General features: G+C 43.1%; 2 protein-coding genes across 7 annotated transcripts in view; both read right to left on the reverse strand.

Annotated features, from left to right (window-relative positions):
- Positions 1-17,727: 17,727 nt before the first annotated feature.
- TERF1 (telomeric repeat binding factor 1) lies at positions 17,728-83,398 on the reverse strand. 5 transcript variants are annotated; one of them, XM_073583840.1, is made up of 11 exons: positions 82,836-83,398; positions 57,710-57,805; positions 57,473-57,609; positions 53,974-54,060; positions 51,240-51,389; positions 50,809-50,885; positions 45,891-45,965; positions 44,510-44,560; positions 31,817-31,920; positions 24,736-24,792; positions 17,728-18,034 (listed from the first exon to the last, which is right to left on the reverse strand). In XM_073583840.1, the coding sequence occupies exons 1-11, from the start codon at positions 82,990-82,992 to the stop codon at positions 17,964-17,966; spliced, it is 1,062 nt and encodes a 353-aa protein (XP_073439941.1). In that variant the 5' UTR covers positions 82,993-83,398; the 3' UTR covers positions 17,728-17,963. The 5 variants fall into 5 exon arrangements, 4 of the variants coding, with proteins under 4 accessions (XP_073439941.1, XP_073439938.1, XP_073439939.1 ...); XM_073583837.1 differs by having other exon boundaries at positions 24,707-24,792; positions 82,836-83,390; XM_073583838.1 differs by having other exon boundaries at positions 24,707-24,792; positions 31,817-31,905; positions 82,836-83,380.
- Positions 83,399-112,648: 29,250 nt separating this feature from the next.
- The window catches only part of KCNB2 (potassium voltage-gated channel subfamily B member 2), a 422,220-nt gene continuing 390,689 nt past the window's right edge, over positions 112,649-144,179 (reverse strand). For both annotated transcript variants that reach the window (XM_073583841.1, XM_073583842.1), the window contains exon 3: positions 112,649-115,569. In XM_073583841.1, coding sequence (XP_073439942.1) covers positions 113,449-115,569 — 2,121 coding nt within the window. In that variant the 3' untranslated portion in view covers positions 112,649-113,448. The remainder of the gene's footprint in view (positions 115,570-144,179) is intronic.

Consider the following 144,179-nt stretch of genomic DNA (forward strand, 5'->3'; position numbering starts at 1 on the left):
CAGGAAAGATGCAGGCTCAGCACCAGATTCCACATCAAAGGGAGGGACATGACCTATGACCATAAACACTATTAACCTGCATATACAGTTAGATCCAAATGAGAGGTAATGGAACTGGAAACATGAGAAAAAATAGAAAAAATGTGCGCACACAGAAATTCAATTATAAATTACACAATTTTATTGTCACAGTGATAATGGACTGTGGGCATCTACCAGATACCTCAAACTAGGAGTGCCCAAGGCTATACCTGTCCCCTGGATGGTGGAGATGTCAGGGACACATATGTTGCTATGCTCCTATCTTACCCTTATCGGTTCCCCCTCCACCAGGGAGGTATAGGGTGAAGTGTATCACTAACCTGTTATGATTGAGTCACCGTAGGAGGCAAAAACAGAAATGCCAGCTAAGTCCCGAAAACCAGAGAAGTTGGCAACTATCAGATTGCAGACCCCTGAACCTATCAACACAACTAGCAGTAGCCGTGGGGGGTTCCCACGATGACCTAGACCCCTCGATCACAGCCGGAGAGATACATAGTCCAAAAGAAGGAAAGGGGAAATCTAACTGCCCCAGAGCAGACCCCAAAGCAATAGGCAGCCCCCCACATATAATGACGGTGAAGCAAGATGAAAACACTTACACAGACAAAGACAGGCTGAGCAAAGACGGGGCCCAAAAACTACCTAGATAGGAACGGATAGGAAGGCTGCTGTCTGCAATCTGCCAAAACCCTATCAGAGACAAAAGCCAACAAGCTGATATAAAAATGGCCCTGAAGCAACTAAGCTTCAAAAACTAAATCACCACTCAGGTACTTTCAGAAGACAGAGCTCACGGAACACTGCACACTCCAGCAGGGAGTGGCAGAATCCAAAAAGCAAGAAAAACAAAAACAAATCTTAGATGCAAAAAGGCAAAACAGAAAACTTAGCTTTAGGAGAGCAGGAATCAGACTGGTGTCCAAGAGTCCACAGAGAAATCACCCGCAGGGCAGAAAGGGCGTAGGCTGCCTTAAATCCAGTCAGTGACTCCACTCAGCCAATCGTCTTCATTAGTCCCAGGTGCCTGATAATCAGGCTCACTACCTTCCTTCACTAGAATAGGGAGTTCACCAGGCCTCAGTGACGGAGGGGAAAATGAACTCACAACACTAACCAGACAGACAAGGGAAGACAGACAGGGATAAAAGAAAACTGCAATCATACAAATACACTCACAAAACAACAGAGTGGGAAACAGGAGGAAATAGGAAGGAAGAAGACAAATGAGAGATAAGAATAAAAATGCAAACCAACTCCATGTAGCAATTTCCTGAAAAACTCTCCAACCGCCTACTCCAAACACTGAACTCTCTCCTTCAACTCCAAACCAGGTAGTGATAACTATCACTGGAAAGGTCAGACACAAAGAGGTGGATTGTTATACCTGCTGGGAGTAACAAATTCAGAACAGCTGATACAATCCAAGACAAAGAACTCTAGGAGTCCAAATAAGCAGTTTAACCCGGTTTTAGGAAGTTTCGCCCCCAGCAGTTCGCCCCCAGCAGTTCGCCCCCAGCAGTTCGCCCCCAGCAGTTCGCCCCCAGGTACACTTCGCCCCCGAATATTTCGCCCCCAGCATTTCGCCCCCAGGTTGTTTCGCCCCCGCACATTTCGCCCCCGCACATTTCGCCCCCGGATGTTTCGCCCCCAGAGGTTTCGCCCCCAGCAGTTCGCCCCCGGATGTTTCGCCCCCAGCAGTTCGCCCCCGGATGTTTCGCCCCCAGCAGTTCGCCCCCGGATGTTTCGCCCCCAGCAGTTCGCCCCCGGATGTTTCGCCCCCAGCAGTTCGCCTCCAGCAGTTCGCCCCCGGATGTTTCGCCCCCAGCAGTTCGCCCCCGGATGTTTCGCCCCCAGCAGTTTGCCCCCGGATGTTTCGCCCCCAGCAGTTTGCCCCCGGATGTTTCGCCCCCAGCAGTTTGCCCCCGGATGTTTCGCCCCCAGCAGTTCGCCCCCGGATGTTTCGCCCCCAGCAGTTCGTACCCGGATGTTTCGCCCCCAGCAGTTCGCCCCCGGATGTTTCGCCCTCGGATGATTCACCCCCAGCAGTTCGCCCCCGGATGTTTCGCCCCCAGCAGTTCGCCCCCGGATGTTTCGCCCCCAGCAGTTCGCCCCCGGATGTTTCGCCCCCAGCAGTTCGCCCCCGGATGTTTCGCCCCCGGATGTTTCGCCCCCAGCAGTTCGCCCCCAGCAGTTCGCCCCCGGATGTTTTGCCCCCAGCAGTTCGCCTCCAGCAGTTCGCCCCCGGATGTTTCGCCCCCAGCAGTTCGCCCCCGGATGTTTTGCCCCCAGCAGTTCGCCTCCAGCAGTTCGCCCCCGGATGTTTCGCCCCCAGCAGTTCGCCCCCGGATGTTTCGCCCCCAGCAGTTCGCCCCCGGATGTTTCGCCCCCAGCAGTTCGCCCCCGGATGTTTCGCCCCCGGATGTTTCGCCCCCAGCAGTTCGCCCCCAGCAGTTCGCCCCCGGATGTTTTGCCCCCAGCAGTTCGCCTCCAGCAGTTCGCCCCCGGATGTTTCGCCCCCAGCAGTTTGCCCCCGGATGTTTCGCCCCCAGCAGTTTGCCCCCGGATGTTTCGCCCCCAGCAGTTTGCCCCCGGATGTTTCGCCCCCAGCAGTTCGCCCCCGGATGTTTCATCCCCAGCAGTTCGCCCCCAGATGTTTTGCCCCCAGCAGGTCGCCCCCAGATGTTTTGTCCCCAGCAGTTCACCCACAGCAGTTCGCCCCCGGATGTTTCGCCCCCTGCTTTTTGCCCCCAGATGTTTCGGCCCCAAATTAGGCAGGGAATTTTGGCCTTGTGTTTTAGCCCTAAGACCGCTTTCACAGTAGCCACTTTCCCAAGTGCTAAGCACTGGAAAATCGCTAAGAAGATTGCCAATTTTGAATATACTACATGGTGGCCCGATTCTAATGTATCGGGTATTCTAGAAGGCACAGCCACGTGGTATGTTGCACAGGTTATGTAGTATATTGGACAGTCCACGTAGTACATTGTACAGGCCACGTAGTATATAGGACAGCCGACGTAGTATTTTGGACAGCGCACGTAGTAAATTGCACAGTCCACATAGTAAATTGCACAGCGCACATAGTAAATTACACAGCGCACATAGTATATTGGCCAGCCAACGTAGTATATTGCACTGGTCACGTAGTATATTGCACTGTCCACGTAGTCTAGGAATGTGGGCACTATATTCGTGTTTAAAAAAAAAAAATAAAGATATACTCACCTCAGCCACGGGCCCTGAAGTCCTCGCGCCTCTCTGCAGTGCTGGCGGTGGCTTCTGGTCTGAGCGTAGGACCTGCGATGATGTCGCGGTCACATGACCGTGACATCATCGCAGGTCCTGGACGGTGTGCATTGGAGAGAGGCGCGGAGGACAGCGCGACGTTGGAGGGGGTGAGAATAACTTTTTTTTTTTATCATTATTATTTTTAGCATTACATCTTTTCACTATTGATGCTGCATAGGCACCATCAATAGCGAAAAGTTGGTCACACAGGGTTAATAGCAGCGTTAACGGAGTGCGGTACACCGCGATCCGTTAATGCTGGCATTAACCCTGTGTGAGCGGTCAGCGGTGAGTGCAGGGCAGTGAAGCAGTGGCCATTTTTATGGCAGACTGTGACCGTCGCTGATTGTCGTGGGCATTTTGCCAAGACCAATCAGCGACTTGGATTTACATGACAGACAGACGCCGCGACCAATGAATATACGAATAAAACGTTACAGACAGAAAGACGAAAGTGACCCTTAGATAATTATATAGTAGATAAGTCAATGGCTAGAAAAGCGAGGTGTTGTTTCGGCCAGCTCTTTTTATTTTATTACAGGAGCTATTTTTGAGCACTTAGCGTTCATCAATAGCCTGTATCTTATGGGTCATTACCGAGAGCGCTCACAAAAGCGCTCTGAAAAATGCCAGTAAAGCACGTGCTTTGGAGTTCTAAAACAGTGGCAGCATAAGGGTGCTTTCACACTTCCGCTACATATGCACTACAGGCCGCCCGTTCGCTTCTGTAATGCCGCATTCCGCTAACCTGCAGCGGAACGAAAAGAAGAAAATGCTCTTCTTTTTGTTCTGACACTGATAGCGGAATGCAGCACTACGAAAGCGAACGGGCGTCTGCAGATCGCGGAACCCAGCCGTTCACTTCTATGGGCAATGCAAGCGGAATGCCAGCATTCCGCCAGCATTGCCCTGGGGTCAGCTGGATGTCAGATCCAGAGCGGATCGACCTCTGGCGGCCACAAACACAAGTGTGAAACCACTCTAAAATTACAGTGTGCAAGAGGCCTAAAATCTAAACAATTTTGAACTTTTACCTGACCCAGCACTGACCTGCTTTGTTGCAAGTTTTGTTGCAGATGTAACAAGTAGCAGGTCACATGTCCTGCAAGTTACATTAGACTAGCTTTTATTCCATCTGTATATCAGAATATAGCAGTGTCTGAAATCGCCACAAAGAGAGAAGTGTACTGCCACAAAAAATCAGTCAGCTTCCACAGCAATTCACTTTCTACAACTATGAATTCAGTTCTGTCCAAACGTGGAAGGAGAAAGTTGGTCCATGAGAATCACATTTACTTATTTTCCAAACGAACCGCTGACGATGTTCATTCCATCTGGGTATGTGAATAACGGTCGACTTGCAAAGGACGTGTTTGGACCAATGAAGAATCTGGCGAAGTTGTGAAAGTAGTCAATCTTCACAATCACGCAGCACAAGCTGCAAGACCTGGAGCAATCCGACTTGTTAATGAGGCTGTGACCAGGGCAAGGACAACACAGGAGACACCACAACAGATTCTCACAGACGTCGTTTCAGGAGCCCATTCTAATGTTGCAGCACTTCTCCCAAGGAAAGCATCACTGAAGAGGACAATACGATTAGCAAGGCAACTTGGCAATATCCCAAGGTTACCTCAAACCCTTGATCAACTTGTTATCCCCCTGGAGTTCCAGGAGATCAGTATTGATGGTGTCCAGCAGCAGTTCCTTCTGCATGACTCTGGTAAGCTACTTAACCATTTAACATTGTATTAAAACAATTCCATTATGCATAATTATTGCAAAGTTTATTTTGCACAAATGTGAAAAATGCTACACTATAAGGTGCTGATATAAAATACTATGTGATTTTTGCCTTCAAGGAAAACTTTGAGGGTAATATAATGTAGTGAGGCCTACTGATTCCAACTAGTGTTGGCCAATCACTGGAAAGATAGGATTAGATCGGGCTGATCATACCGAAAGATTGGAATTAATTCAGATCCAATCTCCAGAGCTATATACACTGTACGCCCGAACAGTGTGTGTGTATATATATGTATATATGTGGGTGGGTGATGGTGGTCTGGCACTTTTGGAACTTTGAAATGCAATAAAGGATTTGTATAGGACTTCAGCAGCACGGAGGTCTTTCTTCATGGATGCATGTTAAGTACGGGCAGAAGCCAACCCCTGCTCTAGCAGTACACTGAGTCCTCAGCAACAATCTCAGTTGAGCCACTCTTCTTCCAGCTTTCTTGCATATATATAATGGCCCCAAGCTGCGCTGTTAAAAAATAAACAAACCCAGTTATTCAACTCTCTCTCCGGTGTCCAGCGCTGTCTCTGGCGGTGCAGGGAATTCCGAAATCCCAACGCTATGCATTGTGGGTTGTGCATCACCACCTCTGCACATGTGCCGGGCTGTTCTGTGACGTGATGTGGTGCTTTCCCAGGACCGTCTAGTGAGCGGTCCTGGGATCACTCTCCACTGTAGTTATAGAACGGCAGGCACAGAGGCGGCGATGCGCCGCCCGGATTTCGGGATTCCCTGCACTGCTGGGCTAGGAGCCGGAGCCAGTACTGGACACTGGAGAAAGAGGTGAGTAACTGGGTTTGTTTATTTTTTTAACAGCGCAGCCTGGAGCCATTTACTAAAGCTAAATATGCACACACGCTGTACACCCGTATAGTGTGTGTGTGTGTGTGTGTATATATGTATATACGCACACTGTTCGGGAGTGTATGCCCGGACAGTGTTTTTAGATTACAGAGGATTCCGATTTCTAATTCAGATCATCATCATGATCTGGCTACAAATCGGATCGTAATTTAAAATAACGATCAGCCTGAAAATCGTAATAAATTACGATCTTCAGTGATCGGACCGGCCAACACTAATTCCAAATATGCAGCATTGTACTGGCCATACCTGTCCTGGATGCTGCCCCGGAGTTCAGCCTCGCCTGTCTGCGGCATGCACGGGCTGAACTGCCATCGCCGGCTGATTCCTCGGCTCTCGTAGTTCAGTCCTGCAGATCCGTGGACAGGTCGGGCTGAACTCCAGAGCTCAGGTGAGATACGCCAGGATTTGCAGATGCGTTTTGCCTGCTGCTTCCAAGCACTTTTTAAGCACTTTGCAAGCGCTTTGGCAAAATGCTTCTGCAAATAGGGGACGTGGCCAAGCTCTGCTATGGGCGTGGCCATGCCCTGCTATGGCCTAAACCGAGCGTATTTGGGGTGGTTTGCAGGCATTTTTCGGGAGGTTTCCCTCTTTCCCATTCCCATTCCTTCCGGGTCCGCTTCAACGCTATTTTCCGGTGGGGCGTTTTCCGGCCCCGGCCGGAATCCGTCCATAACCCGCACCATAGACATGAAAGGGCGGGTTTCAGGCAGGAAACACAGCACGGAATACGCCTGTAAATCCAGCTTGTCTGGATAAAGCCTGAGGCCTCGTGCCCACTGACGGAAGGGGATTGCGGAGCGGCATCTCCGCAGCCGCTGTAATTGCGGTAGCAATTGCAGATCCCACAGGAATCTATTTGTGCCTGCAATTGTGGCCACTATTGTGGTGCCCTAATTCTGTATCAAAATCTTCACTTAACTCTATGGATTTAGGTGCAGGTTTTAGTGCAGGATTTCAGCCCCTTGTCTGAACGGCTGGAATTTTGTTTGTATAATGGCAGCATACATTGACATGCTGCACTACGTGGTTTTTTTTTGTAAACAAAATTTTTTCATCAGCATGTGGATGGGATTTACACCTTAATGCTGCATATGACCCCAGCCTAATGGACCATTCAGTTATGCCTTAGGCCAAAAGCACACTGGTGATTTCACTGGCGTTTTTTACGTCCTGCACAATCCTCTCAATGAGACAGCATAGGCAGCGCGGACGTCACGAACGTCCGCGCTGCCCACCTGACGACTAGCGCGCCCATCCGCCTCAATGGAATGCCCCATTCAGGCGGGCAGCCCGCCCAGTCGTTCATTCAGACGTCCAGCCGCACGCCGCGTCTGGATGCGGCTGTCAACTAGACGGCCGTTCAGCATGGCGGCAATCGGCCGTGCTGAACGGCCGTCTAGTTGAAGGGTCTAAAGGTACCCTAAAATGTGACCTATTTCAAGTTTGGAAGTAATTTTAAACAAAAATATATAATTTTCCACTGGGACAATATATGTTGTAAAAAACTATTGGTTGGCCCCTTCACACTAGATTTTGCTTCAGTTTTTTTATTATGAAATCAGAAAATCTGGAGCAAAATGTGAGTATTTAATGTGATATATGAACAGAGGCTTCTGATTAGGATATTTTTTTTGTGAATTTATCCCAAAACTCTGTCTGCTGCTTGTTACACTTTTTCTGTTATTTCCTCTACTAATACTTTCATTTTAAATTAGGAAATGGACACAGCCGTATGTTGATATTTGGAACAAGAGACAATCTCCATCTACTGGCACAAAGTAAAGAGTGGTTTGCTGATGGCATGTTTTTCACTACACCAGCCTTGTTTAAGCAACTTTACACAATTCATGTAGTCCACAGCGGCCTTGTTGTTCCTGTAGTGTACACCTTGCTGACAGACAAGAGCCGTTCTACATACCAGAGGTTGCTGCAAGAGCTGAAGAACTTGCAGCCTGGACTGCAGCCAGACAACCTGATGTTGGATTTTGAACTAGCTGCAATACAGGCATTTGAAAGTGAATTCCCCAACCTTGTGAAGACTGGTTGCTTTTTCCACCTATCACAGTCGGTTTGGCGTAAAGTTCAAAATGAAGGACTCAAGATGCAATACCAAGGTGACCATGAATTTGCCCGTTGGATACGCATGATACCTGCCCTGGCCTTTCTACCACCACAGAATGTTGTGCAATCATTTGAAGAATTGGTGGAAGATCCTGACTTTCCACAAGAAGCAATACCTATTGCCAACTATTTTGAAGACAGCTATATCGGTCGAATGAATCGCAGAGGACGTCAAGCACCTTTGTTTCCAGTTCAATTCTGGAATGTGTATGAACGAACATTGAATGATCAACAGCGAACCAATAATGATGTCGAAGGATGGCACCGTAGCTTTCGAGAAGCATGTGGTACTCTTTTCCAAAATATATACCGGTTCATTAACTGTCTGAAACATCAGCAAGAGCTCCATAGTTTTGAAATTATTCAGATAATAGCAGGAAATCCCATCGCTGCAAGAAACAAAAAGAATGCTGCAATTTCAGCAAGGGTTAAACGTATCGTGCAAGATTTCAATAATAGAAGCTTGATGGATTATCTGAGAGGCATTGCCTACAGCTTTGATTTTTAGTTCATGGTCACATATTGTATGTTTTGAGAGCAGTGTTTATAGCTGTAAAATAATTCAAGCATTATAACCTGTAATTTGTATTTTCTCTAATCCTTCCCCTCTATACCTTTTTATGTTTCTTGTTAAAACAGTTTTGATATATACAGTTAACGCATAACTCTACAAAAAACATGTTATGTTATAGTACCTGTGCCCATGACATTCATTTCCAAAGGAGACCTTCCAGCAGCTTCACTTCTGTGAAAAGTCTCATCCAAGTTAAAGCTCCATGTGCTGCAGGATTTCAGTGGTTGCTAAGGAGGTTGTTTCTCCTTAGTAGCAGTACTTGTGGATGGATTCTAGAGGGCGTGGCTGCACAGGAGCATGCAGCTAACAATATATTCCCTATGATGTATAAAGGGCTGCTGGTTTACAGCCCTCTGCAAAGCCCCCCTATGTGTTCCGTCCTGTAACGGCTTTACACAGGCAGGGGGGAGCCCTCCTCTTGTCCAGGACAGAGCACATGAGCGGAGGGTGAAGGGGAGCTTTGCAGAGGGCTGTGAACAAGCAGCCCTGAATGTATCATAGGGAGCCAGGATCCGTTCTGCTCCCAAGGGGGCACGACCTCCTTAGTAACCAATGAAATCCTACTATTTTCCTGTCTGTTTGTAAAATTACTCATCTAGAAAACAAAGTTTGAGAATAAAAAAAACTAATTTGATCAGAATTGTATATCTTAGACTCATATGGTGTATTATTAGTGATAAGCAAACCTGCCAATGTTCAGTTCAGGCAGGTTTTTCCCAGATGCGAAAGATCCAGGAGCAAATTGCTAGAGGCAAAACATCCAGGGATGAACTGCTGGGGGCGAACTGACAGGGGGCGAAACATCCGGGGGTGAAACATCCGGGGGCGAACTGCTGGGGGCGAAACATCCGGGGGCGAACTCCTGGGGGCGAAACATCCGGGTACGAACTGCTGGGGGCGAAACATCCGGGTACGAACTGCTGGGGGCGAACTGCTGGGGGCGAAACATCCGGGGGTGAACTGCTGGAGGCGAACTGCTGGGGGCGAAACATCCAGGGGCGAACTGCTGGGGGCGAAACATCCGGGGGCGAACTGCTGGGGGCGAAACATCCGGGGGCGAACTGCTGGGGGCGAAACATCCGGGGGAGAACTGCTGGGGGCGAAACATCCGGGGGCGAACTGCTGGGGGCGAAACATCTGGGGGCGAACTGCTGGGGGCGAAACATCCGGGGGCGAAACATCCGGGGGCGAACTGCTGGGGGCGAAACATCCGGGGGCGAACTGCTGGGGGCGAAACATCCGGGGGCGAACTGCTGGGGGCGAAACATCCGGGGGCGAAACATCCAGGGGCGAACTGCTGGGGGCGAAATGTGCGGGGGCGAAATGTGAGGGGGCGAACTGCTGGGGGCGAAATGTGCGGGGGCGAAATGTGCGGGGGTGAAACAACCTGGGGGCGAAATGCTGGGGGCGAAATGTACGGGGGCGAAGTGTACCTGGGGGCGAACTGCTGGGGGCGAACTGCTGGGGGCGAAACTTCCAACTCCCCTTTTACACAACTATTTCTTACCAGTGTACATACAAGAGGAAGAAGTGCACACCCAAATTTAAACTAAAAGGGAGGGAATATACGGGTGCTGTCATGGACTCCGAAAAACACCGTTAACCCGTGAGTAACTAAGACTTTATCGGTCGTCCATGACAGCACCACCTGAGAGAATTACAGAGAGTAAAACTATTTAGGGAGGGACTACAGCCTGCAGTACCCTTATACCAAAAGAGAGGTCTGTGGAAGCACCCAAGTCTAGCCTATAATGACTATAAAAGGTGCTCGGAGAGGACCAAGTAGCCGCCTTACATATCTGGTCAATGGACACTTCTGATCTTTCGGCCCACGAGGTCGCCGTGGCTCTGGTGGAATGCGCCCTCAGCTTCCGGGGTGGCGACCTGCCTTTTGAGGTGTATGCTATTGAGATCGCTTCTCTAACCCACCTGGCTAGTGTACTTTTTGACGCTCTACAACCTTTCCTAGGGCCTTGATGAGAGACAAACACGGCATCATCTTTCTTCCAGGGATCTGTAACTGCCAGATATTCTATGAGGCATTTTCTAACATCCAAGGTGTGAAGTTTCTCTTCCTTCTCATTAGCTGGATTAGGGAGGAAAGATGGAAGGACTATCTCCTGTGTCCTATGAAAACTGGAAACTACCTTAGGTAAATACGCCGGATCGGGTCTGAGTATTACCCTATCGCTCTTGAACTGTATATAAGGAGGACGTTTAGATAATGCCTGGATGTCGCTTACCCTACGAGCTGAGGTTAGAGCTACCAGGAAGGCTACTTTGAGGGACAGGTTCTTTATGGAAGCTGATGAGATAGGTTCGAATGGGGCTTCTGTCATAGCCGTGAGGACTAGGTTCAAGTCCCACGGCATGAATCTATCTATCGCTATTGGCCTGGATCGACCTGCTGCCTTAATGAATCTACTGATCCAGTAATTACCCGCGATGTTGCAGCTAAAGAGGGCCCCCAAGGCTGATACTTGTACTTTAAGGGTACTAGTGGAGAGCCCCATATCCAGACCTTTCTGAAGAAACTCTAAGATATGGTTTACAGGTGCTGAGGTGCCAGCGACCACTCCAGAGTTCTGCAGGAATTTTTTCCAAATTCTGACATAGATTTTGGTGGTAATGATTTTTCTACTTTTAAGTAGGGTGTTAATCAGGCCTGGGGAGAAGCCTTTTTCTCTCAGCAGTGTCCGTTCAAACTCCACGCCGTCAGATGTAGGCCAGCCACCTGAGGATGGAACACTGGGCCCTGGGATAGGAGATCCGGGATGTCCGGAAGGACCCAAGGGTCGGACACCGACATGGTCCTGAGGCAAGAAAACCAAGCCCTCCTGGGCCAAAATGGAGCGATAACTATCACCCTTGCTCTGTCTCTCCTGATTTTCTTCATCACCAGGGGCAGTAGCGATAGGGGAGGGAAGGCGTAGGCTAGCCTGAAGTCCCACTTTACCAGAAAGGCATCTACCGCCAGGGGGTTCTCTCTGGGATTTAGGGAGCAAAATTGTTTTAATTTTCTGTTTTCCCTGGTAGCGAAGAGGTCTACCTCTGGTTGTCCCCATTTTTGTACAATTAGGTCGAAGATGGAGGTGTTTAGGGACCATTCTCCTTGTTTTAGTGGATTGCGGCTCAGGAAATCTGCTGTGATATTTTCCTTCCCTTTTATATGTAGAGCTGTTAAAGATTGAAAATGCTGCTCTGCTAGCTGGAATAGCCGCTCTGCCACATTCATCAGGGGTTTGGAACGAGTCCCGCCTTGGTGGTTGATATAAGCCACGGTGACCTGATTGTCGGAGAACACTCGCACATGATGGCCCTGTAGATACATAAGTAGCTCCTTAGCTGCCTGCTCTACCGCTGTCAACTCTTTCAGATTAGATGACATTTCTATCTGATGATGCTCCCATAGGCCCTGTACCAGAATCTCCCCCATATGAGCCCCCCAACCGGAAGGGCTAGCATCCATGGTGATTATGCGGGATATGTCATACTCCCAGGGGACCCCTTTGGATAAGTTATCCTTGACTAGCCACCACTCTAGGGACTCCCTTGTGTTTCGGGACAAGGTTAGCTGGCCCTCTAAGTAACCCTCAAGGATTCTCTGATGCCTTAAGACCTCGCCCTGCAGTTTTCTTGTATGAAACTGTGCCCACTGGACTGCCGGGATACAGGACGAGAGGGAACCCAGAAGGGACATGGCTTTCCTGAGGGACATGGTAGGGTTATTGGAAGCGTTCAGGACCTGATAGTGTAGGCGAACAAGCTTCTCCGGGGGCAGACGGCATTCCTGTTTCTCAGAGTCTAGGATCAGGCCCAAGAATTGTTGGACTCTCACCGGCTGTAACCGAGACTTTTTAATGTTAAGCAGCCATCCTAACCCCCCTAGGGCAGACATTGCCCTTTGTAGTTGTTCCAGACAATGTTCTGCTGTTTTCCCTACGATCAGGAAGTCATCTAAGTAGGGGATCACCAGAATGTCCGATTCACGTAGATGGGCCATAACTTCCGCTACTACTTTGGTAAACGCACGGGGAGTGACTGCCACCCCAAAGGGAAGGGCCGCATATTGGAAATGTTGGACTGACCCATCCAGCTGAACCGCCACTCTGAGAAACCGCTGATGAGCAGCATGAATGGGAATATGGTAGTAAGCGTCTTTTAAATCTAACACCACCATAAAACAGTTTTGAAACAGTAATTTTATTGTTGATTTAATTGTCTCCATCTTAAACGGGCGTATGACCAGGAACTCATTGAGGGATTTAAGGTTTATTATAGTTCTGAAGGACCCGTCTGGTTTGCGGACCAGGAACAGGGGGGAGTAAAACCCTTTCCCCGTTTCTCCCTCTGGGACCACCGTTAGGACCCTCTTACGGCAGAGATCATGCACCGTGGCCTCCAGGGCAGCTTGTTTTGGTGTGGAAGACCTGAGCGGGGTGACTTTAAATCGATCTTGGGGGACCCGGGCGAATTCTAGGCGTAGACCCGCAGCTATCACCCCCAGTATCCATTTACTATTGGAAATCAAGGACCATGCTGGGTAGAAGGCAGCTAGTCTCCCCCCTACCGGGGCAACTAGTCATTGGGGCGGTTTTTTAGTGTCACGTGCTGGACCTTCTTGACGCCCCCCTCCTCCGAACATGAAACCTGTACCTCTCCTTCTTTTGTCCTCCCATCTGCCCTGATCTCTGGACGGCCTTCTACGGAAATAGCTTTTCCTGGTAAAGGGACGTCTGTAAGAAGGATTCGGTAGACTGGGGAACTTCTTTTTATCATCCCCGGCTTTCTCTAGGAGTTCATCCAAAACTGGCCCAAACAGATATTCACCCTCACATGGAATGGAGCAGAGTCGTGATCTGGCCTGGATATCTCCCGGCCAGCATTTTAACCAAAGGGCCCTTCGAGCTGCGTTAGATAAACTCGCAGTTCTGGCTGCCATCCTCGCAGAGTCCGCTGAAGCATCCGCCAAAAAAGCTGCAGCACTTTGGATGATTGGCAGCGTTTTTCGGATAGAAGCTCTTGAGACTCCGTCCTTTAGTTGGGAATCCAATTGGTCTAGCCAGACCATCATGGATCTGGCCGTACATGTGGCCGCTATCGCTGGTCTTAGAGCACCTGCTGACATCTCCCAAGTTCCTTTCAAAAAGGAGTCTGCTTTCTTATCTAGCGGGTCTTTTAAGGAGGCCATGTCGTCGAAGGGAATGGAGGATTTTTTGGAGGCTTTGGCTACTGCCGCATCCAGTTTAGGGGCTTTATCCCATCTGTCTACCACTGGGTCGTCAAACGGGTACCTCCGCTTGAAGGCCGGAGGTAAGGAGCCTCTTTTTTCAGGTCTCTTCCATTCCCTATCTATTAGGCTCTGGACCTTATCATTTAATGGAAAGGCCTTCCGCTTCCTGGGATCTAGACCCCCGAACATCACGTCCTGAGCTGAAAGTTCCGGTTTTGTGTCTGCTACCCCCATGGTGGACCTTATTGCTTTAACTAGCTTATCCATCTGGTCTAAGGGGAATCAGAATCGACTCGAGTCTTCCTCCGAAGATGAAGTGGAGGCCGGGGAATCTGAAGAGTCATCGATCCTTAGGGCGGTTGAGGACTCTGAACCTGAGAAACTACATTCTCTTCCCCTAGAGGAGTCCTTTTTAGATAGGGCCTTTATCTCTGTCCTGATTATGTCCCTCAGGCTTGTGGTGAAGTCCAGCGTTTCTTCCGCTACCTGTATGGACGGGGGAGAGTGTAAGGGCCTGTCAATCTACCCCAGGGCCAACGTCCCCTTCCACCCCTACCGTTTGTCTCACGCATGGCTGACACAACTTTTTAGGGTGGCCGTCCGGCAAGGGGCAACTACAGAGGGCACATTCCCTGTGCTTGTTTTCCCGTAGCTTTCCTCCCCTGCGAAAAAAACATAAGGGGACACTGCATCAGGGTACTTTCACGGAGATCTCTTACCCATGCAGATGAGGCAGGTACCGGATCACGGAGGGAGGCAGGAGGGTCCTTTATTCTGGAGGAACTTCTGTGGCTCTGTTCGCTCGGACGTTTCTGTTTCTTCTGCTGGCCACTCGCATGTGGTTTCACTGTGGCCTGTTTCTGTGGGTGCTCCTGCACCTCGTCCAGCTGCTCTATGGGGGCTTCTGTCGTATCCATCGCTGGCCTTCAGAAGCACCCCAGCGTCACCTCCTGCCTTTTAAGGCCTCCTTGTCCGGATCAGCAGGGTTCTGGCGCGCACCTCCCACCCGGGACCCCCCCGCGACCCTCCCCCCGCAAGCTCCGGTCATCCCCCCGCCCCGGCCACCACGCGCCGCCCAGTATTGCCGTGCACACGCGGCGCGCGCCGGAAGCCGGCCGGCACCCGACTTCCGGTTTCGGCGTCCCCGGCCCCTCTGCCGCGTCACTTCCGCCGCCCGTCTGAGGCCTGCGGGGACGCGCAGGAGCCGGAACGGCGCCCCCGGCTCAGGCCAGGCCACAGCCCCCACGCGCGCCGACCGGGCGCCACCGCCGGCCCGGTCGGAAGAGGGGAGAGCGGACCACGGGGAGAGCGCACCAGGAGGGGCCCGGGACATACATACCTCCTGGTGCGGCAACATGGAGGCGGCTGTCCACCGAACCCCTGGCTCCACCTGCTCTTACCACCGTCGTGGTGACCTACCCGGCCCCACCGTGGCGCTTCCAGGGACCCGAGCTTGACCGAGGTAGGAGACCCCCTCGCTACCTGGGTCGGACAGCCTGCCTGGGAATCCCTCGGCGACTCCATGATGGACGATCTTAAGGAAGTCCCGTCCTCTAGGAACAGGAAACCAACTGATGCGTAGGAGAGGTGCCGCCCTTTTGTATCTGTAGGTTTCCTGTTCCTGAAGGGCGGATCCCCTCTCTCTCAGGTGGTGCTGTCATGGACGACCGATAAATCGTTTTATTCTTTTTAATTTAAGAATCTTTGTATCTAATCTGGATCAACTTGTTAGGCTATGGGGTGAACTAGGTGGACTTAAAATCTCCCTTCAACCTTAAATACTATGCTACTAAGTTAATAAAATTGTGTAATTTTTAATTGGAGTTCTGCGTGCGCTAATTGTGTCTCATAGTTACATGTTCCCCTATGCGCTGAACCTTTTGATTACTGGTTGTACATATAGGTACTAGACAGATTCCTACCTTATAAACTTACATATTGGTACCTTGGCCAATTGCTGTATATTTGATTTGATGCAACTGAAGTGTAGACGGTCAGGTTTAATTAAAAGGGTTGAACAAAAATATCCTGTGAAACATTTAGGAATTGCAACCATTTTTCTAGAAAGCCTCCTCATTTCAGGTACTCAAAAGTAATTGGACAAAATTAACTTTACCATAAATAAAATGTTAATTCTAATAATTTGTAGAGAATCCTTTGAGGGCAATGACTGCCTGAAGTCTGGAAGCCATGGACGTCATTAGACGCTGTGCTCCCTCCGTTGTGATGCTTTGCCGGACCGTACTGCAGCTGACTTCAGTCGTTGCTTGTTTGTGGGTCTTTCTGTCTTCAGTTTTGCCTTAAGCACATGAAATGCTGCCCGATGGGGTTAAGATGGACTTGTCCATTGCAGAATATTCAATATTTTTTGAGTTGTTGACAGTGATAAAAGTGTGCCCATACTGGCTACTCACTGCTCAGTACATAGCGGTGGCTGTAAGCACACCCTGACACTTTAACAGCTCTGTAGCACATCGGTGCAGTGCAAACTGTCAATCAAATTGCCAGGGAACGCTAACATCTGCTGCTTACAATGCTGCAGGCTGTAGTCAGTCTGTGCACACCTTTACGACTGGAAGCGGGCAACCACCAGGAGGAAATAATTCATTTTCATCCTGTAGCTGCGATTTCAAAATTGGGGTTGAACAACTTTCTAGCACTATTAACCTGCAGATTAATAGTGTTTGGGGACATGAACTTAACACAAGATCTCACCCTTGACAATAGATATCGCACTTCTGCTAGTCCTGCTTAGTGATCTCCTTTGGTGGCAACCTTTTCTTATTTTTACTTGTATTGTTTTGGCTAAAAATCCCTTAAGAATTAGGGTTTTATAAAATAAAATAAAAGTGTTAGAGCTAATATTTTCTTACAGTAACTATATATCAGAATACATAATGGACTAGAAAACTAAGTGTTAAAAGATTCCAAGGTCATGTAATAATCATCCATCATCTGCCTCTGACAGGCGGGGATGGAGCAGAGCTACTTACCTAACCCCAATAAGATTACCCACCTCAGAGTGTGCACTTTGGACACAGACTTCTGGCATATGTGGGACTGTCCAATCATTTCTTCTTTTTGGCAGGCTGAAGACTCCTCTTTGATCAGTCTTGTTTTTTCTTCTTTAATATTCATCCCCATTGAGGAAGAAACATGGGCACAGCACATGAGAGCATTCCTACCAGAGGCTCTGTTCCTTGCTAGGAAGTTGATAGCTATGCACTGGATCAGACTGATTCCTTCCAACTTTATAATTATGTAATGATTTGGTCAACATAATAGTCCCAGATGAGAGATCATCAGGGGTTGTCCAGTTTTTTCAACCACGGGGTCTCTAAAATTCCACAATCCTAACAATCACTTCCAACTAAACTTTTTGTTTTCATTATGATACATTAACTGTCGAACGTCCTTATGTGCTTTACTTATCCGATCCCATCTACAGGAATAGTTGTAGGCTCTCCACCTGACAAACAGAATAAAACCGGATAGCTCGGGCAGCTTGATTTTTGTTCTACGTTTTCATTTTTTGTTTAAGATATTGGTTTATCTTTGATTCTGCTCATATAACAGTAATATATCTGCTTCATCAATAGTACATGTGATTTTTTTTTTTTTTTTGAGTGTACAAGATTGACGGAAGTAGTAACTTTGCAAGATCAGTCAGAATTGCAATCTCTCAATTTCATTTTCCTGAATGTAATTTCATGAGACTATACTTGCCATATGCTGCAGCTACATATACCACAGATCATAAGTATGTAATGCAAGAGCTGTCAATAAAATAAAGAGAAAAGATAAAGGGGCCAATCCCTTTAATACTGTACAACATTTTCACACAGAGAAGCTGCAGCAACTTTTCTTCTCATGATCTATAAAAACACAAGCAGGAGGATTCCCCGGGGTGTGATCAGGCAGAATTCGACACCAAGGAATCTCATTTATCGTCCACCATGTTCAGCTTCTTCATGGTCCTCCAGCGATCCTTTAGCATCACTCCAGTGCGGTTGTTAAATTCATAGTTAATTAACATTTTACTCCAGTTCCCTACTCCATATTTTCTTACTCCTTTCTTTAATAGTAAATCTTCTTCCCAAGTCCAAGGCTAAAGAAAATGATTATAACAATTAGGTTAGAATATTACTTGTATGTGACAATATGCAGAATTCTTTGACATCTTCATTCATCGCATTTCTCTGTGGCTTGCATCATCCCCATCATCATACACACATAAAGGTACAGTGGACTCAATATGCCTGTTCATTAAAATAAAAACTAAATTATCAAGCACAAGCTTAATGCATAAAACCATAGCTGAATCTGTATATGCTGGCCAATGGCAGCACAATTTAAAGGGAATCTGTTACCAGATTTCTTTTCCATATAACCTACAGCCACCACCTTTCAGCCTTGTGTTTGAAAATTCGGGAATACTGTACAAGACTCCAAGCCACGGTGCAGAAAAAAGCAAAACAAAAAACCCTTTTATTATACTCACGTACGGGTCAGTCCGGTATAAGTGTCGCTGGGCTTGCCTCGAAGTCTCCTCTCTTCTTGTAATCACTGCCCTCCTCTGCTTCGTGTGGCTGATGTGTGCTATGTGACCCAGTGTTCCCAATCTCGCTCCTGTGCAGGCGTAAACTGCTAAGGGCAGAGCAAAGTACTGTTCTGCGCATGCACAGGGAAGGCCGATGCATGTACACTACAGTACTCTGCCCTCAGCAGGGCTGTGAATTGTGCTTGTGCAGGAACGTGATGGGGAACACTGTGGATGACGTGATCCACACGAAGTGCAGTAGAAGGAAAGCAGACGCAAGAAGAGAGGAGGCGCTGGCTCAAGAGACGCCCATAGTATTGGCCACCCTGTAGGCAGGTATAAGAAAAGGTCTATTTTTGTTTTGCAGGGTGGCTTGGAGACTTATATACAGAATTCCAGAATAAGAAGAGTGGTCCAAAATTCCAGTTGAGAGGTGTAAGAAGCTTGCTGATGATTATAGGTAGCAATATATTGCAGTTGTATTTCAAGGAGTACTCAACCAGATATTAAGTTGAGGGTGCCAATAATTTTGTCCAGCCCATTTTTATGAGTTTTGTGTGATATTATGTCAAATTTGCCTTTTTTTCTCTCTTATTTTGTGCTGTTCCAGTACACACAACGGAAGTAAACGTGTATAACAAAACATGTGCAACTGCATAATTTTCTGAGAGAAATACTTCATTTTTTGGAACAATTTCAATGATACCAACACTTTCAGCCATGACTGAATGTGTTTAAACACGGACAGGTGAATGTGGCCTTAGTACTGCTGCGGGTCGCATGCTTCCTTATACCTTACACTCTCTGGATTTTTAATGATTAATTGAACCACATAATTTGGAAATGGTTCCAATTGATTACCAGTTTACCATACGCTGTCTTGGCATTATAAGGAAGTGGATTACCGGGCCTATCTTCCGCGCAGTAATGTGATGCCCGTGGTGAAGAAGTCATGCTGAATCAGCATTGTATGTCGTCAATACAAACCGCCTGATCGCACAACGTTCTGCTGCAGACGCTGGGCGATATTGTTAGTTTATGTTTTTATTTTGGACTTGGTGAATAAAATGAGGTGAGACTTTGGTATGACAATTCAACTGTCCATCGCTGGAATCAGAATCTCTGCCTCTACACAGTGCTGCTCTGAAATCAGGTAGTGACATGTTGACAGATTCCCTTTAACCCTTTCCCGACCGGGCAATTTTCCATCTTTGCGCTTTTTTTTTTTTCCCTCCTCTTCTTCGAAAAGTGATAACTTTTTTTACTTTACTGTAAGCACAGCTGTGTGAGGGCTTGTTTTATTTCCAGGGATGTGGAGTCGGTAAGCAAAACCAACTACCCCGACTGAGTCTCCAGTCCTCAATTTCCCTGACTCCCAACTCCGACCCCACAGCACTGCCTCACTGCTGAGCAGGAAGAGAACAGACATTTATAGGAGATTATCACTTTCCCAAATTATTATGAAAACATTTACAGCACATCCTGCACTGAACTACTGTACCCAATTTATTATATATTTTAGGAGTCGGAGTCAGTCCATTTTATACTGACTCCGCCAAAACACTCTGTCTCCACAGCCCTGGATTTTTGCTGGACATTTGTACTTTTGAATAACACCATTCATTTTGTCATTTGATATGGGTTTTGGTTATTTTTGAGTCAACATTTTTATTGATACTTTTTTGGCCAGATGTTTGATTTCTTCTTATTGCATATCCTTGTATTGCTGTGGCAGCTAAAAAAAACATACTTCTTGTCATTTTGACTCCTTTTCTCATTACATTGTTAACATATCGGGTTATTTAATTAAATGTTATAATAGATCAGCCTTTTACCGATGAGGAGATACCACCTCTATTTTTTAATTTTTGTTTTTATTTCCTTGTCGAAAATGGAGAGAACTTTTTCATATTTTTAGAGGTATAAGGGGGAATGTTTCTCCTTGCGAAGAGTGCCAAGCTGGTGTAAGTAGATTCATAAGCCATGCAAAGTTCCTCTGGGAATTTAAATCTGCAAGTAACGTCTTCAAAACAAAGTCAATATAGATAGCTGTGAAGTCTCTGACTCGGAGTGTAATGGGGGATGTTTCTACTTGCGGAAAGTGCCAAGCTGGTGTAAAGAGTCTAGGTTTGCCAAATCAAAATACTCCCCCTCGTGAAGAAGTTATTTGCATATTTAAATTCCCAGAGTAGCTGTGCATGGCCTACCAGTTTCTTTACGCCAGCTTGGCACGCTGCACAAGGAGAAATGTTCCACCTTACATGTTTAGTCAGAGGTCTCACGTCTAGCAATATCTGATCTACTCCTTTGCACTGAAGAGGGGCAACACCCCAAAACACGTGTCTGCAATTGAAAATTCTGGTTTTGCTTCTTATTCCAAGTCATCTAGCAAGGCTTGTTAAAGAGTCGATATAGACTTTTACCATTGCCACATCCCATAGGTGGCACCAGTGATCAAGTCCTCTTCCTTCTGAAGACAATATTTGCATATTTCATATTTTTAAAAACTTTTATTTTATTTTCACTGTATTTTGTAGTCTCCTTAGAAGATTTGAACCAGTGATCATCCGATTACATGTACTATTTACAGGACTACAACAGGACATAGCAAAAATCACGGTGCTGCTTGACTGGCTTTCATAGGAGTATCGTCATGATAGGAACACGGGTCTTCTGTAGACCCCCAAATGAGGTATCAGCCAGGAAAAAAGAAATACAGAAAAAAATGTAACTTATTAAGCTAAAATATGAGCGGTCTGAGAAATATACCATATTTTTTGGACTATAAGATACACTTTTAGCAAGACAAAAATCTTGGCAAAAAGTGTGCGTCTTATAGTCTGGATGCAGCTTTCTATGATCCACGAGAACTGCTGACGCAGCGCCCTGCCATTTCCGGTGACTACCTCTTGAAGCTCATCAAGAGCATGCCAAGAGTGTGCAAAGCAGTAATCAAAGCAAAAGGTGGCTACTTTGAAGAACCTAGAATATAAGACATATTTTAAGCTGTTTCACACTTTTTTGTTAATTATATAATTCCACATGTGCTAGTTCATAGTTTTGATGCCTTCAGAGTGAATCTACAATTTTCATAGTCATGAAAATAAAGAAAACTCTTGGAATGAGAAAGTGTGTCCAAACTTTTGGTCTGTACTGTGTATGTATGTATATATATATATATATATATATATATACAGTGGGGCAAAAAAGTATTTAGTCAGTCAGCAATAGTGCAAGTTCCACCACTTAAAAAGATGAGAGGCGTCTGTAATTTACATCATAGGTAGACCTCAACTATGGGAGACAAACTGAGAAAAAAAAAATCCAGAAAATCACATTGTCTGGTTTTTTTTTTCATTTTATTTGCATATTATGGTGGAAAATAAGTATTTGGTCAGAAACAAAATTTCATCTCAATACTTTGTGATATATCCTTTGTTGGCAATGACAGAGGTCAAACGTTTTCTGTAAGTCTTCACAAGGTTGCCACACACTGTTGTTGGTATGTTGGCCCATTCCTCCATGCAGATCTCCTCTAGAGCAGTGATGTTTTTGGCTTTTCGCTTGGCAACATGGACTTTCAACTCCCGCCAAAGGTTTTCTATAGGGTTGAGATCTGGAGACTGGCTAGGCCACTCCAGGACCTTGAAATGCTTCTTACGAAGCCACTCCTTCGTTGCCCTGGCGGTGTGCTTTGGATCATTGTCATGTTGAAAGACCCAGCCACGTTTCATCTTCAATGCCCTTGCTGATGGAAGGAGGTTTGCACTCAATATCTCACGATACATGGCCCCATTCATTCTTTCATGTACCCGGATCAGTCGTCCTGGCCCCTTTGCAGAGAAACAGCCCCAAAGCATGATGTTTCCACCACCATGCTTTACAGTAGGTATGGTGTTTGATGGATGCAACTCAGTATTCTTTTTCCTCCAAACACGACAAGTTGTGTTTCTACCAAACAGTTCCAGTTTGGTTTCATCAGACCATAGGACATTCTCCCAAAACTCCTCTGGATCATCCAAATGCTCTCTAGCAAACTTCAGACGGGCCCGGACATGTACAGGCTTAAGCAGTGGGACACGTCTGGCACTGCAGGATCTGAGTCCATGGTGGCGTAGTGTGTTACTTATGGTAGGCCTTGTTACATTGGTCCCAGCTCTCTGCAGTTCATTCACTAGGTCCTCCCGCGTGGTTCTGGGATTTTTGCTCACCGTTCTTGTGATCATTCTGACCCCACGGGGTGAGATTTTGCGTAGAGCACCAGATCGAGGGAGATTATCAGTGGTCTTGTATGTCTTCCATTTTCTAATTATTGCTCCCACAGTTGATTTCTTCACTCCAAGCTGGTTGGCTATTGCAGATTCAGTCTTCCCAGCCTGGTGCAGGGCTACAATTTTGTTTCTGGTGTCCTTTGACAGCTCTTTGGTCTTCACCATAGTGGAGTTTGGAGTCAGACTGTTTGAGGGTGTGCACAGGTGTCTTTTTATACTGATAACAAGTTTAAACAGGTGCCATTACTACAGGTAATGAGTGGAGGAAAGAGGAGACTCTTAAAGAAGAAGTTACAGGTCTGTGAGAGCCAGAAATCTTGATTGCTTGTTTCTGACCAAATACTTATTTTCCACCATAATATGCAAATAAAATGAAAAAAAAACAGACAATGTGATTTTCTGGATTTTTTTTTCTCAGTTTGTCTCCCATAGTTGAGGTCTACCTATGATGTAAATTACAGACGCCTCTCATCTTTTTAAGTGGTGGAACTTGCACTATTGCTGACTGACTAAATACTTTTTTTCCCCACTGTATATATATATATATATTGTACACACACATTTCTATGTAGCAGGGCTTTGTGTATACAGGATGGGTCAGGAGGGAGGTGCGTGTGTGTACAGCAAAGTTATGTGTGAGTAAGCATGTAAGACGGCTGTGTATGTATGTAGCAGAGCTGTTTGTGTGCATGCAGAAGTGTTGTGCCTTTGTGTGTACTGTGGTGAGAGTATGTAATAAATGTGCTGTAAAGTTGTATATGCATTAAAATTAGAGATATTGACCTCTCCATTTCTTTGCACCCGCAGAAAAGCTTTAATTAGTAGGAAATAGTTTTTCCTTTTTTCTGCTGTCTAAATCTGGGGTAAGCGTTATAGTAAAAAGCGTCCTATAATCCAAAAAATACAGTAGAGTTGTAAATTGAATGAATTCTTCCTCAAAAGACCGCTGGTTAAAGTAAACCTGACAGCTAAAAAATAAGCTACACTGTGTGCACAATTAGGCAATTTGTATTTTTGATGACTGCTTTATTACTGAAAAACTACAGTGATGTCAGTCAATTCATAAGGTAATAAACCTGAATTATTGGACAACTATTCATGTGTAGAATTTATGGAACAAAATAAAAAATGCTAATTTTCATCTGATAATTCTGAGAATAAAAACCAAACTCAAAGTGCACAAAAATACATTTCTGACATGTCATAGCAATATAGCCCTTTTCAGTAACAGTCATAAGTCTTCCATCCAAGGAGTCTGTGAGTTTCTTATTTTATTGATAGTCAACTTTTTGGACAGCATCAACCCCAGCTTCCCAGACTATTCAGGGAGGTGACTGTTTTCCTTCACCGTAAATCACCTGCTTAAGAAGAGCCCACAAGCTCTCAGTCGGCTTTAGGTCAGGTGAGGAAGGGGTTGTGTCATTATTCCTATGGCTGCAGCATTTTTTGTTATATATTTATTTAATTTTTGATCATGCTTTTTTTTAGATCACAATCTATATTAAATAGAAATGTTCCAGCTTTCACACTGGCCAATGGGACTACTGTAGATTTGTTGTATTGTAGTTTTCAGCTTGCTCATTATCATCACAGACCGGACTGCAATGACAGCTAGCATCTCTATACACAACATATACCAATCCCATTAGGCCATGTCACAGTTGTCTCTGCTCCCCACCTCTTTGCAATAACTTTTTCACAGGCTCATTAAAAGCTTCAATAGATAGGGTCTGAGTTACTTTATTGGAGCTAATGTCTGTCCGGATTTCTAAATACAACAGGAAGTAAGGACGTGTGAGCTATGGTATTTGATTTTTTGTTTAAATGTAGATCATGATATGGAAAAGGAATCTCTTTTTTTTTTTAACAAAGATGTTAAAATACATTTACCATAAAGCCTAACTTAAAAAGTAGGTCATATTCTGACAATACATTCCCTTTAAGTTACATTTATTTGGCTACACCTTACCTGTTTTTTTTTACCTGCTGCAGAATTACCTGATGTTTCAAGATGTTCGGGTGATCTATTTCCTAAATTATCACAATTTCGTTTTCCTATTGTAAGAAAGTAAGGAAAGTGTGAGATATTTTACTGCCAAGCAAGTTTTTTGATAAAATGATTCAACAGTGATTTCTCCCTAATTTAAAAGTTCTACTCAATGGGGCCCACTGTAGGGTAACGTATATACTCGAGTATAAGCCAAGATTTTCAGCCCATTTTTTTAGGCTGAAAGTGCCCCTCTCGGCTTATACTCGAGTCATTGTCCCATGGGGTCGGCGGGTGAGGGGGAGCGCGGCTGTCAGATCATACTCACCCCCTCCTGGCGCGGTCTCTGCAGTCCCTGCTTCTCAGATGGGCTCCTGTGTTCAGCGGTCACGTGGTACCGCTCATTAAACTAATGAATATACGCATATTAATTACTTTAATGAGCGGTACCACATGACCGCTGAACACTGGAAGGAGCTGCTGGTGCTGGAGACCATCGGAGAAGCAGGAACTGCAGAGACAGCGCCAGGAGGGGGCGAGTATAACGGGGAGGATGGAGGGAGCCATGCAATATTCACCTGTCCCCGTTCCACTGCCGCGCACCGCTCTGTCTTCCGCGTTCTCTGCCTGTGACGTTCAGGTCAGAGGGCGCGATGACATGGTTAGTGCATGCACTCTGCCTGAACAGTCACTGCAGAGAATCGGAAGACAGAGCGGCGCGTGGTGGTGGAACAGGGATATTTTAATATTGCAGGTGCCGGGGCTCTGAGCCAGCAGCGACACCGGCACCTGGCCCCCATAGCGCGCTGGTGTCTCTGCCTGCCCAGGACACTGACACTTGGCCCCCAGCGACGAGAGGTGAGTATGTCATTTTTTTTAATCGCAGCAGCAGCATATAGGGCATATAAGGAGCATCTAATGGGGCCATCAACCTTTATGCAGCATTATATGGGCCATATATATCTATGGGGAATCTTATAGGGCTATCAACCTTTATGGAGCAGCATATGGGGCATATTATTCTATGGAGAATCTTATGGGGCCATCAACCTTTATGGAGCAGCATATGGGGCATATTGTTCTATGGAGCATCTTATGGGGCCATCAACCTTTATGGAGCATTATATGGGGCATATTATTCTACGGAGCATCTTATGGGGCCATTATTAACCTTTGTGCAGCATTACGAGGCATATTTTTGTATGGAGCATCTTATGGGGCCCATCATGAAATTTATGGAGCATTATATGGGGCGTATTTTGTATGGAGCATCTTATGGGGCCCATCATGAACTGTATGGAGCATTATATGGGGCTCCTGATTCAATATGGATATTCAAAAACATTTAACCTACTGATGTCTCAATTAATTTTACTTTTATTGGTATCTTTTATTTTTGAAATTTACCAGTAGCTGCTGCATTTCCGACCCTAGGCTTATACTCGAGTCATTAAGTTTTCCCAATTTTTTGTGGCAAAATTAGGGGCCTCGGCTTATACTTGGGTCGGCTTATAGTCAAGTATATACGGTAATTAAAAATAATCCAATATTCACTTACCAGACTAGTCCTGTCCTGTACCTACATACAGTGACCCCAGCACAGGTATCCATTTCAAACAAAATGTGAAGGCTACATAGGACCATAGTCCTCCGATTGGCTGTACGGGACAAGTGATGTCTCCTTTTAACTCGGATACCGCAAGGAGACACAGAAAAAGGAGCGGTGCTGGGCTGATAGGCGACCATAAGATCTTTTTTTTTTAAATTACCTCACCCTGGGCAATTGAGAATAACTTTTTAAGTTATGTGCCGACAATCCGGAGCTGGGAGCCTTTTGGACGCAGTGCATGGTCGCTGTACCCAAAGCGCTGCAGTCTACTGAACGCAGGTGACTGCATGTGTTCAATAGATTGTAGGGTGAAATTTCTCTTGCGGAGACTCATGTCTCCACAAGGAAATTTGACAGGCTGCGGTTTGTAGAGACACGTAATTAACAAAGAGAGAAAGGAATAGGCCACAAACAGGGGATCACCCTGGGTAGGAAGTAGCATATACAATACAAATTTTATTGAACACAGCAAACAGACACAAAAAATGTTAAAACCATTAAAAATGGTCACACATGTGACACATACAAGAATTGCACAATGCTCATAATAGAGCAACTCACCTGCTACCAACAAACACCCTCACCGGGAATAATGCCTATAACCCTAGGTCCATGTAAGCAACATTCCCAAATGGAAGGTATATAAGCCCACAAATAGACACAATAAATTATACAAGAGTAAAGATATCAGCAATACATGATTACAGTGAAAAATACATTTCTAACCCAGAATGGCGAAAAGCAGCACATTGAATAATATAGCCCCAAAGGTATCTTGATCAAAATGAGGTACACAGAAAGAATAGTAATGCAAGCTGAATAAACCTCATATAAGAATAAAGGTGCATTACTATTCTTTCTGTGTACCTCATTTTGATCAAGATATCTTTGGGGTTATATTATTCAATGTGCTGCTTTTCGCCATTCTGGTACGTCAGACGCGTCAAGGACTTGTGACGTCGGCTGGGGCGTGCACATGGGTACATGGGAGATGTATCAGCACTTATGTGGCTGAAATGGTAAATGATCCACTACATAATGGCGGCGTCAGATAGGAAGTAAATGAAAGGAGGTATTTTTGGGACCTAAAATCATGGCGCAGATGAACTATATGAAGTGGAGAAATATAAGGAGCATAAGTACTATGACCCCATTTTCCTCTACCACTTTGACTAGGTTGTAAGGCCGCTATAAATGACCAGTGGTCACCATATACCCATTGATACCTGCAACCAGGCATGACATTTGATGCTCGGAGGGAGCATTCATAATACATCATGGGCCTCCTGATGAACTCCTTTTACGGGAGGGAAACGCGTCGAGGCGATTTTTCATTGGCCATGAGCTAAGTTCTTACATATTTGTCAATTTTGTTGATTTAATACTTGGGAATAGTGTAATTTGAGCCGGGTGATCAATAGCTTTTTGTTTTTGGGCATGAAGCAATATGAAAATATGCTGTTATGGGGGATTAGCGGTAATAGCAGCGGTTGGTGATTTGAGAAATGTTTAATAATGCTGTTTAAGAATACTCAGATGGTTGTATATCTGTTTTGATTGATACCTTACCCCCTTTATTTGAAACTGCCTTTGTCAAAGTACTATCACCCTGCCTACTATATATATTGAGGTGATTTTTCAGTGGCCATGAGCTAAGTTCTTACATATTTGTTAATTTGCTGATTTTTTTTTTTTTTTTTTGGGACAGTGCAATTTTGAGCCTCAGCGATCAATGGCTCATTGTTTTGGGCATGATGCAATATGAAAAATGTGTTGTTGGGGATTAGAGGTAATAGCAGCGTTCTGTGATGTGAGAAATGTACATTAATGCTGCTTAAGAACATTTAAATGACTGTGTATCTGTTCTGATTGATATCTTACCCCCTTTACTTGCAACTGCCTTTGCTAATGCACTATTATCCCGTACACTGTATACATCGGTTTGCAGATACATTTTTTTATTATTATTAAAACATTTTTTGTCTTTGGGGGGGATTTTTTCAGGGATAATTCTAAGTTATTACCCCTGTCTCCCTTGGCCATATGTTCTGACACCCTCTTTCCGGGTGAGAAGTGTAGGGGTCAGCCCACGTGGAGCAGGGGCACCAGAGTAACGTAGGGTGTAAAAGCTCCGCTGTCAGGCTGGGAGACACCTAAATAGGGTTATTTAGACCCCTTTTCCTCCCAAAGCAAATGTTTACAAATCTGCCAAAAATAAGAGTTTTTTCCAGTTACTATTCCTTACATTTTTGTCTTGGTGGTTTGTGGCATGGGGTTATTATCTATTATATTTTTGTCCCCAGCCATCTGTTGTACTCCAAGCTGATGTTATTTACATAGGAGTCAACAGGGTGATTAGGGAGAGCCGCCGAGGAGCGGGGGCGCCATTTGCGTATCAAGAGGGTGCCAACCTCCGCTGTCAGGTAGGAGAGAGATATAGGGCCCTATAGGGACAAATAGGTTTGTGACCCTCTACCTGACATTGGAACGACTCTCTAGTGTTTATGGCTGGATTTTGAAAATCAGCAATAAGCCTATTTTTGTTTGCCTGTTTCTTGAAGTTTTGAAAACTTTTTAATGATTGGTCAATAAAGTATCTTTTAAGGATTGATTTTTTTGTATATGAGCCGTTGAATAATTAATCCAGAATTATATTTATTAAGAATTTTTGTTTTCGCCATTCTGGGTTAGAAATGTATTTTTCACTGTAATCATGTATTGCTGATATCTTTGACTTTTGTATAATTTATTGTGTCTATTTGTGGGCTTATATACCTTCCATTTGGGAATGTTGCTTACATGGACCTAGGGTTATAGGCATTATTCCCGAGGAGGGGGTTTGTTGGTAGCAGGTGGGTTGCTCTTTTATGAGCAGTGTGCAATTCTTGTATGTGTCACATGTGTGACCATTTTTAATGGTTTTAACATTTTTTGTGTCTGTTTGCTGTGTTCAATAAAATTTGTATTGTATATGCTACTTCCTACCCAGGGTGATCCCCTGTTTGCGGCCTATTCCTTTCTCTCTTTGTTAATTACATGTAGTATATAGGTTAAGGTTGAATCCCTTTAAAGGGAATCTGTCACCCTTTTTTTCCCCTATTAGCTGCCGGCATAGACATCGGGGGCTTATCTACAGCATTCTGTAATGCTGTAGATAAGCCTCCGATGTAACCTGAAAGAGAAGAAAAACACGCTATATTATACTCGCGGAGGTGGGCGGTCCGGTCCGATGGGTGTTGCGGTCCGGCGCCTCCCCTTTTCATGCGATGACGTCCTCTTCTCCCGTCCTGAAATGGCTCCGGCGCAGGCGCATTGCTTTGCCCTGTTGAGGGCAGAGCAGAATTCTGCAGTGCGCAGGCGCCAGACCTCTCCCGACGCCTGCGCACTGCAGGACTCTGCTCTGCCATCAACAGGGCAGACCAGTGCGCCTGCGCCGGAGCCATTACAGGACGTCATCGCATGAAGAAAGAAGGCGCCGGACGGGACGGCTACACCCATCGGACCGGACCGGCCACCTCCGTGAGTATAATATAACGTGTTTTTCTTCTCTTTCAGGTTACATCGAAGGCTTATCTACAGCATTACAGAATTTTTATTTTTATATTTTATTTTTATAGCGCCGACATATTCCGCAGCACTTTACATTTCAGAGGGGATTTGTACAGACAATAGACATTACAGCATAACAATAATCACATACAGTAGATTATAACAAATACCAAGAGGAGTGAGGGCCCTGCTCGCAAGCTTACAGTCTATGAGGAAAGAGGTAGACACGAAAGGTGGGTGGTAACAGTTGCTCTGATTGTATGGACCAGCCATAATGTTAAGTGTGTAACAGTACAGACACAGAGGGCTAATGGATGCATAAAGCATGTGGGAACATGATGCTGGGAACCTGGTTATGGTAAAACTTTTGGCTCTGCCACACAGGGATAGGTTAGGTTAATGTGTTGAGGCGATAGGCCAGTCTGAATAAATGCGTTTTCAGGACACGCTTAAAATTGTGGGGATTGGGGACTAATCGTATTGACCTGGGAAGTGCATTCCAAAGAATTGGCGCGGCACGTGTAAAGTCTTGGAGACGGGAGTGGGAGGTTCTGACTATTGAGGATACTAACCTCAGGTCATCAGCAGAACGGAGGGCGCGGGTAGGGTGGTATACTGAAACAAGGGAGGAGATGTAGGGTGGTGCTGAGCCATGGAGGGCTTTGTGGGTGAGGGTAATAAGTTTATACTGAATTCTGGAGTGGATGGGTAGCCAGTGTAATGACTGGCACAAGGTAGAGGCATCGGTGTAACGATTGGTGAGGAATATGATCCTGGCTGCAGCATTCAAGACAGATTGGAGAGGGGAGAGTTTGGTAAGAGGGAGTCTGATTAGAAGAGAGTTACAATAGTCGAGACGAGAATGAATAAGAGAAACAGTAAGAGTTTTTGCAGAGTCAAAAGTAAGAAAAGGTCGAATTCTAGAAATGTTTTTGAGGTGCAGATGACAAGAGCGAGCCAGTGATCGAATGTGGGGGGCAAAGGAAAGCTCGGAATCAAGTATGACCCCAAGACAGCGGGCATGTTGCTGGGGAGTAATAGTGGAACCACACACAGAAATAGCAAAGTCTACAGAATGCTGTAGATAAGCCCCCGATGTCTATGCCGGCAGGTGAAAGGCCAAAAAAAGGATGACAGATTCCCTTTAAACGCTTCGGTGGTGCCCCCGCTTTTTGTTCTGGTTTGTAGAGACACGCCACATGTCCGTCTCCACGGGTGGGCGTCTCTGAATGCATTGCAGGCATGGAATTTATTGAAATCCCATCCACTATGCTGTAACAGCTGGACGCTGCGGGTTTGACACTGCAAAAGTATGCAGCGTCCAAGACGCAGCATTTACTGATTGTCTGCACATACCTTTAATGGTAAGGCAAAACCCCTTTAAACAAATGAAATAACGTAATTTTGTCTTCCGAACCACTTTAAAGTTCCCAACATGTTCAAGACAGAAATGCACGCTTTTATGGTGCTGCATTATGAGTTTTTATAGCAAATGTTTTGGGTGCTTTGCCGACACTGCAATCCAATTGGTTTGGGAACTACAGAAGTTTCCAGCTTACAAACCCACTATGAAATTAATTAATATCAGAAAATAACTGATAGGACAGGTTTACATGGCTGCAGTACAGTCATCGCTAATCAACTACTGGACTGCACTATTGCCAGGTTTACACATTGTAGTGAATCTAGAAAACTTTACACTGTGAACACAGCAGCCGGTTCAGCAATGTTGTCATACTGCATATTACTAACAGAACAAACAGGTTTGGTAATTAATAATATATCTAAAGTAATCGTACTCAACACGGAAAAAGGTTTTGCATTTGCAAAAAAATAGGATAAAAACAGTAATGTGCCTGGAACAATGAGAATGTTATCTAACTATTACTACATAGTGGAAGAGTTGCAAACAACGTGAAATTGTCCTGACTCACCTATAATGGATTTGCTTATTGCTCTCTTGCATGTTTTGCCAGGATGCCACGGTGTACCTTGTTCCATAGAGAAGAGTCGCCTCTGAGGTCTGGAAAAGATGGAGCTGAATTATGCTTTACTACTTTGGGTTCACTGGTGTGATGTAAATAAAGTTTAGAAGTGTATTCTCATGTTATGAAATGTGTCCAGTTAGTTAGTATAGCATGAAAATAAGCAAATTTGCAATGGACTATCTGCAGTCATTCTCATGCTGTGAGAACCTTTATTTTACATAGTGTACAGCTTAACCCTTGTCATGGTGGGATGTCTTTTACACTTTTTTGATCAAAAAACTAAATACCCTATGTTATTTAATTGTACTATTACTGTTTACTTTCAGCAGGGTATATGCTCCTTTTGTTTCTATCTTAGTTTTTGTTTTATAGTGTACAGCTTGTTGCCAACGAGACCAAAGGAGACTGGCCAAGTATGTATTTCAATAGTTACATTCCTGACTAAGGAGTTAGCTCATGGGACCCCAGTCGGCTCTCTCCAGACCATTGATTTCTATACAGAGGATAGAAAAATATTCAGGATTGAGAGTCCTCAGTGGTTGATACCTTTTAATGCTAACTGAAAAGATGGTAATACATTGCAAGCTTTCAAGGCTACTCAGGTCTTTTCATCAGGCATTGACTAATACAAAATCCGAAGAATCACATATTTATGCACAACACAGCACAGAAAAAAAGCAATAGATACGACAAGTGACGTGAAGCAGAACTATCATTATGGGGGAGTGATAGACAGTTATGGCCATAAATATTGGACCAGTTCATAGATAAGGAGTGAAAGTTTTATTGTCCTCTGATTGGGGTCTGGTAATGTGTTGTGATGCCCACACAAGGTCTTAGGAGCAAATTTGCTAATTGATGTAAAAGACATAAATCCATGCAACACATTCATTCCTGCACTGAGAGTGTCAAAGGTCATCATGAGTTTGTACTCCCAGACTTTTCTGTCTCTCTGAGATGTGAAGTTACCTTTCAATACCAGTAATTTCATGTCCATGGTGCTATGATCAGGCATACAAAAATGTTTTGCCACAGGTAGATCCATTCTTTTTTCTCTTATTGCTTAGCGATGAGAATTCATCCTTGTTCTCAGTTTTTGCCCAGTCTCCCCCACATACATATGTAAGACGCAACTGTAGCGTATCTGCTGTTAAAGTGCCGGTGTGCTTACAGCCGCCACTCACAGTATAGAGAGAAGTGCAGTGAGCCATGACTATAACTGTCCCCTGCACTACCCTTGTAACACGAGCTGGCGGCTCCTGCGAGGAAATGAGCTCATTTTCTCCCAGTAGCCGCACTTTCAGTAAAGCGGCTGAGCAGCATTTGCAAAACCATTTACATCCACACACTCCCCCCATGACCCTATATCTGCAGGTAAATAGTATTCCTAGGTGAATGGTTTTCTTTAAGAACCATTTAGTGAAAAATTCTTCACATTCTAATTTAAGCTCTGTTTCAATCTCTAATGGTTGTCAAGCTTTGCTTGCAGTCAGTGGAAAGATCTTTGCGTGCATTTATTAGCTAAAAAAAACAAACAAACTTCTTGTTATGTCTTAAGACTGGGAAAAACAGAAAAAGTAACGCTTCCCTCATGCTAGGATTGTTGTTGTAACTAAAATCGCATTTTCACAGGCCGATAATCATTCACATTAAAAGTATACTACCCTTCATCCACATTAATTATATGATGTTCATGGTTTGAGCAACTGAATATGTGCGAAAACAACAACAACAAAAAATCTTGTTCATCTTTTGAAAATTGTGTAATAGTGGCGATCGTTCGCTCGTTCAGCAATTAAACTGGAAAGAGGAGAAGTGGAAATTCAAGTCCTAAAGATGAACGGCTTTTATTTATTGGTTGGTTCAGAGGCAGTTAGAACATTGAAGTGAGCACATATTGCTAATTATTGCAAATGCTACTATTCATAGAAAACTGAAACCGTTTATCGAACATTTTATCACCAATTCGATTATATACACAAATGGAAATCCAAAAAATAAGGGAAAAAAAGCAGCACACTTCGTTTAACATATCATAAAAAAGCTAAGTCCTTTATTTTAGAAAAGCATACATGGACAAGGTTTATGAGGGCAGGACAAGTGCAGGCATGCAAACAAGAAATAGGACTACGGCCGTTTCGCGTTAAACATGCTTCCACAGGTCCAGATATGATACGCTAAATGAAGTGTGCTGCTTTTTTTCCTTATTTTTTGGATTGATTCTTGTGTGCTTTTTCAAGCAAGCACCTTCACCACTGTGCTTTCACCTTGCAAAGTGTTGCTGACTCTAGTCCACCCACTCCACCAGTACGTAGACTGTTTCTTAGTGCCATTCTATTTTTTTTCTTTTTGGATTTCCTTACAGAAATGGAAATGCTTATACAAAAAATGTCCTGGAAAACAAGGAATTGCAAATGAACAGTCAACAGTGTTCTTCAGATCAATATGATTATGTAGATACTAAATTTGTCTATTTCTTTATAAAAAAAAAAAAAAAGAAAAATTGTTGCCATTTTTCAAGATCTGTAACTTTTTAAATTTTTCGTTGATGGAGCCTTGTTTTTGCACCCTGAGTAAAATATCGATATTTGCAGATGATACAAAACTATGTAAAGCAGTCAATACCAGAAGATATTATTCTGCTACAGATGGATCTGGATAAGTTGGAAACTTGGGCCGAAAGGTGGCAGATGCGGTTTACCAATGATAAATGTAAGGTTATACACATGGGAAGAAGGAATCAATATCACCATTACACACTGAATGGTAAACCACTGGGTAAATCTGACATGGAGAAGGACTTGGGGATCCTAGTTAATGATAAACTTACCTGGAGCAGCCAGTGCCAGGCAGCGGCTGCCAAGGCAAACAGGATCATGGGGTGCATTAAAAGAGGTCTGGATATACATGATGAGAGCATTATACTGCCTCTGTACAAATCTCTGGTTAGACCGCACATGGAGTACTGTGTACAGTTTTGGGCACTGGTGCTCAGGAAGGATATAATGAAACTAGAGCGGGTACAAAGGAGGGCAACAAAAGTAATAAAGGGGATGGGGGAACTACAATACCCAGAGAGATTAGCAAAATTAGGATTATTTAGTCTAGAAATAAGATGACTGAGGGGCGATCTAATAACCATGTATAAGTATATAAGGGGACAATATAAATATCTCTCCGAGGATCTGTTTATACCAAGGAAGGTGACGGTCACAAGAGGGCATTCTCTGTGTCCGGAGGAGAGAAGGTTTTTCCACCAACATAGGATTCTTTACTGTTACGGCAGTGAGAATCTGGAATTCCCTGCCTGAGGAGGTGGTGACGGCAGACTCAGTCGAGGGGTTCGAGAGGCCTGGATGTCTTCCTGGAGCGTCACAATATTGTATCTTACAGTTATTAGGTTCTTTAGAAGGACATAGATCTGGGGATTTATTCTGATGGAATATAGGCTGAACTGGATGGACAAATGTCTTTTTTCGGCCTTGCTAATTATGTTACTATGAGTTGACATTTTTAATGGATACCATTTTGGTTTGAATATGACATTTTAATCACTTTTTCTTGAATTCTTTTGTTACGAAATGCGTTTAAATGTAATATTTTGATAGGTCAGATTTTTATGGACATGATACCAAGGATATTGATATTTCTATATTTTTCTATTTCTTTATTTTTGAAAGGGGGAAAGGTACTGTATGTGTTTTAAACTTTTCCACTTTGTGTTTTGATATATATTTTTTTCTTTTTCACTTTATTTTGTACTTTTCCTAATGAAATTGAACCTGCTATCGCATATACTATATACTGCAATACCACAGCAGTATATTGCAGTACATCGTGAAATCGTGGTTCTCCAATGAAGCTCAGACTATGGCGGAGCTTCACAGGAGGACTAACATGGCAGTTATAGGCTGCCCTCGCCACTGCAGTTACTGGCAGATGCCAACTATGTAATACAGCCGGCATCTGTCTGGCATGAAACAGGCTCAGCTTAATACTTTCCTTAGTGACCCATGATGAAAAAGGTGTCTCACGTATTGTTATAGAGTTAAAAAAAATGGATGTGTGAAGGGTTCCATAAAACTCTATTGGGCAATGTGCCGTTTGGTTTAACCCTTTCACCACCTTGGGTTTTTCCGTTTTTGAGGTTTCGTTCTTTAATCCCCTTTTCCAGAGACATAATTTTTTTATTTTTCCGTCAATATGGCCATGTGAGGGCTGTTAGGGGCACATGTCAACTGATAAAATCGGCTGACATGTATTGGAAATGTTGTGAGCTCATCGATGGAGCCCATAGCAAACGGGGAGGCGACCTTGGACGTATAGGTACGTCCAAGGTCATAAAGGGTTTAAGTGAGCTCTGTTCCGACTCCGCCCCCTCCTGTAATAAGCACCTCAGTGTCTATAGAGGGCATGGCGTGGGCAGGGTTTGCCTTCTCAGCTCTGCTGTATTGCTAAATCTAAAAACTGTGTCAGAATGACTGCACTCAGTAATCTAAGTGAAACATCTTTGGATTCAGGGTCTCTTTGCATACATCATGTTGCTCTCAGATGAGATAGCAAAAACCTGCTGACAGATTCCCTTTAAAAACAGGTTTCCTGCAGGTAATCTGGTTCTGTCTTGGTCTTCAAAAATATACCCCTTGTGGAAAAGGTCATTGACCACACAATTTTTTGATATTTCATTATGAAATCTGGAAATACCTTTATTTTTTTGCATCATCTTTGAATAAGCGGGTGCATTACTGTAAAAAAGTTGTAATTTGTACCATTTTGGGGCACATATAAGTTAGCATCTATGGTTTATGAAAAAAAAAGGCCCCTATTAGGGTACACCCTATTATGCCATAAGTTTCTTACAAGAGACAACCCTGGGGGATCTTTAGCTAATTGCAAGCTGGCTCCATAATATTTTCTAAGCAATTACAAGAGGGTCCATCCTTCTTCTACAATGCGGAGATCACGTTTCACAGACGGGTAACAGCCATGATCAAAGTCTTCTTTATTCCCAGAGACTGCAGCTCTAAAGCAGTCATATCCTACAACCGTTCCCCTACTGGTGAACAATGTGTGGATACAACGATAGTGCATGTGGGGCTACCTTGATGTTATAGTAAATTAAGCCCTTATTGACCAGGCCACATTTTTCAAATCTGACAAGTGTCCCTTTTTATGTGAATGATATGTTCTGGAATGTTTCAACCTATCCCAGTGATTTTGAGAATGTTTTTTTATTTTTGTGAGACATTATATTTTATGATAGTGGTAAGCTTTGGTTGATATGTTTTGTGTTTATTTATTAAAAAAATCAGAATTTTTTTCAAAAATGTCTAAAAATTAGCAATTTTCAAAATTGTAATGATTATCCTGTTAATCCAGGTAGTCATACCACATAAATAATCGTTAATAAATAACAATTAAATCAAGTGACTTTGGGGTACCTATATACTGGAATCTTTTAAGGAATTAATGCAAAGTGCCATAACAGGAAAGAAAATTTTTGGGTCGTAAATTATTTTGGCAGTGAATTGGCATGGCAACCATCAGGACTACACAATCATGATCTCAAGGTGCCGATGGGGTTAAAGAGGAAGCCCCCACACACTGTTAACCATCTAGTCACTATTGATAGCAGCATATAAGGGGTTAAACATCCATGGTCGGTGCCAACACCAGTCGTGACTGATGCAGCAGGGTGTCAGCTATAGTGTACAGCTCACAGCTGCTGCATTTTCACCCATCGGGGGACGCTATTCCCTTATATCTCAGGTCAGTTTTGAGCCATACTGGTGGTCAGTAAGCATTTAGGTGCACAAACCACCTAAAGCCACTGACGTACCATTACTAGCCTCCAATGAAAAGTGAACCTGTGAAGTACAGTATTCAGATGTACGGGACATCTTGTTCTTCGGGATCCATTTTTGTGCTTGCAACGCCATTTTGTTGTTTACGAGTTAAATTTTGTAACTTAACTAGATGAAAGTTCACGGCTGTTATGAAACCAGACTGTTCTAGCTTGTACAAGATATGAGATGAGACCCTAAAAGAATGTGCTATTGTTCTATATTCTACGTCACGCAGCTAGGGACATATTCTGATTTTCTTGCAATACTATTGGCTTAAATGTATTACGATTCTATTGGTAGCTGTATACTTTGCATAATTAAGCAGAATGCTATGTAATGTGAGATTCAGTAAAGGGGCTCAGTGATCTGCCTCGATCCTCCCGTACAGAGACCCCCGTCTCCGTGTGGTCATTCCCAGTTGCTAGCAACGCCCTGTAAATTAATTTGGAAATCACTGGCTCAACCGTGAAGGGTTAATTTAGCCCTACCTCAACAGTCTTGGCGCCCAAACGTGGGGCCCCCGAGTAGGGACGCCTCTGCCCCCGGAGGACAACAAGACAAAGGACCCTCGGAGCGGACACAGGTGTTGGAAAATTGGGACTGATCACCCCCCCACAGCCGCGGTAAGTTGGCAGTTATACTGTTCAGACTGGCCGTTGGTGTGGTTTTCCTGTGCTTGTTGCTGCAAAGAGGATCTGAGGTTTGTCCCCGTGGTGGGGTGATTCGTGGGTGGAATCATATAGAGGTGTAGTCCCGTTGGGGGCCCAGTGCTCGAACCGTACCTCATAAGGGACGGACACCCCGGATTGACCAGTGATTGTGACTCTCTTTATAGTCAAAATATCCTGAAATACTGAATTCACTGTTAGTAGTCAGGCGTGGTGAGTGATCGAAGATGGGTAGGATACGTAACTCAGGTATATATATATATATAACCAGAGGTGTCCGGAGGGATAGTCTGAGACGCCCTCCTCCTTTCACTGAGTACCGCGAATTTTGGGCAATCCCAGAGGGGGATTATTGACCCTGTGGAACAGACTGAGACGGCCGCTCCAGTATTGTGCACAACTGAAGTAAGGATATTTAGCTCTAAATGAGAGAATCTGTGGAAGGAAAAGAAGAATTTTGTGGCTTGGCACATGAATTGTGTGACGAAGGTGTTAGGAAGAACAGAGAAAGTGAATTCTGATTGTTTCTGTTACTGCTATGTTGAAGAAGGAAAAATTGTCTATTATTATGGCAAAGACGGAATGTATTGTGGTTCAAGAAAGTGACTGTGCTGTGAGAATGTGGTTACGAAGGAACTAAGATTGATATTAATGTGTCAGGGAAATAGTTAAAAGTGATGATTTGAAAGAAGAGGTCTCCCTGCTAGATGACAATTGTACAAGGAGACCGAGAGTCGCAGCCCCCACCTTTTCTTTGTTAAACGCTCACAGTATCTCTTATGAGCCACCGCAGAAGAATTTAACCCATCTGTTCAGCGTACAGAAAAAAAACAAAACAAAGGCAAACAGCAGCCTCCAGCCCCCACCGCAGCTGCGAGCACAGTGTGCCCTTCAGCCCCCTTCCTCGACTTCAGCTAGTGGGAACCCTGCTCCTCAGCCCCTCCCTGCTAATTCTCGTTACTGCTCAGTTCGTGATCTCTCCCACATGTCCTGTAAATTTACTAGGGGTAGATTAATTATCACAGTACCGCTCCAGAATACAATTCCAAGATGATGGTCAGATGGTTCTTATGTTATAAAATCCCTATGTAGATGAAGACAGTGAGGAAATTTGTATTTTGCATGCCTTTCCCACAGTTATGATGGCCCTGATAGGCTCAGATCCATCCCCAATATTGCCTGAGGATCAATGACTCACCCCATACCTCTCAGAGATACTATCTAAACTCTGGTAAAAAAATGGCCAAATGCTATAGGGAAAATGCCCGTAGAACCAGTAAAAGTGTTTCTCAAACCTGGTGCCTAATCCTCATACTCTTTTGTCCCAAATACCCCAGGATGCTGCTTGGTTTACAGTTATTGATCTTACCAATGCCTTCTTTAGCATTCCGTTACACCCAGACTGCCAGTGTCTATTTGCATTCACTTATCAGGGATGACAGTTAACATGGACAGTTATGCCACAAGGGGCCCAAAACAGTCCCAACCAGTTTGCAAAAAAAAAAAAAAAAAAAAAATATGAGCAGGTGTCTTTAGCCATTTCTGCCATTGTTAGCCTCCTTAAGTATCTGGCAGCACTGAACTGTCGGGTTTCGGCCTCGAGACTTCAGTTCTGCCTTGGTCAAGTGATATTCTTGGGTCACTGTCTCCTTCAGGGTGTCAGACACCTCGCAGAAGAAAGAAAAATAGCTGTCAGCTCCCTTCCTTTCCCAAAAGATGAAACTGAACTCCAGCGTTTTCTTGGACTATGTACCTACTGTCGTCAGTGGATACCGGATGCATCCCGCATAATGCAACCCCTTTACAATGCCTTGAAAGACGGCATAATGAACTAGAAGGAAAGATGGCAGTGATGAGGATTACCTCCAATATGATTGTTCTCAACTTCTGACTGAAGAAACAGCTACTCCACCAAATGTGGAGAATCCACTCCCAAATCCTGATCTGGTGTTATACACGGATGGTTCAAGATATGCTGACAAGTTTGGTAGATTCCACACGGGATACGCTGTTACCACAGAGGACACTGTAGTGCACGCAGCTGCTCTCCCGCCCTCAGTCAGCACAAGAAGCAGAACTCCAGGCTCTGTCTACTGCACGTACTTTGGCCAAGAACAGACGGGCTAATATATACACGGACTGACGGTATGCATTTGGTATTGCTCATGATTTTGGGGCTCTGTGGGCCAATCGAGGGTTTATTACTACTGCCGGAACCCCAGTGAAAAATGCTGAAGCTGTTAAAACCCTCATGGACTCGATCAAATTACCTACTCAGGTGGCCATTATCAAAGTTAGGGCGCACGGTCCTAGGAACAGCCCACAGACTGTTGGCAACGCATTTGCGGATATGCAAGCAAAAGCCGCCGCTCTCTTACCCGTTGAACCAACTATGGTGACCACACGCTCTCAGCGTAAACAGTTACAAGAAGCACTGACCCTACAAGAACCTGATGATCTACAACAGACTGAAGTATTCTGTCGAACCCTGTGAGTCCGCTTAATGACGATGCAGAGAATGTCTCCAAAGGAAGAGGTGAAGCAATGGAAGACTGATGGGGCACGTATGGATAATGGTCTCTGGAAAAAAGGAACGACTCGTGTGTCTCCCTAAGCGGATGTACCCTGCTATTGCCATATGGGCACATGGGCCTACACATCGAGGAAAGAATCAGGCCCTTGCACTGGTGCAAAAATTCTACTGGGCCCCGGTTCTCCAGTTGGCCGGAAGCATTCCCTGTTACCAACATGACTGCAAAAACCACAGCGAAGAAACTGGTAATGGAAGTTATATGCAGATATAGGGTTCCAGAAGTTGTTGATATCAAGGTCCGGCCTTTTCTTCTCATGTGTACCAAGAAGCTCTAACAATGCTTAGATCCACTGAAGCCCTCCATACTCCGTATCACCCACAATCCAGTGGGGAAGTTGAGAGGTTAAATGGCACACTGAAGGGACAATTGACCAAAATGATGCAGGAGACTACGGCTCCATGGCCAGAGCTCCTACCCATTGTACTCTACCATATCCGTACTACCCCTATTGTAAAATATGGCCTGTCCCCATATGAGATATTGTTTGGTGCTAGGCCCCCAGTTGCAAATTTCCAGCTTCAGCAGTTATCAGAAGAAACTGACTGTGCTGTTCAATGTGTTATTCAGCTTAGCAAGATTTTTTACTAACACCCATGTTCTAGTTTCCTTTTCTTCTCCAGATTCAGCAGAAACCGACACCTGTCATAACCTGAAGCCTGGTGATTTGGTAGTCGTGAAAAAGGCATGTCAGGAAGTACGGACTAGAACCCTTGTATGACGGTCCCTATGAAGTCCTCCTCATCACCTAACAAGCCAATCGCAAATGAAGGGACATAATGTTTTGGTTTTTCGCATTTTTTATATTATTGGTAACTGCATGGGACAGCCTAAATTCCCCAACTTCCTTGAATAATAAGTTTATACAACATCATGAAAAATTACCGAGAGATTTGTTGGACAATTCCCAGTCTCTGGCAGACTGTTGGATTTGCACATATTCACCAGTGTCAGCCACAAGCATCCCCTTTTTGGCTATCCCTGTTCCACCAGAGGAGTTATTTGCTTGGACTGACTGCTCTGACACACTCGCTAATAATGCCACAGATAATGCTAAATTATGGAATTTAACTGTTGGTATACCTATTGTGGGATACCCCTAGTGACAAGGTAACCTTTCAGGAAGTAATACACAACTTCAATATTTGGCCTACAAAGGAGGGGTATGGGTCCCTAAGAATAAGACTAGTTTAACCAATCTGGGGCAAGTTCCAACGTATGGTCTACAAGTCAGTTTCAATGTAACTTCACACTCCACTGATGCTTTCAAACCAATGTTGCTAGAAAGAAGGTTACATAACACGTCATGGGAATATTCTAATATGTTTCCCCAGGGTTCTAACGAAACCTGTGCCAGTATCCCTGGCAATATATCTTGTAATGAGTCCTCTGAATATGTACTAGGAACCCCCACTTGTGGAAATCCCGATGTAGGTGGTTGTAGTCCTTTAGGGCAATCTCCAGCTTGGTGTATGCTTGAGAATGCATCTGCATTCATAGACTTAGTGCATAGATTGGTACTGCAACATTCAGCCCTATGGGATTTACCTGATGACATGTTCTGGGTATGTGGAGACAATGCTTATAAATAGGTGCCAGTAGGGGTAAGAGGTACTTGTACTCTAGGTCGCTTGACCCCGGCCACCTTTGTTATTCCGAACAGTTGGATACACAGGCTATACCCAAACATACATTATACAAAAGAGCTGCGGACAATTCACACCGCCCTTCAGGGAGACCACATATAGTGCAGATGAGTGTGGCCAATAAAATTGTCAGTTCTATTTTCATTTACCCTATGATTACACAAATATGGGATAAATTGGTTAGGGCCACAGACTATCTAGATGATAAAATTTGGGATATATTGGATATACTTAACACTACTGTTGCTGTCCAAAATCAACTTATTATAGTCACTAATCAACATCCTATAGTGCTGGACTACTTAACAGCAGCACAAGGTGGTATGTGTCAGGTCATTGGACCCGCTTGCTGTCATTATATAGATCCTAACAGTACTATGAAGTTAAGGTTAAAGTTAGAAGATATTCAAAGACTCAGAGAGCAATACGAGAAAGACAATGATCGTACTAAGGACAGTTGGTGGTCAGACACTTTCTCCTTTCTCAATCCAGCCAATTGATTTAAGGGAATTGGGGGCTGGGTAGCTGGGATCTTACAGAGCTTGTTACACATTGCTACCTGTATCCTTGTTGTATATGTGATACTAAAACTTGTTCTTTGGTGTATTTCTGTATGTATTAGGAAATTCTACACTAAGACAGCTAATGATGATACCAAAGGTGTCGTTGCCCCTGCTCTTCTCTGCACCGATCTCAAAAGGCTACTTGATGAAGATGTTGAAGCCAAGCGCACGGCTACCTACAAAAGATCCCCACCACCGTCATCAAAAATTGTTATTCGTGAACTGCAGTATACAGGGGGGACGGGTGCGCCGCGACAGCCATGACTGGTAACACGGCATCAGTCATGTGAAGACCAGTACCCCTCAAGCTGTTAGCTTGGGATAGCACCTCTGATGCTGCATATGTGTTATCAAAATTTATCTAGGGGGGAATTGTGAAGTACAGTATTCAGATGTACGGGACATCTTGTTCTTCGGGATCCATTTTTGTGCTTGCAACGCCATTTTGTTGTTTACGAGTTAAATTTTGTAACTTAACTAGATGAAAGTTCACGGCTGTTATGAAACCAGACTGTTCTAGCTTGTACAAGATATGAGATATGAGATGAGACCCTAAAAGAATGCGCTATTGTTCTATATTCTACGTCACGCAGCTAGGGACATATTCTGATTTTCTTGCAATACTATTGGCTTAAATGTATTACGATTCTATTGGTAGCTGTATACTTTGCATAATTAAGCAGAATGCTATGTAATGTGAGATTCAGTAAAGGGGCTCAGTGATCTGCCTCGATCCTCCTGTACAGAGACCCCCGTCTCCGTGTGGTCATTCCCTGTTGCTAGCAACGCCCTGTAAATTAATTTGGAAATCACTGGCTCAACCGTGAAGGGTTAATTTAGCCCTACCTCAACAAACCGATTGTGCAAAATTACTTTACGAGTTTCATGGAGATCAAGGACTCATGTGAATAGTATCAATCTTTTTACGGTGATGTGTAATATGTTGGTGAAATATAAGAAATTTGACAGAAATTAATGCTTCCATATTGGGAGAGCAAGTCAAGCTTTTTTTTTTTTTTTTTTAATTTTTGATATAATTGCAAGGTTGCTAATAATTTGTTTTCCCACAAACAAGAACTGAGACGTAACCGAGATTTTATCACAATTTTCTTATCCCATACAGTACCTCTTACCTGACTAACACATGTAAAGGTATATGGCTTTTTAGAGAAGAGATCTGATACACTTACTAGTCAGTTGCCTGTGCCACCTGGATATAAGCAGGGTACAAGCAATAAGCATTCTCATGCACAGACCACAAGCAGGGGGTCTTGAAAACGTAAAAGGAAAAAAAAAAAAGGAAAACTAAAGCAAACATATATTACCTTTCTGTTACTTTATCTGTATTGTGTGCAACCTCATCCGGTGATTTGTTACTTGTAAAATAAAAACAGAAACAAATGAGTTTAGCTCCCGGCGTATTATACATTGAATTCAATAGTAAGATGCATTATGGAACAAGCTCATTCTCTCCCATTAGTAGTGGCAGAAATTCATCATTTCAATTTGTGCAGAGAAAGAAATATCAAAGAATATCAAATGCTATAGAGAAATAGATAACAGAACCTGATTCTTCAAGACCGACATTATTCACGCCGGTTTTAAAGCGAACCTGTCAGCAGGATTTTACTCAGTAAACTACAGAAACTGTCAGGTCGGCGCCGTTATACTGATTACAATGATCTCTGGTGATGAAATCCGTCTTGTGGTTGTTTAATATTTATTTATAGCTTCAGTTAATGATATTCTCGTGCTCCGGAGCAGCCTGTAGGGGGGGAGGGGTCTTTATGTGGTGTTCAGCTTACATATTCGTCTGCATGACTTATGACAGGTCACTGGTCCGTCACTAACCTGCCCCTTATTTTACAAACTGCATAAAATATTGTGTGGTTACAAAAAAAAAATTATCATTCACCAAAATGGCACACCACATAAAGCCCTGTCCACACTGCCCCGAAGCACGAGAATCTCATTAACTGAAAACTGCAAATAAAGATTAAACAACAACCACAAGATGGATTTCATCACCAGGTATCATTGTAATCAGTATAACAGCGCCGACCTGACAATCTCGGTAGTTTACTGAGCAATATCCTGCTGACAGTTTCACTTTAGTGAGAGATGCTGGAGTCAGACTCTTCTGATTCATGAAGAGGTATATGCTTCTTCATGAATCTGGAGGGTTGGACGAATGGAGTGCACCTCACCACAAAATCCTACTCCATTCCCTGCTGGAATAACATTTATGTAGTAGCAAATGCTGTCATTAGTCATGAATTTGATGAGTGGCGGTTGCTATGCCTCCTGTTCCAGCTCTGTCCACTCACGGTGTGAGAATGTCTCAAGTTGCACAAAATGAGGCAGCTTTCCAACACTTTTTGTTCCAATACATTGGGGTAGAATTTTTGATGACTTGGGCCAGTGATCTCCTTCAGTCAGCCGTATTTCACGATATGCATTTCAAGTGGAGTTGAAGTAAATAAAATGACTTCATTACTAAAGCGGTTCAACAAGCTAGAGTATAATAATAGTTCCATAGACCTCTTATGAAGCAAATGTACAATATCTAGTAATATAGTCATATAGAATGAGAAAGTATTACAGAGCTTGGTGTGGACTTCACTCTTATCTATTACATCATTCAGTACATTTCCCTCATCATTCACAAGGTTACAGATGGATGACAAGGCAGAACCTTACACTTACTGACTTAAATCCATCCTGCTCTTCTCTTCAGATGTGTCTTTAAACTCACTTGTAGAGATGTCTTCCTCTTGAAAGCTACAAACAATAATTCAGAATATGAAAGCACGTTGCACGACTGACATACTACTAAACACAGGAGGCAATTCTTCTGCGTCTTGAGTCTGGTTTACACCAGGTTCTCCTGCTTGGTCAGCAGGCCATCATGGTAGACTACATTACTGCGTGCAGCTAAAAATTCAGTCACTGCATGAAAGGAGGTCAAAGGAAGGATAAATGTTATATTCTACATTTCATATCCCTCAATGAAGTCATTGATTTTCTTTGGAAAATAACCGAGGACCATCTTTCAGCGTTTACCCAGGAGCCCAAGATGGAGTGCGGAACAATACATGCAGCTCTGGACAGATACACTGTTATATAGTCTAGAACTCTGGCAGTGCTGGATTAAGGCTGATAGAAGCCTCTGGGATGTTGGTGCCCCGTCACAGAAACCAAGACCCCATCTGACCCTGCAGAGCAAAGTGCAAGGATGCAAGGAGAACTGTTTACCGGCATCAACTGTTCACTTTTTGCTTCATTACACGGTGTGCATAATTAGGCAATGCAGTATTTAGCCCATATCAATTTTATGCAGATTTTCCAACTCTAAGCTTAATAACCTTGAATGCTTATTGGATGAAGCAGATCATATGATGTGTACAGTGGGTACAGAAAATATTCAGACCCCTTTACATTGTTCACTCTTTGCTTCATTGCAGCCATTTGGTAAATTCAAAAAAGTTCATTTTTTTCTCATTAATGTACACTCTGCACTCCATCTTGACTGAGAAAAAAAAACAAAAAAAAAAAAAACAACAAATGTAGAAATTTTTGCAAATTTATTAAACCCCCCCCCCCCCTGAAATATTGGTCATAAAGTATTCAGACCCTTTTCTCAGACACTCATATTTAAAGGGAATCTGTCACCTACTTTTGGCGGGCTATCTAAATGAGGTCTGTCCGGTCCGATGGGCGGTGTTTCCGATCGTTGCCGCCTCCCCATCCTTGGCCGCCGTCCGCTGTTTGTTCATGAATAGGAGTAGGTTCCGCCACCTTTTGCATGTGCGCTATGCATTCTTGTCTCGCGCACGAGCAGTATGCTTTGCCCAACTGCGGGCAAAGCCAAAAAGCCTGACTGCGCATGCGTGGTTAATTAAGCCCCGGAAGTATTTTGCTGTGTTCCGGGGCCTAGTTAACCGGCGCATGCGCAGTAAGGCTTTCCGGCTTTGCCCGCAGTTGGGCAAAGCATACTGCGCGTGCCAAGAATGCTTAGCGCACGCGCAAAAGATGGTGGACACCTACTCCTATTCATGAAAAAACTGCGGAGGGCGGCCAAGGATGGGGAGGTGGCAACGATCGGAAACACCGCCCATCGGACAGGACAAACATCATTTAAATAGCCCGCCAAAAGTAGGTGACAGATTCCCTTTAAGTCACATGCTGTCCATTTCCTTGTGATCCTCCTTGAGATGGTTCTACTCCTTCATTGGAGTCCTGCTGTGTTTAAATAAACTGATAGGACTTGATTTGCAAAGGCGAACACCTGTCTATATAAAAGACCTCACAGTGCGTGTCAAGGTACTGTCACACTAAGCGATATCGCTAGCAATATCGCTATAACTTGTGACGTTATAGCGATATTGCTAGCGACATCGCTGTGTCTGATACTTACCTCCGACCGGCTCCCCCGCTGGTTATCGCTGATCGCGCGAGAACGTCCAGGACCGTTTCTCGTCGTCAGCTTCCTGCGGCACTTCCTGCTGTGATGACGAGCGACGCGTGGAGCAGGGCGGGAGGACGCAGGATCGCCTGGTGTGACAGGTAAGTAACGACCCCTGACCCCTGCGATGTCGCTGGTGAGATCTGCCTGTGTGGCAGCTCACTAGCGACCACTTAGCGATGTACCAGCGATCCTGACCGCGTCATATCACTGGTCGGGATCGCTGGTGCATCGCTAAGTGTGACAGTACCTTCAGACCAAATGAGAATCATGAGGTCAAAGGAAATGGCCAAGGAGCTCAGAGATAGAATTGTGGCAAGGCACAGATCTGGCCAAGGTTACAAAAGAATTTCTGCAGTACTCAAGGTTCCTAAGAGCACAGTGGCCTCCATAATCGTCAAAAAAAAATAAAACCTCACCTTTTACTTTTTTTAAATATTCAGGCTTCAGGTTTAACCTTTAGGATTGAAAAAGCACTGTAGTTGATTTGTTTAATAATAAAATTAATCATCAAAAATACAAATTGCCTAATATATGTGCACACAGCGTACATTCATTCCCCTATGCCCACTCTTCTTTAGTACCTCATTTGAAAAGCTGCTCCTCTTTCCTGACAGCTACTTACTCTATAGTAGAGATAAATAAGATCGGTCTGACAGCAGCTGAGCTGGTATACTGTATACAGACGTATATAGCTAGCAACGAGAGCAGTGGGCGCTGAGCTCCCTCTAGTGGTATATAAGTGTAGGTGGTAAATATTTTAATGTTTAGGTCAATGTCAGCTCTAAAAACTGTGGATCTGTTCAAAACATGTAATTATAAAGTCTGCAGTCATTTCTACTGTAGGCTGTAAAATGAGCCCGAATAGAGATCTGCTCTGTGAGAATTGCTCACAGTCAGGCAGAAGCAGCCCATGTATCATTACACGTCGGCCTGTCAGCAGAATAGAGTGTATATAAAACTTCCCTGGGTATAACAATTGATCCCTGGGGGGCTACAGAAGACAGCCCACTGCAATCAGCTGGTTTACAGTTTAATGTGTTATAATGTCTTTGTTGCATCACCTTACATGTCTTAAAGGAAAATCCATTAAAAAACAATCTCGCTCATTGATGACGGAGGTTTGTGGTTGCTTACTTTTGTCCTTCCTGAACAGGATAAACTATTAAAGAGGTTGTCCACTACTAGGAAAACCTTATGAGCAAAATGCTTGCCTCAATAAAATAATAAAGCTTATACTCCCCTCTCGTGCCGACATTATTCCCACAGTGTCGGCACTAGCTCTTGTGGGGCCCCCGTGTGGTGTTGTGACACGTGACGGCATTGCCCAATCAGCACTGGCGTCAGTCTCCGCTTTCGGACAAATCGAACATGAAGAGGAAGTCTGGGCTGCAGCTGGGGATGACTTCCTCTTTATGTTCGATTTGTCTGAAGGTGATGACAGTGCTGATTAGGTGCCAGCGTCACAACACAACACGGGGGCTCCGGGAGAACAAATGCCGACACGGGAGGGGACTATAGGCTTTATTATTTTATTGGGACCAAGAGAGGGTTATAAGATGAAGTTGTCTAAGTGGTGGACAACTTCTTTAATGTTAATAAAATCCATAACAATACATAAAGTCATCTTGTGCAGACGCTGAGTATTAATTCCTGGAGATGTCAAGTCTAAATTGATAAGTCTGAATTCAGTCTCTGTGATTGCAGACTCATAGAATGATAAAATGTTAGAGTTGGAAGGGACCTCAAGTGTGATCGTGTCCAATCCTCTGCTCAATGCAGTAATCACTAAACCATCTCAGACAGATATCTGTCCAGCCTCTGTTTGAAGACTTCCATTGAAGGAGAATTCGACACATCTCATGGCAGCTTGTTCCACTCATTGATCACCCTCACTGTCAAAAAGTTTTTTCTAATATCTAATCTCTATCTTTTGGCTTTCAGTTTCATTCCGTTGCTTCTCGCGTTTCCATGTGCAAATGAAAATAATGATGATCCCTCTACACTGCAACATCCACTCAGATATTTGTAAACAGCTATTAAGTCTCTTCTTAGCCTTCTTTTTTGCAAGCTAAACATTCCCAGACTTAACCGTTCCTTGCAGGACAGTCTGCTCACCATCCTGGTAGCTCTTCTCCGAACTTCCTCCAGTTTTTCAATTTCTATTTGAAAATGTGGTGCCCAGAACTGAACACTGTATTGTAGATGAGGACTGACCAAGGAGGAGTAGAGGGGGAGATAATTACTTGACGTGATCTAGACTGTATGCTTCTCTTAAAGCATCCCAGAACTGTGTTTGCCTTTTTTGCAGCTGCATCACACTGTTGACTCATGTGCAGTCTGTAATCTATTAGTATACTCAAGTCTTTTTCACATGTGCTGTTACTTAGTTTTATTCCTCCCATTCTGTAGATGTAATTTTCTTTTTTCTTGACCAGATGTAGAATCTTGCATTTCTCCCTGTTAAATACCATTCTATTAGTCGCTGCCCATTGTTCAAGCTCATCTAGATCCTTCTGAATCCTCTTTCTCTGTCTTCTTTAGTGTTCGTTATCTCTCCTAGCTTTTTAATTAACCTTTAATTCCCTTATCTAGATAATTTTTAAAAATGTTGAACAACACTGCGGCCAGGACAGAGCCTTGTGGTACTCCACTTGAAACACTCTTCCAATTGGATGTGCAACCATTTATTACCACACTCTGAGTATGATCACTGAACCAGTTATGAATCTACCTAACCGTAGCCTTGACAATCCCATAAAATACTTATATACATTCTTATCATGAGTCCCTTCAACGCACGCACTCTGTGCTGTGAGGACTCACCAGTTTCTGAGCCGGGACCGGAAGGTTCGTATACGTAATATATACTCCCAATCATAGTCCATCTAGTGGGTGTGTCACTAGGTTTTGAGCGAGGCAGCGTTCTACAAGTCTATGGAGCGAGGCCGCGCCCAATAGTCGGGTTCTGGCCAGGGGTATGCATAACGCATATGTCCCCGCCGACCCCGGTTCAGAAATAGTCAAATCCTTGCAGCGCCCAGTGCGTGTTTGAGGGGGATTCATGAGTGTGCAGTCCGGACAACCCTTTTAAGTATTATTTAAAAAAATATATAATAAAGCAAGGTCCACTAATGTGCTGTACAGTATTGGTAGTACCTTGTATTACTCGGTGCTTCATTCTCTCTTGGCTGGATTTCCAAATTCCCTTTGGCTTCTACCATTTTTGTTGCTGCCTAAAAATTTGAAAATGAAAACATTTCACTTATTTTTAATAAGGACACGTGCTGTCATTTATGAAATGTGTGAAGAAAAATGTACCCTCATGTATTATGTAAACTACATTAGAATCGTCTTACAGTCTATATATATATATACACACACACACACACACACACACTATAAGGCCAATATAGACTATGTAGACTATATAGTCTATACAGGTTAAGTCACAACCTGCAATTTCCAATCAAAGAATGGATTCAGAACAGCTGTTGTCCCTTTGTTATAATAGGTAGCCATGATGTCAGTGTGAACAGAACCACTTACTTACAACCTGCTTGCAAATCTCTACAACAAAGTTAACTCACCTGTAGCAAAAATACAGGAGGTCTTCTGGTCAACATAAGACTGATGTAAGATTTGATTTTCTTTACCATTTTGACATAAGAAAAATTCTCAAGGAATTCATGGTATGGGTCTTTTTTACCAACCACCATAGACATTTTCATCCTCAAATACTAAGAAAAAAAACAGAATATTTTATGTTTTATCACTATCTGCTTTAATTGAGGACATAACACTACAAAACCACGTTTTAAGCATTTACAGTAAGGATGAGCGAATCTTTTGAAAAATGAATTCACCAACTTCGCTTAATTTTCTGAAAAAGTTTGATTTGAGGTGAATAAACTTGCACGAATATAATTACCGGAAAGCTTGCAATTGTTTAGAAAATACAGGTAGGGGATAGGATAATCCCACTGAACATAAGAGCTTACACTCTACAGAAGAGAGACTTATAATTATTATTTATTATGCATTACTTATATAGTGCTATCATATTCCACAGCGCTTTACATACACTATTATTGCTGTCCCCAATGGGGCTCACAATCTACGTTCCCTATCAGTAAGTCTTTGGAGTGTGGGAAGAAAACAGAGAACCTGGAGGAAACCCATACAAACACGGGGAGGACATACAAACTCCTTGAACCCAGGACTGCAAAGCAACAGTGCTGACCACTGAGCCATCGCGCTGCTCTCAGGTTTACCCACTAACTCTAGAAATGGAAAACAACTCTGCCGTACAAACTGTGCTCCACTGGGAACCGCTGATTTGTGATGGCCCCAGTACTGACCCCCTACGCAAGGTATGATAATCCACTAGATGTCACACCTGCAGGTCATTATGGGGAAGACCATGCAAAAAAAAGACATTAACCTACTCTCTGATGCTGCAACAGTGTGAGAAATGGTGCCGAGCAAGTTTTTTGGCGAATCGTGAGTTCAATTTCAAAATGCACAAATTCGCGTGAAACTGCGAAATTCAGGAAATTCAACATCAACAACGCGGATCGATCCGCTCATCTCTGATCTACGGCAATATTCTCTAGTCTGAGGCTCCCTAAGTACTACTGCGTAGCTGCAGACATTGGCACCATGTATGCCAAAGCATTACTGAAACTAGGCACATAACCTCAGCCTTGGGTGTAAGGGAGCTTACTGGGCAATATCCTAGAGCCCCTAGTCATCTAGGGGCCCTCACCTTTTGCTGCAGAAACTACATTTGTAGAAACTACTTGAGGATCTGTGGTGACATCACGGTTGTGACTTTAATGTCACCACGTCTTTTACAGTGCAACAGTCCAGAAGAACTGACGAAGAGACAGATTGATAAGTATCATATTGTGTGTGCATGTGCTCTGTATATGTATGTGCTCTGTGTATGCAGCATGTCTCTATGCATGTTTTTTGTGCATGTATGAATCTGTATATACATGTCTTTATGTATGTATGTGCTCTGTAAATGCATGTGCGTGTAACACGCATTATGTGTATATATGTATGTATGTCATATATGTGTTTGCATGCAGCATACAAATGCATAAATACCGGCAACGTTCATGTTCCAACGAACAAGTAAAATTCTGCTCATTCATGAGATGATTATACTGTTTATGTCAGAACAAAAATAATTAGTTTTCATCAGCACATTGCCCTGTGTAAATGGCAGATGTATTGCTGATAACATGATACTGTATGGGGACAGACCGATCGACTAGAGATTGTTCTGTGCCCATCAGTCTTTGTCAGCCTATGTAAAGAGGCCAATAAACAAGTGCCGAACGACTTGAATGTTGTGCTTGTTTAAGGATAGTTTCAGACTAGCGTTCGGAGGCGCAGCGCAGGGCCGCCGCTAAGCTCCGCCCCCGGCCGTGCCTCCTCCTCTGATCGCATGACACTGCATGCGATCAGGGTACCCTGTAGTTAGCGATGGGTACGCTGGCCGTGCACTGTGTTGCATTTTTGGGCACTCAGTGCAGTGCCAAAAGGGCGCAAGCAAAATCAGCCCAGCGCACGGCCAGCATACCCAATGCTAACTATAGGGTACGCTGATCGCATGCAGTGTCATGTGATCAGAGAAGGAGCTGACCGGAGGAGGCGCGGCCGGGGGCGGAGCTTAGCGGCAGCCCTGCACCTCCGAACGCTAGCCTGAAACTAGCCTAACAGCTTGGACTCAGTGCATGTAAATGCAACCTAAATGTTCGTGTGTGATGGTGCAATATGTGAGCATTTATCTAAAACCGGCTATGTGTAAGACTGAATAACAAAAATGACATCTTACATACGAATGGAGGTGCACAGGCACCTATCCTAATACTTCAGGACAGGTTCCTCTCAGTGTAACAAGACAGGGGGCATTTCAGTCACTAAAGGGATTACCTCCCCAGACAGAATGAGTGTGATTTGCTAATTATAGGTATTTATAATTACATTTAATGCAGCAAATAAACTCACAAGAAGCTGTTAAAAACTAGTCTAGCTCAAATTTATATAGCGCACAAGCTGAAAAACTCCTGATCTGTATAAATCATACAATGCAGGCCAAAAACTAAAGTAAAACTGCTAATTCACACTTAAGTGTTCCCGATTACTTTATGACTTGCATTTAGCAAAAATACCACTAGATGGCTCCCTGACACTTAAACAATAAATTCTAATTATACACTCAGATCTATAGTTCCTTCGAGATTTGGGAACTTTTACCTATACATTTGTATAACATATTTAGCAGCTCGTTCACATGAAGATTTGAGAGACCTTATTTGTCTCAGATTCTTCAAACTGTCGGTCAAGAACTTCTGATGCCAACTTAAATCTTCCCTTTTCCATGCAAACGGTTACAGCCTGTAAAAGAATGCATGTATAAATAGGAGGCAGTGAACTCACAGAATTCATTTGCATGTTTATGAAAAATGCTTAGAAAAATATTTCTGCAGCCAGAAAAACAGCGCTATCACGCTCTAGAGCTGGTACTCCGAGAGTGGCCAGCGTGCTGTACCCGGCCAGCTTAGGATGTTCCTGCAACCCTCTGATTCCGCAGAGCCAACGCTGCCACAGCTAGCAGCATGGCAGGGCACATAGTTTGGGCCAACGACGCAACTACGCCACTAGTCCAAACTGTTAGGGTATGTTTCCACGGTCCGGACTGCCGGCGCATTGGACGCAGCGGAAAGCCTACTCCGCCCAAAGCGCCACCCCCTTTCAACACACGGTGATTCCACAAGTGTTAATTGAACACATGCGGAATCACCGCATCATATCCATAGACTGTATTATTTATCTTGTGAAGACGGAGCGTCTCCGCAAGATAAACAGACATGCTGTGTTCTATAAAGACGCGCCGCATATCCGGATTCGTGGGTGTGTCACCCGCGTTTTAGTAGGCATAGTGGAGATGGGATTTCTGGATGCTGCGGATTAAACACTGCGGCTGTACGCAGCGCCCAATCCGCAGCTAATCCTGATGTAATCCAGACCGTGGAAACTTACCCTTAATCATCAGGAGCGCTCCTGAAGAAAGGTTTTGTCCCATATTCATTCACTTCACTCCAAGGTTCGCTTTTTAACCCCTTTACTCTCGAGGGTGGTTTGCATGGTAATGATCAGACCAATTTTTACAATTCTGACCACTGTCCCTTTATGAGGTCATAACTCTGGAACGCTTCCATGGATTTCGGTGATTCTGACACTGTTTTCTCATGACATATTGTACTTCATGATAGTGGTCACATTTCTTTGATATGACTTGTGTTTATTTGTGAAAAAATGGAAATTTGGCAAAAATTTTGAAAACTTCGCAATTTTCCAACTTTGGAGTTTCATGCCTTTAAATCACAGCGATATGACACAAAAAAACTTAACAAGTAACATTTCCCACACGTTTACTTTACATCAGCACAATTTTGGAACCAAAGTGTTTTTTTGTTAGGAAGTTATAAGGGTTAAAAGTTGACCAGCGATTTCTCATTTTTACAACATTTTTTTTTTTCAGGGACCACATCACATTTGAAGTCACTTTGAGGGGTCTATATGATAGAAAATACCCCCAAAGAGACACCATTCTAAAAACTGCACCCCTTAAGGTGCTCAAAACCACATTCAAGAAGTCTATTAATCGTTCAGGTGCTTCACAGGAATTTGTTTTTTTAAAAATGAACTTTTTTTTCACAAAAATTTTACTTCATTACCAATTTTTTTTTATTTTACAAATGGTAACAGGAGAAATTGGACCACAAAATTTGTTCTGCATTTTGTCCTGAGTAGGCTGATACCCCATATGTGCGAGTAAACTACTGTTTGGGCTCATGGCAGAGCTCAGAAGGGAAGGAGCGCCATTTGACTTTTTCAATGCAAAACTGGCTGGAATTGAGATCAGACGCCATGTCGCGTTTGGAGAGCCCCTGATGTGCCTAAACAGTGGAAATATGATGTGTGGTGAGAACTTTGAACCCTCAAAGTGCTTCACAGAAGTTTATAACATAGAGCCGTAAAAATAAAAAAATCATATTTTTTCCACAAAAATTATCTTTTCACCCCCATTTTTTTATTTTACAAAGATAACAGGAGAAATTGGACCCCAAAAGTTGTTGTGCAATTTCTCTTGAGTACGCTGATACCCCATATGTGGGGGAATACTATTTTTGAGGCACAGTGCAAAGCTCAGAAGGGAAGAGGCGCCATATTAGAGTTCTGAACAACACAAACCCCCTATATGTGAACTCATTTTCCAAACTACACTCCCCAATGAATTTATTTGGGGTGCAGTAATCATATTAACACCACGTGTGCCTAACAGAATTTTATACCACTGAGCATTGAAGAAAGAATAAATTACATTTTTACCGCTAAAATGTTGTTTTAGCTCCAAGTTTTTAATTTTTCTAAGTGCTAATAGGACATTTTTTTTACAACAAACTGAGGTCCATTTTTTCCTGAGTGCGCCAACACCCTACATGTAATTGGGAAATATTTTTCAGGTACAGTGCAAAGCTCAGAAGGCAGGGAGCGCTAGATTTTACTGTTATGGTTTGCAGGTGCCATGACCCACTGGGAGAGCCAATGAGGGGCCAGAACAGCAGGACCCCCCATAAGTGGCTCCATTTTAGAAACTACACATCTCAATGAATTCATCTATGGGTGCAGTGATCATATTGACACCATGGGTGTGTCACAGAATTTTATACCATTGGGCAGTGAAGACAAAATAACTACATTTTTACCATCAAAATTTTGTTGTAGCCAAAGATTTTACATTTTCACACAAGAAGTGGGTATGTCCCAATTTCTACTGAACGTGGCAATACCCCATACGTGGTTGTACAGTACTACTTCACCATACGGAGAGACTCGAAAGAAAAGGAGCACTATTTGACTATTCAAGTAAATGCGTCTATGCACATGTCAGTGTGTTTCCATGGACCACGTGTTAATGGGCAAAATACGCTGACATGTCCGTTTTTTAATGTCAGCACAGCCTGTAGGCAGGTCTTTCCTTAGTTTCTCTGGCCTAGAGCAGAAAGATAAGACTCTGCCTACAGTCCCGCCTGATCTGGCCGTTATCAGTTGAATATAGCTCTCAGCATTCTCCCCTGCTTGGGCTGATCACAGCACAAGCAGGGGAGAATGATGAGAGTGGTCTTCAGCACCTGGCACCAGGGAAACAGCGCTAACTGTACAGCTGCTTCCCAAGCGCTGGTGTGTGTCACATTGATGATGACACACGGATAACATCCGTGGGTAATCAGTGTGCACATGTGCGGGATGTTTTGCATCCCGTGCTGCTGTTAAAAAAAGGACATGTCAGCGTATTCTGCCCACGGACACACAGTCTGTGGAAACACACTGACATGTGCACAGAACCATTCACTTGAATGTGTCTACTTGTGTAAGTGTCTCCGGTACGTGTGAAAACTGTCACCACACGTACCGTTCATACTGAAGTCTGAAAGAGCCCTTAGATGGAGTTTGGATCCTGCGAAAATAAAATAAATCCTCCTCCGATGGCACACAGTTTACAACTTTAAAGTGCCATAATATATTGATGCTTAAATGATTATTCTAACCTGACATGTAAAGTCTTCTCCAAACATGCGTTCGCAATGCTTTTTTTTTTTACTGACACGACTTCCCATAAATGCAGTGATTTTACCATGTTTACAGAAAATAGTGGCAAAAAAGAAGCATCAGGTATATGGTCGAATATTACCTCTAATTATCACAGCAAAACAAAAAATTTGCTTCAACTTTGGTTCCTCACCTGAACCTTAACCAATGTTTTTATTTCTTCTTGGAGAATTCTCAGGTCGTTGTCTTCTTCTTCCTTAATAATCTGATCCCACACCATTGCAGCAGCTTCTAGAGGTGTAAGCGTCTCATCTGACTCAAACTGCACATCTAGAGAAAATGGCATGTAATGCGCAAGTTTGGTTTGATGCATTAGCACAGTAGTATTGGACTAGAGACACAAAATAACAACAAAGGAATCGTGTTTTACCAAGATGCTTTCCTTGTTCTACTCGTGTGAGGAACTGTGATATTAAGACAGCTTTTGATTTCTCTGAATCCAATGTTGATAGACCCTCCAGAATCACTGTGAATGAAAGTAAGTACGGTAAGTCAGCATAATCTTTTATTTGCCTTGACTAGATAGGAGTGTTTAGCAAATATGAAGACTTAAGGGTATGTGCACACGTTGCCGATTCGTATGCGCATGCTGCAGAAAAATCAGCGCAGAAACGCAGCGGTTTATTTTCCGCAGCATGTCAATTCTTTGTGCGGATTCTGCAGCGTTTTTACACCCATTCCATTAAAGGAATCCGCAGGTGTAAAAACGCAGGCCAAATCCGCACAAAATCCACAGTAAAAACGTGGGTATTTTGACCTGAGGATTCTGCAGATTCCACGCTGAAAAATCCGCACACGAATCCACAACGTGTGCACATACCCTAAGGAGTGCAAACATGCAAAATCTCTGCCAAGGGCAGGGGACTAGCCTATCCCCCCTTCTAGGGAGCAATCAGTATAAGGCTTCCAGGGCAGACAATGTCCATGTTAGATAAGGCCTTGAAGAAAGTACAGCATTTTGGTTCTGAGGATTCATAGAATCATAGAATCGTAGAGTTGGAAGGGACCTCCTGGGCCATCTGGTCCAACCCCCTGCTCAAAGCAGGATTCGCTAAATCATCCCAGTCAGATGTCTGTCCAGCCTCTGTTTGAAGACATCCATTGAAGGAGAACTCACCACTTCTCGTGGCAGCTTGTTCATAGAATCGTAGAGTTGGAAGGGACCTCCTGGGCCATCTGGTCAAAATTCAATGTTTTGGAAACAGCAAAAAACTCCTAGATAGTGGTGTGCTATATTCTTGCTTAGTCAAATGGAAACATCATGGAAGCCATATATCTTCATCACATCCTCCCTGCTCTCCCGTGACACACATTTGGATATCAATCATATTGCTTTGGGCAGGTGAAGGACAGTGACCAAACAGGCAATTCTACATGCCAATTTTTTTTTTGCTGTATGGCATTTACCATACAGATTGAAAAGTTTTATATATTTTCATACACACGTGGTCAAAATTGTTGGTACCCCTCGTTTAATGACAGAAAAACCCACAATGGTCAAAGAAATAAATTGAATCTGACAAAAGTAATAATAAATCAAAAAATGAAGAAAATGAACAAATGAAAGTCAGACATTGTTTTTCAACAATGCATCCACAGAATTTAAAATAAATAAATAAATAAAAGACATGAAATAGGCCTGGACAGAAATGATGGTATCCTTAACTTAATATTATGCTGCACAACCATTTGAGGCAATCAAATGATTCCTGTAACTATCAATGAGACTTCTGCACCTCTCGACAGGTATTTTGGCCCACTCCTCAAGAGTAAACTGTTCCAGTTGTCTGGTGTTTGAAGGTTGCCTTTTCCAGATGGCATGTTTCAGCTCTTTCCAAAGATGCTCAATAGGATTTAGGGCAGGACTCATAGAAGGCCACTTCAGAATCGTCCAATGTTTTAGCCATTGATAGTCTTGAGATTTCATTGTACCCTGCAGATTCTAGACACCCTGTGCCAGATGCAGCAAAGCAGCCTCAGAACATAACAGAGCCTCCTCCATGTTTCACAGTAGGGTCAGTGTTCTTTTCTTGATATGCTTCATTTTTCTGTCTGTGAACATAGAGCTGATGTGCCTTGCCAAAAAGTTCCATTTTTGTCTCATCTGACATTCTCCCAGAAACCTTGTGGCTTGTCGACATGTAGTTTGGAAAATTCCAGTCTGGATTTTTTATGATTATTTTTTCAACAATACTGTCCTCCTTGGTCGTCTCCCATGAAGTCCTCTTTGGCTCATACAACGACGGATGGTGCAATCTGACACTGATGTTCCTTGAGCTTGAAGTTCACCTTTAATCTGTTTAGAAGTTTTTCTGGGCTCTTTTGTTACCATTCGCATTATCCGTCTCTTTGATTTGTCATCAATTTTCCTCCTGCGGCCACATCCAGGGAGGTTGGCTACAGTCCCATGGAGCTTAAATTTCTGAATAATATGTGCAACTGTAGTCACAGGAAAATCAAGCTGCTTGGAGATGGTCTTATAACTTTTACCTTTATCATGTTTGTCTATAATTTTCTTTCTAATTTCCTGAGACAACTCTTTCCTTCGCTTCCTCAGGTCCATGTTGAGTGTGATACACACCATGTCACCAAACAGCACAGTGAGTATCTGTAGCCCTCTATACAGGCCCACTTACTGATTCCAAGATTGTATACACCTGTGATGCTAATTAGTGGACACACCTTGATTTAACTTGTCCCTTTTGTCATATTATTTTCAGGGGTACCCTCATTGCTGTCCAGACCTTTTTCATGACTTTTAGATTTTTAAATATTCTGTGGAAGCATGGTTGAAAAGCAATGTCTTTTGTTTCATTTGTTCATTTTCATAGATTTTTTATTTATTATTACTTTTGTCAGATTCAAGTTATTTCTGTGACTATTGAGGGTTTTTCTGTCATTAAACGAGGGGTACCAACAATTTTGACCACGTGTGTAGATCGGAGATTTACAGACACAAAATCATATATGGCATTTACCTAAATGTCTATTTTTGAATTGGGAAATAGTGGGCTTATTCAAAGTTTTTGATTTTTTCTTCTATATATTTTAAAACATGTGATCATTTGATCGCTTATACTAGCACTTCAGTATTGCAGCATATACTAAAATTACTCAACATCAATGAACACCAGCTGCAGGCTGGGCTTTATAAGGTTAAGAGGTTTTTTTTCATCCATCATCTAAATATGAGTACCCTCTTTTTGTTATCAACAAATTGTTATTGGCATTTGCATTTTATCTAATATTTATTAGATTTGCCTTCCTTATATATCATTGTCATAACCCTTCTCTGATTATTAGCCACAATAGGGCGAATTTTAGGGTGAGCCGTCGTGGAGCGGGGGCGCCATTCCGCTGACCAGTAGGGTGCCTACCTCCGCAGACTGGAATGTGTTCAGTATAGGGGATGGAAAGTTAGGTACTCTAATTTGCACATGTCACTTTATGTCTTGTCTTTTGCACCATTTTTGCATTTTTTCTATTGTTGCCTACCCAACTACCTGTTTGGCAACCCCTGTACACTCCTTTTCTGGGTGATTGATTGACTAAAAGTGTGGCACTTACTCAGGGTCATCTAGGAGCTTCAGGGTACAGCCGTCGTAGAACGGGGGTGCCAACCTCCGTTGCCAGGTTGTTCTGTCCCCACTTAATGGCGATTAAAGGTATGCAGACATGTAAGTGAGAGAAGTTCCTACCTTTGTGTATCCAATAAGCGAGGCAGACATGACCCTTAGCAGCTTCTCAGATAAGCATACACGCGTTGTGATGAAGAACAATGTTGGTTTATTCTGTAGATAACGATTCAAACATTACACTGAGTCTCTTGCATGGAGCTTGTCTCTGGAGTCGCTACTTGCGGGTCAAAAGACTTTGCTTCCTCAGCTCATGAGGGAGAACAGTTCTCTCAGGTAAGATGTCTGCCGATGACTGAGCAAACAGGAAGAGAAGAGGCTGAAGAGAAGCCCCTCCCCATAGGCTGAACAAGGAAAGACCGAGGAACTAAATGGTCTGGCCAGTAGATGGCAGCAGAGACAAGCGAAAAAACATAAATACATTTCTTTAACTAGAAACATGCATGGAACAGCACACTCCCCGTCTGGAATTCACTATGGGGATTCCACTATTGTCCATAATAATAATAAACCTAAAAGAAAGGGCATGTTAAATGCAACAATTAAAGTTCAAAAAATCAGAAAAAACGGCCAAACTTCGGGTGCAGAACGCTCATCCCGTAGTGGCGCTCTCGATAGGCAGTAAGAGGACGAGTTCATGGATTGGCCTCGCAAAGATCTTCGTCTCACCCTTCCTAAAGACCCTCAGCTCCACCTTCCGCACGTTGCCGTCCTGGCTAGGCAGTGTCCTGGTAACAAGTCCCAGAGGCCAGTCAGTCCTTTCAGTGGTCTGGTCTTTCATGAGGACCAGATCTCCTTCCTTGATATTCGGCTTGGGATGTCGCCACTTCCTTCTCCCTTGAAGAATGGTAAGGTATTCCTTCCTCCATCGGTTCCAGAAGTAGTCGGCCAAATATTGGACTCGTTTCCAGTGTCTTTGGTAGGTGTTGGCATGAGTGAAATCTCCGCTGGGAATTACCGCGTTGTCGATCTTCTGAGTAAGAAGGATGTTGGGAGTCAACATGGTTGGTACCTCTGGATCCATTGACACCGGCACAAGGGGTCTCGAGTTGATGATGGCTGAGACTTCGGCTAAAAGAGTCACTAGAGTCTCGTGCGTGAGTCTCGAGGAGTTGACGTCCTTTAGCATGGAGTTCAGGATGTTGCGTGAGATTCCGATCATCCTCTCCCAGGAGCCTCCCATGTGAGAACTGTGAGGAGAATTGAAGATCCAGGTGCAACCCTTGTCTGCCAGCTGGTCTTGGATTGGCTTGGTGTCGATGTTCAGCTCTCTACATGCACCGACGAAGTTGCTGCCGCGGTCGGACCTCAGCTGCTTTACTGGTCCTCTGATGGCGAGGAATCTTCTCAAGGCGTTAATCAGGCAGGAGGTATCCATGGACTCTAACACCTCGATGTGAACGGCTCGGATGCTCAAGCAGGTGAATAGCACAGCCCACCGCTTACTGTCCGCACGGCTGCTACGAGTTCTGCGTGTGGATACCATCCATGGTCCGAAAACGTCTAGGCCCACATAGGTGAAAGGTGGTTCCATGGAAAGTCTATCTGTAGGTAGGTCGGCCATTTGTTGGCACAGTTGCTTTCCTCTCACTTTGCGACAGTGCACACAATCGTGAAGTATTTGTGCTACACGTCTCTTCATCCCGACAATCCAGAGGCCTGCAGACCGTAGAGTGCCCTCTGTAATTTGCCTGCCTTGGTGTTCAGCCCTTTCATGATGATGACGGATCAGTAAGACTGTAACGTGGTGTTTGTTGGGAATGATGAGAGGATTTTGCTCTGCGACACCGAAACGAGCCTGGCTTAAACGACCGCCAACCCTCAGTAAGCCGAAGCTGTCCATTACTGGGTTTAAATTGGCGAGGGGGCTTCTTAATGGAATCTGCTGTTTGTTATTTAAGCACTTCCATTCGGTGGCGAATTCGCTCTGTTGGAGGTGGCGTATAATGAGGGACTCACTACGGGAGATGTCCTCAGCAGAAAGAGGTCTGTGGCATACATGCCAGCGATGACAGTCCTTGTCTTTAAAGTCTGCACGATAACATCTGGCGATGTGCACTAACCTGGCAACAGTCCTGACGAGTCTTAACCAGCTGGAGAAACGTTCAAAACGTTGGCAGCCGAGGTAGGATGTTTTCTCAGCACTGGTGGTCAGGGTATGGACCTCAGTTCGGACATCTGGATCGTTGTCTGGATCTAGGATGCTGAAGTCTTCCTGGACACCTTCTTCTGACCGTCTCAGCAGGAACTCTGGACCTGTAAGCCAAGAAGAGTTAACGAAAGAAGATATAGACATGGGTCTGGTTGCAAGATCTGCTGGATTCAGCTCCGATGGTACGTAACGCCATTGTTCCGGTTTGGAGGATCTCCTGATCCTTTCGATGCGGTTACTGACATACACGTAGAATCGTCTCGATGTATTGTAGATGTAACCCAAAACGACCTTGCTGTCGGTGTAGAATTGGACCTCATCTATTTCGATACACAGTTCTTGTAGTATGAAGTCAGCAATTTCCACTGCCAAGACGGCTCCACAGAGTTCGAGTCTGGGGATGGTGTGGTCGGGCTTCGGGGCTAGCTTCGCCTTGCCGAACACCAATCCGACGTAGCTTTGCCCGCTGGCGTCCATCACCTTCAGGTATGCAACCGCCGCTATGGCTTCTGTGGAGGCGTCTGAAAAGACGTGGAGTTCTTTCCTTCCGCTAGAGGCAAGGGAGATTTTGGTGTAGCATCTCGGGATGTGAATATTGTTCAATCCGCACAACGACTGTTTCCAAGTTTCCCATTTTTTCTCTTTGTCGGAGGGGAGCGGGGTATCCCAATCCTTGACAGTTTCAGATAGTTGTCTCAACAAGGATTTGCCTTGTATGGTGATGGGCGCCACGAACCCCAGCGGGTCAAATAAGCTGTTCACTATGGAGAGGACACCACGTTTTGTGAACAGTTTGTCCGAGCAATTCACTTGAAACCCGAAGGAGTCGGCTGCGAGATCCCATCTGATGCCTAGGCTCCTCTGCACGGGTGGGCTGTCTAGCCCCAAGTCAATGTCCTTGAATCCAGGGGCGTGATCACCCGAATCAAAGGCTCTCATTACGGTCGGGCTGTTTGAAGCGATTTTATGAAGCCTGAGCCTTGCCTGGGCCAGCATACCTTGGGTCCTCTTGAGCAAATCAATGGCTGCTTCTTCAGTGGGCAGTGATTTGAGCCCGTCGTCTACATAGAAGTCTCTTTCAATGAAGTCTCTTGCGTCTGTGCCATACTCAGACTCTCCCTCTGATGCGGTCCTTCGGAGACCGTAGGTTGCTACTGCGGGTGAAGGGCTGTTCCCGAAGACATGGACTCTCATTCTGTATTCCACCATCTCTTTGTTGGTGTCGTTGTCCTTGAACCACAGGAATCTGAGGAAGTTCCGGTGGTCCTCCCTGACTAGGAAACAGTGGAACATCTGTTCGATATCGGCAGTGATGGCGACGAGTTCTTTCCTGAACCTCAGCAACACTCCTACTAAGTTGTTCGTCAGGTTGGGACCTGTGAGGAGGACATCGTTGAGTGATACGCCTCCATGTTTGGCGCTGGAGTCAAAGACAACCCTGATTTGGTTCGGTTTCCGTGGGTGGTAGACACCAAATGAAGGCAGATACCAGCACTCTTCGTTCTTCTTCACGGGAGGAGCGGGTTCCGCGTGGTTGTTGCGAAATATTCTGTCCATAAAGGCGACAATGTGCTCCCTCATTTCAGGTTTGTGGTTCATTGAACGTTGAAGAGAGTTGAATCTGTTCTGAGCTTGGTCTCGGTTGTTTGGCAGTCTTACCCTGGTGGATCGGAAGGGTAATGGAGAGACCCAGTGGTCGGTTTTGTCCTTAGAGAACTCACGGTCCATTATGTCGATGAATTCTCTGTCCTCCACTGACAAGGCTACTTTATCGTCGTCCTTGGTGATGTGAAAGACTGATCTTCCCAAGTTGTCGGTACGCAGAGAAGAAGCGATGTCAGGCAGCTGTATTGAGTCTGGGGGCTTCTCTTTCACTTCATAGTGATGAGGACATGGCCTTAGGCAGGTTGTGCGTCCGTCTCCATGGACTTAGGTCCTGAAGGAGTCGATTTCTGATCGATCAACGCACACGTTTCCTATGACTACCCATCCGAGGTCCAGTCTCTGGGCGTATGGTGCGTAGTCAGGTCCGTTGCACTGTTGTCGCACCTTGTGTACCCTCAGGTTGTCTCTGCCGAGCAGGAGTAGAATCTCCGCGTTGTTGTCCATAGGTGGGATGACGCTTGCGAGGTGCTTCAGGTGCGGCTGATGAAGTACAGCTTCTGGGGTAGGAATTTCACTCCTATGGCTGGGTATTTGGTTACATTCAACTAGCGTTGGCAGAGGTATTTCAGTCTTCCCGTTGATAGAAGCGATGAATCCCTGGGCTCTTCTGCCGCTAGTCTCTATGCGGCCTGAGCAGGTGTTCAAGGTGTAGGGCTCTGATGGTCCACCAATTCCGAAGGCTTCAAAGAATTTGGCTCCTGCCAGGGACCGGTTGCTTTGGTCGTCTATGATGGCATACACCTTCATTGCCTTTTCTGGATGTCCTTCGGGGTAAACCTTGATGAGGCATATTCGGGCGCAACATTTCTCCATGCGGCCCTCTCCACATACTTCTGAGCATGAGCAGGAGACAGTTGTGGCGGTGTCGGTCTGATTCTGTGGCTCCCCGCCATGACTTGGAGCGGGAGCAGTGGTGACTGCAGCCGGTGTGTCTCTAGCTATTCGGGTTGAGTGCATGGCTGAAACATGCTTTTCGCTGTGGCACTCCCCACACTTGACTGTGGATTTGCAGTCCTTGGCCATGTGCTCAAGTGATGCGCAGCATTTGAAGCAAACCCCGAGCTCTGTGAGGATCTCCTTGCGCTCCTGTAGGGTTTTGGATCTAAACCCTTTGCACTTGGTCAACGAGTGTGGCTTCTTGTGGATGGGACATTCACGATTAAAGGATTTATCTCGTGTTGAGACGATGTTCTGTTCGTCTGTGGGCGTTGCAGGTGACGGTAGCTCGGTCTTCCTAACGCTCACAGCTCTCTTAGTGTCTCTGCGTTTGTATGTGGTGTTTTCATACCTTGGCGCAGGAGTTGGTGCGGCTGTCGAAGCGTTGGACTCTAGGAAGTCGAGGCTGGGGTCATTCCTCATCTGGGCCTGTTCATCGATGAACCTGCAGAAGTGGATGAATGGAGGGAAGGTAACGTCGTTCACTCCTTTGTATCTTGATACTGACATTGCCCACTTTTCCTGCAGGCTGTATGGCAGCTTCACCACGATCGGGTTTACTCCATGGGCTGAATCCAGATAGCACAGCCCAGACAGACAAGGGTCTCTTTTGGCGAGCTCCAGCTCCATTAGCAGGTCACTTAGGTCTTGCAGCTTGTGGACGTCTTTAAGGTTGATCTTTTGGAAATCCTGCAGTCTCTTGAATAGGGCTTTCTCTATTGCCTCTGCGCTGCCAAAGGTGCGTTCCAGCCTTTGCCATGCGGCAGCGAGACCTGCTTCTGCTTGTCCCACGTGGACCGCTCTGAGGCTCCTGACGCGGGTTGAAGAGCTTGGACCTAACCACTTTATCAGGAGGTCAAGTTCCTGTTCTTCAGTTAGGTTGAGATTGGCGATGGCTGCCTTAAAGGTTGCTTTCCAGGCCCTGTAGCTCTCTGCACGATCATCAAACTTCGTAAGACTGGTGTTGATTAGCTCTCTGCTCACCATGAACCTGGCGAACTCGGACATATCCGACTTCTCACCACTCGTTGCCACGACGACTCGTGATGCCCCTGGGGCGTATGGGCCGCCTGGTGTGAATGGATGAGCTGTTCCCGGATAGAATGATGTTGCTGCAGGGTTGAGCTGTGGTTTAGCCCTTGAAGAATCTGACGAATACCGCTTGAGCTGTAAAGGTGGGTCAGGAAACACTTGGTTGCCATCTTGTGGTGACTGTGTTTGAGAAGGTATCTCTGGGAGTACGTTGGAGGTTTTGGTGTCGTCGACTTGGACGGTACTGTAGACCGGGGTTGCTACAGGTAGCTGGTTTAGTACATAGTCTTTCGTGCGATTGACTGGATCGTCTGATTCCAGTGGTGGCAAGTTAGCTGCATCAGGACCTTGGATCAACGCCTGCTCAAGTAGTCTCACTTTAGCTAGTGCGACCTCCTCTTCCATCTGTGACCGAAGAATCTTCAGCTGAGCCTCCGCTTCTGCTTCTGCTCTCTTGGCTTCCACTTCTGCCCTTTTTGCTTCCACTTCTGCCCTTTTTGCTTCCACTTCTGCCCTTTTTGCTTCCATGTCTGCTTCTGCCCTTTTTGCCTCTGCCTTAGCTTCTCTCTCAGTGAAAGAACGTCTCACTCTGGATTCCTCTGCCTTTATGCGGGCCTCTAGTATCCTGTCGCTCATGGTTGAACTTCTTGAGGACGATGCCCTGGATGACCGAGAGGAACGTTTAGATGAGGTCGATCGGTGTGACCTGGTTTCTTGCAGGTGAGAGATACGGTGTTCAGCCTTGTTTATGGCATGTTGGACCTTGGCGTCTCTCTCCTTGTCCGTCTCTAGCGCCTCACTGAGGTCTGGAAGAGCTTCATCAGAATTAAAATCTTTTAGAAGAGCGATGTACTTTGCTGATAGTCTCTTGTACCTTTCACGGGCGGTGTTCAGCCGCTCCATGACGGATTGCAAGCTTGCGGCGTTGCCTGATGAGGATTCGAGTCTTGACATATAAGAGGTGACGCATTCCCACTGTTCTTCCAGGTGATCACATAGCTCATCTTTCATATTGTGATAGTTTTCAAGCACCTTTATAGTTGGTTTGGCAGAACGTTTTGGTCGGGTGACTTGGTCTGCTTGAGATGTGGGGTCTGCCTCCTGGGCTTCATCGTGGACGGTATCAGGTTGTATTTGCACTGTTTCATCAGTAGGGACCTGTCCGAGGTCTTTTTTGGCCATTTTGAATAAAGGTGTACTGTCTCTTTAAAAAATTCAACTTTTGAATCGGGGTCCGAAAATCGCTGTGCGGCTCTGCGGGAGGTCCCGGATGAGATTCCCAGAGTGGCTTTGGCGAAACTTGGGGGTTCGCGGATCGCTGATGCGCGGTAATGAGGTATGGAGTACTGCAGGCCTTTAGGAGCGATGTGGCCAGAAGGAAACAGCAGGTGCATAGACAGTCCTCATTAACAGTACGAGCAGAGTTATTGCAAGATGTGGCAGGTGGTGGAGCTACTTCTAGGCTTGTCCAGACGTGCACTGCTGCAGGCAGACTGGTGTGCGAGGCTTGTTGCTGGGCAGATTACACATAGGGAGACGGGGCAGATGGAGATCTGTAGCTGGGGTGCTGGGCTATAAGGAGGTTTTCTAGCTGCTTATGAGCTTTAAAAGTAGTCTTCTGACTTGTATGGGCCGACAAGCTAGTCTTTTGACTGTTCTGTCCCCACTTAATGGCGATTAAAGGTATGCAGACATGTAAGTGAGAGAAGTTCCTACCTTTGTGTATCCAATAAGCGAGGCAGACATGACCCTTAGCAGCTTCTCAGATAAGCATACACGCGTTGTGATGAAGAACAATGTTGGTTTATTCCGTAGATAACGATTCAAACATTACACTGAGTCTCTTGCATGGAGCTTGTCTCTGGAGTCGCTACTTGCGGGTCAAAAGACTTTGCTTCCTCAGCTCATGAGGGAGAACAGTTCTCTCAGGTAAGATGTCTGCCGATGACTGAGCAAACAGGAAGAGAAGAGGCTGAAGAGAAGCCCCTCCCCATAGGCTGAACAAGGAAAGACCGAGGAACTAAATGGTCTGGCCAGTAGATGGCAGCAGAGACAAGCAAAAAAACATAAATACATTTCTTTAACTAGAAACATGCATGGTACAGCACACAGGTAGCTTGTGATATCACGATCCTATTGTAGTATTTAGTAGGTGACACGGTTGTTTGTTTTGTGTTCCGTGTGGACGTATTTGTCTTTTATCATGATTGCATTAAAGGTTAAGTTTTATGCATATCTATATCCATTGCTGTAAGGGTCACACAGAGTGCAGTGTTACCTGGAGAGTCTGAATTGCAATCGTGATTTAAGGCCCCGTCACACTAAGCGACTCACCAGCGATCCCGACACCAATATGAAGGTGTCAGGATCGCTGGTAAGTTGCTATGTGATCGCTGGTGAGCTGTCACACAGACAGCTTCACCAGTGATCAGCACAGCGATGCCGAGCGCACGGCATCGCTGGCTATCGCCGTAGAAAATAGTATCAAAATAAAAAATATAGTTATTCTCACCTTCCGACGTCCCGTTTAGCCATCCCGCCTCTCTCCACGCTCCGGTCCCAGTGATCCTTTGCACGAATGACCGCGAGATGTCACAGTCTCGCGGGATAACAAAGTCTCGCGGTCATTCATGCAAAGGATCACTGGGACCGGAGCGTGGAGAGAGGCAGGATGGCTGAACGGGACGTCGGAAGGTGAGAATAACTATATTTTTTATTATTTTTTATTATTTTTTTACACCTGATCGCTGGTCTCCCGCCTGTCACACACAGCGATGCGTGCTGGCCAGCGGGAGACCAGCGACCAAAGAAATGTCCAGAGGTTTCTTGCAGCGATCAGCGATACCGGCAGGGGGGCCGCTCGCTGATCGCTGTCACACACAGCGATCTCGCTGGTGAGATCGCTGTTACGTCACAAAAGTTGTGACTCAGCAGCGATCTCGCTACCGAGATTGCTTAGTGAGACGGGGCCTTTAGAAGAGGGGGACACTGATCACTGGATAAGATGGTGGTCGGTGAGCATATCAACACACTGACACTACAATAACATTTAGAAAGGTTTATGGGGAAAAAAGTTAATGAGGTTGTTTCTATAGCCACTTCACCCCAAACCTAATTTTTACCTTCCTGACAAGGCCTAAATTTACAATTCTGACCACTGTCATTTTATGAGGTCATAACTCTGGACCGCCTCAATGGATCTGAGACTGTTTTCTCGTGACATATTGTACTTCATAATAGTAGTAAAATTTGCTTGATAGGACTAGCGTTTATTTGTGAAAATACCAGAAATGTCAAAAATTTTGCAATTTTCAAACTTAATAGTTAATAAACAACATTTCCCATATGTCTACTTTACAGCAGCACAATTTTTTTTTTGTTAGGAAGTTTGAAAGGTTAAGGATATGTGCGCACTTTGCGGATTTGCTGTTGTAAAAGTCAGTGCATATTCTTCCTCTCTTGGCAGAAAATGCAGTTGAAAATCCGCATGGTTTTTATGCGGATTTTTATGTGGTTTTCTCTGCGGATTTGCAAGCTAAATAAAGACGTATTATTTAACAAAAAAAAATTTTACATTCTCCATTGAAGACCAGACCATAATATTATTACATACCATGTTCAATTATGTTTACAAGCACAAAACAAATATAAGTGTCTGTGTATATATGCAATGTCTGTTTAATTTTCAAAAAATGTGTTTAAAAAATTGCGTGACCAACAGAGGGAAAGCCGACAGCTGAGGGCTGATGTTAATATCCTGGGAAGGAGCCAACAGCCTTAAAGGTACCCTGGCTATTAATATGAGCTCACAGATGTTTAGTTAGCCTTTACTGGCTAGTTTACAGGGGAACCCTGACAATAATGTCTGTAAAGCGCTGTGGAATTAATGGTGCTATATAAATGAGTAAAATAAAATAAATAGATGAGAAAAAAATTGACATTGGGTCCCCCTATAAAATCGAACTAGCAAAGGCTAGGCAGACATCTGCGGACTGATATTAATTGCCTGGGAAGGGGCCATGTATATTGGCACTCCCCAGGCTAAAAACATCAGCTCTCAGTCGTCCCAGAAATGGCGCATCTTATAGATGCGCCAATTCTAGCACTTAGCCTCGCATTTCCCACTTGCACTGTAGCAGTGGCAAGTGGGGTAATATCTGTGGGGTTGATGTCACCTTTGTATTGTCCGGTTGACATCAAGCCCTCAGATTAGTAATGGAGAAGCGTCAATAAGACACCTATCCATTACTAATCCTATAGTTATATGGTAAATAAAGACACAGCCAGAATAAAGTCCTTTAATTGAAATAATCACAGATTCCTTTATTGAATCTCAATTTACCATACTTACTAATCCCCGACTCCCTCCATCTCCTGCAACAAAAATAAAATAATAAACTAACAAATACTCCCTGTCCGACGTAGTCCATTTACCGAGTGTCCCACGACGATCTCTCATGTAGAACAGTCACATTGGGGGGGATTACCTCCTGTCAGTGTATCACCGGAGGCCGGGTAGATGTGACTGTTCTACATGTGAGATTGTCGTGGGACACTCGTTATTAAATGAACTATGACGAAAAGACAAGTATATGTCGGTTTATTATTTTATTTTTGTTGCAGGAGATGCGGGGGTCTGGGACTAGGTGTTTGGCGAGTATGAATGTTTTTTTTGTTTTTTTTACAATTGAACACAGTCACTGGATGATGGGACTGCTGTCCCATCATTGGCTCATGCTGTCACTGTTATATGTGACAGCAGACATAGCCGGATGGGAGTAGTAATCCCATCATACGATGCCTGGCTACACACACAGACACCCGCAGACATGCACATATTGTCCGCCCACACTCTCCTCCTTCCTTTCTGCTGCGTTTTTGGCACGCAAATCCGCAGCACATCTGCAAACCTTTTTACACTTGTGGTTTAGCTGCGGATTTGACCGACTCAATGTAATTCAATGGGTGCAGAAACGCTGCAGATCCGCAAAAAGAATTGACATGCTGTGGAAAATAATACGCTGAGAATCAGGATGGAATTTTGCAGCATGTGCACACCAATTCTGGATTCCCATTGATTACCATTGCTTGAGCTATTCTTTGTGAATCTGGTGCAATTCCACGAGGAAAAATGCTGCGGATCCGCAAAAAGATCTGCAACATGTGCACATACCCTAAAAGTTGACTAGCGATTTCTCATTTGTACAACAAAATTTACAAAACCATTTTTTATTTATGGACCACTTCACATTTGAAGTGACTTTGAGGGGTCTATATGACAGAAAATACCCAAAAATCACACCATTATAAAAACTGCACCCCTCAAGGTACTCAAAAACCACTTTCAAAAAGTTTATTAACGCTTCAGGTGCTTCACAGAAATTAATGGAATGTGGAAAGAAAACATTGACATTTAACTTTTTTTTTTTCACAAAAGTTTTACTTTAGACCCAAATGTTTTTTTTCCACAAAGGTAACAGGAGAAAAATATACCCCAAAATTTGTTGTGTAATGTCTCCTGAGCATGCCGATACTTCATAAGTGGGGGAAAACTACTGTTTGGGCACATGGCAGAGCTCAGAAGAAAAGGAGCACCATTTGACTTTTTGAATGCAAAATTTGCTGGAATTGATAGCAGAAGCCATGCTGCGTTTGGAGTGCCCCTTATGTGCCTAAACAGTGGAAACTTCCCACAAATTACCCCATTTTTGGAAGCTAGACCCCCTCAAGGAATTTATCTAGATGTGTGAGAAGCACCTTGAGCCCCAAGGTGCTTCACGGAAACTTATAACATTGACATGTGGAAAAAAAAACTAAGAAATAAAAAATAACATTTTTCCCACAAAAATGTTCTTTTAGCCCCAATTTTATTTTCACAAGGGTAACAGGAGAAAATGCACAATACAATTTGTTGTGCAATTTTTCCTGAGTACGCAGATAGCCCATATGTGGTGGAAAACGACTGTTTGGACGTACGGCAGTGCTCAGAAAGGAAGAAGTGTTTTTGATTGAATGTTCTGCCGGTGTCTGATGTGCCTAAAGAGCAACCCCCCACAAATGATCCCATTTTAGTAATTAGATCCCCCTCAAGGAATTTATCTAGATGAATGTTGGGCATCTTGAAACCCCAGGTTCTTCAGAAAAGTTTATAACATTGAGCCATGGAGAAAAAAAAAAAAAATATCACATTTTCCCATAAAAATCCCCCCCCCCCCCCCCTTTTTTTCCACAAGCGTAATAGGAGAAAATAGACTCCAAAATTTGTTGTGTAATTTCCCCTGAGTACGCCAATGCCCCATATGTGGTTGAAAACTACTTTTGAGGCGCAGAGCAAAGCGCAGAATGGAAGAAGCTTCGTATTGTAGATTAGAGTTTAGATATAGTTCATTGGCAGAGCCCCTGAGGTGCCAGGACAGCAGAAACCCTCATAAGTGACCCGACCCCATTTTAGAAACTACACTTCTCTCAATTAATTAATCTAGGGGTGCAGTGATCATGGATCACAGAATTTTATACCATTGGGCAGTGAAGAATAATTAAATACAATTTTTACCACAAAAATATTGTTTTAGCCCCAGATTTTACATTTTCACACTGGGAAATGGGTAAAAATGGCACCCACAATTTCTGCTGAATGTAGAACTGTAGTACTGCATGGCGAGACTCGGGAGGGATGGGCGGGGAGCGCCATTTGCCTCCTGGAGCACAGATTTTCCTAGAATAGTTTGCGGACTCCATATATAGAGGTACTAAGTGCTGGAAGTGCAGAATCCATTGACCCCATTTTGGAAAGTATACCCCTTTGGGAATTTATCTACAGGTGTCATGACGATTTTGACCATGGCTGTTTTCCAGAAACAAGCCTTCCGTGAATGTTGCTGAGTGAATATTGCAAACTGCCATTGTAATGATCAGCATGTTGTAGTCCCCAGCTCATGCTTCTGGAGACATGCACCTGTAAATTAGGTGGGCTGTCATCGCTACAGAAGTGCCAAACGTGCTGAATTTCTTTTAGAGGGTGAGTAGCTATAGAGCTTTTCCAGAGCCTTTGTACTACCAGTAATGTGGAAGCCCCCTATATTTCAGTTAACAGACCACAGACTTGAGTGGGGACTTGCTTTTTTTGAGTTGAGTTGAAACTTTCGTTGGGAATATTTTACAAAACATTTTGGATCACATTCAGCCTGTGCTCTACACTGAGCACTTACATTGGGGTTTCCATATAAATCTCAGAATGACGTGATTCAAATGAAACCCAAGAGCCACTTACTATATATAATGAGGCAGCAGAGTTGCTCGTCACTCCATCTGGCCTCTGTTCAGTGGTCTCCTTTTTCAGAAAAGCACAAAACTGTGGCGGACCACGCTTTTATGAACGTCTGAAAAAGACGGACACCTCTGGATCACAGGTCAAATGGTGTCTACAGTGACTCCATGTGCCTGATTATACGGGATCTTTTGTTGGGGATTCCATCTATCTCATATATTTCAGAGGTTTATACAGATGTAAATACTTATGTCCCCCCAAAAAATTGAGAAAAGTATTCAAGGTGTGATACCTTTATTGGCTAACCAGAGAAATTATATTTGCAAGCAAGCTTTCAGGGCTCAAAAGGCCCCTTCATCAGGCTAGATTACAAGTGAATTACTGAGAAAAGATGGCAACATTTAAATAGGAATTACAACAGGACATGAGATGATGCTAGCTAGAGACAGGCCAAGGAAATCAAATTAAGGTTTTTGTTACACATGCAGATGAGGACCAAGTGTTCTATTAGAGATCTGAAGACCTTCTTGTGGAGGTGTGAACTGTGTTCATGTAATGAGTCATGAACCCAGGTGTCAAATTCAGTCCTATTGTTAGCGATTGGAACATATTTATAAATTTAAACTCCCAAATCTTCCTTTCCCTGTCACTATTAAAATGACCTTTCAATATTAGGACTTTTAGATCTGCCAAGCTGTGTCCAGGTCTAGAGAAGTGTATCCAGCTCATTTTTATCGTATGTCTATGCAGATTCATCCTTGTTTGTAGCTTTTGCTTAGTTTCCCAGATGTATGTCCCTGCATTGCACCTTGTATACTGTATCATGTACACGACATTGGAGGATGTACATGAAAAAGAGTCCATGATCTTATAGTCCTGATTTGTGTTTGGTATGGGGACGTTCTGTTGGTGATATGTGGGTGCAGGTCTTGCATTTCTTGCTGTTACAGGGGACTGTGCCTGTCTCTGAAGGTGATGCGAGGGTACTTCTGACAAGGATATTCCTTAGGTTGGGAGGCTGTTTGTAGGAGAGCAGTGGCAGTTCCGGGAATATTGCTTTCAGTCTGTGGTCTTTGTGGAATATAGGTTGGAGGTCAGCGCCAATTTTTCTTAAAATGTTCATGTGAGGGTTGTACGTGACCACAAGCGGCACCCTGTTGTTTTCCTCCTTCTGTTTGTAATCCAGGAGGCTGCTTCTTGGGATCCTTGTAGCTCTGTGGATCTGTTCATCAATTACAAGTGGATGATATCCTTGGTGTAGGAATGTTTTTCTGAGTGATAGTAGTTGTAGTTTTCTATCCTCATTGTCTGAACAGATCCGAATGTACCTTAGAGCTTGACTGTAGATTATTGATTTTTTTGTGTGTCTCGGATGAAAGCTGTTCCATCTCAGGTATGCCGGACGTCCTGTGGGTTTATGGTAAATAGTCGTTTGTACGGTATTGTCTTTGATGTATATAGTTGTGTCCAGAAAATGGATTTGGGATTTTGAAAAGTTGAGGGTGAGTTTGATGGTTGGGTGGAATACAGAAAACACACAGTTTATACAGTATACGGTTTATACAGAAAACACAGAGTAAGCACTCAACGTTGAGCGCAGTATAAATGTGAGCCAAAATGAACAAATCAAAAGCTTTATAGATTTATATTTTTTATGTTTGGCTGTTATCACACACTAGAAGATGCTTTTTATTCCAAAAACTAGCATGGCCATATTTTGAGAGCTATAATTTGTCCATATTTCTGCCGACAGAGTCATGTATAAGCTTGTTTTTTGAAGGCCGAGTTGACGTTTTTATTGGTACCATTTTCGGGCACATGACATGCTTTGCTCGCTTTCTTTTCCGATTTTTGGGAGGCAGAAAGAACAAAAACAGCAATTTAGGATTTTTTTTTCTGATGTTCTGCATGTGGTAAAATTGATAAAGCAGCTTTATTCTTTGGGTCCATACGATTACAGTGATACCACATTTGTATAGTTTAACGTTTTATTGATTTTACACAATAAAAATTTCATAGAAAAATATATATTTTTGCATCACTTTATTCTGAGAGCTATTACTTTTTTATTTTTCTGCTGATAGCTGATATGGCGGCTTGCTTTTTGAGGGACAAGATGTTTTCAGTGATACCATTTTTATTTAAATTTGTCTTTTTGATCACGTTTTATTCCACTTTTCTTTCGGCGGTATGGCGATTCTGCATAGTTTTTTGCATTGTTTTTTTAACAGTAAGCACTGAAGGGGTTAACTAGCGGGACAGTTTTATAGGTCGGGTCGTTCTGGACGCGGTGATACCAAATATATGTACTTTTGGATTAATAGTTTTTCATTTTTTATTGTTCATTTTGTGATTTTTTTTAAAAATATTTTTACAATTTTTAATAACTTTTTTACATTGTCACATGGGACATCAACGCTCCAGTGACTGATCGCTGATCTAATACTTTGCAATGCTTCTGCATTCCAGACAAACAAGCAGTCATAAGGTCCCATATAAAATGTGAACTTTATTGGATTCAAAATATATAGTAATAATAATAATAATAATAATAATAATAATAATAATAATAATAGGTACAAAGGTGAAGGAGGGGAACAATGCGCACATTCAAAGGCCACACAACAAAAACGGGCTTACAGGACCCAACCACCCCTGAAGCAGCATATTAATACATAACTGATGTAATATACAGTTGTGGCCAAAAGTATTGACACCCCTGCAATTTTGTCAGATAATACTCAATTTCTTCCTGAAAATGATTGCAAACACAAATTCTTTGGTATTATTATCTTCATTTGATTTATCTTAAATGAAAAAAAACACAAAAGAGAATGAAGCAAAAATCAAAACATTGATCATTTCACACAAAACTCCAAAAATGGGCCAGACAAAAGTATTGGCACCCTCAGCCTAATACTTGGTTGCACAACCTTTAGCCAAAATAACTGCGACCAACCGCTTCCGGTAACCATCAATGAGTTTCTTACAATGCTCTGCTGGAATTTTAGACCATTCTTCTTTGGCAAACTACTCCAGGTCCCTGATATTTGAAGGGTGCCTTCTCCAAACTGCCATTTTTAGATCTCTCCACAGGTGTTCTATGGGATTCAGGTCTGGACTCATTGCTGGCCACCTTAGAAGTCTCCAGTGCTTTCTCTCAAACCATTTTCTAGTGCTTTTTGAATTGTGTTTTGGGTCATTGTCCCTGCTGGAAGACCCATGACCTCTGAGGGAGACCCAGCTTTCTCACACTGGGCCCTACATTATGCTGCAAAATTTGTTGGTAGTCTTCAGACTTCATAATGCCATGCACACGGTCAAGCAGTCCAGTGCCAGAGGCAGCAAAACAAACCTAAAACATCAGGGAACCTCTGCCATGTTTGACTGCAGGGACTGTGTTTTTTTTCTTTGAATGCCTCATTTTTTCTCCTGTAAACTCTATGTTCATGCCTTTGCCCAAAAAGCTCTACTTTTGTCTCATCTGACCAGAGAACATTCTTCCAAAACGTTTTAGGCTTTTTCAGGTAAGTTTTGGCAAACTCCAGCCTGGCTTTTTTTATGTCTCGGGGTAAGAAGAGGGGTCTTCCTGGGTCTCCTACCATACAGTCCCTTTTCATTCAGATGCTGACGGATAGTACGGGTTGACACTGTTGTACCCTTGGACTGCAGGGCAGCTTGAACTTGTTTGGATGTTAGTCGAGGTTCTTTATCCAACATCCGCACAATCTTGCGTTGAAATCTCTTTTCTTTTCCGTCCACATCTAGGGAGGTTAGCCACAGTGCCATGGGCTTTAAACTTCTTGATGACACTGCGCACGGTAGACACAGAAACATTCAGGTCTTTGGAGATGGACTTGTAGCCTTGAGATGGCTCATGCTTCCTCACAATTTGGTTTCTCAAGTCCTCAGACAGTTCTTTGGTCTTCTTTCTTTTCTACATGCTCAATGTGGTACACACAAGCACACAGGACAGAGGTTGAGTCAACTTTAATCCATGTCAACTGGCTGCAAGTGTGATTTAGTTATTGCCAACACCTGTTAGGTGCCACAGGTAAGTTACAGGTGCTGTTAATTACACAAATTAGAGAAGCATCACATGATTTTTCGAACAGTGCCAATACTTTTGTCCACCCTCTTTTTTATGTTTAGTGTGGAATTATATCCAATTTGGCTTTAGTACAATTCTTTTTGTGTTTTTTCATTTAAGACAAATTAAATGAAGATAATAATACCAAAGAATTTGTGTTTGCAATCATTTTCAGGAAGAAATGTATATCACATAGACTGCAGACATAAAGCAAGTGCTAGCAAAATAAAGGAGCAGCCATGAATGAAAAGTCAAGGTAAAATACCCGATGGATGCACAAGTTGAGGACCGTCAGCCCACCCCGACGTGCGTTTCGGAGCGACAAGCTCCTTCCTCAGGCATGCCTTTGAGGAAGGACTGTTTTTACTGGGTCCGAAGCGCATCAGGCCTATGGGGGGGGTCCCCATGATGTTGTTTTTTTTATCACTGAAGATGTTTAAATAAAGAATTTTTATTGAAAAAGGATTCCTGCGCCGCAAGTCTTCCATCTCCTTAAAGTAGTTGTCCACTTTCTGAAAACGTATAACTGGTAGTAAAAAAATTGAGCTACACTTCAGCTACCCTCCCTGGTTCCAGCGCCACAGCCCCGGTCTCTGTTATTTAGCTGCGGTAACGTGACTTTGACATTGCTACAGCTAATCACTTAGCTCAGCGCATATTTATTCACCAGACAAATTTGGAGCATTTGTTTTAGGGAGAAACACCTCAAGAATTGACACGTTGCTCCCATTATCACACTAAAAAACAAAGTGTAAAAAAAACTTTGACGCCATCTGAACTATTGGCGTATTTTTTCATCAAATTCAATAAGCAGCTTATTCAAAGAGTATTTGAAGAAGTTTTTCATGTGGATTTTGGAGCAGAATCCTCCACTCCAAAATCCACAGGAAAAAAACAAACAAAACAAAACGTGTGAACATACCCTTAGGCTAGTTTCACACTAGCGTTTTTTAGCGCTGCGCTTCGTGTGCAATAGAATCGCATACAAAAAATGCATCATGCGCTTGCTTTTCTTATGCGCATGCGGTTTAACCAGTTTCTAGCCATGTTAACTCTTAAAACGCATGCGATTTTAAATGCAGGCATGCGCACGCCTACGTTCCCATAGACTGTAATGTGATTTTTTTTTTGCGCATTCCGTGCTCAAGCGTTTTTTTGAGACAAGTCGGACGGACCAAAAATGCAACAGGTTGCGTCCAGCGCGCACTACAAAAAAAAAGCGCATACGAACGTGTGCATACGCTAACCATGCGCCCCCATGTTAAAGATAGGGGTGCAGGACGCATGCGCACGAAGCGCAGCGCTAAAAAAACGCTATTGTGAAACCAGCCTTAGGGCTCATTTATATCTTAGTATTTTGCACGTAAAAGAAAATCAGACTTAGGGCTCATAATCACTTGCGAGAGACTCGCACGAGTCTCTAGCATGAAAACCTGGCACTGCCAACGGCACTGGGACTGGAGCGTGCGGCTGCATAGAAATACATGTAGCCGCGCGCTCCGGTCCGAGTGCCGGTGGCAGTGCCAGGTCTTCATGCGAGAGACTCGCACGAGATTTGTGCGAGTCTCTCGCAAGTGAGTATTAGCCCTCAGAATTTTGATCAAAATTTTATGAGTGTGGTCCAAGAGTTTCTCCACCCTCTTCTTTTGAAGTTTGTGAAAATCAGAGGTCCGATTTTTTTCACAGATCCATAGACTTGCACTGTCGATTTTAATCCTACACTCGGATTAAAATCAGACATGTCTCCGTGATTTTCCGCTGACCTGTGAATGGCCCATAGACTAAAAGTAAAAAAGTCGTTTTTTGATTGGAAAACCATTTGACACTTAGCAGCGTTCTGGACGCAGTGTTTTTTCGCTGCATCCAAAACGCTGAGTTGTAATCACGTTCAGTGAACCATATGGATTTACCGCATCTAATGAACGGCTATGGGTGAATATACGCAGCAGAGGCTAGCTTCTCTGTTGCTGATAACTGACATGCTGTGGCTCATAAACCTGCACCGTGGATGAGTCTATGTAGTGTCAAATAGAAGCACAGTGGCTGGGACGTCTACAAATGCCATCCTCTATGCTTCTAATATACATTGCTTTTGTGTGTGAAAAACCTTGTGCCTAGAACAACAATACAAAGTGGACCTGAAGGTTAGTTGCATTAGGAAGGTGCCTGGTAGGTGTATTGAATCTTATCTGAAGCTACAGGTTCCCATTAAAAAACCTTATATTCAGTGTAAGGGTCCACTGTCTCTGGCAGGCAATAGGCCTTAGGTAGCATTCTGCGAGTGGTGACTGATCTTGCTACGGGCGTGCTCATAGCCGCTGCTCACAGTGCTGTGAGTGGTGACTGATGTTGCTCTAGGCGGGCTTATCGCAAGTGCTCACAATGCTCCGAGTGTGCCAATAACTTCTGCTCACAGTGGTGCAAGTGGTGACTGATGTTGCTCCAGGCATGCTTATAGCCGCTGCGAGTGGTGACTGATGTTACTCTGGGCGTGCTTATAGCCACAGCTCACAGTGCTGTGAGTGGTGACTGATGTTACTCTAGGCGTGCTTATAGTCACTTACAGTGCTGTGAGTGGTGACTGATGTTACTCTGGGCGTGCTTATAGCTGCTCACAGTGCTGTGAGTGGTGACTGATGTTACTCTGGGCATGCTTATAGCCGCTGCTTACAGTGCTGTGAGTGGTGACTGATGTTACTCTAGGCGTGCTTATAGTCACTGCTTACAGTGATGTGAGTGGTGACTGATGTCATGTTACTCTGGGCATGCTCATAGCTGCTGCTCACAGTGCTGCGAGTGGTGACTGATGTTACTCTAGGCGTGCTTATAGCCACTGCTCACAGTGCTGAGTGGTGACTGATGTTACTCTGGGTGTGCTTATAGTCACTGCTCACAGTGATGTGAGTGGTGACTGATGTTACTCTGGGCATGCATATAGTCACTGCTCACAGTGCTGTGAGTGGTGACTGATGTTACTCTAGGCGTGCTTATAGTCACTGCTTACAGTGCTGTGAGTGGTGACTGATGTTACTCTGGGTGTGCTTATAGCTGCTGCTCACAGTGCTGTGAGTGGTGACTGATGTTACTCTGGGCATGCTTATAGCCGCTGCTTACAGTGCTGTGAGTGGTGACTGATGTTACTCTAGGCGTGCTTATAGTCACTGCTTACAGTGATGTGAGTGGTGACTGATGTCATGTTACTCTGGGCATGCTCATAGCTGCTGCTCACAGTGCTGAGTGGTGACTGATGTTACTCTGGGCATGCTTATAGTCACTGCTCACAGTGCTGTGAGTGGTGACTGATGTTACTCTAGGCGTGCTTATAGTCACTGCTCACAGTGCTGTGAGTGGTGACTGATGTTACTCTAGGCGTGCTTATAGTCACTGCTGACAGTGCTGAGTGGTGACTGATGTTACTCTGGGCATGCTTATAGTCACTGCTCACAGTGCTGAGTGGTGACTGATGTTACTCTGGGCATGCTTATAGCCGCTGCTTACAGTGCTGTGAGTGGTGACTGATGTTACTCTAGGCGTGCTTATAGTCACTGCTTACAGTGATGTGAGTGGTGACTGATGTCATGTTACTCTGGGCATGCTCATAGCTGCTGCTCACAGTGCTGAGTGGTGACTGATGTTACTCTGGGCATGCTTATAGTCACTGCTCACAGTGCTGTGAGTGGTGACTGATGTTACTCTAGGCGTGCTTATAGTCACTGCTCACAGTGCTGTGAGTGGTGACTGATGTTACTCTAGGCGTGCTTATAGTCACTGCTGACAGTGCTGAGTGGTGACTGATGTTACTCTGGGCATGCTTATAGTCACTGCTCACAGTGCTGAGTGGTGACTGATGTTACTCTAGGCGTGCTTATAGTCACTGCTCACAGTGCTGTGAGTGGTGACTGATGTTACTCTGGGCAGCTATAAGGGATTTGGGGACATGACAGATTCCCTTTCAAAATAAAGAAAATCAAATGGATATTCAATATAACTACATCCATACAAGTCCAATCAAAATGAAATAACCCATAAATAAAATGCCTTGCAGAAAAAAAACAAACATCAGAATTGCTGTTTTGCGGTCGCTGTGCTAGTCAAAAAAAAATTCCAGAAAATATATGCACCCCAAACATGGCACCATGAAAACCGAGTCCTCACACAGCTCCAGCTTGGAGACACAGAACATCATCATAAACCGCTTCGTGTACGGTGTCGCCGTCGTCTTTACGGCACAATGAGCGCTGTAAATGGCGGCGTTCCATCGGTCGCACCATTTCACCAGCTTGTATTTGCGCCACCATTTTTAAGTGCACTATATGGTTACTAATAAACAAACCCCCTGGAATGTAAAACTTAAACCATCATGGAGCAGGTGGTTAAAAAAAAAAAAAAAAGTTATAAAAAAAAATATACGAAAACAAACACAAAATATCTGTGTGATTAATGGGTCAGAGCAAACTATCCAGTCAGGGGCGCTTTATAGGCCGACACGTACAGCACGTCAGCAGGCAGTAACCACCGCTAGCGCTATAACCGAGGGCTGAGGGCAACAGTCCGGCGCTCGGAGCCGCGCAATCACAGCCAGAAATAATATAGCTCCGCCAGCGCCGGCTCATAACGCTCAGTGCTATGGTCGGCGCACTGATACAGCAGCCGAAGCTCTGCGCAAGTAGTTCCGTCACCATCGTCATCTCACACTGACTTCGTCGTCATTAGCAATACCTTCCATTGCTCGGCACATGCGCTGGAAATCTTCCGCCCGGTCTTCAAGAGAAAAGTAACGACACAAACTGGCGAACATGTAATCAAACACCCAGGATGAAGCTACATGTGCCACCTGGTCGAAGGAATCCGTCGCCCTCTGTGCGCCGTCCTCCATAGTCGCTGCCTCTGTTATCGGACTACCGCGCTCAGAGTTTAGCGCGCATGCGTACAGTCAGCGCAGTTTCCCGCCATTGAGATTCAAATATTCGGTGCTGCTGTCCTGAGGTGGTGATAGGCGGCCAGACGTGACTGACACCGGAGCAGCGCTGCTCTGTGCTGACAGAATACAGCACCCTCTGTTTCCCGCCCATGTCCGGTTACACCGGTGTAACCTTCAGTGCTGCGCTTTTTACTTGATGCTATGGGACCTATTGCAGACAGACATGGCAGCGTCTGACTGAAGAGACAGATCATTTAACCCATTAAGGAGCCAAGAATTTTATATTTTTGCGCTTTCATTTTTTTTCCTTCTAGAAGTCCTACATTTATTATTTGTTGTTGACATCTCTGGTCAGTAGCATTAGGGTCTGTGCACATATTGCAATTTTATTGTTTTTTTTTCGGCACTGATTTATCACAAAACCCCAGACTGACTTCCTAGTGGCGGTGAAGTGACATTCCTGCGCTCTCCAGCACACACGGCTTATTTTTTTCCTTGCTGATTTACATCTGTAGTATGTCAATTCTTTCAGCACTTTTGCTGCAGAGTTTTACACAGCAGTTTTCCTGCCAAGAGATGCAGGAATTTCTGCTTCATATACTTGAAGGAAACCTTTCACCAGAAAAACAAGCTAGAAACCTGTAGGAATGAGGTTAATCTGCAGGTTAATACCTTTAGGGTGTGTGCAGACGCTGCGGAATCCGCTGCGGATTAATCCGCACGGATTTTGCAAAAACCGCAGATAAACCGCAGGTCAAAAGACCTGCGGATTTTCTGTGGTTTTGCCTGCGGTTTGGTCCTGCGGATTCACCATCTCCACAATGGTGGAGATAGGAACCCGCTGCGGATTCCGCAGAAAGAATTGACATGTCACTTCTTTCTGCGGTTTCAAATCCGCGCGGATTTTTCAGCAACGTCTACACAGCGTTTTTTTGTTACCATTCATTTGAATGGTACTGTACACCGCAGCTAAAACTGCTGCGGGTCCGCAGCGGCCAAAACAATCCACAGCGTGTGCACATACCCTTACTGACCAGCCTGGTGCCTGCCAAACTCTGCAGGGAGGAAATGAACTTTTCTCCCCCTGGTAGTGTTCTGGTTTCAGTCACGGGGTGGTGCTGGCACAGGTTCAGTCACCGATCTGAGAATACAGAACGGCGGCTGTAACCGTACCCTCGGCCCTGGCTTACGCTGGCTCTGAATTGGGACTCCGCTGTCAGTCAGGGACCGAAGTGGGGACTTGCTTTTATTGGGAACATTTTACCTAACATTTTGCATCACATTTATCTGGCGCTCTATGCTGAACACTTAGGCCCTGTGCACACGGTGCGGATTCTGCTGCGGATCTGCAGCAGAACAGGTGATGTACAGTACCACTAAAGCCTATGTAAAAAAAGAACCGCTGTGCACATGCTGCGGTTTTTTCCGCGGAAAAAAAAAAGCAGCATGTCATAGAATCGCAGAGTTGGAAGGGACCTTCTGGGCCATCTGGTCCAACCCCCTGTGACTTCTTTTGTGCGGTTTTGTAGCAGTTTTCCACCTGCTCCAGTCTACAAAACCGCAAAAAAAAGGAAATCCACAGGAAAAATGCAGGTCATTTGACATGCGGATTTAGTAAAATCCGCGCGGGAGGATCCGCACTGTGTGCATATAGCCTTACAGCACTGTTAGATCAAAAACTTAGAACAGCATGAATCAGGAAATCCCTGATGCTTAAAAAAACGGACACCACTGGATCATAGGCCAAACATTGTTGACTGTGCCTCCTTCTGCCTCATTATAGGGAATCTTCCGCCTGGAGTTCCGTCTGAATTACGTATTTCAGAGACTTACGTAGAAAACGCGTTGTAAGTGCTCAGCGTAGAGCGCAGGACAAGTTTGAGCCCAGCCTTTGGCTTTGTTCACACATTGCGGCAAAACCTGCCCTCTTGTCAGTAAAAAAAGCTTCTCCATTGAAGAATAATGTTTACACACCGAGATAGATAATAACAAGCCTGATGTTTAGTAATAAACATAAAATGGTACATAAAGAGTTAAATAGATACACACACATGAAATCTGCGTTATGCCGGGGTCACACTTGCGAGAAACTCGCACAAGTCTCGCACCTTAGTACCCGGCACTGCCGCCGGCACTCGGGACCGGTGAGTGCAAGTCTGGATATTGGTAATGCAGCTAATGTGATTTATCTGGACTTTGCAAAGGCATTTGATACTGTTCCACATAACAGCCTTATGTTGAAGCTCCATAAGCAGGGACTGGGGGAAACTATACAAATGGGTAAGAAATTGGCTAAATGTCTTTATACTTAGAAAAGTGTTTTTTGTAAAAAAAAAAAAAAGGATCATGGTGGTACAGGGGCAGAATGGTGGCTCAGTGGTTAGCACTGCAGCCTTGCAGCACTGGGGTCCTAAGTTCAAATTCCTCCAAGGACAACATCTTCAAGGAGTTCGTATGTTCTCCCCCCTTATTTGGTGGGTTTCCTCCTGGTACTCCGGTTTCATCCTACATTCCAAAGACATACTGATAGGGAATTTAGATTGTGAGCACCATCGGGGATAGTACCAATAATGTATGTAATGGCGCTATGTAAATGAGTAAAATAAATTACAGGAAGCACAGAGTTATTTATATAGCACTATTGATTCCATGGTGCTGTACATGAGAAGGGCTAACATACAAAGTACAGCTATCACAGTAAACAATCACAGACTGATATAGAGGGGAGAGAGGACCCTGCCCTTTCGGGCTTACATTCTACAGGATGGTGGGGAAGGAGACAGTAGGTTGGGGGGTTGCAGCAGCTCCAGTGATGGTGAGGCGGTAGCTCCAGTAGTGTTGAGGAGACAGCAGGGATCATTGCAGGCTGTAAGCTTTCCTGAAGAGATGGGTTTTCAGGTTCTGTCTGAAGGATCCGATTGTGGTTGATAGTCGGATGTGTTGGGGCAAAGAATGCCAGAGGATGGCTATTCGGGAGAAGTCTTGGAGGCGGTTGGGTGAGGAGCGAATAAGTGTGGAGGAGAGAAGGAGGTCTCGAGAGGACCGGAGATTACGTGAGGAAAGGTATCGGGAGATTAGTTCAGAGACATATGGGGGAGACAGGTTATAGATGGCCTTGTAGGTCAGTATTAGTAATTTGAATTGGATACGCTGAGGGAATGGGAGCTAGTGAAGAGATTTGCAGAGGGGAGAAGCTGAGGGGTAGCGAGGAGAGAGATGAATTAGTCGGGCGGCAGAGTTAAGGATGGACTGGAGAGGTGCGAGGGTGTTAGCAGGGAGGCCACAGAAAAGGATGTTGCAAGTCGAGGCGGGAGATGATGAGGGCATGTGTAAGTGTGGCACCCCTGAGGGTTCAGTCGCCACAGAGGTACTGCACCTCCTCCTGAGGTGTAGTATCCCACTCTCCAGGTAAGATGGAACACCTGACCAGCCTCCAACACCTGCACCCCACACAAACACAGTAGTGTAGCAAAGCACCTTTGGTGGCTCCCTGCTTGGAACACTAAGAGTGCTGGGAGGTGGGTGGAGCTAAGACTGCACAAGAGAGCCGGAGAATATTAGGACTAGGTCATTCTGTGAGAGAAGATCCCCTGAGAGGGATGGAGTGAAGGAAGTGCTGCAGCAGACTCCTGTGACCTGGAGCTGCTGGCACAGGAAAGAGCCATAGAATGACTGATTCTTCAGAAGAAAGAAAGTTTAGTACGGAACGTAAGGAGAAGAAGAGAACTAAGGACTAGGGTCAGAGCAGAACCCTTCCTGAAGTTTGAAGCGCATGGCCGGGGTCCGGTCCCCGAGGCTGTTTGTGAAACTAATGTTCCAGCAGTAGACACCGGAGGAATAGGAGCTGTGACCACTCTATTCCCACAAAAGACTCGAAGACACGGTGGCAACCTATGTGTGAGCTGGGACATGACGGAAGGAGTCCCCGAAGCAGGCTACAGTCACTTGTCATGCGAGTAGAGTTCCAAGGAACATCTGAGAGGAGGAACTTGGGTTTAACACACAACTACAAGTACTTCAGTTTAAGAGCTAGCGAGGAGACGTTCAGAATAGGCACACGAAAGGGAGAGCTGGAAAGGTTAATCCCATCTGCCTGGGAGTTGGCTGAGCCCCTAATCTGGAGACCGCAGCATTGAAGCGGGCACCTGTCTGTGCTAAGAACGTGAGTAAAAGAACTGGAACTGCACTCACCTGTTTCATTGCCTTCTTCCTGCGCCAACCCACTCAGCACTGCTACACCTCTGTGCCTAACACTGCACCATCTGCTTCTCACAATCTCCTCCTTTGCCAACCTCCTCTACTCTGCCCTGGGACTACAGCCCTACCTGTGGAGGGCTACAACATCATTGCTGCACCACACCATCTGTCCCAGAGAAGCAACCCTGCAGCGCTGGTCAAACTGACCAGAAACCACAGGTGGCGTCACAAATCATCTCAACGACTTTATCCCCATCACACTACCCCTTTTACATTGACCGCCTGAGGCCACGGACCAGGTCACTGCCACTGTGACATCTCCCATTGAAAGCAACAGGCCCGGCACCGAGTACCCCACGGCCTCTGGGGGCGAGTCATAAGCATTTTAGTAGAATGAGGGTTGAGGAAGAGACGGGTTCTGGAAATATTTTTGAGCTGGAGGCGACAGGAGGTGGAGAGAGCTTGGATGTGCGGTTTGAAGGACAGGGCAGAGTCAAGGGTTACTCTGAGGCAGCGGACCTCTGGTACAGGGGAAAGTGTGATGTCGTCAATTGTTATAGATAAGTCGGGTAAGGAAGATCTGTGAGATGGGGGAAAGATGATCAGTTCAGATTTGTCTACATTGAGTTTGAGGAAGCGAGAGGAGAAGGAGGATATGGCTGATAGACACTCTGGGATTCTGTACAGCAGAGAGGTGACGTCTGGGCCAGAGAGGTAGATCTGAGTATCATTGGCATAAAGGTGGTACTGGAATCCATGGGACTTTGAGTTGTCCCAGGCCAAGTGTATAGATTGAGAAGAGTAGGGGTCCTAGAACAGAGCCTTGGGGGACTCCAACAGAGAGAGGGTGGGATGAGGAGGTAGTGTGGAAGTGGGAGATGCTGAATGTGCGGTTGGAAACGTATGAGGAGATCCAGGATAGGGCGAGGTCTTTGATGCCAAAGTAGGAGATGATCTGTAGTAGGAGGCAGTGGTCAACTGTGTCGAAAGCAGAGGACAGGTCTAGAAGGAGGAGTAGAGAGTATTGTCCGTTTGCTTTGGTTGTAAGTAGGTCGTTGATAATTTTGGTCAGGACTGTCTCAGTGGAATGATGGGGACGGAAACCAGATTGTAGATTGTCAAAGAGCAAGTTAGATGAGAGGTGGGAGGAAAGGTCAGCGTGGACTTGCTGTTCCAGGAGTTTAGAAGCGAATGGGAGCAGTGATATTGGGCGATAGCTGGACATGGCTGTTGGTTCGAGAGTTGACTTTTTAAGGATAGGCGTGATTGTGGCATGTTAGAAAGCAGAAGGGAAGGTACCAGAAGTAAGTGATAGGTTGAAGAGTCTGGGTTAGGGATGGGATAAGAGTGGTGGCGAGGTTGGGGAGGAGATGGGATGGGGTCGAGTGCACAAGTGGTGAGGTGTGATTTGGAGAGAAGATGAGCAAGCTCCCCTTCAGTGATGTTGGATAAGGAGGTTTTGGGGTTTGGGCATTGGTGTGGTATGCAAAGGGGTTGTGGTGGTTGAATAATAAAGACTTGCCGTGTTTGGCCTATCTTTTTTTTGAAGTGCGTGGCGAAGTCCTCAGCAGAGATTAGGGAAGTTGAAGGGGGCAGTGGTGGGCGGAGGACGGAGTTAAAAGTATTGAACAACTGTTTGGGGTTGTGGGTTAAGGAAGATACAAGGGATGTAAAGTAGGGCTGTTTGGCAGAGGTGAGGGCAGATTTGAATGCAAGTGTTGCTTGTTTGAATGCAGTGAAGTCGTCTTGGGAATGCATTTTCTTCCAGCGCCGTTCAGCAATTCTGGATGCTTGCCGAAGCTTTTTAGTGGTGTTATTGTGCCAGGGTTGTCTATTGATTTGTCGCACTCTGCTATGCATGACGGGCGACCGAGTCGATGGCTGATGCAAGAGTGGCATTATAGAAACTAGTGGCAGTGTCTGTGTCGTGAAGTGAAGATATGGAGGACAGTGGTATGATAGAGAGTATGTGAGTGTCTAGATGTGCAAGGTTTCTGCGGGGGTGCGCATGTTGCTTGATATGGGTGACAGGTGAGGAGGAAACAGATGAGAAAGTGAGTAGATGGTGGTCAGATAGGAGAGGGGAGGTTGTGAAGTTAGATAGGGAGCGGAGACGGGTGAAGACCAGGTCTAATGTATGTCCGTCTGTGTGGGTGGCTGAGGAGGACCACTGAGTGAGTCCAAAAGATGAAGTGAGCGACAGGAGTTTTGAGGCTGCTGACTGGTGGGTGTCAATGGGGATGTTGAAGTCACCCATGATGATGGTGGGAATGTCATCAGAGAGAAAGTGAAGGAGCCAGGTAGAGAATTGGTCAATGAATGCAGTGGTTGGGCTTGGAGGTCGGTATATGACAGCCACTTGGAGGTTGTAGGGAGAGTAGATGCGGACAGAGTGGACTTCAAAAGAGGGGAAGACAAGGGAGGGAAGAGGTGGGATTGGGTTGAAGGTGCAATTGGAAGAAAGGAGAAGGCCCACTCCTCCGCCAAGGAAGGAAAAATTGCGGGAGGTAAAGAGGTAGTGAATCACATGGAGTTTATTGCAGATGGAGCGGGCATTCCAGTGTGATCCAGAGAGAGGGAGCTGAGTGGTGGGCGTCAAGGGCACATATTTGAGGTGGGAAAGATTTCTGTTGTTGGTTTGGGAATGATAGAAAGGGGTAATAATGGGAGGTATGAGCTGTGGGGTTCCAGGGTTTGGAGATATGCCGCCAGCAGTGAGGAGAAGTAGAGAAAGGCAGAGCAGGTGGGAGGAGGAGAGTGGGCGATTTGTTTTGTGAGTTATTAGGAGAGATCTAAGGCTGAGGAGCAGGTCAGCAGATGAGGTCAGGTGGGGGGGCAAGAGGAAAGGAGAGATTATTACTTGTTTAGAAGGTGCTGGGGTCTGTGGATAGCAAAGGAAAGTTAGGAGTAATGGAGGCAAAACCATTAGAGCATATTTCAGCATGGTAAGAGTAAGTGTGGAGCTAACAGAAATAGCTTTTGTATATTTTAACAGAGGTTAGGCGTACCTTCTTTTCACTTCTGGCTAATTTCTGGCATATTTCTATAGTTATCCTTAAAAAAGACATCCTTGCAAAAGACAGCTCCAAGGTCTAGACAGCCCTGTGCTTCTGAATTTATGGCAACTTAACAGCACATGAAAAGGCCCAGGTGTGATCAGAAGGGAGGAGCAGCAGGAAGGCTGGACACAGGAGACGATTAATTAGTGTCATGGTTAATGTCCTGTTCTCGCAGGGTTAACATTTGCCGGCCTCTCTTTGGATCTGGGAGGGATATTTATACTCACTCCAGACTAGGATTCCTTGTCAGCTATACTGTTATTCTGGCTGTGTGTCTGACCCCTGGTGTGCGTGTATACAGCACATTGTTCGATTGCATGGAGTGCCTGTGAACGTGGTGTCGGACAGGGGTGTGCAATTTTTGGCCAGATTTTGGAGAGCGTTTTGTATGAAGTTGGGGGTCACATTGTCATTCTCCTCTGCCTATCACCCGGAATCCAACGGACAGACTGAACGCACCAACCAGTCGTTGGAGCAGATTCTGAGATGCCTGGCCTCCTCCAGACAGGAAGACTGGTGTGAGGTATTGCCCATGGCAGAATTTGCATTCAGCTGTCGTATTAATCAGTCTACCGGAAAGTCTCCCTTTCATGTCAATTATGGGTTTGTTCCGCGGTTTGGGAAATTTTCCTGTATGGATTCAGATTGCCCTGGTGCCGAGGGGATGGTACAACAGTTAAAAACCCTCTGGAGGGAGGTGCAGGGGAATATCTCCAAAGACCAGAAGAAGTACAAACATTTTGCGGACAGGAGGAGGGGGTTGGGTCCTGCGTTAACAGTGGGGGAAAAAGTCTGGTTGTCCACCCGTAACATCAAACTTAAAATACCCTCTATGAAGTTGGGCCCCAAATTTATTGGGCCATACAAGATTGTAGAGGTGATCAACCCAGTGGCATACAGATTACGGTTGCCCACCTCCTTCAAAATATCTAACGTCTTCCACAGGTCCCTATTAAAACCTGTGGGGACAGTTAGAGAAGATCCCTCATCTGTGGCTCCATCAGTGTTGGTAGAGGGTCAACAGGAGTACGAGGTAGGGCGCATCATTGATTCACGGTGGGTGCCCGGAGACTTCAGTACCTTATTCATTGGAAGGGATATTCCGTTGAGGATCGGTCATGGGTTCGGGCCAGTTCAGTGCACGCTGATCGACTGGTGCGGGCTTTTCATGCCAGATACCCTGAGAAACCAGGGGGTCCAGTGGCCCCCCATTAAGAGGGGGGTACTGTCATGGTTAGGACATGGTAAATGTCCTGTTCTCGCAGGGTTAACTTTTGCCGGCCTCTCTGGATCTGGGAGGGGTATTTATACTCACTCCAGACTAGGATTCCCTGTCAGCTATACTGTTATTCTGGTTGTGTGTCTGACCCCTGGTGTGCGTGTATACTGCATTGCTTGTTTGCTTCCCGTGTATGGCCCGGTCTGTCCCTTCACTCTGTTCTCTGTCTCACGTTTTGGTACTATCGTCTTCTCTGGTTCTGACCTGGCTTGGCTATCGTTACTCCGTTACAGTTTGTCCCTATTGTACCGTCTATTGCCCGTTCTGGTTTTCTGATCTATTGCTACGTCCTGATTATCTGCTCTGTCTAACCCTTTGGTATTGTCGTGCTATCTCGTGCTTTGACCCCGGCTTAATCTGGTTTATGTCTCTGCCAATGCCCTTTGGAAACTTGTCCCGTAGTTACCTTTCTAGGAGTTTTCCTTCAGCTCCTGGCTCTGTAGAGCTTAGGCCACGCCCCAAGCAGTCACGTGCTTCAGGCCCTGTTAGTCTAAAGCACGCATCTTCACCGCTGCTGCCCCGCTCCACAGGTATCTTTTGTACTCAGGACACGCGCACTGGCTCAGTGAGCAAGAGCAGTGCGGTGTTCCTGACAGTTAGGAGTCAGAAGAGAAAATGCAAAAGGAGGTTGATTCACATGGACAGATAAGGCCAAATTGTGTGTTAGAATCAAGGCAATAAGGTGAGAAAGCAGCCAGAACACATACCAGTAATAGAGAGCTACAGGGTGATTGGGATCAGGAAAGATGGGTTGTTATAAATGGTACATTCTCCAAATGGGATCTAGTCATCAGTGGGGTACTGCATGGTTCTGTGCTAGGACCGATTCTTTATTAATGACTTGGTGGATGGGATTGAGAGTAAAGTGTCAGTCCTTGCTGATGACACCAAACTATGTAGAATATTAAAATCTGACCTTGACTTTACAATATTGCAAAACGATCTGAATAAGGCTGCTTTCACATATCATTTTTGTGCCATCAGTTTTTGTCTGGCGGCCGGAGACATCAGACATATGAATGTTTTTTGTGTCCATCGAAAAGTCGGACGGCGACGGATCCGTCCTCTATGGATCAATGACCTAATCCAAAAATATTTCTCAACACTTTGTGAGTTTTACATACCACCATAATGCAATAATCACCGTGTTAAACAGTATGGATGGCTCACTGAATTAATAAAAAAAGTAAATATTTTGAAAGTGTAGTTGATGTACTTAAAGTCCTAAAGGCTTTGCAGAAAAGGCAAAGCCAGGCAAAAATTATAAGGAGGGTCATCCATAGACCCCTGAATGGCAACAACTGGCGTGTCTCATTCATATATTGAATATTAAAACACCTTATGTGCTGCTTTCATCTGGTGGTGTGGAAAAGTGTGGGTTAATCCAGGCTTTATTCATTTTTATGAGCGTGAGCTTGTCAGCATTCTCAGTTGACAGGCGAAAGCGCCTCTTTGTTAATATCCCCCTGGTGGCAATAAAAACCCGCTCAGACAAGATGCTAGCAACAGGGCAGCACAACACCTCCAAGGCATAGAGGGACATATCATGCCAGGTGTCCAGCTTTGAGACCCAATAGTTGAAACTGCAGAGGAAGTAAGGAGTGTGCTGGTTTGGTCACCAGATATTGCTTGACCATCTTTAAAAACTTTTAGCTCCTTATCAAAAATACCTGGTCATCAGGACCTGGATGTTGAGCTGGGGCCATGAAATTGGCCCATGCCTTTGACAGTGTACCCCTGCCCTTGGTGTGTAGTATCTCCCTGGCTTCTCCTTGGTTGAGCAAGTAAGCTTTCCCTCTGCCTTTAGCGCTGTTTCAACTTTTTTTCACAATGACCTTCTGGTATAGCACCATTTTAGAAGAACTCTCCACCTCCAGAAGAAGAGTTGCAAAGTTCTCCTTGTAGCGTAGGTATAGCAGGGTTAACAACCAGTACTCTTTTTGGCCAAGTTGAATGTATTGCGAGGGTTACGACAAAGGCTACTAGCCTCTGTTGCGCTAGCCACCAGTTCCTGTTCCTCTTCATTCTCCACCTTCATATTGTTACCCAGTCTGCTGAGCAGATGAGATGAGACTGGGCTGGCTAGAATCTCTCTGTTATGTCTTCCTCCATCCCTACCTGGTCAGCAAGCAAAGCTTCATATTTAATTGTGAGCAGTGACTGTTTAAGTAGGTATAGAAGCAGCATCGTTGCGCTGACTAAGGGCTCATACTCGCATGCGAGAAACTCGGACGAGTCTTGCACGTCAATCGCCGGCACTCCGATGGGAGTGTTCAGCTGCATGTATTTCTATACAGCTGAACGCTCCGATCCGAGTGCTGGCGGCAGTGCCGGGTATTGATGTGCGAGACTCGTCCGAGTTTCTCGCATGTAAGTATGAGCCCTATGGCGACATATCTGCTCAACATGTTTGTGGAATCTTCAAAGTCTTTGAGAACCACACAAATGTCAGACATCCATGCCCACTCTTCATTGGTTATGTGCTGAGGCTGAAAAGAATACCGACAGCTGTGTTGGAGCTGGTACTCAACCACTTGACTCTGTTGCTCGCAAAGCCTTGCCAGCATGTGTAGTGTGGAGTTCTAGCACATATTGGCATCGCACACTTGTCAGTTAGCTGGCACTTGTATGCGCTGCTACAGCACTGCCAGAACGGCAGCAGCTGTAGCCGACTTGCAAAAATAGGCACTGACGCTACGTACCTTGACCAGAAGCTCTGGCAAATCTGGGAAGGTCTTCAGAAACTGCTGAACTACCAAGTTGAGTATATATGCCAAGCATGGTATGTGTGTGTGCTTGCCACCAACAGGTTACACCCATTACAACAAACGACCATGCCTGGTTGGAGGTTTAGTGGCAAAAACCACATATCTGTCCTGTTATTCATTTCAGTAACTTTGCTACGGTGTGGTTTGTTTCCTAGACAAATTAGCTTCAGCAAAGCCTGGTGCCGCTTCACTGAGGCAGTGTTGCAAAGTTTCCGGCTGATGTGGACGACATGCTCTGAGATAGCACATCAGAGATGGAGAATGAGGAGAAGCAGGAGGGGGTGCAGAAACTACTGTAGGAGGTGGAGGTTCCCTGATCTAATTAGGGCCAGCAATCCTCGGCGTTGGGAGCAAATGTTCCATGCCAGAGTGTGACTTGGAGCAAATGTTCCATGCCAGAGTGTGACTTGGCCCCAGCATCCACAATGTTCACCCAGTGTGCAGTCAGGGAAATGTAGCATCCCTGGCCACAAGCGCTTGTCCTCGTGTCAGTCGTTAAGTGGACAATACCAGTAAGTGTGTTTGTAAGGGCATGGATGATGTTCCTTGACACATACTGGTACAAGGTGGGGACACCACACCAAGGTAAAAAGTGGTAGCTGGCAACAGTACCAAGGGACAACTGCAGCCATGAGTCAGCGTAAATCCTCCTTGCCAACAAGCCGAAAGGGTACCATTTCCACGGCAAGGAGCCTGCAGGGCGGGAGGCATCTGGACAAGGAATTGGGAAGCACCTAGCAAAGGGGAAGAGGCAGTGGTGTCACCCGGTCGTGGGCCTAGGCATTCGAACCACTAAGTTAGGTTTTTAGATGACTTGTGCCTGATCATGCTGGTGGTGGTTAGGTTCTTAGTGGTCATGCCCCTGCTGATCTTGACATGACATATGTTTCACAAGCCATTTTGTTTGTCTCAGAACTCTCTTTAAAAAGTACCAGACTTGGGAACACCTAACACTTTGACAGAGAAATTGAGGAGTATTGGTGCTCTGCAGAACAGTTGCTTCTGGCCTCTACATGCCAGCTTCTTAGCTTATGTCGGTGATTTTGTCATCCATCACTTCGTCTTCCACCCCCGCACACTGGTCCTCATGGTTTTGTGACTTAACAACAAGACTTAGTGGCAACTGTATCTCATCATCTTCCTCCTTAGCCAAAATTTGCCATTCCCCACTGTCATCTTGTGGCCATGGCTGCTATAAGTTTTGTGCATCACTAAACAGCATGTCTTCCGATCCCTCTTGGAGCATGCAGTATGACAGGCCACAATCAAGAAATGTTGTAAAGAGCTCCTCAGAGTGTCAGCGTGGGGTCGCTAGTCTGCTGGGACTCGACATTGTGGGAGGAAGGAGGATCAGGGTGAGGATTGAGTGATCCTGACTAGCCTGGTGAGACTGGACTGTGGAAAACTGGGTATTGCAGCTAAGGCTGTTAAAAGCATCATCTGCTATACAACTGACCACCTGTTCACACTGTTCTGGCTTCAGAAGTGGTGTACCTTGCCTCCCTGCAAAGTGGGACAGGAACCTATGCGTCATGGATCGGCGTGTTTCTTGTGCTCCAGCAACAGACTTAGTCGCACCTGCCCCATGTTCTCTGCATCTGCGTGTATCATCATCAGCTCTTCCACTTTCCTGTCTCTTGCTGCACGCCTTACGCATTTTGTAATTGCTTGGTCTTTTAAAACTGAGTTTATTTTTAATAATATAAAAAAAATTGGTCACCTGCAACAGTCAGTGTCAATTTTGGGAAGTTAATAACACCATAATGTAACAGAAATAACTCAAAAGTGTATGCATGACAATCAAATTCAATCCAGAAAAAATTTTCAATGCTTTTTGGGAGTGTTATGCCACAGAAATGTACCACAAAGCACGTAATACAGTATGGGTGAGAAATTTAACCCAGCAACATTTCAAAATGCTTTTTTGTCGTGTTAGATATGTCATAACTGTTCCTCAGAACAAGTGAAACTATATGGCTGATAAATTTAAGACTGAATAATCAGTTTTATAGATCACAGGAATTGTCCCCCAGACCATGGAATAGTGTATAGATGAAAACTGTAATCCAGCCAATTTTTTGTTTACTTTTTTATAATGTTAGATAATAATGCAGATATTTACCCCAGACCAAGGAATAGTGTATGGGTGAAAAATGTAATCCAGCTAATTTTTTTAAGCTTTTTTGGAGTGTTAGATATCACAGAATTGTACCACAGAACATGTGAAACTGTATAGCTGAGAAATGTAGCCTTCAAACACTTTTACCGCATTTTTCAGTTTTATAGATCACAGAAATGTACCCCAGACTACTTAATACTATATGGGTGACAAATTTTACCCTGAATAAGTGTTAACCGCTTTTTTGGAGTGTTATTTATAAAAACAATTAATCCAGAACAAACAGTGTATAGGTAAGAAATTTAACCCAGGGAAATTTTTGAATGATTTTTGAATCGCGTAATACTCGATAGATCAAAATATATTGCATTCCCCCCCAAAAAAAAAAATAAAATAAAAAATATGCAGCTATATATTTGGCAATTGGACTGCAGAGCCCTAATCCTTGTCTACTGATTGAATTCAGCCACTCTCCCTACTCCTGCCTAGGCTAAATGCAGATTGTATGTGATTGTATGTGATACAAACAGCAAAGCAAACAATTAACCCTTAGAAGGACTGTTAAAACTACAGACCTCAGATTTGTTATAGTGTGCACACACAGACCTAGACAAGCACTCTCTCCCTCCAATACGAAGTGTCATAGACCTATGCAATGGCGTCACTGTTGGAAGCCGGGTTGCGCCTGTTCTTTTATAATCCCTGATGATGTCACACAACTAACCAATCAGAGTAATGTCACAGCCAAGATGACTATGGCATTAGAGTCACGTGCAGGCAGTACCTGCATGCATCTTGGCTGTGTAATAGACGTCAAAAATGCGGGATGGGGATTTAAGGTTTACATATAGCACTGCCCAATGTTCATCGCGTACATCTGAGCACCGTGATTCTCGAGTGACATCTGAGTATCACTGAGCATGTTTGGTCTTCCTTTGTAGTCTTATTGTGGATTTTGACGTGTGTTTAGGATAATTATTGATTTGTAAAAGCCATCCTTCTCTAAACTTCAGGGTTCTTTTTAGAGATGGTGTTGTGTTTGCATCAAGAATTTGTTGAAATTTCATCGAAGCTGTTCTTTTCTCTACCTGTGAAATATTCCTGTGTCATTGGCTGCAGCATAACCCCAAACCATGATTGATTCACCCCCATGCTTGGTTGGAAACATGTTCTTTCTGAAATTCTATGCCCTTTTTTCTCCACACATACATTTGATCATTGTGGCCAAAGAGTTCTATTTTAACCTCATCGGTCCACAGGACTTGTTTTCAAAATTCATTGTTTAGATGTTCTTTTGCTTATATCTGACGCTGATTTTGATTGTGAGGACTCAGGAAAGATTTTCTTCTGATGACTCTTCCATGAAGGCGATATTTGTGCAGGTGTCTTTGAACAGTAGAACAATGCACCACAACTCCAGAGTTTGTACCTTCCTTATCCACTTCATTCCTTGCCTTCCAATAAATTTAACCTTTGTTGTTTGCACCTCATCTTGTGTATCGTAGTCTCCCTGCACCGTGGTGGGTCCCCGGCCATCCCTTCACTTGCATGCACTACATGTAAAAAATGAAGCTGTTAAGGTGCAGGCAATGCTGTATATCACTAATCCTTCAATTCAGTCACACTGTGTGACTATACAGCTACAAAAATCCCTAAATATCACTTGAATCCTTGGATTAGTATATACAGACTGAGACTATCCCTTCCATTTTCAATCTGGTTCATCAGCACTGAAGTGGCACACCACAATTGCAGTAGGCCTTTTTCTATCCCTATGCTAAGTGCACTGAGCTCCTTCACAGGAAAAGCATCAATTCCTTGTCTGGCCCCTATCTTTAACCCTTGCTATGATAGCCCCCTGATTGCCTAGGCTAGACCATGTGAACCGATTGCTGCAGGGCATTCTGGGAAAGCCTAGCCGGCCACTCTTGACGGCATTACCATGCTCACTGAGTCCAGCAGTGTGTGAATTGTCACCGGGCATATATTTTTATGATCTTCGTGGATCGAAAAGCAGAGTGATCGGATTTGTGTGCTGCCGCGAATTTCAGGACATTTAATTCAAACTCGTTCCTCCATGGATCGTTCTGCTCATCTCTACATGCTATGGTTGGACATCTAAAAAACGAAATAATTGAAATATTTCTTTTAGTTGATTTCAAGTGAAGGTGTCAGTATTCTTTAGTTTTAGATGAGAAGAAGATTCATCAAGTTATGGAAATGTTTCTAATCCAATCACTATATCATCCTACTGTATAGAATAATTTAAAATTACATTAGTAATGCTATCTGATGGGCCGATCTTAGTGGTGTACTAGGAAATAAAATACAATTTGTTATTCAAAATATAAAACTTTTATGTGAAGTTTAGTTCCAATTAATAAACTGGGGTCAGATAACTGCAGGTGAGGGACTAATGAGAAAATCTTAACGATGTCCCCACTGCAAACTGGAATTACAGCTAGAGATACATGACTCATTGGATACAATCTGCTACAGTATATGTCCACTTGTATCAAAGGTTTTGAAATCAGATTTTTTTTATAGCATTAGGTCCACGGGTGTAATAGACAGCTAGAGAATTTTACCAACTTACATTTGCAAAATTGATAAATAAAAATAAATGTATCTTTTCACCTTAGTGTACTGTAAATAACTGAACAGCAAAAAGCACATAGTTCATGAATAATACTAATAGTTAAGTATTTTATAAAACACATATACAAACCAGCTGCAAATTACAGGGTTGTCTCTTCTCTGCCAAAATTGGAGAAAAGGCCGATACATGCTATGAAATTACAAAAGAAGCATTACTTTCCTGTTGAAGCACCTGTTGCTCCAGAACCAACGCTCCGATAGTCTTTACATGGCTGCAATAGTGACTTTCTGGCTGCATTATGTGACCACAGTAGACTAGTAATCGGCTGTAAAGGTCATGAATTTTAGTCAGGATGTCACCACTGCATTTCCGGAAAGCAAAGACTTGCAGGGGAAGAGATGACATCGGAGTAGTAGGGGTTAAGTAACAATGTCAAGAGGTAAGTAATATTCTTCTTTTATAACCTTAGCAATCTTTGCTCCAGTTTCGTCCGATCTAGGACAACCAAATATCCCGTGTGTGGTGGGAAATGATTTTCTTCTAATGCACCGCAGATGTGATGGTGTAATGCTAATGCATATGACAGAGAATTGAGATGAGACAGAAATGATTCATTTATACATTTATTTCTATCCTGCATATGCATTCAGACTGAAATGAAGAAGGTAATGCAGTCATTGTACAGACATTTGACATAAATGTTCAACAATTACATGCATGCATACAGAATTCAAAGGACGATTGGTATGGAGGTAATCAACATCCTATTTATTACACAGTCACATTTCCTCTTCCTGTAAATTAAAGGCAGCAAAAATGGAAAAACATTGGTAAAAGCGCTGTTAGATTCATTTGAGAAGAAGCTGATGCAGATTACGTTGATGCGGATGAAGAACAATAGAAAAAAGTGTTTTGGTTCGTTTGGCCGAAAGGATGAAGCAGACAGAATGGCTGAATTATAATGGAACATGTTGGATTCCAGTACTACAAAGTAAACAAAGATCTCATCCTTGTAATTGATAGTTACTAACATTAACCTGAACACCTTATAAAGATTATGCAACAAAACTTCTGGTCCTTGTGCTCTTTCTGCAACTATACAATGATTTTGAATACTTACGATCTTACCGGCAATCATTGTGATGTTTGTATACTTGCTGTCTTTAAAAAACACATTACAAACATCATTGAAACATTATTAAATCTTTCTACATCGGGAAAATCTGAAAATTATTGGTAGATATGTGTGATGATGTAAAAGTAGCATTTGTGCTTTTTTTTGTTCTTTGCAGCATTCAGGATAGTTACTGAAACGAATATCGTACAAATATAAATTTATATGTATATACATATATATATTTACAGAGCAAAAAAATAATCAAACTATTTGACAACATAAATAATATACAGATAAAAAGAACTCACACAGAAACTTGGTGCTGCTGATGCGGTCAAACATCATGAACACTTAAGCTTTGTGCTTGGTGCATTCTAATCTACGTGTTAATATTTATCACCATCGCTAGGTTTAGAGTTGGATCACCCATTTTATAAAAATAAGAACCCTTGTGGATTGCTACCATGTACTTAACATGCGCCATACTATTTATCATTGTGCATTGGCTTTCTTTAGTGCACTAAAATCTTTTGACTACAGTATAGATAAGATCTATGCATATTTTACAAGTATAATGAATATCCTATAGCAGAAGCAGCTATGGCATTGTTCGGGGTAAGGTGTCTATCGTGTTAATATATATCTATTTTGAGGATGGTTTCGTATCCGCTGTCAGTTTGCTAAAATTATACTTTATTGCTTTAGCACTGTTTTGTGGCAACGTAACTGTGCTCAGAAAATGAAAATTCAACTTTTACTAGAAGTAAGGCCGGTTTCACACTAGCGCATTTTCAGCGCGCGCACGGCCGGGGGTAGCTCCGCCCCCGATCCGGCTCTCTGCCCGGCGTGCCCGCCCCTTCCTTGTAGCGCCGCCTCCTAGCGGACAGCGGTGCCTGCGATCGGCGCACCCTATCTTTAGCATAGGGTGCGCCGATCGTGCGCAGGCCGTGCGCTAGTTGCGCTTTGACCTGCGCTGCGCACTTTTGACGGTGCGCCGTGCGCGCCAAAATCAAACTTTTCGGATTTTGGCGCGCACGGCGCACCGTCAAAAGTGCGCAGCGCAGGTCAAAGCGCAACTAGCGCACGGCCTGCGCACGATCGGCGCACCCTATGCTAAAGATAGGGTGCGCCGATCGCAGGCGCCGCCGTCCGCTAGGAGGCGGCGCTACAGGCAAGGGGCGGGCACGCCGGGCAGAGAGCCGGATCGGGGGCGGAGCTACCCCCGGCCGTGCGCGCGCTGAAAATGCGCTAATGTGAAACCGGCCTTAGCCAGTTGGCCAACATCGGCACATGATTGGCAAACAGTGTGTTGTGACCATGGAATATGAATTGGAAACGGAGTCACAAATGGCCCATAAACATAAAGCTCTTCAGTGATGGACCACAGAGGGTCGGAAAGGAGAGTACTGAAGATCTCTGATTTGTGAGACTCAAGTAAGATGTGAAAGAGGGGAAGGAACTTTAACTTTTGCTTGGACTTATTCCATTATTGTAACAGTATCCCTGATTATTTTAAATTGCCATCTACTGAAATCAATGATATATCACCATCAATATATTGATATTATGCATAACTTTGGGGTATATATTCATTTTCTGAACCCTCGCAGGCATGGTCCTCTCTCCTGTACCAGTCAGTGATATGTTTTGTTCATGATTATTGTACTTGTTTTTGTTATGTATATCCATTTTAACAAGTAAAGCGCCATAAAATAAATGGCGCTATAATAATCATTAATAATAATTCTTAGTGACAATAAACTGCTGGTGATCATTTTCAGATACCTATCTGGATAGAACTAGATACACCGTGAATCATCCCGAGCATCTGAAATACATCATTTTGGTCTAGTTAGTTAACTGGGATTATAATAGTGAATTATTTTAATATAGGATGAACTATGCTTTTTAAATGTGTTTATAAAATGTGTTCTCTTTTTTTTTGTCCTAGTTGATATCACTTTTCTTTCTGAGAGGAGGACGATATATATGTTTGGCTACCCCATCTATTGTCCATTGTTGGAGGACAAAGTGATATAACCATGAGGCAAGTTTTCTCCTTCTTGGCCAGTTATAACACCTATGACGTGAAGAGCATTGCAAAGGTTTTCATTGATGACTCCACACGCCCTATAACAGTTTTACAGAGCGCTATTGTTTGGTTTCCCTGATAGCCTTCAGATTGAATGATTTTGATGGGGTAAAAGGAATTATGTAATGAATACATTCTGTGTATGTTGAGTGTAAATTAATTACTCTGATTCTACTATATCAATATAAGGATTAGAAAACAAAGCAGCATTATTCAAGGGGTTACATATAAATTAATGTTATTGTGCAAAAAACAAAACAAAAAAAAAATTCAAGTTGAACTTTTCCTTTAAATTAACATCTAACTTTTTTATATAATTTTAAAAAACAAGCAAGTTTATTAGTCAAAAATGTTGATGCTACATGCACATGCTAGTTACATGAATGGGTTACCCGTTAGTTATTCACTCAATCTTTTGTGCATTTCTGATAAATCCTAAGTGTGTGTATATAGCTTATGAAGTATTAAAAAAATCCCCATTTCTCCCCTGTGCAGATCAACATTAGAGTTTGTATAAAAGCCATCTGGATTTGATATCATCTTGTATACCTACAATAGAGTCAGGCAACCGCTGATTATTTTTAGAAAAATAATGGATGTTTTAACAAGCTGTAGTTGTAGTCATGTACTTCAATGGTTTAATAAATAAAAAAGAATTAATAATAGTCCAATTCATAAAATGTAATGACATTAGGAATATATTTTAGTAAGCCATACAGACCACCGACTCTCCAAGAAGTAGTGAACATTATGGTCAAAAAGCGCCTCTATGTCTTTACCTACTTCTGCGCAGATAATAATCACATTCAGCAGTTGTACCGGTACCAGAGATCCTGCTGGATGTGTCTGCATCAGCCTGCACAGAAGTGAAAACAGCTGAGGTTGGCATGTTGTACAGTCGCGAGACTGAAACCATTTTTATCTTATGGACACAAAGATGGCTGTGTCCATACTCAGTGGAAAGATGGTTGTTGGTGCATTTATTGGCATAATGGGGATATGAGATGTAGGCTTTTTTAGCACATGGTCCTAATTTAACGCATTTTCTGATTTTTATTCTGAAGGTTATGGTTTCTCTGCTCTGTTGTCATGTTTGTCAGGTGGAAGGAAAGGGACACATACTGTATATTTCACATTAGCACGGAGAAGGAAGTAGAGTTTTTAATTAACAGATATGACTTTCAGTGACTACTTCTGTTCATTTAGCTTTGTGTACTCTGATAACAATCCAGGAACGCAAATGTTAGATATGCAATTTAAAGGGGTCGTCCGGTCTAAAATGAGAAGTCTACAGTCACTCTATGTGACTGCAGACTTATGAATCATCGCAGCACATGCCCTGCAAGCTGTAAGAATTTTCCAGTGTAAGCACCAGGAGAGGCGGTCAAGTGAGCGCAATCATGCGATATGCTTTCTCCCATCCAGAACCCAACTAGACTGTCTCCATCCTCACGCAACACGCTTGTATTGAGCGCACTAGAAATAGTCTTGTTGGGTTCTGGCAAAGGGTATGCATATTGCATAATTGCGTTCACATGACTTCCGCTCCCGGCGATGACACCGGCGATGACACCGGCGAATCCTCACATTGCGCAGCGTGTGCACTGGAAGGATTCACAAGTCTGCAGTCACTTTGCCATTTTAGACCAGACAACCCCTTTACTATGCCACAGCCAATAGCAATGACATACACTAAGAAGGGGGAACTTTAAAAGACAAATATATATATTTTGTATTATTAATCTTTGTGTATGCAGTTACTTTAGGAGAGTCAATCGTGAAAGGAAACCTATCTGGTCTTCTTCACCACCATAAACAGTAACCATGCCTTAATGGATGACCTGGCAGTCTTCATAAACATGCTGTCTGTGTTTTCAGACGTAGAAAAAGCAATATTACACATTTTTAAAAAACTGCATTTGATGCTTTTATGCTGTACGAAAAAAAGGGGATTTGAAATCAGCTCACCTATAGCGGCACATGATGTGCTGAAGCAAGGAACTTGTGTGGTCTCACATGCAGTCCATATAGTACAAAAGCTATAGTCTTCTGAAACGCGTAGGAAATTTGGTCCTTCTAGCGCTCCTTAGCTGATCACGTGATTCATCACGTGATTGTGACGTCACGCAATGTCCTGTTCCTTGCCGGCTTTCAGCTTTCATACAGCACTTTTGTCGCTGAGCTGCGGCGTGATTCTGTTAACAAGGTGAACAATTGTCACCGGCCGGGACATCGTCCTTTACCTGTCATTACATTAGTGACATTTTATCATTAACCATTGATACCAATTTTGGAGGTTCCTTCACTTGGACTATAACGGGACAATTTTTCAGCACAAGGACCTTTGACTTTCAGAGGGAGCAGCCACTCTGTGTACTAAGCCTTGGATTGGGATTACAGAGCACCGTTTGAACATGTCTCTATTCAGGTGTTGAAAGGTACTCATCTGGTTAACATAACTGTGTTTTATCTTAAAATCACTCCGAGCAAATATTTATATAATTATAATCATTATTTTATTGTTTAGACAAATAGGTGGTATTGTCTTTTTATTTGCTGCTTTTGTGTTCCTCACGCAGCGCCCCAAGCTAAGTCATCATCAAACTATATTCCAGCTTCATAAAAATGCAAGGTTTATTAGAACATCTTTTTAAAAAGTTGATGTCAAATAGAAGGGGTCTGCATGATGACCTACAAAGCAGCAGGTTTCAAACGCTCACAGACGTCCTTTTGCAATGCTGTACACAAGTGTCATACAATGCAGTCATGTGCACAGCAGAAAGTCACACTGTGCCCAGTTTTGTCAGTATCACAGTGAATACCTGGGAAATACTAGACAATAGTACAAGAGGAAGATTTGAGACAGCTTGGTGATGACTCCAGAGGCCTGAGGAGCGTCATTTTATAAATGGTTGGACATGGAAAACCATGGCACTTCCGTACAGTAGGAACACCCACTGGACTCTTCACTAGTGTACAGCATTTTACAAACTGATTTTATTGCTTTTACTACACCTAAAAAAGACAGAAAAGAAATATTTTGAGAGATTGTCAGGTCATTTGTTATGGTGTGGTGGTGTATGGTGATAAAATAACAATCCATTTGAAGAATAATGTGAAAATGAGAGTCTATAATGTATCTTATCACATAAAACTGCTTCTTTCTCCTCCTGGACCAAGCTTCAATTCTAAATAATCTCAATTCACAGGTAAAATATGTCTTCAGTGAATACAGATTTTCACATCTAGTTCAATGGGAGGCGGGAAGATCCACAGACAGATATAGTTCTCCTGAAACCACAGTTACACTTTAAGGGGAATATGTTACAGACAAACCAACGCATATATCATACAACTGAAGCTCTTGTCTCTAATGTCAGAAATCAGATCTAGATTGTACAAATGTTCTGATAATGGTCTATTTTGGAAATTGACCAGTATCGGGCATAGAGACTTAAGCTTTCAAGGCACTGGGAAAAATGCATTATGAAAAATTGTCTTCCTTTGACAAAATGCATTAGTAAAAGTTGTCCTCCTATGGCAATTTCTCTTTAAGCGTGCTTCTTTAATGTTTGTATAAAATAATACATTAAAAAGTTTATTTTAGCTTCATACAGCTATATTTTGGTTTAATGTACAGTAGTAATTCAGAAAAATAGAATCACATTAGTGATTATTTATTCTTCATTTGACTTTATCAACCTAATCATCTATTTAAAGCAGTGTTCCCCAACTCCAGTCCTCAAGAGCCACCAACAGGTCATGTTTTCAGGATTTCCTTAGTATCGCACAGGTGACTGAATTCTTGCCTGTCCATGTGATGCACTTATCACCTGTGCAATACTAAAGAAATCCTGTCAATATGACCTGTTGGTGGCTCTTGAGGACCGGCGTTGGGGAACACTGATTTAAAGGAACACTTCAGGAAAAACAAGTTTACTGTGTTACTGTATGCTATACAGGGCCTGTGGAGGTAATACATGCCCCTTTAGGCCTTTCACTGGACATAACACGTCTCATTTTTTTCTGGAGTATTCATTTACTGTAATAAAATAACGACCTTTCCTGGTACAAAGATAGAAATCATATCTATTTGTTTTATGGGTTGTACAAAGATGGCAACGTCTTACTTAGCTACAGGCAATCAGTGTGTGATTTCTGGTGTCTGGAAACCCAGTCAGTCACAAGAATGGTGGTGTTGACCACATTAACTAAAAGGGATGCTCTCTCTACTGTCGCATCAGCCCCATGGACAATGAGCAGAGCGATAGTGCTCATGTGGCTCCTTTCTAATGGTGAATTCAGAGCCTCCAATCTTATGATCAGTGTGTTTCTTAGCTGTCGAATCTCCAGCGATCACTCATTCATCACCTATCCTATGGACAGGTTGTAGGTTTCAATTTTGATATAACCCATTTAAAGGTTTTTTTGTTTAGCAATTTATTTCTTATGTCACAGTAAAGACAACTGCTTTCAGTCTGCAATATAACGTATTATAAATCATTTACCGCATATTTGTTGAAATCTAGTACACTAAAATACTATCACTAGAAAAATTAATGAATTCAGCAATCCTTTTCTTCAAAAATTGTATCATTTATGTTACATGACTATATAAGAATTATGCAAATGTAACATAATGTATGCATTGTTTTGTGGGAAATGTCCCGAAGCCAAAAGGCTTTTCCGACTTCCAAAATTTACAGCATATCAATATATGATAGATTTTGTAAATATCAATGTTATATGGATTGCACTCATTACTAACATTTATGGCAGATCAAGTATATGTTTTAGATGGACCCCAACAATAGCTAAAACATAGTCACTCTGTCTATTAGGCCTGTTTCACACTTCCGTTTTTGACTATCAGTCAAAATCCGCCGTTTTTGCAAAAAAATGGATCTGCCATTTTTTTTGGCGGATCCATTTTTTTCCCCATTGAATTGTATTACCGGCGGATCTTGACGGATGGCCATCCGTTGGATCCGTTTTTTTGCGGATCCGTCAATTTTTTTGCGTCCGCCAAGATGCCTGGACGGACCATGTAACGCTTTTTGTACTGCAGGATCCGCATTTTTATAGTGCGCATGCCCGGAGGAATGAAGTCTCTCTCTCTCTCCTCTTCCTGGGCAGCGGTTCCTTTAAAATTCTTCATTCGGCGGATCCGTCAAAAATACAGACCGGTGGCATCCGTTCACATCACTTAACAACGGATCCGCTTTCCGCCATTTTGGCGGATTTTAACTGACACAAAAAAACTGATGTGTGAAACAGGCCTTAGTTTACAATTTTCACTATATGTTTGGACGGCTCCTTTTCTGAAAAAGCTCTAACCAAAGACCTGCTAATTGTGAGTGTATCCTGCTGGTGCATGAAAAAAATGGGCAAATATTGTTTTCAGCAAAGGATGTTGGAAATTCTCCACATCTGAGATTCAAACTAGTTTGCTCTTGGCTCAAGGCAATGAGACAGGTCAGAAACCGCTTTAAACACAATAACTATGACTGTATTTGGAATCTGTATTGCACAGATCCCCAATAGAATGTTAATAGATATCAATGGAGCCATGTACAGCACTATAAAACATTTGGTGGCATACCGTAATTTCCTTATTTCAGAATCTAAAAAAAAAATTGTGACAAGGCTTGATGGATGTTGTATATCAAGTAAATTGCAATTAAAAATAAGAAAAATAGGAATTTCCGCTTGGGGGAATATACTACGATTTACGATACATTCAGTTGTGAGCAGAAGGGTTAAAACGGCATATTTTGTTCCTTAAATACGTGATAACTTTTGTAAATATAATTAATGGCCATACCTCAAGAGACAAATAAGACCTTACACTGCTCTTACATCCTCAAGTACAGTACCTTTGCAAAGCTTCTCTTTCTACAGAGAGTGCCTGGGTTATTGTCTATGCTGCTGTAATTCCAGGAGTTTATTAGCTTTAAGTCGGAATCACACATGCCGAAGCTTTCAAAACACACACAACTGTGAGATATCCTGTTGGGGTGTGATATTTAATTCACTTTAGCCATGTTTGTATTTCTTGGCAAGGAGAAAGTAAAGAGGTGCAGTAATTCAAGTGTTCTCTTACTTTGCTCCATATTGAAATTGATACAATGCCTGCAAGTGAATGAAGGAAATAAATGGCATTTGTAACAATTTTTAATTCTTCATTAGAAAGCTGAATTTCAAGTGCATATCCTATTCCTAATGGAAATCATAGACTCATTATCAAGTATAAGATTCATAATTAGACGTACTGATACACAATTCTTTTCCATGGTTTTTGTGAATTTAGAGAGTAATTTTATCTCTTTAAGGTTTTTTTTCCAAACGTAATACTTATTTTTCTTTTCATTTTACCGTATATAATTTTTAAAGATGAAAGCCAGGTCAGTACTTGTCAACAACCTTTTAGCATGCCCGACTCCTCTTTTGATTATTAGACCTGCCCAACATCATGTCGATCTGCTACAATGATGTCTCGCCAGGACGGCTAATCAAAACAGAATCCAGGGATGCTGGCAGGTAGGAGGAAATTTGCAGGGCTCCTGTCCATTGGCCACAGAATAGTGACTCGGCTGTTGTACCAGGGTCTTGCAAGTTTCTTCTCACAATTCTAATAATTTTAAACAAAATAAATATTGTGGTGTTCCCTAAGGTTGCAGGTTATTCAATGCATTTTAAAGGAATCTGTCACCACTTTTTTGGCATATCATGGAAAAATGTCATTGAATTTATTGTCAGCTCTGCATTATACAAGTACTTTTAATACCCCTTGACTTCCCACCAATGATACATAAATACCGTTTTTATTCTTCCCGCGGTGTATGTAAATATGCTCAGTCCGGTCCGATGGGCGGGGCTTATTGTCCGTCTCCACCGCCCCCTCGTCTTGCTGTATGTATTAGTTACTGTGAATATCAAAGATAGCATAGAGTTACCACGCGTGCGCATTCAAGTGGTCCCTCACACGTGCGCAGTATGTTTTGCCCAACTGTGGGCAAAGCCAAAAAACAGTATTGCGCATGCGCCGGCATATTCCATGGCTTTCTATGGCCCAGAAGTATACAATTATACTTCCATGCCATAGAACGCAATAAAGTATGCCGGGCGGTGCATGCGCAATACTGTTTATCGGCTTTGGCCACAGTTGGGCAAAACATACTGCGCACGTGCGAGGGACCACTTGAATGCGCACGAGTGGTAACTCTACGTGATTGCAGAAATTACCCAAAAAGAATATGTAGAGCAAGCCAGGAGGGGGGATAGACGGACAATAGGCCCCGCCCATCGGACCGGACCGAGCATATTTACATACACCGCGGGAGGAATAAAAACGGTATTTATGTATCATTGGTGGGGAGTGAAGGGATATTTAAAGTACTTGTATAATGCAGAGCTGACCCTAAATTGATTGATATTTTTCCATGATATGCCAAAAAAGTGGTGACAGATTCCCTTTAAACTAGAGCTGGTGATTACATTATAATTGTCCTAGATCATGACTGTCACAATAAGAAAAATATTTAGTATAAAACCATCAGCTTATTCAGGGGGAATAAATATCTACCCTACCTAATTGTGCTACTTAACAACAGTTTTATATGCCAGTATAATATTACACACAGTACCCGTATTTGTCATAATATAAAAAATGAAAGCTAATGTCTTGAGAATTGAAAATAAAAGATAACATCTCAGGTAAGTTGAAATTGTACTTTAGCCACTAAACCATTTTAGTATTTGTTAAATGCAGCGCCTGTGACCTAGGTGATGAGGAATAAATATGTATTCATGTTACTTATTTCTCTCTGATTTTAAACACACAAAAAGCAATTGTTTGTTAAACTCTGCTATTCAGGAAATATATTAGCAGCTTTATAACCTGATTTATATAATGTTTTTCGGGGCAATATGGCACCCGCGGGCACTGGCTGAAATTTACGTCAAGTTAAAAGGTAGCTGCTATCAATGAAGAATACTGACCCTAGTAGCAGCAAGCTAATAAGAATTTGAGACAGTGAAAAACCATGAAAGGGATTACATGGCTGTATTTCCCTACATCAAGACTTGTTTGAAGCAGGAATTACCTTGACCAAATCTACCAGGAATCTTCTGAGCAGAGTCAATAATTTTGACTGGCTGGGAGAGTTCTTTGAGCATCAGCACATGCTAGGTACATCGAGAACGTGAAAATTTTGAGCACTTTCAGGGGCTGTTTAGTAGGTGAAAATATACCTACTTACTTTTTTGGCTTAATGTAAGGGAATTGTCCTAATGGGAGATCCATTTAATGCCGATTGAAGGGTTGAAACACTATGGTCTATGTGCCACTTGCTCCTCTTAATATCCAAAAATAACTTTTTTCGCTAGCTAATCTACATTGGTTAACATGCTATCACTTTAGATCAGCTCACAAAATGTATTAAACTTAAATACCGTAGTTGATCTTCGTTTATGGCTTAAGGTGTCTGAGAGTGAAGAAGATAAAGGTTTATAGTTTGTTCATGTCAGTTGAAAAAAATGCAATAGTTTTATTGCATTGACAAGCAAATCGTGCCTAGAAATGTGACTTCATGCAAATATGCAAGCAGTCATGCACAATCTATATCACTAGAAGTCTGAAAGTTTTAGGGAAAAGCTGTACATTCACCCATATCATTCTTTTTCTTTTCTACATCCTAATATCGTAAAGACTAATTCTGCCCGTATCCCTTAAAATGAACCTCTGAACAATTCTCTAATAGACTATTATTTTTGCTATGAATCAACTTGCAAATGCAAGAGATTAAAAGCCCACGGGGTGCTGAATTGTAATCGGGTCAGCACCCAATTACCCTGTGATTAAAAAAATGGTGCCTGAGAATATATCATGAATTTCATTTGGGAATTCGCCAAAATAAATTAAACCTATGTCAAATTCTCCATATGTTAATGTTAATCATTTCCTTTCTAAGTATTTTTATGTAGGTAATTATTGGTGGTATTCTTTCTTAGGGTTCTTTTACACTTGCAATGTTTTGTGGCCCGCAAAAATTCATCGGAGCGCCGTGTGCCGTATGGCCGTGAGGGCCATAATACGGCTGTAAAAAAAATATTGAGCTTGCTCGATATTTTTCACGGCTCACGGGCACGGCTGCAATACATTTCAATGGTACCGCAAAAACAACGATAGCTTGTTTTTGTGGTACAATACAACGTATTTGCGGATCGCTGTATTTTTTCTCACCAATTTGTTAAAACAGGGAAAACGGCGATCCGAGAAGGTTTTTTGCAGCCCGCTTTTGCTGGAGACCGCAAAAATCACGGCAATACGGCCGCAAAAAACCTGGGAAGTGTAAAAGAAGCCTTATACTACAAACAATATCACCTTTAAAAAAAGATTATGTGTCATTCTAGTCACCGGCACTGATCTATTCTGAGACTTATATTTTCAAAAAAGGCAAAAATATGTTTATAAAGCCTTATAATATCTTTATAAAAAGACTGCCCACATCTAATTCATGTGTTTGAAGTAAGTCAATGGTTTGAAGGAAGTCCAATATTGAAACATTTAATACGGTCTTCTCTGTTTCCTCCAAAGGAAACATATAAATGAAAGAAATGTGAGTGCCAAGCATTTTAGAATTCTCCATAATTCTGAGTAATAATCAATATTATAACATGCTTTATAGATGTATCGGAAGTTATTCAGACATACATAAAATCATTCCAGAGGGGACTGAAGTACATGTGCGCAATGGATCAACCCATGACATCCAGAGACACTAAGTTTTGCCCACAATGGCGAACATAAGAAAATAGACTAAAAAAAGGCGCAAACAAAAAGAATAAGGTGCAAATGAAAAATAGGCGAAAAACACCAAAAACAAAACAAATATAATAATGAATAGGGCCCAATATCTCAAGGAGACTTTCAAGGATTATTACATTAGTGAGCAGACCCAATGTTATAAATCATGAAACTACTTATTTGAAGACCAAATTTCATTAATTGTCCCTTTGGTGAGGAGAATACACAGGCTGTCACTGTATTTTAAAAAATAGTGTTAATCATTGATGTAAAAATGTTGTTAATTGATTGGAATGACCAAGAGAATTGAACATATTTATGGCTGCTCTCCCTGAAAAATTCCATTGCTAACATGTTCGTTGTTCAAGAATACTCCATAAGAGCAAAAAATATAGACTACACAGGGATACACAAGATAATATCCAGTAAGTAGGTTGCAAAATGAAGTATTTCATGGCAATTGGCACTATTTACGTGGCGGCCAAGAACTGTTCTTGAGTACTCGACATTGGGACAGTATTAAGAACATTTTTGGCAAGTTAACACATTAAATATCAGTCTTCACACTTGCAATTGTGGTTGTATCATCTTGCCTGATTTTTTTTTTTACTTTATTTATTTTTTTTTTTAAATAAGAAATGCAAAAACAATGTTATGCACAGCAAAATCTGCAGTGGTTTATAGCACAAAAAATAAAAAATATTCTCTTAATTTAAACCAACAATGATCTCTGAACACAAAGCATTTGCTTCAGTTGCATAACAATTCCAGTTTTGGTGAGGTTTCCAACACAGTGTCCATGTTGTAATTCTCACACCGATATCACTGGAAAAGCTAACGACAAGGTTGCAATTCTGCAACATAATATAAGTCTGTACAAGTCCTCCAAACAGTACACTGTGAAGGAAGTACTATACCTGTGTCCAGAGGAATAGGTTCACTTTATGTACTTTTGTTTATACTCAGCTGTCCTAGCTAACATATGTACACATATAGGCTTTCTTAAAGCTCACAAGACTTCATTTCCATCTTTAATGCATGCAGTGACCCATAATCCTTTCTTGAACAAACTCTTCTCTGCTTTTAAATGTTCCAAAACACATGTACAATCATGGATTAAAGGATCAAGAATGTCAGGATTTGCAATACATTGGCTCTTTAGAAGGACTTTCATTATCATTATTACACACGCCGCTGAGTCATCATATGTTTTGTTACAAATGGTAGTTCCTGAACTATTTTACTAAGCAATTCTTCATGCCATGCAAAATTAATAGTTTATGGATGTCTTTGAGGCTTTTCCGTTTGAGTTCATAGACTTTACCAACCTTAGTGCTTTTAAGAAAAAAAGTCCTTATTGCTCTTGCAACTAGTCACATGCTGGTCTCGCGTGTCGGACAGTAACCTGTTTCACCAGTGTCTGAGTGGATTTCTGGGACAAATAAATGATTCTCCACTTTACTTTCTTCCTGGTTACTGTCCTGTTTAAGGTCCTCTCCCTCCAAGTAAATGTCCTGAGTACAATTTTGATTGATTGTTTTCTGCGTGGAAGGAACATCTGTGTCTGCTGTAGCATAGTTGCCATCATTCTTTTCCTCAACACAGTTGGTTTTGATGTCCTCCTGAGTATCATGCCTTGAACCACATACCTGCATGAAGTCATCGTCTTCTGTGTCTATTTCTGTAAAGCTGCTTCTCTTCTTGGAAGAGAGTGAAACTAATTTGGGATTTTGAGAAGGTGATGTAGGAGGCCTTGGAAATACACCTGGAGACTCTGTTTCTGTTTGTTCTTCAGAGGATGAATAGTCTTGCAGAAAAAGTGTGCTTAACTGAAGATGTGAATATAATGGGTGTTCTATTGTCTTAGCTGGCAATGCACCTGTAATATTTGCCGGATTTGGGAGAGAGCTGCTCTTTGACTGTTTGAAATTAACTTTCAAAGATCTAGACCTAATTGGATTATTCAGTTTCATGGAACTCTGGCTATCCTCTCTCTCAGCACCAATTTGTTCTTGGAGAAGTATCTTTGGGGTTCCACATTCACTTCTACCTGATGCTTCCGATAACTTATACTCAAATGTGACATCTTTGGGAGCAAAACCTGGGTATTTTGTACGTGGCTGAAAGTGAGAAGTTTTAACTTCTCTACCACCTTCTTCACTAACGGTGTATGCAGGGAACCTCATTTCAAGATTACTCCCAGGAAACGGTGTAAGAGGAGATCTTTCTGCTTCGGTAAAGTCTGTTGCGCAACTGGCAAAGCTGTCAATGCTTGAGACACTTCTCATGTCAGTTATCATATCTTTCGGAGCAACTGATAACTGGTTTCTTTTAGAAGAAACCTCTTCCATCTCTATTTCTTCCTCATATGCAGGAGGAATGACTGATTGTTCATGATAGGCAGAGTTTACACTAGGATGTGACTGTGCTTTTGTGATTTCATTGTACAGTTCCTCTAGTTTCTGGGCACTGAGATGTTGTGGGCTGGAAGAAGAATTGTTTAATAGTTCTTGGGAGTCATGTTGACTGACCTCCTGATATTTATTGTCAAATGATTTATTTGAGCTCGTCTCAGACATTGTCCTCCTTGCCCATTTCCATCGACTAGGAGACAAATGATTATCATTAGCGTTCTCTACTTTATTAGAATCGTCGGCAGACTTATCTACAACAATATCGATCAGCTCCATGCTGCGAGCAAATGCGTCTTTCAGGTTCATAGAAACAATGCTCCCATTTCTCTTAGCTCGTTCAAGTGCTTCTCTTCTCTTTATTGCCTTCTCCTGTCTTTTCTGCTCTTTGTAAAATTCTGAGAAATTGTTTACAATGATTGGAATAGGCAGTGCAATCACTAAGACTCCAGCAATGCAACAGAGACCCCCAACTATTTTGCCAAGTAATGTCTTAGGGTAAATATCTCCATACCCAACTGTAGTCATAGTTATCGTTGCCCACCAAAATGAGGCAGGTATACTTGTAAATTTAGTAGCATCTTCATCCTTCTCAGCGAAAAACACCAAGCTAGAAAATATCATAATTCCCATAGCTAAAAATAATATCAGTAATCCAAGTTCATTATAACTTCTCCTGAGTGTGAATCCTAGGGATTGCAGACCAGTTGAATGTCTGGCAAGTTTAAGTATACGCAATATCCTCATAATTCTGAAAATTTGAACCACTCTACGGACATTTTGGAACTGAAGAACGCTCTTATTGGATTCTGTAAGGAAAATTGTCACATAATATGGCAAAATGGCCAGTAAATCAATTATGTTCAGAGGGCCTTTAAAAAACTTCCACTTGTTGGGTGAAGAAAGAAATCGCAATAAATACTCCATTGTGAACCATGCAATGCAAACTGCTTCTACATGTGCCAACTGAGGGTTATCATTCGGTTGCCCAAATTCATCTGGTTCTTGCAGATCAGGTAGTGTGTTCAGTGATAATGCAATGGTCGAAAGCACAATAAACAGAATTGATATAATCGCCAAAATCTGAAAGACAAGATAAAAAAGAATGATTTAATGTCAGTTATAACAATTAAAACATAAATCATTAATATTACAGATACTTTTTATAAATATAATCAACTATATGTCAAGGAAATTAGATATTAGAAACCACCAAAATATTTGTAACACCCTATTATTGCCATTATATATATCACCAGTGGATGTATCCATTACATATGTTATTTTTCCCATCTCCTACCTAGCTGTTATTTCTGGAGTGCACAATTAACCCCTTCACCCCCAAGGGTGGTTTGCACGTTCATGACTGGGCCAATTTTTACAATTCTGACCACTGTCCCTTTATGAGGCGCTTCCATGGATCCCGGTTATTCTGACATTGTTTTCTCGTGACATATTGTACTTCATGTTAGTGGTAAAATGTGACTTTTTTGGCTGGAATTGAGATCGGACACCATGTCACGTTTGGAAAGCCCCTGATGTACCAAAACAGTGGAAACCCCCCACAAATGACACCATTTTGCAAACTAGACCCCCCAAGGAACTTATCTAGATGTTTGGTGAGAACTTTGAACCTCCAAGGGCTTCACAGAAGTTTATAACGTACAGCCATACAATTATAAAATCATATTTTTTCCACAAAAATGATCTTTTCACCCTCAATTCTTACTTTCCCAAGGGTAACAGGACCCTAAAAGTTATTGTGCAATTTGTCCTGAGTATGCTGATAACCCACATGTGGGGGTAAACCACTATTTGGGCGCATGGCAGAGCTCGGAAGGGAAACAGCGCCATTTGACTTTTTTTGGCTGGAATTGAGATCAGACACCATGTCGCATTTGGAAAGCCCCTGATGTACCTAAACAGTGGAATCCCCCCACAAGTGACCCCATTTTGGAAACTAGACCCCCTAAGGAACTTATCTAGATGTGTGGTGAGCACTTTGATCCCCCAAATAAAAAAAAATCATATTTTTTTCCCGCAAAAATGATATTTTTGCCCCCCAATTATTTATTTTCCTAAGGGCAACAGGAGAAATAGGACCCCAAAAGTTGTTTTGCAATTTGTCCTGAGTAGGCTGATACCCCATATGTGGAGGTAAAACACTGTTTGGGCGCATGGCAGAGCTTGGAAGGGAAGGAGCACCATTTGACTTTTTCAACGCAGAATTGGCTGGAATGGAGATGAGACACCATGTTGCGTTTGGAGAGCACCTGATGTGCCCAAACAGTGGAAACCCCCCAATTCTAACTCTAACCCTAACCCTAACACACCCCTAACTCTAATCTCAGCCCTAACCCTAGCCCTAACCCTAGCCCTAACCCTAATGGGAAAATGGAAATAAATACATTTTTTTAATTTTATTATTTTTCCCTAGCTAAGGGGGTGATAAAGGGGGTTTGATTTACTATTTATGGTGGTTTTTATTTTTGGCAGCTGTCACACGCTAAAAGACGCTTTTTATTGTAAAAATAGTTTTTCCATCACTACATATTGAGAGCTATAATTTTTCTGTATTTTGACCCACCGAGTCATGTGAGGTCTTATTTTTTGCGGGACGAGTTGACATTTTTATTGGTATCATTTTCGGGCACGTGACATTTTTTGATTGCTTTTTATTCTGATTTTTTTGGACGCAGAATGAACAAAAACCAGTGTTTCATGAATTTCTTTTGGGGGGTGAGTTTACACCGTTCTGCGTGCGGTAAAATTGATAAAGAACATCTCTATAATCCGCCCTTTTCTCACTATGGAAACAACAAAAACCCTCACTGTTGCATTGATCCACTCCTGGATTACTGCAATGCTCTATTAATTGGCCTCCCCGTCACTCGACTATCCCCCCTCCAGTCCATACTTAATGCAGCGGCCAGGATCGTCCATCTGGCTAATCGGTACTCGGACGCGTCCGCTCTTCGCCAGTCCTTACATTGACTGCCCATTCATTATAGGATCCAATTCAAAGTACTTGTTCTCACCCACAAAGCTCTCCACAGTGCGGCACCCCCTTACATTTCTTCCCTCATTTCTGTCTATCGGCCTAGCCGATCGCTGCGCTCTGCAAACGACTTTCGACTAACCTCTGCACTAATCCGTACCTCCCACTCCCGACTCCAAGACTTCTCCCGTGCTGCTCCTATCCTCTGGAATGCTCTACTCCAAGAAATCAGGACTATCCACAATTTGCATAGTTTTAGGCACTCCCTCAAAACACATTTGTTCAGAGCGGCCTATCACGTTCACTGATCAAAGTCATTCTAAGTGTAAGTGTGCTTGTGTAGCCCATTCACTATCTCCATCCATCCTTCACTCCCTCAAGATGGCTGGACCTTCATTGTAAATACACAATTGTAAATACACAACTGTGCTTTGTATCTCCCTCACCTCATTGTAGATTGTAAGCTCTCACGAGCAGGGTCGTCTCATTTCGTCTTATTTTGCTTCAATTATTGTATTGTTAACGTTGTTACTTATGACTTGTGTTTTGAAACTGTTAAACTGTAAAGCGCTGCGGAATATGTTGGCGCTATATAAATAAAGATTATTATTATAAAGGGGTTTTATTCTTCGGGTCAGTACAGTTACAGCGATACCTCATTTGTCTTTTTTATGTTTTGTCGGTTTTATGCAATAAAAATAATTTTATATAAAAAATAATTATTTTTGCATCGCTTTATTCTGCGAGCTATAACTTTTTTAATTTTTCTCTGATGATGCTGTGTGGTAGCTCGTTTTTTGCAGGACAAGATGACGTTTTCAGCGGTACCATGGATATTTATGTGCATCTTTTTGATCGCACGTTATTGCACTTTTTGTTCGGCGGTATGATAATAATTCATTATTTTTTGCTTCGTTTTTTATTTTTATTTTTTAAGGGGTTCGCTAAAGGGGTTAACTAATGGGACAGTTTTATAGGGCAGGTCGTTACGGACGCGGCGATACCAAATATGTGTACTTTTATTGTTTGTTTTTTTTTATTTCCAAAAAATGAATTTATTAAGGAATATTTTTTTTCTTTTAATTTATTTAGCGATTTTTTTAAAATTATTTTTACACCTTTTTTTTTTTTTCACTTTATTAGGTTGTCCCAGGGGGGACATCACTGTCCTGTGACAGATCGCTGATCTGTCACATCACAGATCACTGTGACAGATCAGCAATCTGTCACAGGCAGTGCAGAAGGCTTCCTCATGCCTGCGCTTTGCAGGCACTGAGGAATCCAGCTCCCTGCAGGCCCCGAAGGTCCCCGTCACCATCTTGGATCCGGGGGCCTGCAGGGAAAGAGCCCCCCGCAGCAGCGCTGCACATTGCGCTGCTGTGGGGGGCTCAGGGAAGCATGGAGGGAGCCCCCTTCCTGCCGATGCTTCCCTTTAACCCCCGGTACACCGTGATCGTGTTTGATCGCGGTGTGCAAGGGGTTAACGTGTCGGGGGTGGTCCGTGATTGCCCCTGACACATAGTGCTGGGTGTCAGCTGTGATAATCAGCTGACACCCGGCCGCGATCAGCGGCGCTCACCACGTGGGCGCCACTGATCGCGCTAGACTTACTATCCCGTCCATGGGCATAGGGGCCCAGGTCCCATGGACGGGATAGTACGTCTGATGTCAGAAAGGGGTTAATTTTAACATTAAATGGGTGACCCATTGATTTAATTGATTGTTGTGCAATGCTTCCTTTTTCCTAGTGTTACTAGCAAGAGTTATCATGATTAGATCTTTATTGTTGCATGGGAGCTGGTCCAAACTACATAATATTCCTACATGTTAATTCCTTTTTCTATAAATTTAGTAGAAAGTTGAATTATATGCTTAAAATCAGATAACTCAAAGCTTATGATGGTCATTAAATTAGAAACAAAATCCCCAAAAATTGCTTTGAATGCTTGAGGTATGGAAACCCACATGTAGGGAATGAAAACTTGGTTTTTCATTAAAGCGGTTCTGCTAGTAGTTTTAAAAGGTTCATCCAGGATTCTGAGTTTGCCAATTTTTAAGTGGTGTAAATGGTCCATTTATATAGACTGACTGGCGTCATGATATGACCTCCGCTTGGTAAACTTTACCAATTTGAGGATGTTTGAGCATCTACACTAGATCTCTCAGTGTGCATAGGCTGTCATTGTTCTCTGCAGTGCAAGTCCTCTTTACACAGGATGATGCACCACCGAGAAAGATGATCTTTTATGCTGCATAAAAGATGATTTCATCGGCAGCCTGTGTGCACAAGTGTTTTTAACAATGCTCTTTCATCATTATCTCGCAGTGAAAATGCCCCTTCAGTCAGACACCTGAAATCCACTCAAGAGGATGGAGCTGAGCTGCAGTACTATGCACGGCCTCACAATTCCCAAAGCTTGCCAAATTTGGTCTTGCCAATATTACCACTATGTTTCTACCTGAAAACATTAACGATAAAGCCATAAAGCAACATTTCTTAAACTGTACAGGATATGGGATGCTATTCCTTTAATTTCTTTCAATGCAAATATTATACGAATAAGGGCTCCATAAATAGTTCCAGGTTTTTTGTTCCACTGCCATTTCTTACACTTCATTTTGTAAAACTCAGTAATAGTCAGTCTGACATTTTATAATAACAATACAAAGAAATGAACAAGAAGTATCCTAAAACAGTAACCAATCAAGATTATAAGCAGAGTCTGTAAAAACAGAGACCTCATGTACCGAGATTAATTGCATTATTTACATGTATTATTGTAGTCTTACGCCTGCTGGGGAAGCTTAAAACCCTGCAGTAGAAAAATGCTAAAATATAAATGGCAGATCAATAGCGTCTACCGGATTTGTAAAGTTTAATAACAGCAGCATGCACACAAGTCTGACTAAGCATCGTGAAAATATAATTAAATGCAGCAGATTCCTTGATGTTAGGTACATAATGTTAGGAAGAAGGAAAAATAGAAACTTCACAATTATACTCGCCATTTTAAGACATAGCTACAATGCTTTTATTCCATCTCAAACCTGTTTCACAAGAACTTTCATTAAATGTATAGTCACACATACAAACAGTGAATAGAAATAAGTAACTAACTGAATAAAGCTCATTATATGCAATGTTGATTCAGAAGAAAGCAAAAAATAAACCACATTGCTCTGTTCACATCAGTGTCATGACTTGGCATGTATCTGTTACATTTTTCTACTACTATGCTGTATATATACATATAAATATAGTACTGTGCGAAAGAATTAGTCAGGTGCGGCTTAAATGCTGCAAAGTAAAAATGCCTTAAAAAACAAAAAAGTGGAAAGAAGTGTTGATTTCTTGGTTTTATCAATTGACAAATTGCAAAGTGAATGTACACAAGAGAAACCTGAATCAAATAATTATTTCAAGTGACCACCCTTTGCCTTCAAAACAGCATCAGTATGCTTGCATAAAGTGAGTGATTTTTTAGGATTATGGAGACATCTATGAGTAACAAGGGTACCGTTACACCTAGCGATGCACCAGCGATCCCGACCAGCGATATGACGCGGTCAGGATCGCTGGTGCATCGCTAGGTGATCGCTAGTGAGCTGCCACACAGGCAGATCTCACCAGCGACATCGCAGCGGTCGGGGGTTGCTACTTACCTGTCAGACGCGGCGATCCTGCGTCCTCCCGCCCGGCTCCACGCGCCGCTCGTCGGCGCCACAGGAAGCGCCGCAGGAAGTGGCCGACGAGGAATGGTCCAGGAGCTTCTCGCGCGATCAGCGATAGCCAGCGGGGGAGCCGGTCGGAGGTAAGTATCACATGTAGCGATATCGCTAGCAATATCGCTGCAACGTCACAAAATGGGTGACTTTACAGCGATATTGCTAGCGATATCGCAGTGTGTAACGGGGGCTTAACCATTACAACAACCAGATGATAATAATCTTCATATGTAGGCTGAAAACCAGTCATTAACTGAAACAGCTGTGTAGGCGCTAAGACTAGGTGAAGTTGTGGAAAACAGTTTCATGTCACAGGTCATACACCGTGGTAAGACTGAGCACAGCAACAAGACACCAAGGTAGTTATAGTGCATCAGCATGGTCTCTACCAGGCAAAGATTTCAAAGCAGACTGTGGTTTCAAGGTGTATTGTTCAAGCTGTTTTGATGAAGCACCAAGAAATAAACAAAGCTGAGGACTGTAGATAAGATGGTTGGCTAAGGAAACTTAAAGCAGAAGATGTAAGACAGATCAACCTTACTACCCTTCAAAATCAGAAGATGTCCAATAGTGCTGTCAGCTCAGAACAACATGTGAGGTTCAGTTACAGCCGTCTAGTTCTCCAAGATGTTTGGAAGCACCTCATTGCCGAGTTCTTTTAAAACCTGTGTGCAATGGTACCAAGAAAAATTGAAGCTGCATTGAAGGCAAAGGGCGTCACTCCTAATATTGATTTGAATTTCTTGTTTGTTCATTTACTTTGCATTTTATTAATTGATAAAAATATACTATTAACACTTCTATTTTTTAAGCATTCTCACATTGCAGCATTTTTTCCACACCTGCCTACAATTTTTCAATATTTTTTTCCGAAATTATGAAGTTAAAAAAACATTTTCTATGCTTAACCAATTAACGACCAGGGATATTTTTGGTTTTGCATTTTCATTTTCCCTCCCCTTCTTCCCAGAGCCATAACGTTTTTATTTTTCTGTCAATATGGCCACGTGATAGCTTGTTTTATGCAGGACGAGTTGTACTTTTGAACGACACCATTGGTTTTACCATGTCATGTACTATAAAACAGGAAAAAAATTCCAAGTGCAGTGAAATTGCAAAAAAGTGCAATCCTACACTTGTTTTTTGTTTGGCTTTTTCTGCTAGGTTCACTAAATGATAAAACTGAGCTGCCATTATAATTCTCCAGGTCATTATGAGTTCATAGACACCAAACATGTCTAGGTTCTTTTTTATCTAAGTGGTGAAAAAAAATTCCAAAGTTTGTTAAAAAAAAAAAAAAAAATTGCACCATCTTTCGAGACCCGTAGCATCTCCATTTTTCATGATCTTGGGTTGGGTGTGGGCTTATTTTTTGCGGGCTGAGCTGACGTTTAAATGATACCACTTTTGTGCAGATAGGTTTTTTTGATCGCTTGTTATTGCATTTTAATGCAATGTCACAGCGACCAAAAAAAAGTAATTCTGGCGTTTTGATTTTTTTTCTCGCTACGCCTTTTAACGATCAGGTTAATCCTTTTTTTATTGATGGATCGGACGATTCTGAACATGGCGATACAAAATATGTGTATGTTTGATTATTTTTTTTTAAATATTATTTTTTTAAATTATTTATTTTTAACCTTTATATTTTTCTATATTTTTCATATATTTTTACATTTTTTTTAACTTTTGGCATGCTTCAATAGCCTCCAAGCGAGGCTAGAAGCTGCCATAGCTCGATCGGCTCTGCTACATATAGGCAATGCTCAGATCACTTATATGTAACAGTATTACTGCATTGCTATGAGCGCCGACCACAGGGTGGCGCTCATAGCAATCAGGCATCAACCCCCATAGAGGTCTCCAGGAGACCTCTGGCTGTTATGCTAGTGCATCGCTGACCCCTGATCACGTGACGGGGGTCAGCGATGCGCGTTTTTCCGGCTGCGCGGCGCTGGTTAAATGCCGCTGTCAGCGTTTGACAGCGGCGTTTAACTAGTTAATAGGCGCGGGTGGATCGCAATTTCTCCTGCGCCTATTGCAGGCACATGTCAGCTGCTCAAAACACCTGACATGTCCCGGCTTTGATGCGGACTCCCCGCCGGAGCCGTCATCAAACAGGGAAGATGTCCAATGACAGACTGTATCCGTCATTGGACGTTAAGGGGCTAAACAAAATTTATGTAAACATGCCAGTGTTGGTTCAAGTGCTTTCTGTAATTTTCTAATGTTTTTGGTGGTTTTACCACATTTTTCTATTATGTTTTTTCGGCTTTTTTTGTTATTTTGATTTAATTTTTAACATTACAAGTCATGTGAATCATAGATCAAGTGTTTCTCTAAAAATCCCTTGACTTGTAATGTTAAAAATGCAGCAACGAATGCTGCAAAAAAAAAAAAAAAACAACAACACTCAATGGCCCCAATTCATTATTTCTTTTTTTTTAAGTCACTTTCCTTTTCTGACTTGTGGTCTTAGTTGCTGTTTTGGTGCCAAATTAATCAAAATGGCACACACGATTCATGTATTTGGCACAAAGTAAAATATTGCCTTTTTTTTCCAGAATTCACAAATTTTAGGCCAAAATAATTCTGGACTGCTCAAAAATAAAATTGTGGTGGTGGTGGGGGGGGATGTTACTGTAGTCATGTTGCACCAAATTTTGAAACTTTTTAAATAGCTGAAAATGATGAATCAGACTAAAACATCTGGAATAACTAAACTCTGTCTGCAAATCGGCCCACAAAACAAGCAAACACATATGAAATATACTTTTAAAAAAAGGTGCAACTGGAATAATGAATTGAGCTCAAACAAAACGTTTCAAAACACACAAAATGCAAATCCAAAAAAAATCCAGAAACTCAAAAAATATAAGTGATAAAAACAAGTGCCGTATATATGTGCCACATTTCATATTTCCCTAGTGACATCCAGCAAACATCTTGGTCACAGAGTTTTTGCTTCAATAAATGTATCAAAAACCACCAGAAAAACTCAGCTAAAATGAGGCACTTTTACTAAATCACTATGTGGGTATCAGTATTATGGATTAAATAAAATGAGAGAATTTATCTAAGGCTAATTTCACATTAGCGTTTTTTGCGCAGCTCATCGTGCGCAATAGAAACGCATGCAAAAGCGCATCAGCGTTCTCCAGTGTGCAGACATGTTTTTACTCTTAAAACAATGCATGCGCAAACGCAGGCGTACGCATGTCCATGCGCACACCTGCGTTCCCATAGACTGTAATGCATTTTTTTTATGCGTTCCGTGAGCAAGTAAACACTTGCGTTTTTTTAACGCCGTTGGACGGACCCAAAAATGCAACAGGTTGCGTCTGGCGCCTCTAGACGCACACCTGAAAAAACACATGCGCATGAAAACGCAGCCGAACGCATGAAAACGCGAGACCATGCGCATGCCATGTTAAACATAGGTGCGCATGACGGATGCGCTGCGCAAAAAAACGCTAATGTGAAACCAGCTTTAGTTAAATGTTATAAATATACTAGACAGTAGATGGCACTGTCCTAAAATTTATAGAAAACAAGCAGTATTTTTTTGTGTGCGTGTATGTAGAGACTTTTTATTTTTCTCATTATTGTTATTATTATTATTATTATTATTATTTAATTTTTTTTTAATACAAAACTGTGAATCCCATAATTACTTGAGTGGCTTTTTGTATTGCTGCTCTCCATTTGAAGAATATAAGGGTTGAGACTGCATTTTAAATGGCACAAAAGATCCCTAAATTAATAAAATGAAGATAGCCTTCAGAATTGCATTATATATTTCTGAACACATAGAAAACAGACTTTTTAGTAAATACTGTAGAGGAATCTCCAGGGCTTTGTTGTGCAAGTTACAGGAGTGGTGAAACAATTCCCTAGTGCTGTAGATGGAAGGCACTGTCTCCCCTGGATGCTTTGCATATGCTTTGTTTTGTTTGCTTGTGCAAACCATCTTTACATATTCATTGTACCTCTATGCTTATTTCTCAGTGAAATCACATGTTTGCCTAGGATCAGTACAGAAAAGCAATGTTTTTTCTTCCTAGTTGTCAGTTGCTAAAATGAAAAACTTTAGACATTTTAGAATTTTTTCTATTTAGCTGTACAACTGTTAGGTAGATACACGGTGGAAATCTCAAATGTGTAACTATATTTAATTTTTAGCCATATGATCCCTGAAGTCAATCAATGGCCATATGACTCAGGAAGTCAGAGAGCAACAGCAGCTTCCACTTCTTCCAGGTACCAATTTCATCTGCAGGAAGTGAGAGTGAAGCAGCCACTGATTGGCTGCTGGGCTCACATGACATAATAATGTCACGCGAGCCCTGGAGACTAGGTGCTGACAGAGCAAGTTTCAGAGGTGAATATAGTTCTTATTATTTTACAAGGGGGAAATATAATGATTGATAAGGCCTTGTCTGAGTAGTGGACAACCTATTTAAATGTTATTCTCTGAGTTTTGCATGGGAAGAACTGGGTGAGCCAACATATTTACTTTTCCATATGATAATTTGTTTGTGGATGTATGTTAATTCCATTACCAGTCCCTAAGACCTTAATTTGTAGACAATATATTAGGCAATTATTGTATTTCTTGTTCTCTCTTAGGGTACATTTACACTGAGTTTGTTGGTGGTGTAAAGTAGCGCTGTCATTCAAGGTTGGGGACACTCGCTTGGCAGCCAAATAATCACGTCCGGCACGGGTTTTCCATAAAACAATAACAATCCATGCGGTTTATTCAGGCATCATAAACCCACAGCAGCAACATAAAGATCATATAATCAGCATAGCATTCATGACAGAGCTTCCCTCTGTTCAGCCTGTGGTCACACAGGTTACGCAATGTCCAGTACTCAGGCTCTTCAGTCTCACAGTTATCTCACCCCGTCAGGGTTACCTCATGGCTGCTTCAGACTCCAGACGTTCATTCCCTCCCCTGGGAACTCTCAGATACTGGCAGCCATTACACAGCATTCACATGCTTCAGGCAGGAAGGCAGACTCATCTTCCTAGCGGGACCTTCCACAATGGACCAACTGGGTCCAAGCATTCACCCCATGTGACCTACCCTGGCCACCTTATATGGTCCGTAGCCACGCCCACCGGGTCACAAGGCTATGACCTCATCACAGGTCCTTCACACACACTCATACACTTTACTATGGCATTCTTAAACACACCCCTGACACATTGGAGCGAAAGATCAGCTCTGCTGACCAGCACATAAGCAAGCCTTCATCTCAAGGCCACCCCCACCTTGAGATACATTACAATCATTCAGCATCCTACTCCTATCAGGACACTGGAAATTCTTATACGCCTGTCCTGGGACACCCACACAGCGCCCCCTAGTGGACACAGTGGTCACTACATCACAGTGGTTCGTTAAAAAGTTGCTTCAAATACTCTTTGAATAAGCTTTTTATTGATTCCAATAGGAAAACCACATTGCTGTTCATACAGTCAATATTTTTCTGATGAAGTTTTAAAAACTGCAAAAAAAAAAGATCTGGTATGTCACTTCTTTGATGTGGATTCCTCATAAAGTTAACACCAAACTTGTTATGGAAGTAAGTGGCAATGAGCACGTAGAGCTTTTTTGAGTTTGTAAACAAGTTTTACAAGTGAAAATTGCTTCAGGAAAAGTTCCTTTTATGCGTTTCCTAGGTATTTTTTGTTCTAAAGTGTTTTTTTTTGTTTGCATTTGTTAGCGTTTCCCAAAGTGTTTTTTATACCCATTATGTTAACATTTTTCTTTACTGTTTTTTAAACATTTGCTAAATTTTTTTGTATTTTTGGAAATACATTATGCAATAATAATAATAATCTCTATTTATATAGCGTCAACATATTCCGCAGCTCTTTACAGTTTAACAGTATCAAAACACAAGTCATAAGTCAATAAATAGAAATGGTAGTGCTTTATGAGATGAAAACACCTAAAAAATGTTTAGAAAATGCTAAATAAAACCCCCCTATGTGTACTTTTGGTGTTTTTTTAGCGTTGGATTTTGCTTTAGTTGGAAACTAAGGAGCAGCTTCCTAGTGGAAAATGCCTGAAGACAGGTCACTTCTTTTGTGGTTTTTTGATAACTTGAAACTAATTAAATATGATCTAAAGACTGAACATATGAACGAAAAAGGTGTCTTTCAATAGGAATTAATAAAAAGAATCTTTCAAGCTGTTTTATGGCTGTTTCAAGAAACTTCCTTAAAAACTCTGTGTGTACATAGCCAAAAGGCTTCAAGAATCATCTTCAAAACAAGCAAAAAACTTGTGAAAACCAAAACTGCATAAAACAAATGGTATGGCTTTGTGGCGTGCGTTATTATGAAATTCCAATGAGCAATGAATAAAACACTAGATTTTTTCTATGCTTACAAAATGCTAATAAAAATCAAATTAAAGGGGATCTGTCACCTCATTTTTGGCCTATAAGATGCGGCCACCGCCATCAGGGGCTTATCTACAGCATTCTGTAATGCTGTAGATAAGCCCCCGATGTAACCTTAAAGATAAGAAAAACGAGTTAGATTATACTCACCCGGGGGTCTGGTTCGGTCCGATGGGTGTCGCGGTCCGGTCCAGAGCCTCCCACCGTCTAGTGATGACGTCCTCCTTTTTGCTTCTGCTGTGGCTCCTGTGCAGGTGTACTTTATCTGCCCTGTTGAGGGCAGAGTAAAGTGCTGAAGTGTGCAGGCGCCGGACCTCTCTGACCTTTCCTGGCGCCTGCGCACTGCACTACTTCACTCTGCCCTCAACAGGGCAGATAAAGTACGCCTGCGCAGGAGTGGCGGCAAAAGTAAGAAGGAGGACTTCATCGCTAGAAGATGGGAGGCACTGGACCGGACTGCGACTCCTATTGGATCGGACCGTGCCTCCCCGGTGAGTACTGCAGTGCGCAGGCGCCGGGAAAGATCAGAGAGGTCCGGCGCCTGGGCACTGGAGTACTTTACTCTGCCCTCAACAGGGCAGATAAAGTATGCCTGGGCGGGAGCCGTGGCAGAAGTAAGGAGGACGTCATTGCTAGAAGATGGGAGGCGTCGGACCGCGATACCTAACGGACCAGACCCCTGGTGAGTATAATCTAACTCGTTTTTCTTATCTTTCAGTTTACATCGGGGGCTTATCTACAGCATTACAGAATGCTGTAGATAAGCCCTTGATGGTGGTGGCTGCAGCTCATAGGCCAAAAAATGGGTGACAGATTCCCTTTAGTGTCTTTTTGATTTTGAAACCTTTGCTTTGAGTTTTATTAAAAAGTATGGAGCAGCTTCATAACAGAAAATGCCTAGTGATTTGAGAGATCACTTCTTTTAAACACTTGAAAATAACAATTAAGCAGGCACCACAATAATACTAAAGGGTGCACACTACATCGTAAAGAAACAACTATAATTGAGGGAAAATGAATACTATGCAAAAAGAAAGTGCAAACCAATATAAATTTACATTTGTATTGAAAATGTATGAAAATATACTTAATTAACCCCCAAAAAATTATCAAAAGCAATTAAAGCCAGTACAGGCATCCCAACCCAAAGGGGTAAGGTTGGGACCCACTCAAAGAGCAAGATGATAATTGTATATAAGAATCGAATATACCAGGTAAATATAAAATGTTAAAGTTAGGGAAAAAAGTATTTAGTCAACCACCAATTTTGTAAGTTTTCCCACTTAAAAAGATGAGAGAGGCCTGTAATTGACATCATAGGTAGACCTCAACTGTGAGAGTCAAAATGAGAAAACAAATCCATAAAATCACCTTCTCTGATTTGGCAAGGTTTATTTTTCAAATTATGGTGGAAAATAAGTATTTGGTCACCTAAAAACATGCAAGTTTTCTGGCTCTCACAGACCTGTAACTTCTTCTTTAAGAGGCTCCTCTGTCCTCCACTCATTACCTGTAGTAGTGGCACCTGTTTGAACTTGTTATCAGTATAAAACACACCTGTCCACAACCTAAAACAGTCATACTCCAAACTCCACTATGGTATGGTGAAGACCAAAGAGTTGTCGAAGGACACCAAAAACAAAATTGTAGCCCTGTACCAGGCTGGGAAGACTGAATCTGCAATAGGCAAGCAGCTTGGTGTGATGAAATCATCTGAGGGAGCAATAATAAAAAAATGGAAGACATACAAGACCACTAATAATCTCCCTCGATCTGGGGCTCCACGCAAGATCTTACCCTGTGGAGTCAAAATTATCACAAGAACGGTGAGCAAAAATCCCAGAACCACATGGGGGGACCTAGTGCATGACCAACATAGAGCTGGGACCACCGTAACAAAGGCTACCATCAGTAACATACTACGCCTCAAATCCAGCAATGCCAGATGTGTCCCCTTGCTTAAGCCTGTACATATCTGGGCTCGTCAGAAGTTTGCTAGAGAGCATTTGGATTATCCAGAAGAGTATTGGGAGAATGTCATATGGTCTGATGAAACCAAAGTAGAACTGTTTGGTAGAAACAAAACTTGTCGTGTTTTGAGGAGACAGAATCCTGAGTCGCATCCAAAGAACACCATACCTACTGTGAAGCATGGGGGTGGCAACATCATGCTGTTTCTCTGCAAAGGGAGCAGGACTACTGATCCGTGTACATAAAAGAATGAATGGGGCCATGTATTGTGAGATTTTGAGTGCAAACCTCCTTCCATCAGCAAGAAAGATATATATCTTTGTACTGTGTTAGCCAGTAGATAGAAGAATATTTAGAATTGAGAGTCCTCAGTGGTTGATACCTTTTAGTGGCTAACTGAAAAGATGGTAACAAATTGCAAGAATTCGAGACTACGCAGGTCTCTTCATCAGGCATAGACTAATACAAAATCTGAAGAATCACATATTTATAAACAAGACAGCACAGAAATAATGCAGTAGCTAAGACAAGTGATGTGAAGCGGAAGTCATTATGGGAGAGGGATAAGCATAAATATTGGAGCAGTTCATAGATAAGCAGTGTGAAGGTTTTATTGCCCTCTGATTGCGGTCTGGTTCTGTGTTGTCATAACCCCAGAAGGTCTGAGGAGCAAATTCCTTAATTGATGTAAAAAGACATAAATCCATCGACACATTCATTCTTGTACTGAATGTGTCGAAAGTTTTCATAAATTTGTACTCAGAGATTCTTCTCTCTCTCTGAGACTTGAAGTTACCTTTTAATACAAGCAATTTAATGTCCATCATGCTATGGCCAGGGATACAAAAATGTTTTGCCGCAGGTAGATCCATTCTTTTTTCTCTTATTGTGTGACGATGAGAATTTATCCTTGTTCTCAGTTTTTGCCCTGTCTCCCCCACATACAGACCCCCATTTGGACATTTAGTACAAATAATTAAGTACACCACATTAGATGTGATGCAGCTGAAAGTACCTGGGATCTTGTAGTCCTGATGTGAGTTGGGGATCTTTATCTTGTCCGTGGTCATTATAAATGGACAGGTTTTACATTTTTTCTGGTTGCAAGGAAAGGTTCCTGCAGCTGTTGGAGAGGACAGGGAGCTTCTGACAATGATGCTTCTTAAATTTGGGGGCTGCCTAAAGCACAGTAGTGGGGGGTCTGGAAATATGGATTGCAATTGTGCATCTTTTTGCAGTAAAGGTTGTAATTTCCATGTAGCTCCCCTTAGCACCTCCAGATTTGGATTGTAGGTGACTACTAGAGGCACCCGGTTATTCTCTTCTGTAGCTTTGTAATGTAGCAGGTGATTCCTTTATATTCTGGTGGTTCTTGTAATTTGGTTTTCAATTGTTCTTGGATGGTAGCCCTAATTCAATTTTTTTTTTGAATCAGTATAATAGGAAGCATAATTGTCAGCAAGGGCATTTAAGATGAAACGTGGATGGGTTTTTCAGCATGATAATGATCCAAAGCACACCGCCAGGGCAACGAAGGAGTGGCTTCGTAAGAAGCATATGAAGGTCTTGGAGAGGCCTAGCCAGTCTCCAGATCTCAACCCCATAGAAAACCTTTGGAGGGATTTGAAAATCCGTGTTGCCCAGCGACAGGCCCAAAACATCACTGCTCTAGAGGAAAACTGCATGGAGGAATGGGCCAATATACCACCACCAGTGTGTTCCAACCTTGTGAAGACTTAGAGAAAATGTTTGATTTCTGCCATTGCCAACAAAGGACATATAACAAAATATTGAGATGAACTTTTGTTCATGACCAAATACTTATTTTCCACCATAATTTGAAAAATAAATCTTGCCAAATCAGACAAGGGGATTTTCTGGATTTGTTTTCTCATTTTGACTCTCACAGCTGTGGTCTACCTATGATGTCAATTACAGGCCTCTCTCATCTTTTTAAGTGGGAAAACTTGCACAATTAGTGGTTGACTAAATACTAATTTTTCCCCAACTTTTAACATTTTATATTTACCTGGTATATTAGATTCTTATATACAACTAGCTGAAGAGCCCGGCGTTGCCTGGGCATAGTAACCAACTGTGGTTAGTTATAACAAATTATAATGATTATATTGCACATAAAACCATTTCACATCATATATTCAACACTACAGATTTGCAACACAAATTAACTAAACGATTACCCAAGTATCCTCTCCTGTGTGATACTTTCTGCTGAGCTGTGTATCTAATCCTATCCTGTGTGATATTGACTGCTGAGCAGTGTATCTAATCCTATCCTCTGTGATACTGACTGCTGAGCCGTGTATCTAATCCTATCCTATGTGATACTGACTGCTGAGCCGTGTATCTAACCCTATCCTGTATGATACTGACTGCTGAGCCGTGTATCTAATCCTATCATGTGTTACTGACTGCTCAGCCGTGTATCTAATCCTCTCCTGTGTGATACTGACTGCTGAGCAGTGTATCTAATAAAATCCTGTGTGATACTGACTGCTGAACAGTGTATCTAATCCTATCCTGTGTGATACTGACTGCTGAGCCCTGTATCTAATCCTATCCTGTGTGATACTGACTGCTCAGCCGTGTATCTAATCCTCTCCTGTGTGATACTGACTGCTGAGCCATGTATCTAATCCTATTGTGTGATACTGACTGCTGAGCTGTGTATCTAATCCTATCCTGTGTGATACTGGCTGCTGAGCTGTGTATCTAAGCCTCTCCTGTGTGATACTGACTGCTGAGCCGTGTACCTAATCCTATCATGTGTGTTACAGACTGCTCAGCTGTGTATCTAATCCTATCCTGTGATACTGACTGCTGAGCCGTGTATCTAATCCTATCATGTGTGTTACTGACTGCTCAGCCGTGTATCTAATCCTATCCTGTGTGATACTGTGTGCTGAGCCGTGTATCTAATCCTATTCTGTGTGATACTGTGTGCAGAGCCGTGTATCTAATACTATTCTGTGTGATACTGTGTGCTGAGCTGTGTATCTATTCCTATCCTGTGTGATACTGCCTGCTGAGCCGTGTATCTATTCCTATCCTGTGTGATACTGACTGCTGAGCAGTGTATCTAATCCAATCCTGTGTGATACTGACTGCTGAGCCATGTGTCTAATCCTCTCCTGTGTGATACTGACTGCTAAGCCGTGTATCTAATCCTATCCTGTGTGATACTGGGCTCCTCCTGCAGTCTGAGGGTGGTCTGTGTTGGCACGGTAATAAATTGTGTTATTTCCAGCTTTACAGAAGGACGATAACACCATAGAAATGATAAGAATAATAGGCCTCAGTTACCACAACTGTCTACAAAGAAAACTGTTGCTGATAGCAACCAATCACAGCTCATTTCTCATCTTTTAAACAGCTCTGGGACAGCGTGGCGAGTTTTGAGTGGCGACTTTTGTGTTTCGACTTCTATGTGGCGAGGTTGGTGTATGTGTGGTGAAATGTGTGCTGAGGGTGGTATATGTGGTGAAGCACGTGGTAGTGTGTGGCGCATTTTGTGTGTGTGTTCATGTCCCCGTGTGTGGTGAGTATCCCATGTCAGGGCCCCACATTAGCAACTGTACGGTATATACTGTTTGGCGCCATCGCTCTCATTCTTTCAGTCCCCCTTGTTCACATCTGGCAGCTGTCAATTTGCCTCCAACACTTTTCCTTTCACTTTTCCCCATTATGTAGATAGAGGCAAAATTGTTTTGTGAATTGGAACGCGCGGGTTTAAAATTTCGCCTCACAACATAGCCTATGACGCTCTTGGGGTCCAGACATGTGACTGTGCAACATTTTGTGGCTGTAGCTACGACGGTGCAGATGCCAATACATACATACACTTTTTCCCCATTATGTAGATAGGGGCAAAATTGTTTGTTGAATTGGAACACGCTGGGTTAAAATTTTGCCTCACAACATAGCCTATGACGCTCTTGTGGTCCAGACGTGTGACTGTGCAAAATTTTGTGGCTGTAGCTACGACGGTGCAGATGCCAATACATACATACACTTTTTCCCCCATTATGTAGATAGGGGCAAAATTGTTTTGTGAATTGGAACCCGCGGGTTTAAAATTTCACCTCACAACATAGCCTATGACGCTCTCGGGGTCCAGACGTGTTTCTGTGCAAAATTTTGTGGCTGTAGCTACGACGGTGCAGATGCCAATACATACACTTTTTCCCCATTATGTAGATAGGGGCAAAATTATTTGGTGAATTGGAACGCGCGGGGTTAAAATTTTGCCTCACAACATAGTCTATGAAGCTCTCGGGGTCCAGACGTGTGACTGTGCAAAATTTTGTGGCTGTAGCTGCGACGGTGCGGATGCCAATCCCGGACATACCCACACACACACATACAGTACATACACACCCACATTGAGCTTTATATATACAATTATCACAATTTGAGAAAATAGATATCCGGCACCGTTGTGTGGAAAAATACCCTGAATGTCTACACATATATTTTTCACATTAATAAAAAACACCTTAATCCCATTTAGAATGGGTGCTCAATCCCATATTGAAAAAGCAGAACATTTCGTTGTGGAGAAAGAGAAAAAGCAGGATGGCACTCACTGCTCATGTGAATCAAATCACTTTATTTCACATACACAAGGCATCGGCATAGGCACGGGAGCAATGTGCTGGAAGACGGACAACAGCCGTTTCGCACACAATTTGCTTCAACAGGTCCAATGACCTATGCCGATGCCTTGTGTATGTGAAATAAAGTGATTTGATTCACATGAACGGTGAGTGCCATCCTGCTTTTTCTCTTTCTCCACAACGAAATATACAATTATCATCTTGCTCTTTGAGTTGGTCCCAACCTTACCCCTTTGGGTTGGGATGCCTGTACTGGCTTTAATGTTTTTGATAATTTTTGGGGGGTTAATTAAGTATATTTTCAAAAATTTTCAATGCAAATGTAAATTTATATTGGTTTGCACTTTCTTTTTGCATAGTATTCATTTTCCCTCAATTATAGTTGTTTCTTTACTATGTAGTGTGCACCCTTTAGTATTATTGTGGTGCCTGCTTAATTGTTATTTTCAAGCATTTAAAAGAAGTGATCTCTCAAATCATTAGGCATTTTCTGATATGAAGCTGCTCCATACTTTTTAATAAAACTCAAAGCAAAGGTTACAAAATCAAAACGACACTAAAGAGAACCTGTCATCCATTTTTGTGGCCTATGAGCTGCGGCCACCGCCATCAGGGGCTTATATACAGCATTCTGTAATGCTGTAGATAAGCCCCCGATGTAACATGAAAGATAAGAAAAACGAGTTAGATTATACTCACCAGGGGTCTGGTCCGTTAGGTAACGCGGTCCGACGCCTCCCATCTTCTAGCGATGACGTCCTCCTTACTTCTGCCACGGCTCCCGCCCAGGCATACTTTATCTGCCCTGTTGAGGGCAGAGTAAAGTACTCCAGTACCCAGGCGCCGGACCTCTCTGACCTTTCCCGCCGCCTGCGCACTGCAGTACTCACCGGGGAGGCACAGTCCGATCCGATGGGTGCCGCGGTCCGGTCCAGTGCCTCCCATCTTCTAGCGATGAAGTCCTCCTTATTACTTTTGCCGCCGCTCCTGTGCAGGCGTACTTTATCTGCCCTGTTGAGGGCAGAGTAAAGTAGTGCAGTGCGCAAGCGCCGGGAAAGGTCAGAGAGGTCCAGCGCCTGCACACTGCAGTACTTTACTCTGCCCTCAACAGGGCAGATAAAGTACGCCTGCGCAGGAGCCGCAGCAGAAGCAAAAAGTTTTCTGATTTTGACTCTCACAGTTGTGGTCTACCTATGATGTCAATTACAGGCCTCTCTCATCTTTTTAAGTGGGAGAACTTGCAAAATTGGTGGCTGACTAAATTCTTTTTTTCCCCACTGATGTCCCCTCTAAACAAGAGAATGCTCAAAATTGTAGGATGTTAATTGGAGAGCCATAAATAACAAAAGAAAAATGTCTCTTCAAGAGTCAAAGTTGAATAAGGAAAGGTACCAAAAAAGAGAAAATCAAACAGGTAAATACCAAAGTCAGGGTATGAGGAGATGGTTCTCATTGATGGCAGATATGGCCCTACGCGTATCACCAGAAATCAGCTTCCTCTGTGGGAAAACTATTTCTTTTAAATATTTGGCTTTCTTGAAAAACAGAAACTAATTACAGATCATGGACATACTGTACTCAAAATTAAACTAAAAAAGTTAAACCCGACCAATTTTTTCAATTTTCATGGACCAGTAGCTATGTAATGCGTATGGGGTGTGAGGGTCCTCCTAATGTTCTTCTTAATAGTTTAATTTTGAACAGCTAATCCTTTCATTCTCTGGGGAGATAAGCTCAGAGCCTGATATTTCTCCCCATTGAAACATGAAAATAATTAGCCAACCCTAATGTATAAGGAAACAAACAGCGAGCCAGCCAAGCTTTTAGATGGCAGTTATCTGAGGATTTTGGGCACATTTAGAGCTTTGTTGCTCAAATTAGTAAAGAGACTGAAAAACCAAATCTGGTGTGTAAGGCCTTTTTCACACATCAGTTTTTTGCCATCAGTCACAATCCGTCAAAGGGTGAAAAAAAGGATCCTGTGAAGATTGCAAAAAACTGATGCACCGAATCCGTTTAAAGAACAGGATTCTGGAGAGAGAGATTGATTTTTGGTGCCAGTATGGAAAATGGGGTTAAATTAAAGGCAGAAAAATTATTCCGGGCATGCTCAGACTTAAAAGACACAATCTGTCGCTGGATTCTGTTTTTTGACGGACAGCGACGGAACCTGCGCCCATAGGCTTCCATTATAGCCAACGACAGACGTTGCTGGATCCATCGCTGTCCGATCTTTCGACATACACAAAAAACGTTACTTTGTCCGTTGTCTCAGGCCGACGGACAAAGATTTTCCGATGGATCCATCGGACGACGGATAAAACGTGCGGCCATCTGTCACAATCCATCGCTAATACAAGTCTATGAGAAAAAAACGGATCCAGCACAATCATTTCCTGGATACGTTTTTTTCATAAAACGACAGATTGTGACTGATGGCAAAAAACTGATGTGTGAAAGAGGCCTAAGGGTGTGTGCACACGGTGCGGATTCTGCTGCGGTGTACAGTACCATTTAAGTAAATGCAAATTGAAAAACACAGTGCCCACAGTGCGGAATTTTCCGCACGGATTTGCTGCGGATTTAAATCCGCAGCATGTCACTTCTTTGTGCGGATTCCGCAGTGGTTTAACACCTGCTCCATACCAGGTGTCAAAACGCAGGGGAAAACGTCAGGCTAATCCGCAATAAATCCGCAGATAAACCGCAGATCTTTTGACCTACGGATTTACCTGCGGATTTAGACAAATCCGCGCAGAAAATTCTGCAGCAGAATCCGCAACATGTGCACACACCCTAAGAAAGGAATGCTGGAAAATTTCAGTAGAACTGTAGATGCAGCTCAGGTCTATGATAGAAGTATAACTAAAGAGCAGTATGCTAACGAATTACAGTTACCCAAAATTATTGATGTATATTGTTTTTAACTACTTTATTGTTTGTTTCATTTTCTGGAAGCGTAAATTGTAAAATTTCAGTAGACTGGAAGGAAAAATTTACTTTTCATGAACATTGATAGTGTACTGTAAGCACGCCAACCCAAAAATTTTGAAATGTCTGTATTTAAGGAGCGTAAAGACATAAGGCTGCCTAAACACAATGATACAGAATTCAGTTGATAAACTTTCTTTAAAGTAATTGACAACCAGCAACGAGCACCTGACATGGTAAAATAATGTCAGCTCTATTTGTGAGAATTCACCAACACAATGAAGAGTGTACTGTTTCACTCTGAATGCCATCATCTATTGTGCAGCAATTCTACCCCTGTAGTGAATCATTACAATGTAACGTAGTTCACATAAAAACCTACATAGGTTTAAAGGCTGCAGATTTCCAGACAAACTGATTTATATTCATATGAGCTCTAAGTGAATTCTGATTAATATGTTTCCTCTGTGATAAGTGTATTCTTTGTAACAGGAAATTCAAAGCCCGTTGCCACTTGGGCTTAGTCATTTTGTATCGTTCAGTCGCGTTTTTCTATGCCTTCATCCTTTTAAATATTCTCTATGCAAACAAAATATTTGAAGCTATCCTTTGAAATGCTTTGCATGAGTTTTAACCGTTGTTTGTGCAGCAGTTATTATAGAAGAAGATCACTATTATAGATTCAAATGACTAGCATCTCAGCCCGTCCAGGTTTAACTATATATAAAAAGGAAAAAAAGTACAAGCTGTTCTCTCGTAGCAGTCGTGGCAAAGGAAATCTGTAGACTGCTACAACTCCTGTGAGCTGGGAATAGTTCTCCCGTGGCAGCTCCCAAAGTCAAATAGCACTGGTCAAAAATATACAAGGACACCGTATTATAAAAAGTGGGTCAACTCAAGCACGCTTTCATTCTTGTACTTTTTAACTTGAATCCTATGTATTTTAGACCTCCTTCACATGTCCGAGTTTGCACTACGTGTGGCATGTCCATGCAACACACATGGAGACACGTAAGTTTTTTCCAAAAGTGTGGATGACAAGCGCCAATAGAAGTTTATGGGTCTGTGAAAAATGTGCACAGCATCTGTGTGCTTTATGTGTTTAACATTTCAAAGTATAGGAGAAGCTTTGTAATCTCATTCTGTAACTGAAACTGATGACAAACACTGATGACACCAGGACTTGTTTTTCACATAAGAGTTTTATACACACGTGTGAACAGGGCCTTATAGAGCATTTTTCCCTGCCAAACGTCCAGCATTTGCCCAGTTATTTTATGGCTTTGTTTAATTTTAGAGGCATTTTAGTATGGCCACGGTTGCCTGCCCTAGATCCCTACGTTCCTAAACACACAATGATGTCCTATCCTGTAGGCCACTAAACATATTAGATTAAAGGAAACTGAACCTGCCAATGTAGACGGAATTGACTCATCATCTAACGTGTTTGGAGGCCTCCCTAGTAGAGATGAGCGACTTTGCCTTTTTTAGGGTCGAGTCGGGTTTCATGAAACCCGACTTTCTCAAAACTTGAGTAGAATGAAATCGGCCGACTATCGGGAAAAGTTGAAGGTCCGACTGAAACACGAAACCCAATGCAAGTCAATGGGGAAGCAAAGTCGGCAGGGAGTGGAGAGGACAGTAAACACACCTACATGCCGGACTGCAAAAAGTGCGCAAAATCTCTCTCTCCAGATGCTGCACATGTCATCTCGTTGCCCACAGTGTACGTCCTTGCTCAGTGGCTGAAAAAAGTCACGTGCAAGCATTCTGGGAAATCCAACTTTGGCGCTCGTTTTGCCGACCGCATGGCCGACTTCTCGGGTTTCGTTCGGCGAAACCTGACTTTGCCATAAGTCGGCCACTTATGAATCTGGCCGACCTGTTTCGCTCAAGTCTACTCCCTAGTCTTCCATGATTGAAGATGTCAGGGAAGATAAGGGTCGAACAGCTTGAATTCAAAGGCCATTACCAGAGGTGTCTTCCAAGCTTTTCTCCTATGTGCTATTATAAATAGCAAATCATAAAACAATATACTCTGCGCAGAAGATTAGAGAAGATCAAATATCTAGAACCATCTTAAGAAAAAACACTTGATTCTATTGTTTGTTCAGACACCATTAATAGGACCCTCTTGGAGAATGTCACTCATAAATGTGGCAATGATTATTATAAATGTTCATAACAAAGGACATGTCAGCACATTTTATTTAGAAAGACCTATTACTAGCATAACCGATTGCAGCTCTGCTAACACGCATTGATTTATACCCAATCTATACATAAATATGTAACGGTTACAGTGTGCAATCTGATTTATTCACTGATGTCATCTAGAAGGCATTATTGTATTTGTGGCCTATTTTGAGAAACGCAGATAACATAAGGATCCTGTTACTGGAACGAATCTATTGTTGCAAGATAAAAATACTGTGTTAACAAGAAAGTGGTCCCCGCAAATCATAATTACCGATTAACATCACTTGCATATGGAGAACGGTATCCAAAAAAGATTTACTGTAGGGGGTCATTATTGTTCTTTGTGAATGCTCATACAATTGCCCCAAACATCTGTATATTGCTCATGTTTAGCATAGCTAACAGCAGGTTTAGTTTGTATCTCCATTATATTGCAAAGACAACAAGAATGTCTCCCTTAAGGTACTGTCACACTTAGCGATGTACCAGCGATCCCGACCAGCGATATGACGCTGTCAGGATCGCTGGTACATCGCTAAGTGGTCGCTAGTGAGCTGCCACACAGGCAGATCTCACCAGCGACATCGTTGGGGTCGGGGTTCGCTACTTACTTGTCACACTAGGCGATCCTGCGTCCTCCCGCCCGGCTCCACGCTCGTCTCTCCACAGGAAGCGCCGCAGGAAGCTGACGACAAGAAACGGTCCTGGACGTTCTCGCGCGATCAGCGATAAGCAGCGGGGGAGCCGGTCGGAGGTAAGTATCAGACACAGCGATGTCGCTAGCAATATCGCTATAACGTCACAAGTTATAGCGATATTGCTAGCGATATCACTTAGTGTGACAGTACCTTTAGGCCATGTTCACACATTCAGTGTTTGGTCCAGATTTTACATCAGTATTTGTAAGCCTAAGCCAGGAGTGGAACAATCAGAGGAAAAGTGTACAGAGACACGACACCACTTCTGTATTTTTCGCCCAATCCAGGTTTTTCCTTACAAATATATATACTGAATGTGTGAACATGGCCTTTAAAAGGGTTTTCTTACCTTAATTTTTCAGGAGCACACAATTTCCTACTACGCAGCTTCCTGTTTGCCATGGTTAGTCCACTCATGACAGATCGGACCAGCAGCCTCAATCTGCGCTGTCCAATGCTGCAAGCAGAGGTAGCTTTGCCTCTGCAGCATCAGAAGAGTGCAGAGGCACTAAAGCGGCCATTATACAGCAATCTGACCAACTTTAAGGCAGCGATCACAACTCCATATAAAAGAGCTTGTAAGCGCTGCACTCCTTGCCTAAGAAAAAGACTGCAGTTGCAGCTGTAGTTGGTAATCTAGGCAACAAGCAGTGAAATTAAAAAAATCATCTGTTCTGATTTTTTATAACCTGTAAACTGCAGGGATACTTGTTTTTAAAAGCATTTTGCAGTTTTACCTATTCATGATGAGAATATCCCTTTAACATGCAAATAAGCTAGTAATAGAGCCCGGCAGCAGACAGTAGAATCGACTATTGCCGTGTGTGTCTCACAGCAGAATACAGACTGCTGACCTTGCCTGCCTGTGATCTATGCTGAAGCAGATAGAGGCTGCAACAAAAGAATTATTACCTTTGCCAGGAATGGGAATTTATTGCAATTTCTCTGCTCTATTATTATAATGAAGTACTTTTATTTAAAATAATAAGATATTATAATAATCGGAATACATTATAGAACTCTACAATAAATACACAGATTTAATACAATTGCAGAATTGAGAGAAAAATGCATTTAAGGCTGTGTGCCCACGTAGCGATTTTTAAGCGTTTTTGCAGCGATTTTCGGCACGAAAATGCTGCGAAAACGCTTAAAAATCGTGTACAGAACGCCCCCCCATGCATTCCTATGGCATTCCGCACATGCTGTGCTAATGCTGCGCTTTTTTCCGCGGCGGAATCGCATAACGGAAAAAATCGCAGCATGCTCATTCTTTTGTGTGGAATCGCAAAGAATTTCCGCGATTCCGCACCCATAGGAATGCATGAGAATCGCTTACTTCCCGCATGTGGCTATGCCCACCATGCGGGAAGTTAAGCGCCTCATGTGCGGATGGTACCCACGGTGTGGAGGAGAGGAGACTGTCCTCCAGGCCCTGGGTACCATACCCCTGTAAAAAAAAGAATAAAAAATAAAAAATCGGGGTATATTTACCTTCCGATGTCCCGCGCTGCATTCCCGGCCTAGCGTTCCCAGTAATGCCTTGCGGCAAGGCCCTGTAATGACGTAGTCTCGCGTGACTCTAGCGGTCTCGTGAGATCGCTATAGCAATGCGAGACTACGTCATCACAGGTCTCGCAAGGCATTACTGGGAACGCTGAGGCCCGGGAATGCAGCGCGGGACGCCGGAAGGTAAATATACCCCGATTTTTTATTTTTTTTTAGCATTTTAACATCCTATCTTTTACTATTGATGCCGCATAGGCGACCTCAATAGTAAAAACCTGGTCACACTTGACAAACACCATGTTTGACGAGTGTGACCAACCTGTCAATCACTTTCCAAGCGATGCTTCAAATCGCTTGGAAAGTGCTTGAATATCGCACGCGAAAATCGCGGCAAAATCGCGATCATAATCGCGGTAAAATCGCGGTGAAATCGCGCGGAAAAAAACGCATGATTTCTGGGAAGGAGTCCGGTTTTTAGTGAGCGTTTTAAAACGCTACGTGTGCACATAGCCTTAACATTTAGAGTAGTTTGGAAAAGTGGGATTTTTCAAATCTCTTCTTTGCTGTTTAATACCAGCTTAACCTTTTTACCGTTTTTTTTGGCCATGTGTGTCAGGGACACTTTGGCTACTACTGACTACTAAGGTACGAGATCTTAGAGGTATTATTTTTTATCATATCCTAGGACTCCTCATAGGGCTTGATTGCCAATAGAGACTGAGTTATGCTGCTATATAGCACCAATATACTCTGCAACAGTTTACAGAGATTGTCATCAGTTTCCATGTTGAAGTTTAAAATCTGAATTTGCTATCAGAATTCCTTTGGAAACTCACTCAAATATGGGGAGAACATTCAGACTCCTTGCAGATGTTGGTCCAGTTTTAACCCAAGACAGCAGAGCAACAGTGCTAACCACTGAGCCACACTGTACTCAGCACACTGATCTGCCTTTGAATGGACAGCTTAATATACAGGATGCTCGCTCCGCTAGCTGCTTCTTGCACGGGTAAACTCATGACTTCTGTAGTAGTACATGGCGCATGAAGATGCTGGGCTCCCAGGCAATGCATATTTGCCCAATTGCTCAGTCCACCACAAATCCTGGATCACTATGCTGGCATGGTTTTTTATGTACAGATTTTAGAATAATAATTACTATAACAATTAGCGCTATAGATAAGCCTTTGACCTGAGATGAACATGCATAAGCTGCCTTTAACCTTATACGAAACTGCTGAAGAAGCCTGTGACCCTTTGTGAACACGCTTAAGAAGGTTTAAAGAAGTTAATTCACTTTTGGTAAAAAAAAACTACAGCAGCAAATGTTATAAATTAACCAAACAACAATACTTGTCTTTTCAATCAGCGCAGAAGCACCACCGATCTCCTTTGTCTTTCTTTACAAGCTGACGAAACCTGATTACTGCAATTAGTGTTTTCAATAGTCATTGGCAGTATTATTATTGTTTATTAATATAGTACTATTGTTTTGATGGTGCTGCAGATGAGAAGGGGTTACATACAAATTACAGATATCACTTACAGTAAACAAACTAGCAATGATAGACTGGAAGTGGACCCTGACCTTGCAGGCTTATATTCTACTGAATGATGGGAAGGAGACAGTAGGTTGGGGGGGTTGCAGTGGCTCTGGTGGTGTTGAGGTGGCAGTGGGGTCATTGCAGGTTGTAGGCTTTCTTGAAGAGATGAGTTACGAATGTACGCCGATGTCTGACTCCCTTCCGTTGATGTGGGCTCCAGCAGTGAGCCCACATCTTTCCCAGGACATGTCAGCTGTTTTGAACAGCTGACATGTGCCCACAATAGCCGCGGGTGGAATCGCGATCCACCTGCGGCTATTAACCAGTTAAATGCTGCTGTCAAACTCTGACAGAGGCGTTTACCAAGCACTTCTGGCATTCACGCCGGACATAAGCACACCGGTGACCCTCGTCACATGATCGCGGGTCACCGGTGTGTCGGCATGACAACCGTAGGTCTCCTGAAGACTTCTATGGTTGTCAGTGGCGGATTGCTGTGAGCGCCATCCAGTGGTCGGCGCTGATAGCAAGTGAGCAATTGTATTACATAGAGGCGATCTGACCATCGCCTCTATGTAGCGGAGTCGAACGAGTTATGGCAGCTTCTAGTCTCCTTTGGAGACTATTGACGCATGCCAAAAGTAAGAAAAAACCGGATTACTTACCGGTAATACTCTTTTGTAGAGTCCACGACAGCACCCACTGAGAGAGGGGATCCGCCCCAGGAACAGGAAACCTACAGAGAGATAAATGGGGCGGTCCCCCTCGCTCCCTCAGTTTGTATTACCGAGAACAACGGAGGAACCGCCATACATGTTTTAGTCATTTTGCTTGGGCGATTCATATATCTTACCCATATAGCCTTTAGATTCGCTAAGTTTAATCATATATTAAATTCTAATTACAATCTCCACCACCAAGGAGACCCATGTGTGAAAAATTTTTACGGGGGGGAAGTGAGCGGGTGCTGTCGTGGACTCTACAAAAGTGTATTACCGGTAAGTAATCCGGTTTTTCCTCTTCGCCACGACAGCCCCCACTGAGAGATTTCCAGAGATAAT

The sequence above is a fragment of the Dendrobates tinctorius genome, unplaced genomic scaffold, assembly GCF_039654945.1.
Source record: "Dendrobates tinctorius isolate UK_male_01 unplaced genomic scaffold, ASM3965494v1 ptg000082l, whole genome shotgun sequence".
In the NCBI taxonomy this organism is placed as follows: Eukaryota; Metazoa; Chordata; class Amphibia; order Anura; family Dendrobatidae; genus Dendrobates; species Dendrobates tinctorius.

What these genes read in the sequence shown, in the direction of transcription:
- TERF1 (XM_073583837.1), bottom strand. Translation starts at nt 82,992, where the DNA reads ATGGAGGACGGCGCACAGAGGGCGACGGATTCCTTCGACCAGGTGGCA. An exon ending in AAGAATCTGAGACAAATAAG is followed by an intron (nt 51,390 to 53,973) that starts GTCTCTCAAATC and finishes TTTTTTTCTTAG; the next exon opens with TATTTGAGGATGAAAATGTC. An exon ending in AGCAGGATGGATTTAAGTCA is followed by an intron (nt 44,561 to 45,890) that starts GTAAGTGTAAGG and finishes TTATTTTACAAG; the next exon opens with TAACAAATCACCGGATGAGG.